Consider the following 144,179-nt stretch of genomic DNA (forward strand, 5'->3'; position numbering starts at 1 on the left):
AGATACACACTTCTACAGAGAGAGTGGCCTTTTAATACTGTAAAACATGTTTATAAAAAAAAACTCTTCCAAACATCATAGCTGGTGTTAGAGATTTTGTAGTTATACTTTAGGCCACTAGTTCATAATCAAAACGCTATACTTAAGGCCACTAATGCATAGGAAATCAGTTTTTTCAATCAACTAATTCATAGGAAATTCGTTTTTCAAATCACTATTATTTATACTTTTTTTAGCGCCGCATTTGCGCCGCTTTTTGACGCAAAACGGTGCAAACCTACAAAATACAATGGCATTTTGCAAGTTTGCGCCGTTTTTGCGTCAAAAAACGACGCAAATGCGGTGCATAAAAAGTATAAATACGGGCCTAAACTTCAAACACAACATTTATTCTCCTAAATTTGATTCTGGAAACTTTCATGTATGTTTGACAACGGAGTAATCGATAAATGGAGGGTCTCGTTAGATGCGTTTGCTGTTAACATGCGTGGAGGAGGGTTTAGCAGAACAATAACAAAAAAATCACTAGATAATTTAGGTTTATATTTAGCATTCGAATAGAGGTCTCTGTCCAAAATATGTTTTAGCGATTTGTTGTAAATACTTCCAGAGATGTTTTAAATAATAACATCAGAATGTTGTAACGTTACATTGACAGTTTCCTTTCTGAACTCAGTCACAGGTTGAAATTTGAGTGAATTTAAATCTTGTTGGTTGTGATATCTTTTCCAGTTATTCATTTCGATCTTTAGAAGACAGCACTCAAAGTTTATAAACCCCGAAGCAGAAAAATATGCATATATTTCTTACCTTTGAGTGATATCATATATTTTCCCACCGATATGGGTGGTGACATAGACACTCTGCCACAGAAGCAGCTATTGCAATACTGCCAGCTTGTGCCAACCACTCCTTTGTTCCACTTCTGCTTCTGATACCTAGATACACCATGCACTGCCCTCAGGAGTAATGTAGCACTGGAGTGGCCGTGGCAGATATACCCACAGCATTCTGATGTTGAACCTTGAGCCCAATCGTTGTAGAGAGGGAAAAGAGGCAGTGGTCTGCAGATTCCAAGGACACTGTAAACTGTGTACTTGTATAGCACACTACTCACCCGTTAGGGTCTCTAGGCGCTGTACACATACCGCTGTGGAACCCCTCCTGGCTTTTCCCTGTGAGGCACCCACTCCTGGACAGCCCCAAGGTAAAGCCAGGCATCTAAACGCTGTGAGGGCCGTTGTGGAGATTAAGCAAGCTATTGCCCAGAGTTACAGAATGGGACCAATTAATTAGATTAGGCACTGAGGCGAGAATGATCTGGTCCAAGAGAATTCAGCCCAAAAGCCGCCAAGGTGGGAATTGAACCCTGATCCCGGGACAGATTTCTGCATCAGGGTCTGCCGCTCTAACCATTGTGCCACACTTCTCCACACTGTGTCCTGTGGTAATGGAGGGTGTTGCCTAGTGAACTATAACTTTACAAAACTGAAGTTATACATCCAGAAATATGTGGCTAGTCGTTAGGAACAATTACATAACAATATTACACAAAAGGCTTAGGCATTCTTTCAACGAAAGTTTCAGTTGAAGTAACATGATGGTTAATACTAAAACAAAACCCACATACGTTTGCCAGATAACGTGAGTTACACAACCATAACCTCTTGCTGCAAGGCACATATTACAGGTGACATTGCATCTCAAAACACCATTGACATAATCTGTGACATCACTCAAAATTCAGATAATTGATATTTTTAATTTCTGTTTTCTGGCAGCGGAAGTACAAGCTTGTTTTCAACATTTATGAATCGCAAGGACATCTGCATGCTGAAAGTGTTACTTCAGTCATGTATCTTCAATAAATATGCATGAAGCTATGTGAGATCTGGCATTTCTTACCATGGTTTCACCCTAATTTTTGCTTCTTACTCTTTGTTTTTGGATCCTGTGCTGTAATTCGTTTTAGCTGATTTTGATACTCTGAGCCATTTACGACTGCAAGTGCTCTCTGTCTAAATTGTATTGGTGATTGGTTATACATGATTGGCATATTTAAGTTACTAGTAAGTCCTTAGTAAAGTGCACTAGAGATGCCCAGGTTCTGTAAATCAAATGCTACTTGTGGGCCTGCAGCACTGATTGTGCCACCCACGAGTAGCCCTGTAAACATGTCTCAGACCTGCCACATCAGTGTCTATGTGTGCAGCTTTAAACTGACAATTCGACCTGGCAGGTGCACCAATTTGCCAGGCCCAAACATTCTATTTTACTACATGTAAGTCACCCCTAAGGTAGCCCCCTGGGCAGGGTGTAGTGTATTTAAAAGGTAGGACATGTACTGATCTGTTCTACATGTCCTGATAGTGAAATATTGTCAAATTCGGTTTTCACTATTGCAAGGCCTATCTCTCTCATAGGTTAACATGGGGATTGCTTTTAAATATCTTTTAAGTCCAGTTTCCCTTTGGGAGCAGATAGAGATTTGGAGTTTTAGGTCTCTGATCTCACAATTTAAAAATACATCTTTTGGTAGAGTTGGCCTTTATAGTGCTTGTTTAAAAATTTCACTTTTAGAAAGTGGGCATTTTCTTGCTTAACCATGCTCAGCCGCTGCCTGTGGAATCCACGTCTGGGTCAGACTGACAGTTGGGCTGTTATATATGATTGGCATATTTGATTTCCTAGTAAGTCCCTAGTAGAGTGCACTAGAGGTACTGATGGCCTGTAAATCAAATGCTACTATTGGGCCTGCAGCACTGATTCTGTCACCCACAGGAGTTGCCTTGTAAACATGTCTATGACCTGCCATTGCAGTGTCTATGTGTGCAGTGTTAAACTGCCAATTCGACCTGGCAAGTGCACCCACTTGCCAGGCCCAGACCTTCCTTTTACTACAAGTAAATCACCCCTAAGGTAGGCCCTCGGTACCCCCATGGGCAGGGTGTATTGTATTTAAAAGGTTGGACATGTACTGATGTGTTCTTCATGTACTTAAAGTGAAATACTGCTAGATTAGGTTTTCACTATTGCAAGGCCTATCCCTCTCATAAGTTAACATGAGAACTGCCTTTAAACATCTTTTAAGTGCAGTTTCCCACTGGGAACAGAGAGTGATTGAAGTTTGGGGTCTCTGAACTCACAGTTAAAAAGTACATCTTTTGGTAGAGTTGGTTTTTAGATTGTTTGAAAATGTCACTTTTAGAAAGTGGACTTTTTTTGCTTAACCATTTTGTTCCTCTGCCTGTGCAATCCACATCTGGGTCAGACAGTTGGGCTGTTTGGGAATTACCACTAGACATTGACACAAAGGGAGTTGCAGAGTTTCCTGCATATCCTGATGAGTCTCCTGTGATAGAGTGGGGAGGGAGGAGCTGACATTTAACCCTGAAAGAACTGTGCCTGTCCTCACACAATGCACACTCCAACCACCTGGAGTGTGTCTGGCCCAGGGCTGGGCAAAACAGGATCTTGTGAATAACAGACTTTCCTTTGAAGTTTGCCTACTTCAGAGGCAGAAATGAGTATAAGTAGTGGACCCAAAACCTCAGATTTTCAGATCCCTTCTGGATCAAGCGGAGCCCCTGCCAAGGGGAAGAGCTTGATGCTTGAGGAGGACCTGCCACTCTGCCATTTGCTTTGCTATGCTGGCCTGCTGCTGCTGCTTCTGCTTCTGCCTGAAGAGGGGAGAACTGAACTTTGCTTTCTAAAATTCTGCATGTGAAGTTTCTCCAAGGGCTTGGACTGAGCTTGCGCCCGGTTCTCAGGGACATCAAAGACTTCATCTGCCAGTGCCTGGTGTCTTCTGCTGGGAGTCCTGACCTGCTAAGTGGTGCCAAATATGGTCCCTGGGCCCTTAGAAGTAGAAGCTGGTAATATGCTGGGGCGAATCCATGCACAGCTGTGTGCACATCAAAAAGATTTGGCACAGCAGCTGGAGAAACAATGCAGCACCTATACTCACTGCAGAGTCTTCGCACAGCCCATCAGACATTTCCATGCACTGATCTTGGGCGTCAAAGTCTTTAACTTACCTGCAGAGACCCTGAGCCTTGCACCCGGAATCAAGGCATGTCCTACTTTGCATGAAACGAATCGACGCACGACCTCTGGTGGGAGTAAAGAATCAGCGTACTGCCCCACTTGCAAGTAAGGAATCTACGCATTGCTTGCTTTTACGATGCACCATCGCCCCAGCGACTTTATTTTTGAAGCATACCAGGTACTTTGTGCTTAAACAACACATCGATTTCAATGGATTAAGATTCTTTATTTTATAAATGTATATCTTTGCTCGTGTACTTTGGATTTTTGATGTTTTGGTCTTGTTTAATTTAAATAAATACTGTCTATTTTTCTAAACTGCTGTGGAGTCCTTTTGTGATGTTTTTACTGTGTAATTGTGTGTGTTTTGTACAAACACTTTACACATTGCCTCTGAGATAAGCCTGACTGCTTGTGCCAAGCTCCAAGGGGGTGAGCGGGGTTATCTGAGCTGTGTATCTCCCTTTCCCTGCCTAGAGTGAGGGTCCCTGCTTGGACAGAGTGTGAACTGACTGCCAACCAGAGACCCCATTTCTCGTTCTGTAACTGCATCATCCTTTCTTTTTAATATATTATTACACGGACATCTAGTAGCTTACAGTGTTTCTTTGCACGTACAACCCTTGATATTATGTCATTGTTTACGTCATCTGTGGAGGAGGCATGTGGTTCTGCAGCTCGCCATTGCTGCTTAATTCAGAAGTTTTTATGCTTTAGAAATTTTGATCCAGCTCAAGATTTTAATGCTATATCAATATTTATATATTTACCAAGTAACCTATTATATGGATTTTTTCCTATACAAAATGAGTCTCAATTGACTTGATTTGATGTTATGCAAACGAGACCAGTTTTCTTTAACCAGAATGTGATTGGTGATAAATAAAATGAATTGGACAATCTGAGGCGGCTCCACCCAGGCAGATTCAGAATGTTCTTCTTTAGCAGGCTGCAGAGGATTTGCTGTGTTCGATAACTGCCTATCTGTTTGTTTGTTTTTTGGCATTGTTCAGTAATTTTGAGGTCGTTTGTACCTGCACCCTGCTTAATGAAAAAAGGGAAGGCGTGTAACATTCAAAACGTAAGGAATGAGCATTTTTAAAAATATGGAGCTTTTCTGGTTCCAAGCTGCTGGCTATTACTGAACTGTGGTCAGTGGCCGCTCTTTGAGTTAGAGGCCGACCTGCTTTGCTTCCCCTTCTAAGCACACCGAATTTCTCATCGTGATTGTGAGTAAATAGGCACTTGCTTTAATTTGACAGCACGTCTCTTCACGGCCTCCCCCGAGCCCTCTCTCGCCTGCCAGAGTCTCTGCTGCCTGGCATTCTCCCTGAAGAAGCCCCCACTGGCAATTTTTCATCTTGGCATAATGTTATTCCAAGTAAAAGACACAGCTTTGATTTTGGAAACAGGTAGACAGGTGAGCACAAAGGAACGGCATTTAAGAGGGAGGCTGGGGAAGGGGGTGGTGGAATCCAAGAGATTCATCATCCTACCTTGAGGTCGCTTTAAATATTTACAGTATAGCCGTAACATTGGACTCCTGCACTCGTTTTTTCAAGGTCGCCATTGATGTAAAAGGACAAGCTCAGGGACTTTCAAAGGAACTAAAGGACATCATGTATAAAAGTGGGGGGTGAGAGTGATGTCAGCCAGAGTACACACAAGATCCCCCTCCACATGACCTTCCAGCAGGAGCTGCTGGCCACATGCAATTAATGCATGTAGGGCTGGCTATGGTGGGATTCGTGAATGTCCACCCAAGGGTTTCTCTGTCATGTGGACAGGTCACCTTGGTGAGTAAATCATGCCTCTATGTCTTGCACTGCCTCTGACCTTTGCCACTCTTAGTATTCTAGTTGAGAAATGATTAATGCAAGCTAGTAACGTTTCACCGATTTCCCCATCACTCTTCCCTCAACTTTTAAAAATGGATAAATGATGCAATTTAAAGTTCTCAGCCATGTTTACAAGGACCGCTCTTCACATTTGTATTTAATCCGCTTGTTCATTGTTATCTTTTCATAAATAAAGAAATCCTCCTGCTTCCCACAAAAGTATGTTTTTTAATATGTGTGAGTGAATGAAAAGGAATTATTCAAAAGCTATGTTGATTTTTGAGCTAGGTTGGTTTAGCACACTCAGAGAAATATTTTGTACCAAATCATTTTTTTAACTGCTGTCGAGATCACGCAGAAGTGTTTTCTGCCTACATTGCCTCTTAGGGCAGGTTTGGTAGAACAAGATCACTTTCCTGTAGCAAAATGTGCTCACTTGTGGGGGTTCTTTTCCCAACCTTGTCATCAATGTCCTTAACTCCTAACCAAGTATCTCACTCTCACCCTAAAAGTTGGCAGAGGTTTTTATAGCAATGTAAACATACAATTTGTTATTGCTCTGGTAAACAAGGGTGTAAGCTAGGGCCCTGCAGTCCCTGCGGTGCAGAGGCAGTCCCAACCATTTAGGGCCCTCCAAATTTTTAGGAGATTTGGGAGACTCAGGTGCCCTCATCGCATTCTGCAAGGGGGGGGGGGGCAATCATTTTGCGTTACTCACTGTGGGTGAGCACTACAAAAACAGAATGCACAGTTATGGAATGCCAAGCTAGTGGCCTATAGGATCGAATTAAACCACAACATGTTTGCTAATCTTATCCAAATCGAGTTGTTCTTCAGGGCATATGGTAGTCCACTCAAGATGCCCACCCTGAGGTAACAGGCCTTTTGTGGCCCCCAGGTGCCATAATTTATGCATTAGTCACCACTGGCCCTGCATTCTGAAGCAGCTGCAGGGAGCCTAGTGTTACGGTGTATAGAATAAGCGTTGGCAAAGCAAATAGGTTTCACTTATGTGACTTCTATTGACTGTATCAATGTTTTTTTTAGACATATTGGTTTGCAACATGACTTAATGGAAAGGAAAAAGTAATGGAAAAGGTGCCATGATGCCGCAAGCATTAAATGCGTCATAGCACCAATATTTTCTTTACATTGAGCCATGCTGTGCAACATGTCAACGAAACATTATCAAAGCCAATAGATTTCACGTAGGTAAAACCTTTTGGCTTTGCCAATGCTTGTTATGTGTCAATAGGTGTGGGAAACCTGATTTTCCGACTTTCGAACTAGGAAACCTAGTTATAGTTTAGGCGTCTGTAAAGAAATGGCTCCCTGTTGCAGTTACCCCCCACTTTTTGCCTGATACTGATGCTGACTTGACTGAGAAGTGTGCTGGGACCCTGCTAACCAGGCCCCAGCACCAGTGTTCCTTCACCTAAAATGTACCATTGTATCCACAATTGGCACACCCTGGCATTCAGATAAGTCCCTTGTAACTGGTACTTCTAGTACCAAGGGCCCTGATGCCAAGGAAGGTCTCTAAGGGCTGCAGCATGTCTTATGCCACCCTGGAGACCTCTCACTCAGCACAGACACACTGCTTGCCAGCTTGTGTGTGCTAGTGAGGACAAAACGAGTAAGTCGACATGGCACTCCCCTCAGGGTGCCATGCCAGCCTCTCACTGCCTATGCAGTATAGGTAAGACACCCCTCTAGCAGGCCTTACAGCCCTAAGGCAGGGTGCACTATACCATAGGTGAGGGTACCAGTGCATGAGCATGGTACCCCTACAGTGTCTAAACAAAACCTTAGACATTGTAAGTGCAGGGTAGCCATAAGAGTATATGGTCTGGGAGTCTGTCAAACACGAACTCCACAGCACCATAATGGCTACACTGAAAACTGGGAAGTTTGGTATCAAACTTCTCAGCACAATAAATGCACACTGATGCCAGTGTACATTTTATTGTAAAATACACCACAGAGGGCACCTTAGAGGTGCCCCCTGAAACTTAACCGACTATCTGTGTAGGCTGACTAGTTTTAGCAGCCTGCCACAAACCGAGACATGTTGCTGGCCCCATGGGGAGAGTGCCTTTGTCACTCTGAGGCCAGTAACAAAGCCTGCACTGGGTGGAGATGCTAACACCTCTCCCAGGCAGGAATTGTCACACCTGGCGGTGAGCCTCAAAGGCTCACCTCCTTTGTGCCAACCCAGCAGGACACTCCAGCTAGTGGAGTTGCCCGCCCCCTCCGGCCAGGCCCCACTTTTGGCGGCAAGGCCGGAGAAAATAATGAGAAAAACAAGGAGGAGTCACTGGCCAGTCAGGACAGCCCCTAAGGTGTCCTGAGCTGAGGTGACTCTGACTTTTAGAAATCCTCCATCTTGCAGATGGAGGATTCCCCCAATAGGGTTAGGATTGTGGCCCCCTCCCCTTGGGAGGAGGCACAAAGAGGGTGTACCCACCCTCAGGGCTAGTAGCCATTGGCTACTAACCCCCCAGACCTAAACACGCCCTTAAATTTAGTATTTAAGGGCTACCCTGAACCCTAGAAAATTAGATTCCTGCAACTACAAGAAGAAGGACTGCCTAGCTGAAAAACCCCTGCAGAGGAAGACCAGAAGACGACAACTGCCTTGGCTCCAGAAACTCACCGGCCTGTCTCCTGCCTTCCAAAGATCCTGCTCCAGCGACGCCTTCCGAAGGGACCAGCGACCTCGACATCCTCTGAGGACTGCCCCTGCTTCGAAAAGACAAGAAACTCCCGAGGACAGCGGACCTGCTCCAAGAAAAGCTGCAACTTTGTTTCCAGCAGCTTTAAAGATCCCTGCAAGCTCCCCGCAAGAAGCGTGAGACTTGCAACACTGCACCCGGCGACCCCGACTCGGCTGGTGGCGATCCAACACCTCAGGAGGGACCCCAGGACTACTCTGATACTGTGAGTACCAAAACCTGTCCCCCCTGAGCCCCCACAGCGCCGCCTGCAGAGGGAATCCCGAGGTTTCCCCTGACCGCGACTCTTTGAATCCAAAGTCCCGACACCTGGGAGAGACCCTGCACCCGCAGCCCCCAGGACCTGAAGGACCGGACTTTCACTGGAGAAGTGACCCCCAGGAGTCCCTCTCCCTTGCCCAAGTGGAGGTTTCCCCGAGGAACCCCCCCCTTGCCTGCCTGCAGCGCTGAAGAGATCCCGAGATCTCTCATAGACTAACATTGCGAACCCGACGCTTGTTTCTACACTGCACCCGGCCGCCCCCGCGCCGCTGAGGGTGAAATTTCTGTGTGGACTTGTGTCCCCCCCGGTGCCCTACAAAACCCCCCTGGTCTGCCCTCCGAAGACGCGGGTACTTACCTGCAAGCAGACCGGAACCGGGGCACCCCCTTCTCTCCATTCTAGCCTATGTGTTTTGGGCACCACTTTGAACTCTGCACCTGACCGGCCCTGAGCTGCTGGTGTGGTGACTTTGGGGTTGCTCTGAACCCCCAACGGTGGGCTACCTTGGACCAAGAACTGAACCCTGTAAGTGTCGTACTTACCTGGTAAAACTAACAAAAACTTACCTCCCCCAGGAACTGTGAAAATTGCACTGTGTCCACTTTTAAAACAGCTATTTGTCAATAACTTGAAAAGTATACATGCAATTTTGATGATTTGAAGTTCCTAAAGAACTTACCTGCAATACCTTTCGAATGAGATATTACATGTAGAATTTGAACCTGTGGTTCTTAAAATAAACTAAGAAAAGATATTTTTCTATATAAAAACCTATTGGCTGGATTTGTCTCTGAGTGTGTGTACCTCATTTATTGTCTATGTGTATGTACAACAAATGCTTAACACTACTCCTTGGATAAGCCTACTGCTCGACCACACTACCACAAAATAGAGCATTAGTATTATCTATTTTTACCACTATTTTACCTCTAAGGGGAACCCTTGGACTCTGTGCATGCTATTCCTTACTTTGAAATAGCACATACAGAGCCAACTTCCTACAGCGTCCACTCAATATCCTGTGATTCTGGGCAAATCACTTAATCCCTCCCGTGCATGAACAAATAATGTGTAATGTAACCAGTGGTCATGAAAAGTGCTCCAATACCTTTGGGCCAAGTTCACACTACATAAAACAAACTGCACAAAAAAGTCAAGCTTTCAAAAGAAGACTATACGAATTATATATAATACGGGGCGGGCTCTCTGGTTGGGAGCGATCGTACCACACTGATCTCTTGGGATACCATGGGAAAAAGAAACATAACCAATTGAGCAGTCCCATAGAAGAGTTTCTATTTTTTTCACATTGCGACATGCACACTTGTTTAATGCAAACATTTACAACGTTTTACAAGCCTTTCCTTGTTCTAAGAATGAAACTGCTACACGTCTCTTTTTAGCACCCAGAATCACAACAGAGAGAACTTTGTCCCCAAAGTACGCAAAGAGGTGGGATTCAGGTATCTATCCATAAGTACACAATAACTGCAAATTAATACAACTTATCAGAAATATAAATGAAATATGTTTAAATGAGGTACAAAATCAAACATGAAAGCTGTGTGCCTACTTAGCAAACCAATGGAGTAAACATATCTTAAACACGTGGACGTCTCTCCCTTTGCTTAAGTAATTGCAAAACTGTACATGAAAACAAACATTCTCCTTTATTTACATGTTTCAGCTGTTAATGCACCTATGTGAATGTGAGGCTGTCCAGAAATGCCGAAGTGAAATGTTTTGTCTGTTTTGGTTAAGTGGCTCAAATTATCTGCTGCTGCAGATTGATGCAGACCCTGACACCAGCCGTGGGCTCTTAGAAGATTTGCACAAGGCTCTGCATCAATCATCAGTTTTGGGAAAAATATGCCATTTAAAGACAAAAATCGAGATGAGCCATGCAGTTGCAGTGGATGGGAGCTTTTATTCCTTGTCTTAATTCGTCCTGTGCTCAGTGTAATCCCATAACCTAGCATTGTTTGTCTACAGAAGCCATGGTAGCATGACAGGCCGCCTTAATGTATTATTATTATTATTATTATTATAATTATTTTATTTATGCATTTTTTATATAATGTGGACTCGACCTGAGTGTATTGGAGTGCTTTACATGAGCACCACTTACATTATATAAGACACAAGTTTACTTACTTTTTATGATGTATGGGGAGGTTAAGTGATTTTCCCAGAATCACAGGATATTGAGCAGACAATAGACTTGAACCAGGTTACCCAGTTTCAAAGTAGACAGCTCTGCCAGTAACGTCACATCCTCTACTCTTTATGTAAATGCCTTGGGTTATCGGATAGTCACCATGTATGTATGACGTCTCATGTTATGGTTTCTTTTCTCAAACTTATCAAAACAACTTCAGTGTTTGCAGGTTGGAACACAGGTCCTAAATTGCACTCGCAGTTTTAAGTTTGTCTTGAGTGGTACGGAGCATGCCTGAATTAAAATGCCAACACAGCCTGCGAGCAAGATGGTGCTACATATGGCAAGAGGTAGCGAGCACACCAAAAGTTGGAAAGCAGATTGGATGAGAGGGACCTATGTGTACTCGTTTCGGTACGAGCCTGGGCGCAGGGAGTTTCCTTGTTGTCATTCGAAGCTGTTATTTTGGGGTCTGTGGGGAAGTAGCAGTGATTTAGGGGTTTAGTGATATAAAAACAACAAGTACGAGGTGCATGTCAGGAAGTAAAACAAGGAGGCTTACAAACAGTGGACAGCACATGCGTGTTTACAAAGGTGGTGTTTGGCGAGTGTAAGATTGATTGTGCATCAACTGCGTGGGGATGGGGAAAACAACCAAAATGAGAGGAGGGTGTGAGGCTAGGAGACAACAAACAACATAGGGGTTGGGCACTCAGTCACACTGTGAATGCTGGGGGCTGCCAGTGAGGAGACTGGGGCTATGGGAGTGGGCCGAGCAAGGCTGGTGGTCAAGGGAAGTTATTGGGATTACAATGGGCTAATCATGTGGACCTTTTAGTTTGTTCACCTCAATATCCTCAGTGTGTCACCCGATATCATACCGCCCAGACTCATTGCAATGTGTAGAGCTTTAGGCAATGACAAGCGGCCTTGCAGAGTAGGAAAATAGCAGCGGGCTCTTCAAATAATAGGCAGGTGGGACGCCTTTCCGCTCGTTCTGAGGTCTTTAAATTACTTTTGACTCAGAGTAAATGAAGCACCACAGCAGGCCCGTGTTTGCACAGAGCCACTTGATAGCAGTAGGTCTCCAGTATTTGCAGCCGTATCTTGCAGTTTGTATTTTCTATTTTTAGATACGATCGACTCTGCAAAAAAGCGATCATTGTGGGTAACAAATTGAGTACCGGCATGAAATTAAAACAAGCACTCTTGAGATGCATGCGGCAAGTGCTGTGCAGGCAAAACATTTTAAAAAATTCCCCAAAAGAGGATGAAAATAGTACTTGGGCCTCATGACACTAATAAGATCAAACACATGAGCAGCAACACGAAATAGTATGCTACAGCCAATAGAAGCAGAAGAAAAATAAGTGGCAAGCACAGGAACCAATGAAAAGCAAGGGGGGAATGTAAGCCCTTTTAAGACATATATTAACAATAGATTTCACAAGCGCAGTGCAAGAGCTTTGCAGCCAAAATCCCAAAACAGACAAAACAAACATACATACCTGTCTTTTTATTTAACTCATTGTTACACTTCCACTGTTGTCATACGTGTACTGAGGCATGGGGAGATACATTGATTTGTCCTTAAACACACCTTGATTAAGCAAGGAAAATACAGATAGATATCAGATATGGTGGCTCCACAATCCTTGAACATAATAGCACAGCTCCCTTATAAACGGGTAAAAGGGCAGAGCATGAAAATTGATGTCACTGAACCCTGAGAGACAACTGAGTGCTATTGCACCCATGCCTTCTATCCTGCCCCATCACTCGTTTCTTAGAAGAACCCCTTTGTTCTTGTGCATTTTCATGTGTTTGCTGGGGTTTGCAAGAAATTCACCTGCCTCTTTGAGTCACCAACCCTTTTTATTAGGCTCTCCACTTTCTTAACTTCAGCCGGGGGGCTTAACTCAGAAACTCCTATTTTCAATGAAGTGTAAAAATCATTTGACTGTAATGTGCCGCAAATACTGGCAGCCTTTGCCTGTCCTAGACATTACACACTAAAAGAAGAATAGTCAATCTGGTATTTGTCTTTCAGTAATCAATTTTACACCAATATGTTTATGTTAGACCTAAACTTACACATGGAAGTTTGATCCATAATGTATGGTAAGATTATTTCTGGTATCACATCTCCCAAATATAGGGACATTTATGTAAGTGAGTTACTAGCAATTGTATATTGTTCTAAATATTTTTGGAAACATGGTTTTGCTACATTTTCTTAAAGTCAGTGAAATGTGCAGACGTCCATTGTGTTTCAGTTTAGGAAAAACACGGTTTATGTCAACTTCGGTGACCAACCACATACTTCTCAACAGATAATGCTTTGCTCTTTTTGATAATACACAGGGCCACTGCAATTCTGCAGCCACACAGTCATATGCATGGTTTTGGATTTGGGGTATTTGCCACTATTGGAAATGACTCTTTCTTTAGGGCCATCCCCAGGCTTTTTGCCTTCCTTCTCCCCTTTTTGATGAATTTGTTTGGTTGGGTTTAGGACTCTGGGCACTTTTCCACTGCTAAGCAGCACTAAAGTACACATGCTCTACTTAAGACATGGTTGCATTGCCTTATACCCAATTGCCATCTTTGATTTACTTACACGTTCCTAGTAAAGTGCACTACATGTGCTAAATTAAATGCTACTATTGAACCTGTAGCACTGATTCTGCACCCAATTATGTACACCTTAAACTTGTCTCAGGCCCACCACTTCAGAGCCTGTATTTGCAGTTTTAAACTGCCATGTCAACCTGGCAAGGTACATTTTTTGCCATGCCACAACCTTCCTTTTTACACGCGTCACCCCTAAGGTAGGTCCTAGGCAGCCCCAAAGGCAGGGTGCAGTGTATTTAAAAATCGGTACCTCTAACTTTTACATGTCCTGGTAGTGAGAAACTCTTAAATTTATTTTTCACTACTGAAGGGCCTATCTTTCTCATAGGTCAATATAAATATTGAGATTAACTCATTTCATCTAATAAGTGTAATTTACAGTCTGGAAGAAATAGACTTTTCAAGTTTGATGTATCTGGAATCACAATTTTAAATCCTAACTTACGGTTGTCGGATTTTAAATTGCATTTCTGAAAATGCTACTTTTAGAAAGTTGGGCTCATATTTATATTTTTTAGTGCTGCATTTGAGTCATTTTTTTACGCAAAAGCGGTGCTAACTTACAAAATACACTTATATTTTGCAAGTTTGCGATGATTTTCCGTAAAATAATTACGCAAATGCAGTGCTAAAAAAGTATAAATATGGGCCCTGGTGTTTTATTGCTTTAGCCATTTGGTGCCTGCTGCCTGTCTTTAATCACTTGTCTTGGATGGGAGACATCTGGGCTGGTTGTATTCCCCCTAGACAGCCACACACAATGGGAGCTTAGTTGTGGCCTTTTGGGCCTTGATGGGCCATTCTTGGCAGGTTAGGAGAGAGGAGCTGGGCGAAGCATCACTTACAACTGGATAGGCTGTGTCCTGTCCACATACAAAGGGCTGCACACCAACCTGTAGAGAGCCTGAAATGAGGGCAAGAAGGTTAGGAATTCTGCGCACTTCAAAAGCATCTCTTTGAAGTCTCCCCACTTCAAAGGCACCACTGGGTATAAGAATTGGACCTTCACACACTGACTTGCGTCGTTATTTTTCATGCGGGGAGATGAGCGTCGTTCTACGGGAGGAAAAATGGTGTGTGCGTCGGTTTTGCCCCTTCACACACGGACTTGCGTCGTTATTTTTCACTCGGGGACGACGTGCGTCGTTTTCCGGCACGCGGACCGTCTCCTTCTATGGATCGTGGGATTACCAGATGTCCCAGGGTCTGTGCGTGGATTCCTCAGCTTGTTATCCGGCTGCGCGTCGTTCCGGAAGGCTGTGCATGGAATTTTCTTTCTCACGGCAGGCGTTGCGTCAATTTCCCCCCTGGAAGTCGGGAGGCGTTGTCCATGCGAGGCCGTGCGTCGAAGTTCCGGTCGCACTGCAGGCGTCGCATCGAGCGGCGTCTTTCTGGATCGGCGTGCAGCGATTTTCGCACCGCGAACAAGCTGTGCGTCAAAATATTCGGCGCAGGAGGAGTCCAAATGAAAAAGAGAAGTCTTTTTGGGCCTGAGACTTCAGGGAACAGGAGGCAAGCTCTATCCAAGCCCTTGGAGAGCACTTCAGCAGCAAGGCAAGAGTTCAGCAAGGCAGCATGGCAACAGCAAGGCAGCAGTCCTTTGTAGAAAGCAGTCAGGTGAGTCCTTTAGGCAGCCAGGCAGTTCTTCTTGGCAGGATGCAGGTTCTGGTTCAGGTTTCTTCTCCAGCAAGTGTCTGATGAGGTAGAGCTGAGGTCCTGTTTTATACTAAATTGTGCCTTTGAAGTGGGGGTGACTTCAAAGAGTGGCTAAGAAATGCACCAGGTCCCCTTTCAGTTCAATCCTGTCTGCCAGGGTCCCAGTAGGGGGTGTGGCAGTCCTTTGTGTGAGGGCAGGCCCTGCACCCTCCCAGCCCAGGAAGACCCATTCAAAATGCAGATGTATGCAAGTGAGGCTGAGTACCCTGTGTTTGGGGTGTGTCTGAGTGAAGGCACAAGGAGCTGTCAACTAAAACTAGCCAGACGTAGATTGAAAGGCACAGAAAGATTTAAGTGCAGAGAAATGCTCACTTTCTAAAAGTGGCATTTCTAAAATAGTAATATTAAATCCAACTTCACCAGTCAGCAGGATTTTGTATTACCATTCTGACCATACTAAATATGACCTTCCTGCTCCTTTCAGATCAGCAGCTGCCACTTCAACAATGTAGGAGGACAGCCCCAATGTTAGCCTATGAAGGGAGCAGGCCTCACAGTAGTGTAAAAACGAATTTAGGAGTTTTACACTACCAGGACCTATAAACTACACAGGTACATGTCCTGCCTTTTACCCACACAGCACCCTGCTCTTGGGGTTACCTAGGGCACACATTAGGGGTGACTTACATGTGGAAAAAGGGGAGTTTTAGGCTTGGCAAGTACTTTTAAATGCCAAGTCGAAGTGGCAGTGAAACTGCACACACAGGCCTTGCAATGGCAGGCCTGAGACAAGGTTAAGGGGCTACTGAAGAGGGTGGCACAACCAGTGCTGCAGGCCCACTAGTAGCATTTAATCTACAGGCCCTAGGCAAATATAGTGCACTCTACTAGGGTCTTACAAGTAAATTAAATAGCCAATCATGCATAAACCAATCAACAGTACAATTTACACAGAGAGCATATGCACTTTAGCACTGGTTAGCAGTGGTAAAGTGCTCAGAGTTCAAAGGCCAACAAGAAAGGTCAGAAAAAATAGGAGGAAGGAGGCAAAAAGTTTGGGGATGAGCCTGTCAAAAAGCCAGGTCCAACACACCTCCTCTACTGCATGTTTTGGAACCAGCGTATCACTCCGTAACCCGGATTTAAGGTACTTAACAGGAACCCTGTAGCAGGCCCACTCTCCACTGTGGTCGGCCTGAACTTTTTACTTTTCCCGGCCCGGTGCAGCCAGATATCCCGGTTGGCGCTTTTGGCTTCTATGCACTATATTGCAGTTTATTGTTTAAAAATTCATAACACAAGTTCTGCCTATTAGATTTTTGTTGTTTTGGTCTTGTGTTATTTATTAAACTAAATTCTATTTTTCTAACCAGGTGCAGGATACTTTTTCTGTAATGTTTCACTGTTTTACTATTTGAAGTGATGCACAAATACTTTAAACATTGCCTTCAAGTTAAGCCTGACTGCTCAGTACCACGATACGAGATATCCCGGTTGACTCTTTTGACTTCTACACACTATGGGTGTCATTCTGACCCTGGCGGCCGGTGACCGCCAGGGTCACCGACCACGGGAGCACCGCCAACAGGCTGGCGGTGCTCCCAAGGGCATTCTGACCGCGGCGGTTCAGCCGCGGTCAGAAAGGGTAAACCGGCGGTCTCCCGCCGGTTTACCGCTGCCCGATTGAATCCTCCATGGCGGTGGAGCGCGCTCCGCCGCCATGGGGATTCAGACACCCCCTACCGCCATCCTGTTCATGGCGGGAAACCCGCCATGAACAGGATGGCGGTAGGGGGTGCCGCGGGGCCCCTGGGGGCCCCTGCAGTGCCCATGCCAATGGCATGGGCACTGCAGGGGCCCCCGTAAGAGGGCCCCACGAAGTATTTCAGTGTCTGCTTTGCAGACACTGAAATACGCGACGGGTGCAACTGCACCCGTCGCACCCCTGCAACTACGCCGGCTCAATTCTGAGTTGGCGTCCACGTTGCAGGGGCATTTCCGTTGGGCCGGCGGGCGCTCTTTTGGAGAGCGCCCGCCGGCCCAGCGGAAATGTTTGAATGGCCGCCGCGGTCTTTTGACCGCGGTGCGGTCATTTGTCGGCGGGACCTTGGCGGACGGCCTCCGCCGTCCGCCAAGGTCTGAATCAGGCCCTATATTAGTTTATTCTTGAAAAATTAATTACACAAGTTCTACTTATTAGATGTTTGTTGTTTTGGTCTTGTGTTATTTATTAAACTAAGTTATATTTTTCTAACCTGGTGCAGGATCCTTTTTGTGTAGTGTTTCAATGTTTTACTACTTGAAATGTTGCACAAATAATTTATACATTGCCTTCAAGTTAAGCCTGACTACTCTGTGCCAAACTACCAGAGGGTGAGCACAAGTTAATTTAGGGATTGTGTGTGCCTTACGCCAACAAACTTTGTGGTTGCTGCTAGACCAGTTCTCATACCCCAGTCAACCAACAACCCAATTTATCAGAGCCACATAGGCCATCATTTGCTGCATAGTTTGCAGATTTTAACAAATAAAAAATATTCTAGCTCAAAGGGATCAACGTTACCTACAATGCAATGTCACATGTTGCCATTCTGTAATGCAAATGTTCACTGGCCACCTTTTTGTTGCTTATTGCAGTATTTGGGTGTTAGACAGATGCTAATCATGTGAAACATTTGCCTCTAAAGTGTGAATGTTTGAAAATGACAAAATAATGAATTAATACTATCACGAAAATGTGCCACATTATGCATTATAAGTTACGTTTTCCTGCTACATAATTTAGTCCTTATCTGTCCCATAGTTTCGGTTGCTCTGCTAATAGGTTAATAGGTTACTTCCTTAATTATTTGGATAATGTTTTGCTCTCTTTATTAACAGATACTGCCTCAATTGGTGAAGGATAATTATATGACAAGAAATATAGAGAATGTCTTTTGAATTTTCCAACACAAGGTTCCTTAATATCTTTGAAGAAGCCACAACACAGAACGGAAAAGCACAACTCTTGTGGTCGAGTTTGTTGATCTCAATTAAAGGAATTCTAATTCCGTGGAATAGATGCTGCTAAGGAAAATACTATGCTGCATGTTTCGCTTCGACAGTAAGACACATGTGTGATTAAGTATGACATCAAACATCTCTCTCTCCTAATAACCAAACGTGTTGTGGGCGACAGCAGCAATGACTGTGGATTTTCTAAGGGAGCTGTTTTATCAAATGTGCTTCCTACGAGTTTGCGCTTCTTTGAGCTCCAAAGCTTATAGGGAAATTCAGAAGGATGCATTACCTCCCGTCCCTCCCTTGCCTTCCTTTTAGACCAATGAGGTCTCCCGCCTCCCCCCTAGACCCTCCCTTCCCCTTTTAAAAACCCCCCCACCCTCATCTCCTCATGTTTTTTTGTCTAGCCCATGCTAGACGTTTTTCTTTCTCCTTACCTGCACGGCGGGGCCTGGGGGTCATCGATGGAGGCACTCCTCGGGACGCGGAGCTCCGCGAGGAGTGCTACAGCCTGGACGTGACTTTGACGAGCAGCCGGGCTGCTCAGGAAACGCGTACTGAGGGCCGGCTGACGGGGTCAGCCGGCCCTCTGTGGCTGGGGCGTCGGCTTCCGGTTTTCCGCACCGCGGAGCCGCTGGGAAATGCGGGAGTGTGGCTTTTGGATTATCTGAAGGTAGGACGGGCGTTCTGCCCACAGTTTTAAGGTCGTTTCAGTTAGTTTTTGACCTTTTTAGGGATTGGTGGATTCCTGTTGGGGGCGGTCCAGGTCGCTATATATGGGGAGTGATTTTAAGTGAAGGGCAGTGTATTTTGGATTGTTAACATGCCTAAGGTTCCGGCTAAGAGACGTAGGATTGTCTCTTCTTCCTCCTCTGAGGAGGAGGGTGCTGCTGGCGGTTCCACTCCTGGGGGCTCCCAGTTACAGGAGGGTAGGGGTAGTCCCCTCATGTCCAGGGAGGAGGTGCAGGAGATGATTGAGGTGGCTGTTACCAGGGCTCTTCAAGCAGGGATGGCCAGGCCTGGTCAGTCTAAAATTGCCCATACATCGGCATCTGCAAGGAAGTCCTCCTCAGATAGTGAGGGTGATGAGGCCCCATCTACATCCTCTGGGGGTAAATAGGTATCCAGAGAAGAAATGTGGGAGGTGATGGCACATGTTCGGGACAATTTGGGTTTATCAGTGTTTCAACCTTCAAACTCGGATTCTCACTTGTTTCCACAATATCAGACGCCTTCTAAGTTTGCCATGCCTTTTCAGGGACCTGTGAAGGATATGGTGTTTCACGAATGGAAGGATGTGGATAAGGCTCAAGTTCCACGATTCCTGCAGAAACTGTATTTACTTGAGGGTGAGGAGGTATTGCCTCCTTCGGTCGGCTTGGATTCAATTTTGGCTACCCTGATTGGCAAAACGGCAGTCAATCCGGAGGATTGTGTGCCTACGGATGCCACGGACCGTAAAGTGGATTCAGGTCTTAAAAGAGCTTTTGCAACTGAGAATCTGGCGCTAAGGGCAGGTATATATTCTGCTTATGCGGCCCAGTCGTTGGTGCAGGACTTTGATAAGCTGGCGGTGGCTGTGCAGGAAGGGGCGGAATGTTCGGAGCTCCTGGCAGGTATGGAGTAGCAGGCCAGGTTGTTGGCTGATGTGTCTTCTGATGTGGTCCGTACTTCGGCTCTGGCCTCTGGTGCTTTGATTGGGGCTCGTAGGTCCCTCTGGTTACGTTCCTGGAAAGCTGACCCAGGGGAAAAGGCTGCCTTGCTGAGACTACCGTTTGAAGGGCGTAGCTTGTTTGGAGATCAATTGCCATCCATGCTTTCCAAAGCATTTAAGGAACGGAAACATGCCTTGCCTTATAAAGGGAGTTCTACTTCGGGTAAAGGGTGGAAGAAACATTCCCGATCTTCTCCTAAAATGGATGCCAAATCCTTTTCATTTAGGAAGCGGCTTTTTCAGCCGCGTGTTTCTCCTAAGAAGTCTGCTCCTGCGAACCGGGGTGGGTTCAAGAAGGGGTCCTGACAATCACTGTGGGCCTGGCATAGGGCCGGTTGGGGGAAGGCTGAGTCACTTTCTTTCAGCTTGGGAGGAGAGTGTCAACGATCGTTGGGTGCTAGACATTGTGGCCAATGGTTATGTCATCGATTTTGTGGTGGTACCTCCAGATTCAGGGGTGCGTCCCACCTCTCTGCCTTGAGGGGGGTCCCTGAGAAGAGCATTATTGGACGGAGTACGGGACTAGCTGGTCAAAGGGGCCATTTCCCCCGTGCCGCTGGACGAACGGGTCAGGGCACTTATTCGGTCTTGTTTCTTGTTCAGAAAGTTTCAGGGGGATTTCGACCGGTGCTCAATCTGAAGGAGGTGAATGCTTGGATCAGGACGGTGCATTTCCGCATGCTGTCTATTCAGACTATCTTTCCATTGGTCAGGCAAGGGGACTTTCTAGTGTCGCTGAATCTGCAGGATGCTTACCTGCACGTGCCTGTGGCAAGGTCTTCTCAGAGGTCCCTGAGGTTTGCTGTGGATCAGGAACACTATCAGTTTTGCGTTCTGCCTTTCGGTCTCAAATCTTCTCCTCGAATTTTTACGAAGGTGCTGGCCCCCCTGGTGGCTTTGCTACATTCATATCTGGACGACATCTTGATTCATGCTGAGTCACGGGTCCTGTTGCAGAGGCAGGTGGACCAAGTTCTGGTGGTCCTGCAAAACCACAGGTTTTTAATCAACTGGGAGAAATCAGATTTAGTTCCGTCCCAGGATCTGGTTTTTCTGGGGGCTCGGTTTCGGACTCTTCTAGGCTTAGTGACGGTGTCAGAAAAGAGGTTAGGTGTACTCCAGGCCTTGGTAAGGAAGGTAGTGTTACTGTCTGCACCCCGAGCTCTTCTATGGTTACGTCTACAGGGTCATTTGGCATCTGTAATATTTCTGGTTCCTTGGGCACGTTTCCATCTCCTGTGCTTGATGACATGGTTCTTGAGAAGGTGGGCACCAGGGTCCGGTTCTATGAGGGACAGGGTTCCGGGGTCCGGATTGATTCACAGGGAGTTGCAATGGTGGTTGGATGCAGATCATCTTCGGGTAGGGGTGTCTTTGTCACCTCTGAGACCCGTGGTAGTGACTACGGATGCCAGCCTCTCCGGTTGGGGTGCGTGGATGGGGTCGGCTCAGATTCAGGGGTTCTGGTCCCCTCTAGAGGCGAGTCGGTCGTCGAATTGGGGCGAATTGAGAACTGTCTTACTGGCTCTGGTCCATTTCCAGGTTTCCCTGAGGGGGGCGGCGGTTCTTGTTCGGACGGACAACTTAGTGGCCAAGGCTTATGTCAACCGGCAAGGGGGGACCAGGTCAAGGGCTCTGTTCAGTCTAGCCAGGAAGATTTTTGTGTGGGCTCAGGAGTGGGTTCCTTCTCTCAGGGCTACGTACATTCGGGGGGGTGGTCAATGTTCGGGTGGATCTGCTGAGCAGGGTGATTCCTTCCTCTCAACTTTTCTCCCTCCGGAAGTCTCTGTTTCTGCATCTGGTTCGGCTTTGGGGGCTTCCAGTGCTGGGTGTGTTTGCGTCCTCAGAAAATGCGAAGTTGGATCGCTTCTGCTCCCGGTTTCGGTGTCCCCAGGCCTGGGAGGTGGACGGGATGTCATGTCCTTGGCCGAGGGGCCTTTTGTATGCGTTCCCACCGTTTCAACTAATCAGGTCTTTTCTGTTGCGGGGGAGGGATCTGGGGGCCAGGGTTATCCTGATTGCGCCAATTTGGCCGCGGGCGAATTGGTTCCCGTTGTTGAGGCTGATGGCAGACGGGAGGACGTGGCCTCTGCCTCTTTGTCCGTCTCCCCTGGAGTTTCCCTGCCTCCCATTGGGGTCGTTGAGGAGGTTGCACTTGACGGCCTGGAAGTTGAACGACGGGGCTTGACGGGTCTGGGGGTACCTGTAGCTTTGAGTTCTACCTTACTGGCTTCCAGGCGGCGTTCCACTTTACTTTCCCATGGTAGACAGTGGAAGGTTTTTTCTTCTTGGTGCTTGAGTCATGAGTTGGATCCTACCTGCGCGTCTATCTTTGAGGTGATGCAGTTCCTGCAGGACGGTGCACAATTGGGGTTGTCGGTGGCATCTCTACGGATACAGTGGGCGGCTATTCAGGCATTTAGAGGTCCGTGGCGTAATCTTCAGGATGAAGGGCGCTTGATGCCTAGATTTTTTTCAAGGACTTATTAATTTGTTTCCTCGCCCTGTTCGTTCTTTTCCTTCATGGGATCTTTCTTTGGTTTTGGATGTTTTGACGGATGCCCCTTTTGAACCATTGGGGGACTGTGATTTGCGCCATCTGTCCTTGAAGACGTTCTTTTTGGTAGCCATTACTTCGGCTCGTCGTTTAGGGGAATTGGGGGCCTTGGCCTGTTCCTTTCCTTTTTGTAAGGTTTTTCAAGATCGGGTGGTTCTGATTCCGGTCCCTTCATTTATTCCGAAAGTCAATTCTTCGTTCCATGCTCGCCAAGAGGTCATCCTTCCTTCATTTTGTCCAAATCCATCCTCAGGGGAGGAGGTCCGTTTGCATTCGTTGGATGTACGCAGGGCTTTGTTGGAGTACCTGCGGGTGGTGGCTCCTTTTCGTAAGGGGGATTTGCTTTTTGTTAATTTCGGTCCGGCACGTAAAGGTGAGAAGCCTTCCACGGCTTCCTTGAGTCGGTGGGTGAGATCATTGATTCTGTTGGCCTATTCCTTAAAAGGGGTGGTTCCTCCTCAAGGGATTCAGGGTCGGTCTACCAGGGGTATGGCGGCTACGGTGGCGGAGCTTCAGGGGACTTCCGTGGTGGACATTTGAAGGGCCGCCAATTGGGCTTCTCCTTTGACGTTTGTGCGTCATTATAGGCTGTCGGACTTGGGTAGTTTGGAGTCGGTATTAGGTCACTGATTCTTATCCTCTATGAGGTAATCGGGGTTGTTTTTTTTTTTTGGTGGCCTTGGTGCAGGATATGAATAAAGTTCTTGCAACTCAGTGTCCGTCTCCTGTGTTTTTCTTGCTATGTCTCATTGGTCTAAAAGGAAGGCGAGGGAGGGACGGGAGGTAATGCTTCCATTTTCTTGCGATAATGGCATTACTCCTAGTCCTACTCCCTCGCCTTCCTTTCCGTTCCCTCCCGCCCTCTCAGTACGGACTGTCCGAGTTGCTGCTTGGGCTTGGTTTTTGTACAGGAGGAGATGAGGGTGGGGGGGGTTTAAAAGGAGAAGGGAGGGTCTAGGGGGGAGGCGGGAGACCTCATTGGTCTAAAAGGAAGGCGAGGGAGTAGGACTAGGAGTAATGCCATTATCGCAAGAAAATGGAAGCATGAGATCCCATGAGACTTCAACAGCCATCGTAAACGAATTTCAGAATATGAGATGACGAGAACCATTTTACTCTGTTGGGCAAAATCGTTGGTGAGTTCGGATACTGACTTAAACATACCTAAACTTGTATGAAACTACATTTTAGATAAACTCTCATATGTCAACCATTGCACACCCGGGCTTAGGTTTTCACCTAGGATTGAAATCAGAACTGTCATTTTTAGTTGAGTGCACAAGCGCTCTGATGTTTTGTAGTCTATCCATGGGCTTTTAACCACGCCCACTGCATGCCCATCACTATCACTCGTTCATGGGATTGCCTTTCAAAAATCCTTTGTTATCATTGGTAAGCGCTTTATGTTTTTCCCTCCTTGGAGCGGTTTCATTGCCGCCTTGGCCATCGACCCTGTTACACAGATAATTGCACGATTGAAGATATGTTTGACTTCAAGCGCACTTCTGTTTCCTTTTGTGTCTCTCCTTTACGCTCATACTCATGGCGGCCATGGCGCTTCAAATCGGCTCGCTTATGTCAACTGTTTTACTTTTCATTTTCAATTTATGTGGCAACAAAAGTCCAGTTATGAGTTTACAATGCTGATAGCTGTAACTTGAGCAAACGTGAGACCCACTGATTTGCAAATACTTGTTAAACTATAGGTAGCACTCAGAACTATCATCAACCTTGTGTAAAGTCTTGAAATGTGGCTTACGCATCTCGTTTTAAAGTGTAACCATGTATTATGGATCTCGTATGGAGAATTATACTGTGCCTCTTGATCTTTGTGTGAAACTCTGAACTGAGCACTTTTCATCTTGTGGATCCACATTCAACCATTTTACAACTGATAGGTAAGGAGCGATACAGAGCGGTAGCTATGTCTACGACGCTTAATAGAGTTTCTAGATTAAAGATGGTGTAGATTTTGCCTTCAGACCACTATGAAAATATCAAAACTTGCCACTGGGTCTTGGGGAACAAGATACCTGGAACTGAAGCTAACATCCGGTGGTTCTGGGCGTTGAGAATGTTTTGGGGGAAATGGAATTCCCTAATTCAGCACTGTAAATCAGTTGCCTCACCAAAAAACTTTAAAGGCTAATCACAACCCCACCCCTTTGCTCTCTACCCACAAAACAGTTTTTCCCAAGTATAACAAAAGCAATGTATGAAATTATTCAGTGAAATTTGGGAAACCTTTTTTGAAAATCAATAGCAGTGACTTTTTTACAGCACGCAAGTGCAAGCTTTATCTGGGGCAAACGTCTCCGATCCATATTTATTCAGTGCGTATTATGGTGCCTAGTATCAGACATCTTTCCTTCTCCACTACGAACCTTTCCAAACAATACATCAAGCCATCCACGGAATGATTTGGAGTGATTATTGGAGTGCTCATAGGCTGTTGTTTACTGCGCTCACCACACTGTCCTGTGCCACACAGTCATTTAGTACAGTACAATGCCCCCCCCCCATCTCCTTTCCTGTTACACCTTCTTTCATTGTAAAATGCACTTTTCTCAAAGTTCATTGTGTATAATGTGCGTTCACCTCATTTGTGCAATACATCTCATGATGCTCACAAAAGTAACACATCCTTGTAATAGGCTTTGACCTGGAACTGAAGTCATTCTGTTGATGACATCCTGCTGTGTGGTCCTCTCTGGGTCATGGGTACAGCACACATTCATTGGGCACCTACCCAAATGGACATTCCCTAGTCTATGTGAGACTTCATCATTGTAAAATCCCACATTGTTAGCATTGCTTGGCCTGGGGCTGCTGATCACCTTCCATTGACGCTGAAGACACAAACACTCCCAAAGTCTCTCACAAAGAAGAACTTAAGTGCCATTCCATTCTGTTGTAATCTCCTTAGCTGCAGATAACCAGCGCAATGACTGCATTTTTCATTAGTCACAGAACAACACTGTAATAAATAATAGGAAAAATGAGATAGGACATCCTCTATTCACATCCATTCCATGTGAGACAGTAGCCTCATTGTCTAAACCTGCCTTCATCTCATTAGCCATCATTTTCAGTCAGCCAATGATTTGTTTTGCATAGCAAGAAAATTACAACAGTGACTAACCAAAATATGGACCTTTTGAGGATACAGACTTATTAAGCCTGCTGCAGATGAGTAAATACTAAGGGGCATATTTACAAGTCTCTTGCACCACCTTGTGTAACCATACCGTCATTTTTTTTACGCTAAGGCAGCGTTTAGTTGGCCTTTTCACTAAACCCTTGCGCCACATTATGCCTGCGTCAGGCATAATGTATGCAAGGGAGGCATTCTGACGCAGGGAGGACTGGCAAAAAGGCACAGTGATATTTACAACATTTCACTGCACCATTTAATCCATCATTTTTAACACCTGCTCAAAGCAGGCATTAAAATGACACACGCATAGTAAACTAAGGGCCTCCCTGTGCTTTGCTGCACTATTGAGCTGACGACCGCAATGGTGAGCTGTATTATAAATGCCCCGCAAACATGGTGTTATTAGATGGACACAAGAAAAGTGGCGTATTCCCATCTACAGTGCACCACGGCGATCGTTAGCACAATAGCATCAAAATACTTTGCGCTGTTGTGCTGCTTTACACAAAAAAACATCTTGAAACTAGTGCAGCAGAGCACAGGGAGGCTGATTGATTATAATGTGATCGCTATTTTAATGCCTGCTCTGAGCAGGAGTTAAAAATGACGGAAAAAATGTGGCAGTGAAATGTTGTAAATGTCACTGTGCCATTATTCAGGCATTGCTGCACTGGAAAGCCCCCCTTGCATACATTATGCTTGACACAGACATAGGGGGTTATTCTAACTTTGGAGGAGGTGTTAATCCGTCCCAAAAGTGACGGAAACGTGACGGATTTACCACCAGCCGTATTACGAGTCCATTATATCCTATGGAACTCGTAATACGGCTGGTGGTATATCCGTCACTTTACCGTCACTTTTGGGACGGATTAACGCTCCTCCAAAGTTAGAATAACCCCCATAATGTGGTGCAAGAGGTTGCATGCTTGCATTGCGCCACTTTGTAAATATGCCGTGGCAGAAAAGCCACCCCAGTGTCCACAAAAAGGACGCTATGGTGGCCTAAGGGGGAGCAAGGGGCTCGTAAATATGCCTCTAAATTCTCTGCTCTAACGGTACAACAGTAAACAAGACACCACATACACGTCATTCTCATTCTTCCAAGAGAACCAATCTAAGAGCTTGAAAGGGTGGATACCAACCCACCATGATATCAGAGTCCTTGTTCTTTATGTTCCCAGGGCAAGATGAAGCACTCTCTAGCTAGCACTAAAATCACAGTAGTGCTTAGAACTCAGGCTTTCGCGGGCAAACGAAGTGGGAATGGATTATTAATTCATAAGGTCGATCTTTGCAGGAAGGGCTGGATAATCGAACTAAAGTTTGGTATTACAGAATGAGGGTGATGGCATGCTGAGAGTACTGCCCTCTGGATATTTTCAATTACATTTATTCTGCGCGGCCAGGACCTGCAGCGTGGGCAGGTTTTCCATTTCTCTCAGGGTTAAAAAACTGCCTTTAAAAAAAAAAAGTAAAATGAAAAGACTGGAACAGGGTCATGCAACTTTATGTCATTCAGGGAGAGTTTCTTGTTGTAAGCAGCACCCCTGGAGGGTACAAAAACATTAACGTGCATTAAAACATGCTTAAAAAAAACTCTTGATAAGACTTTATTGCAGCCCTGCATTCCCCTATAATCCCCACATATTCACATACAGAGCGTCATAACATTAGATTAATATATCAGGCCCAACTAGTGGTGGCTCCAATGCATTATGATTAGAGGCCTCCTGCTAGATAATGCTACAATTGATTGGGCAGTGTGCGTCGATCGAGGAGAGAGCGAGAAGTGACCTGCATTAAGCTTAGGGTTGTGTTTTTTACTTGCAAGTTGCTGTTCCAGCGCAGTCACTTCTAAATTGGGTCAGACTTCAGTCCTCGGAGTTTTTGGAGACGGTTTAACTGGGTTTGAAAAAACATCAGACGCCGCTTGCTCGGTCAGGAAAACTCGAGAGAGATAACAGCTCTTTTCGCACAAACGGGGTAAAACGAGAGAAGTGCAGGTAAATATAGCCTGCGTGTTTTTTTTGAGAGGGGTGACTTTTGAACCCATAGAACAAAATAGAAGAATTCTGTAGAATAGCCAGTCTGCATACTTCCAGTCTTCTACTCCGATGAGAACTATTTTTTTAAAAGTCTTAAAAGACTTGCATTTTACAGTAACTTTCAGAATGATAATGAGTTCAAAATGTGTTATTGTAATCTCACGTTATTGTAATCTCACGTGGCGGGAGTAAAAACAGCATGAAAGCACTGGTATTAACCAGAACGACCAGATTATAAAAACTAAAACAAGCATTTGAAATGCAATAGGCCTCGCATTTGCTTGAGTTAGAGCTATTGGCATTGCAAATTCATAACTGCACTTTTCTTGCCATACAAATTGGTCAACCCTACCTCATAATTTTGCATTTTCCTGCCATAGAATTCAGTGGCCCTGCCTATAACTAAAGCACTTCCATTTAACTTCTTCCTCTATCTGCAGCAAAAAATGAAAATGTTGCCATTTAGCATCCAAATGTAAATCTGCCATGCTAATTCCAATAGAATACCACTTTCCCCACCCCACCATCAGAGTTGCTGGCTGGCTAACACAATTCCCCCCAAAAAGACACAAGACAGACACCAACGAGAAATAAACTAGAAGGGTCACCTAAACATATCAGGAGTGTTCAAACATTCATAGTGTAGTAAGGATGTTAATTTTGACTGAATTATATTCATAATTGTAATAAGGAGAGATTATTAAAACATATACAATTATCATATGAACCAGTGGTTCCCTACATTTTGACTTTTGTGGACCACCACTTTTTCATTACTGGAACCCAGGGACCTTCACTGAATCATTATTGGAATCTGAGGACCCCCCACTGAGTCATTACTGAAAGCTGTGGACCTAATCTATTAATATTAGTTAACTTTCTAAGCAGTGGCAGACACCCTGAAGAGGCTTCATGGACCCCCAGGGGTCCCTGGACCACAGGTTGGGAGCCACTGAAACCTTTATCAGAAATAAACGTTTGGCATTAGACTGTAGTGCTCAAAACAGCCCCTAGAGGGCACCATAACAACAATATATTTTATATTGTTTTATATTTTTTATATATATATTTTGTTTCATGGTCATGTAACCATATGTTAGCCCCTAAAGGAGAATATCTCATGGAGAAAAAAACAGGAGAAAGTAGTGCAGTATAACCATATACTTAGCCCCTACAGGGCATTTTTAGAGCCTACTGCAATTATATTACAAACAAGGCCTTTAAAGCAAAACTTCTCCCTGCTGTAAAACAAAAGTTCTAGCCATGACAAAGCTTAAAAGACACTGAATGGTGGGAGGGGTTGTTATTTTGGAGTCCCCACTAACCTAGTGTGGGTCTTGAAAGTGATCCCATTGTCCTAGGACTACCATAGGCTGCGTTATGAGCAAAAATGATATGTAAAAGTAATGCCCTTCAAAGCATTATGGGGTGAGGTTTTGTGATGTGGATACTACAGCATGTTGACTGCAGTGCTCAGAACAGCCCTTTAGAAGGTGCTCAATAATTAAAAGAAGGACACGCTGAAGGAGAGAGAAATGTTGGCAGTTCTAAATTCATGCATAATACTTTGGAGGGTGAAAGCCACAAGCAATGGAACAAAACTCTATTAGCAGCCAGGAATGGAACAGCCTCCCACCAGAAAGGGTGGGGGAAAAGCTGCATCGGAAAGGCCTACAGATTGCAAAGATCAATACGTAAAGAATGGTGATGCTTGGAGATTACTGGCCTGATTCCAAACATGTTGTTGTAGGTGTGACCTAAGAATAGCTGCCTTATTCCTAGATTCCAGGGTTAAGCTGGTAATACTCCTAGCTTACTCCTAGAGTAGAGGGGTAAATCAGGAGTGCTACAGGAGTAAGTCAGAGGATTAGGTTTCCTGTGTATACTCTAGGAATAGGGGGTAGTCAGTGAATTGGTCACATTTCAAGAGCGTAGTGACATAACCCGAACTATCCGTCACAAAGCCTTTCATGTTGTGCCGTTTGGTGAGTTGCAGATGGGAAATAATAGAACTGCACCACCTGAGAACATAATATGAACTAAGAGGGCGATCATGCTCGGGCATGTCAGCAACCTCGTCGAAATGGCTCATGTATAGCTGCACAGAAAGCCTGGAGCAGAATTTTAGCAAGCACTCTATGGGACAAGTGCATCGAATGTGTATTGCTAACATTTAAAAGGACCTTTTTACAGCATATTACCATCCACGGAAATGTTTCTATGCCCATGTACAACCCAAACATTCTGAACAGAACAGCATAGTATAAAACTTGTTTTGAAAAACAAAGTCTACCATTTGCCTTTCAACATTATCAAGGCTCACATCAACATATCACACAGTTGTTTTGGATGTTCATTCTACAGTGGCGCATGAGAGACCACACTGCATGCGGACCTGTAAGCATTTAAGCTGCTTTGCATACACTTACCTCCTCCCCACCATACTGTCATCGCTTTTAAAAAGAACATGGGTTTATTAACATTTGCTCTGATTAGTGATAATACTTCATGAAGGAGCAAGGCAGGTGGGTGTAGGAAGACAAGGCAGATGCTTGGAAGATGTGCAGAAAGAGACTACGAGGTATACAAAAAGAAAACGTTCACATTCTGAGTCCTTAGAGCACCATGGCAGCTACAGAGACGGAACGCAGAAAAAAGAAAAAAACACACCACAGGGAAATGAAAAGAAATAAAAAAAGAGTTTGCGCTGTAAGCGCCATGGCAGCCATGTTGCGCAAACAAAAAAAACAAGTAGTTTGCCCATGCCGAAGTATATCAGCAATCATGCACTTATCACTGTAAAAGGGTCGGTGGCCAAGGCGGTAACCAAACCGCCCCAATGAGGGACAAACATAAAGCATTTACCAATGATATCGAGCGATTTTTGGAAGCCCGGCCCATGAAAGTGATATGTGTGAGGTGGGCGTGGTTAAAGCCCACAATATTTACAGCAGGTCAAAGCACTTGTAGGAAGTAGGACTATAGTTTTGAAGCAACTACAGACAGGCAGTCAGGGAATGAATTAACTGACAGCCTGCACCAGGAGGCCAGTACTGTTGCTACTGAACATTAGGCATTTTCCTTGTGGACTTGCAGAATGGGGGCCAGTTTCACTGCTGGTGGGGGTTGGTCTTGTTGTTGAGGACTGGCCAGCCATGTGTCCTGCCTGCTGTGCTTATTAAATAAACAATGCAAAACAAGTAATTTTAAAGCATGCTTCAAAATCATTTCTACAGAAGTGCTGACATTCAGGACTGTGTAGGGGTTGGGGGGAGGGGTGGAGCAGGGACTGCTGTTGCTTGGATTAAATAAATCAGTACATATATGATAAAGACTCTTCAAAATTCAAAACAGTTTATTGTTTTATAATGTGAACACATTTCAGTTTAGTATATTTATAGGAAAGTACCATCATTCTTGGCATGATACCCTCATTTCTACCTGTATGTCAGTTTGTTTTTGCCTGTCTCACTGGGATCCTGCTGGTCAGGACCCCAGTGCTCATAGTTTGTGGCCTAATATGTGTGTTGTGAATAGTGCTTAACTGTGTCACTGAGGCTCTGCTAATCAGAACCTCAGTGGTTATGCTCTCTCTGCTTTTAAATTTGTCACTATAGGCTAGTGACTTCATTTAACAATTTCAATTGGCACACTGAACCCCCCCCTTATAAGTCCCTCGTATATGGTACCTAGGTGCTGAGGGCATTGGGGTTCAAAGAGATTCTTATGGGCTGCAGCATTTCTTTTGCCACCCTTTAGGAGCTCGGGCAAACCCTTTCACAGGACTACCACTGCAACCTGTGTGAAATAGTGCACACATTATTTCACAACCATTTTCACTGCACTTAAGTAACTTATAAGCCACCTATATGTCTAACCTTCATTTAATGAAATCTAGGTGCAACGTTTCTAAGTGTGAGGGCACCCTTGCACTAGCAAAGGTGCCCCCACATAGTCCAGGACCAATTCCCGGGACTTTGTGAGTGCGGGGACGCCATTACACATGTGTACTATATATAGGTCCATACGTATATGTAGCTTCACAATGGTAACCCTGAATATGGCCATGTAAGGTGTCTAATCTCATGAATTGTCCCCCCCATTCCAAATCTGGTATTGCGGAGCCAATTCCATGCATCCTGTGAGCTCCATCATAGACCCCCAGTGCTGCCAAACCAGCTCTCTGAGGCTTGAACTGTAGCTTCAGCTGCTGCCACCTCACAGAGAGGGTTCTGTCCTCCCAGGAAGGCAGAACAAAGCATTTCTTTTGGGAGCAGTGTGTTACACCCTCTCCCTTTGGAAATAGATGTTACAAACTGGGGCAGGGTAGCCTCCCCCAGCCTCTGGAAATGCTTTGAAGGGCACAGATGGTGCCCTCCTTGCATAAGCCAGACTACACCGGTTCTGGGACCCCCAGTCCCTGCTCTGGTGAGAAACTGGTCAAAGGAAAGGGGAGTGACCACTCCCTTGTCCATCACCACCCCAGGGGTGGTGCCCAGAGCTCCTCCAGTGTGTCTCAAACTTCAGCCATCTTGTTTTCCAAGGTGTGGGGACACTTTGGAGGCCTCTGAGTGGCCAGTGCCTGAAGGTGACGTCAGAGACCCCTCCTTATAGGTCCATACCTGATAAGGTGGCCAATCCCCCTTTCAGGTCTATTTAGGGTCTCTCCTTTGGGTTTCTCTTCAGATTCTACTTCCAAGTTTCCAGCAGGAATCCTCTCCAACTGCTACTTTATCCTCTGACCTCGGATCGACCGCATACTACTCCAGGAACCGCAGGAACAGCAACAGAGTATCCAGAAGGGCTACTTTTCCTCTGCAACTTCATCTCCAGCCAGCAACTGCAACAGTTTCCATGGTGTGCACGCTCTTGGGACTCCCTTTCTTCACACTGCACGAGAAGGACTGAAGAAATCTCCCGTGGAGTGACTGAGTCACTTCCCTGCTCTTGCAGGCACCTCCTCAGTCTACGACCGGCTCTCTTGGACCCCTCTCCTGGTGATGAGCTTGCTCCTTGGAACACAGGTGGTGGTCCCCTTCGACACAGCCTGTCCTAAGGTCCTGCTGTGTCAATTTGGAGGAGGTAAGAGCTTGACTTCCACAAACACTGCAGTACCCCTATGCACTGTATCTTCTTCACCTCCTGATGCCTCTGTGCACTATTTGCAAAAATCCTTTGTGCACAGCCTGACCCAGCTCCCCAGCACTCTATCCTGTGACGCTCAGCTTGCTGAGTTGACCTCCGGCGGCGTGCGACCTTCCTTTATAGTGCTGCATGAACCGCATTTTTCACCTCCTTTGTCCCCATGTCCTGGGACTCCCGTGGGTGCTGTCTTGTCGACTAAGGGCTCTCTGAAATGCTAAGAGCCCCCTCTTCCTCCTCACACAGAGTTGAGCCCCCCAGGTCCCTCCTGGGTCCTGACAGCACCACTTTGACGCAAAACACAACTTTGCCGGAACCAAGGCTTGTTGGACGAATCCAGTGCCAAAACTCACCTGCATCCAACATCTCTTTGTGCGTCATCCATTGCATTATGCAGGAACCCACTGACATCTTCCTTGGGTGCATTTCTGCAGTCTTCGTCCAGCTGGGGACTCTTGTTTTGCACCCTCTTCTGGGTTGGCAGGGCCTCCTGTCCTTCCTGGAACTTCTTCCGACTTCTGGACTTGGTATACTTCCTTTGTAGGTCTTCAGGTGAAGGAATCCACCATTTGTTGTTTGCAGTCTTGCTTGGTTCTTGCAATAACTCTACTCACAACTTGTAGCTTGTCCTAAGGAAACTTGCAGTACTTTACTCCTACTTTCCTGGGCTCTGGGGTGGGGTATTTTACTTACCTTTGCTGTATTCTTACTCTCCCGGCGATTCTCTACACACAACACTTGTCTGGGGAGGAATTTGTGATTTGCATTGCACTTTCTTAGTATATGGTTTGTGTTGCCCCTAGACCTATTTTCTCCCCTTGCAATCTATAGCATTTCCTATTTTTTGCACTATCCTATGTCTAATTACTTACCTTATTTTGGTGTCTAGTGTATATATTGTGTATAATACTTACCTCCAGAAGGAGTATTGTCTCTAAGATATTTTTGGCCTTGTGTCATCCGAATAAACTACCTTTATTTTTGGTAACACTGAGTATTGTCTTAACTTGTGTATAAGTACTGTGTAACTATAAGTGGTATTGCAGGAGCTTTGCATGTCTCCTAGTTCAGCCTAAGCAGCTCTGCTATAGCTACCTCTATCAGCCTAAGCTGCTAGAACACTACTATATTTAACTAATAAGGGATAACTGGACCTGGTGTAAGGTGAAAGTACCCAAGGTACCCAGTACAAACCAGGCCAGGTTCCTACAATAGTAAACTATACTATTGCATTGAGTTGTGCTTGTTCTAAGTGACAGATTCAAATTAGGGGTGGGTGAAAAATCCCTCTCTGTCGGCAGAGTCTGCAGAGTTTTGGCCAAATTCCCCTCTCTGCCACGTGGTGGAGTTTTTTCTCAAATGCTACTCACCAACAGTAAGTTGGTGAGCACAAGCAAGAATTGGGATCCCCTTGCATGATCTTTGGGAGCTAGGAGGGCGCCTGGCAAGTTTCCCCTATGCGGCGGCGGTTGCATCAGTCACTACCATTTGCCCTGGAAAAGCTGCTGCTCAGTAAAAAATCTACTTAAGCGGCAGCAAAATCAACTCGAGCAGCAGCACCTTCAGGCACTCTGTATGGTGCTGTTCATGCTGATTTCTCAGCATGGAACAAGCTCCCAGCCCTATAAATCAGCACAGGCACCACAATGTTTTGTTTTCTACCCTCTCACTGAACATCATGGACTCTCACTGACTTTTTATGTAACTTCTGTGGAGTGAATCTCCACTAGTTCAGCCCATCTGTAATTCAAATATTTAGTTTAGAAACATTCATTGCCCCATCACCACTCTGACAACAATACTATTAGTGAACCAAGAGGAAAGCTGTCTTTTGTCCCCTATATGTGGCCTAAGTTGTTACTATAGATGGAGTACCATTATAGTAGTTTGCTCTTGTGTAGCACACACCCCAAAATGATAGGTCCTACAATGTGATGATAAGGAAATTCCTGTGGCACAGTGGACCCCAACCGTTAAAGGACCCCCTATAAGCCCAAAGCCAATAAATATCTGTGATATGTGGGAGACTTGGGGACCCCTCATCACTTTCTGCAAGGAAGGCCTTCCATTTCGCTTTACACTACTGCTTTCTTAAACTCTGCATCCATCCATTTAATAATTGGACAAGATTCAATAATGAAAAATTTGTTGTAGAACACAACATATCTGCAATTTTTCTAAAAAATGTTTTGGAGAGAGAATATCCTATCCCTTCCTTCTAACACCCCTCACCTACACCCTTCAAGTGGGCAGGTTCACTGGCTATGCTCACTACGTGCGGTATGGGGGCTGGTTTGACAAAATTTGCCAAGATTGCTTTTGGTTCACACTCCAGCCCTGCGCAGACAATACATGCACTAAGGCACATAGATTGGTATTTTTGTGGTAATACCTTAGGGGAAATGAATGCACTGATCACCAGTTCCCATCTCTAAAGTTAAGGTGCTTGAATTCAGCCCAGCTGGTGAAGGCGAGACTTGCAGATGGGGAGCATGAGCTTTGAGATCTCCTGCGTCCTGCTGTGATCCTGTGATCCCTTTGTGGGGCCTGCCAGAGTGGTCCATTCCAGCATTGGCAGCACACAGAACACTGGGATGGCAGCTTGACCCTTGTGGAGGGAGGCTGGTGAGGTGTGCTTATAATTACTGGGGACTCTGCAATGGCTGTGTGGCGGAGCCATGGAGTAATGAGACTCCACATCTGAGGTACTCCCTCCCCCAGCACAAACTGTGATAATTGCGGAGCCCCTGATGAAGGTTGTGTCAACCGCACTGCTGCAGCTTTCAGTGTTTGGCGCTGCTGGAGGTGAGGTGGGAGTGCCCCATTTTCCTAATTACTGCCCCACGGCCTACCTCTGGAGGTGGAGACCCTGGTTACCCTGAGTTCAGTGTGTGGAACTTGCCAGATGCCTCTGACACCCTAGGGAGCACCACGTACTCATGCCCTGGACCTCTCCTGTTCCTGGCAGTGTTAAAGCAGTGATTTAGCAATAGCCCTGGTAGCAGCTGCCCAGCCGCATATAGGCTGAGGGGAGGCCTCCAGATGCGGGGACAAATTGAATGTCCTGCCAATCCCAAGTGGGCCCCGGCGACACAGACCTCTTCATACACATCGTACCCTGGCACTGAAGATATAAATGGGGAGTGTGCATTGCTTGGGTGGATAGGGGATCATCCTGTGCAGCTCCAGAGCAACTTGTGCATGGGCCCCAATCCCTATGGGCTTCTGGGGGCCAGTGATCTTCTGAGTCCCACAGCCTTTGCACTCACCTAAGGGGTGCAAGATACTTTACATAGCGATTTTCACTTCCATGTGGTGGCTCTAACAACTGTTGCACCTTACGGGAGGCTTGTAGTCATCGTTCACCTGAGCCTTAGCCCCTGACACTTGGTTTACTGCTTGCCTTCTGGAGCGTGTGACCTTGTGGTGCTGTGGTGGGTGCCTTCCCCCTCCATATCCACTACCCCTGTGTGAGTGTCTTGGCCACCCCCTTGTGCTGCTGCATCCAGCCCTGTGGTCAGTCTGACAGTCACCCTCCCCATCACCATCAAGTGGGACAACATGGGCTCCTCCCTGGCCCTTTAAGTTCCACATACCTTATGCCGGACTACTGAGCACTCTAACTGAACCTAGTGCTGGTCCCTCTGCCCTGCTTGAATCCCCATCAGTGTCTGAGGTACGGAAGGAGGGATGAGTTGTGCTACGCAATTGGGTACTCATTCATCATAGGGGTGAGTGAACAGGGTTGTGTCCTGGCCCAGATCGTATTCCTCTTTTTTACATTAATGGTTTGCATTGTATTTAGTTTCACAGGGTTTTGATCTCCCAGTAGTGAGTAGTAAACATGTTTTTTACATGAGGAACTTGGCCTAGATTTCATAGCGGACCTTATTAAGCTTTCACCATTGCTACTGTGGCTCTCGGTCGGGGGCAATATGCACACCAAATGTAACAGAAAGGTGATCACTGAATGTCTCTCATGTGATTTGGGTCACACAATTCCCTGGTTGAACTACATCAAGGATTCTGTCAACAGGTTGGGAAGATAGGAGTTATTTTTATCTCCGCATCTGTTGAATAACGGTGGAGGCTGGTTGGGTCATAAAGAATTTTTGAAACTAGCATCTGCTGCAAGAGAGGCAAGGGAACTTGAAAACCCCTTCCTAAGAACTTATACATTGTTCAAGACATGCCATGGTATTGAACCTTATATCGATCAAGTAGTTAATGTCTGGGAGAGGACACTTTTGACTTGGTTACCTATTGGGCTCCATCAGGTGTAATATCTGCTTTCCCCTATCCCGGTTTGGCACTAAAGCCCTCATTATGACTGCGCCGGTCTTTTCCCAAGATAGCCACAGCCACAGCCGCCGGTAGACCGCCAGTGCTGGAGGTCTTCCAACCGCCATATTATGACTGCCACTGGATATTCGCACCTCTGGCGGTCGGATTTCCGGTGGCATTCACTACAGCGGTCTTTGGCGCTTAGGTGGTTCCACTGCCAACACTGACACGCCAGAAAAAGACTGCCCACAGAATTACGACCAGTAATTCAGTGTGGCTGCCTTTTTCTGGCATGGCGGTGCCAGCAGGGGCAGTTGGGTCTTGTCCCCTCACAGAGGACCACCTCTTTGGACAAGGTAAGTTTCGTCCACAAGGGGGAGGATGGGGTAAATGGATTTATGTGAGTGTGTCCATGCGTGTCATGAATGTGGGGGGGGAGGAAGAGGAAGTGATTGTGAGTGCGTGCGTGTCTGTATGTAAATGTGGTGATGCTTGTGTGTATCCGTGTGGACGGAGTGAGGGTGTGTGCATGGGTGAATGTGTAAGCGGGTCTGAGTGAGTGCGTGCAGGCGAGTGTATATTTGTATGTTTGTATGTGTTTATGGTGTGTGTGTGTATGTGTGTGTGTCTGTGTGTGTGTGCGGTGAGGTACAATTGGGGTATGGGTGTGGTTGTGTGAAGATGAGTGAGGGGTGGGGGTTGTGATTGTATGTATGTAGTTGAAGGGAAGTGGTGGGGGGATGGAGAGTGTATGCATGCTTGTGTGATGTGTATGGGTACCTATGAGTGTCTATGGGGTGAATGTTGTGAGTGCGTCTGTGATTGGGGTTGTATCTGTGTGTGATTGTGTGTGTGTGGGTGCATGTGTGTGCAGGGGTATCCAGGCAACAGGAACGCAAGTTCCTGTCATCAGGATACCTTTCCTCCAGCATTTTCCTGGCTTGGAGACCACCAGGAAAATGATGGCAGTGTCCCTAGTCAGAATAACCTCGGCTGTTATCTGACTCCTGCCGGGCTGCAGGTGGAAACCTCTAGTCCAAGGGGCCACAGTAAATTGGTGGGATGGGCGGGGGCAGACGGTTTGGCAGGGGTCAAACTGCCGCAATCGTAATATGGCAGTCTTCACCGGTAGTCCCTCGGCAGTGAGACCGCCCCAGAGGCCCTGGCGGTCATAATGAGGACCTAAATGTATTCTGGTATGCCCCTGCAGGCCCTGGAAAAATCTACTTGCCCAATCACTTTGGTGAATCATATTTTATTAGGACATACCAGTCCTTTCTGGTGAGTTGACAAAGAACAGTCAGAAAGTAAAAAAGCAATAAAGACACCTTTAAATCTTGTTCTTATCTTGTCACATTTGCTCTGTGTTCAGAGACAGCTGTCAAAAGTGAGTTTGTCTTCTTACAATTACTTTTCCATCTGACTGCAGAGTTCCATTATTTTGTAAGTGGATGGTCTGAACTTCTGTCAAACAGTGTGAGATGAAAAGCTGTAGAGTGTCAGGTTTTTCGTAACACACACCATTTAAATAACTACGTCAACTGTACAAACATTTCAAAAGATATTTAAGTAGTTGTGAAAGCCCCTTTTTTCACTGTGTGATGAAAAAACATTTTAATAGGGGTGATGTTTTGAGTTTTTGAAACTCAATGTTCACAGATTAATGTTAATACACTAGATAGTTTTATCAGTAAAGCTGCAAGTTAGTGGGAAGTTTTTTTGGACACTTCTTGGAAACTTGCTATCTGTAAATCATGCTTTAGTAATATATTTATTAAAAGTGAGTTTTTAAGCATAAACTGAGAAACCCTCCTGCCCTGATGGCAATGCTATAAGTAAACTAAGAGGCTATTCATGAATCATGTGTACCTTATACGTGGGATGGATTCTTAATATACATGGAGCAAATGTTTAGTCTATTTAATCAGACAAAATAGTTTTTCTGTACAGTAGACATGCTGAGCTCACATATTTCAAGGTGCACTCATATGTGAGAATGAAAAAAAGGTGACTCTGTAAAATAAAAGATTTGGCTAGGATTACACAATTTCAGAAATGTTGACTGGTCATGTACATTACAGTTAGGTTGAGTAGATTATTCAAGTTACTCGACCTGTAGATCCAATAACATTTTTATTATTTTTTTTAAGCCTGCCCTGTGATAAGTCTTCCCTACAAACTCTAATGCATATTACCCACTTTTGTAAATATTATGAACCTTTTAGACGTAGATATTTATTACCTCTTTTTTAAGTTTTGGGGTTCCGGCAATGTAGGCCTGTTTTTTATTATCTCTGTATGGTTGCCGACTCTGCTGTGGTGTCTGCTGTTGAGGCTTTCTTAAATGCATTACGCTGACGTAACTTTGTAAATTGTTAATCCATTTTGAAGAGTTTTTATTATTTTAAGCAAATGTACGTTGTTAATTAACGCTTTGCTCTTTTATGAATATTTTAAATAATTGAATAAAGATAATAATGCTGATGATGTTGATACTGGCATAATTTGAATGCTAGGCTAGTATTAAAGTGTGACTGTGTCACCTTGAAAAGTTGCTGCTGGTTCAGAAGCAGGCAAAGGGACAAATTCTGTTTGTTCTATACACCACACATGGCTGAAAAAGGAGACTTTGTAGTCTTCCCTTTTGGTATATACTGGCCTGCTCCAAGATCAAAGCAGGTAGGAGACTAAAAAACTTGGGTATTTCAAAACCCATGTGTCTTAGATGAGCCAATAGGAAAAGCACTACAAAGACACTGGTCTTTGAAGTAACTTGTTGTAAATAAGGAAATTCCTACAGGAATACTAATTGGCAGAAGAGACATATTGATCTGACACATTGTTCCTATATACAATGTATTTGGATTGACTTTGGGAGAACCGTTACCTTAATTTGACGACTGAAGGTGTACTCTTGAATGTTACCTTGACTGCAACACCATATGAATAATAATGCTCTATGATGCTAACTATGTCTGAAAAAAACATTTTCATCCCATAATTCACATTCCAATATCATGTAAAAGTCACGGTCACAAATTGAATCATACACTAACATAGAAGGGTCATGTTGGACCTGGCTTTTTGACAGGGACATCCCCAAACTTTTTGCCTCCTTCCTCCTATTTTTTCTGACCTGTTGTTGTTGGCTTTTGACCTCTGAGCACTTTACCACTGCTAACCAGTGCTAAAGTGCATATGCTCTCTGTGTAAATTGTACTATTGATTGGTTTATCCATGATTGACTATTTAATTTACCTGTAAGTCCCTAGTAGAGTGCACTACATGTGCCTAGGGCATGTAGATTAAATGCTACTAGTGGGCCTGCAGCACTGGTTGTGCCACCCACCTCCGTAGCCCCTTAACCTTGTCTCAGGCCTGCCATTGCAAGGCCTGTGTGTGCAGTTTCACTGCCACTTCGACTTGGCATTTAAAAGTACTTGCCAAGCCTAGAACTCCCCTTTTTCTACATATAAGTCATCCCTAATGTGTGCCCTAGGTAACCCCTAGAGCAGGGTGCTGTGTAGGTAAAAGGCAGGACATGTACCTGTGTAGTTATATGTCCTGGTAGTGTAAAACTCCTAAATTTGTTTTTACACTACTGTGAGGCCTGCTCCCTTCATAGGCTAACATTGGGGCTGCCCTCATACACTGTTGAAGTGGCAGCTGCTGATCTGAAAGGAGCAGGAAGGTCATATTTAGTATGGCCAGAATGGTAATACAAAATCCTGCTGACTGGTGAAGTCGGATTTAATATTACTATTCTAGAAATGCCACTTTTAGAAAGTGAGCATTTCTTTGCACTAAAATCTTGTTGTGCCCTTCAATCCACGTCTGGCTAGGTTTAGTTGACAGCTCCTTGTGCATTCACTCAGACACACCCCAAACACAGGGTACTCAGCCTCACTTGCATACATCTGCATTTTGAATGGGTCTTCCTGGGCTGGGAGGGTGGAGGGCCTGCCCTCACACAAAGGACTGCCACACCCCCTACTGGGACTCTGGCAGACAGGATTGAGCTGAAAGGGAACTGGGTGCATTTCTTAGAGACTCTTTGAAGTCACCCCCACTTCAAAGGCACAACTTAGTATAAAACAGGGCCTCTGCCCTACCTCATCAGACACTTGCTGGAGAAGAAACCTGAACCAGAAACTACATCCTGCCAAGAAGAACTGCCTGGTTGCTCAAAGGACTCACCTGTCTGCTTTCTCCAAAGGACTGCTGTCTTGCTGTTGCCCTGCTGCCTTGCTGAACTCTTGTCTGGCTGTGAAAGTGCTCTCCAAGGGCTTGGATAGAGCTTGCCTCCTGTTCCTTGAAGTCTCAGGACCAAAAAGACTTCTTCCTTTCACGTGGACACTCCGTGCGCCGAAAATTTCGACGCACAGCTTGTTTCGCGGCGAGAAAAACGCCGCACACCGACGCTGATCAACGCGACGCCCTCGGGACGATCGAGACTTCGACGCACAACCTCGCAAGGACAAAGCCGCCCGACTTCCAAGGAGAAATCGACGCGACGCCTACCGTGAGTGCGAAACTTTGACGCACGGCCTCGCAAGGACAACGCCGCCCGACTTCCAAGGAGAAATCGACGCGACGCCTGCCGTGAGACCAAAATTTCGACGCACGGCCTCGCAAGGACAACGCCGCCCGACTTCCAAGGAGAAATCGACGCGACGCCTACCGTGAGATCGAAACTTCGACGCGCAGCCCCGCAGAACGACGCGCAGCCGGAAAATAAGCAGGAGAATCCACGCACAGACCCGGGACATCTGGTAATCCTCGCGATCCACAAAAAGAGACTGTCTGCGCGCCGGAAAACGACGCCCGACTTCCCCGCGTGGAAAAGAACGACGCAAGTCTGTGTGTGCTGAGCGGAAAACGACGCACACACCCCTTTTTCCACGCATCTCTTCTCCTGTGGCCCTCTGAGGAGATTTCCCACCAGAAACCAGGTACTCTGTGCTTGAAAGACACTGTATTGTTTTTTTTTTTAAAGACTTAAAGACTCTTAATATCACTTTTCAGTGATATCTTTACAAATTCGTATTGCAACTTTGATCGTTTTGACCTACAATTATCCAGATAAATATTCTATATTTTTCTAAACACTGTGTGGTGTATTTTTGTGGTGTTATACTATGGTGTTGTATGATTTATTGCACAAATGCTTTACACATTGCCTTCTAAGTTAAGCCTGACTGCTCGTGCCAAGCTACCGGAGGGTGAGCACAGGCTGATTTTGGATTGTGTGTGACTTACCCTGACTAGAGTGAGGGTTCTTGCTTGGACAGAGGGCAACCTATCTGCCAACCAAAAACCCCATTTCTAACATTGGTGATCAGCGGTGAGGATAGGACTTGTGTTTGTGCAGTGACATACAGTAGCTAAGTATTTCACTACCTACCCACAGTTGAAGGTCAACTTGATTTTTTATCTCTTTTTTGACTTTTGGTCTCTGATGTCCTCCTGGATATACTATTGATATTTTGGACTTTGGATTTTGGTTTTTGCTGGTAAGATCCTATCAGAATGGGATCGCTTACCTACTTATTCTTTTTGCCTACTGACCACCTCACTAAGGCTGACCTAAGGAAGCTTTGCAGAGAATGTGGCCTTCCTGTAGCAAAGAGATCTACTAAAGCAGAGATGCTACATGCCTACATAGTCTGGGAGGAAGACAGATGGGCAGAGAGAGAGGCAGCAAGAAACCAAATGACTAAGTACCCCTCAGAGGAGGAGGAGGACGACTCAGATGAGGAAAGAGACCCAGTGAAAAAAGAATGGCTCATGGCTCAAGCACGGTGGATGGAAGAGCTAGATGAGTTTATTGAAAGGGCTGAGGCAGCAAGTCTCTTAGCCCTGGAAGAAGAAAAGATTGCAGCTCAAGAGCTGAGCTGTAAAGAGCTGAAACTGGAGGCCGGAAGGGCTGAGTCCAGTTCAGATGGTGGCAGCAAAAATCTTGCATCTAGTACTGCTGAAGAAGGGCACAAGCCCAGAGATGTGGTACCCAACTTGAAGAAGAGAGTTGACACACCCCAGGCGGTTCAAGGGTATGAGGTAGTTCCCGTTATGCACAGGGTCCCTGAGAAGGATTGGGGAACTGGCACAGGGAGTCATATTCCTACTGGGGGGAGGGACACTTTACTGACTCTAGCAGAGAGTGACAGAGAAAAGGGTTCCCCCCTGGTGGACGTCCTGGATATAGAGTGTAGAGACATCCCAGAAGAGTTTGGGTTGAGTGTCAGGGACAGACAGATACTGTCTCACCAGTCTCAGGAGGGTGAAGTAGAGTGCTTTTCCAAGGTTGAGTTACTGGGTGGTTGGGTGAAGGGTACTGTGGTTAATACATGTGAAGGGCAGAGTGATGTAATTGCTGGAGAGCATATGTCTGGTCCTTATTTTCCAGAGCTACGCCAACACCAGGTGGAGTGTGAGTTCTCTGACCCCAGGGAACTTACAGTGGAGGCAGACTTTTGGGTGAGTACCAGAGAGTCTGAAGAGGCATTTGGGGGTGCTCCTGAAGGGAGTGGTCTAGGTGGTTCCCGACCAAGTGAGGTGGGAGAGGATTGTAGTGTCCCAGGTAGGTCTCAGAGCCTAACCTGTACCGTAGGGCTACCTTTTGAGGGAAGCCCCGCAGTGTCAGAAGAACTTGGGGGGATGACTGTAGACAGCATCCCAACAGTTCTGGTGTCTGGCAGTACCACTCCTAGTGAGGGGGTGCAGAAGTCCAGACATAGGGTTGAGAGGGGGTGGCCGACCCCAGTGGAGGATCTTGAAAGTCAGGGGTCAGCTCTGAGAGCAGAGCCCCCCAGGAATGACCCAGGTGAAACCGTTTCTGGTTTGGGGGAAACCCAGACTCTGCCGGATGGGCAGAGGTCGGGAGACCTGCGCCAACCAGACTCTTGTGTGGGCCTTGGGGACGGCGTGTCCCTTGTGGGGGGTGAGAGTGCCCCCCAGGAAGTCCTGGCATGCCAGGCAAAGATTCAACCTCAGGGTGGTGACTCTGGGTTGGATAACCGGGTTCAGAGGTTAAACTTTGACCTGGTGGGGGGTAGATGTGCCCCCCAGAAAGTCCTGGAATGCCAGGCAATGGTTCAACCTCAGGGTGGTGACTCTGGGTTGGCTTACCAGGTGAAGAGGTCAAACTCTGACCGGGTGGGAGGTAGGTGTGCCTCCCAAGAAGTCCTGCTGTGCCAGGCAATTGTCCAACCTCAGGGTGTTGACTCTGGGTTGGATGGTCAGGTTCAGAGGTTAAACTCTGACCTGGTGGGGGGTAGGTGTGCCCCCCAGAAAGTCCTGGCGTGCCAGGCAGTTGTCCAACCTCAGGGTGTCGACTCCGGGTTGGATGGCCAGGTTCAGAGGTTAAACTCTGACCTGGTGGGAGGTAGGTGTGCCTCCCAGAAAGTCCTGGGGTGCCAGGCAATTGCCCAACCTCAGGGTGGTGACTCTGGGTTGGCTAACCAGGTTCAGAGGTCAAACTCTGACCTGGTGGGGGGTAGGTGTGCCCCCCAGAAAGTCCTGGTATACCAGGCAATGGTTCAACCTCAGGGTGGTGACCCTGGGTTGGAGAACCAGGCTCAGAGGTTAAACTCTGACCTGGTGGGAGGTAGGTGTGCCTCCCTGAAAGTCCTGGCCTGCCAGGCAATGGTTCAACCTCAGGGTGGTGACTCTGGGTTGGATATCCCGGTTCAGAGGTTAACCTCTGACCTGGTGGGGGGTAGGTGTGCCCCCCAGAAAGCCCTGGTGTACCAGGCAGTTGTCCAACCTCAGGATGGTGACCCTAGGTTGGAGAACCAGGTTCAGAGGTTAAACTCTGACCTGGTGGAGGGTCAGTGTGCCCTCCAGGAAGTCCTGGCATGCCAGGCGATTGTTCAACTTCAGGGTGGTGACTCTGAGTTGAATGGCCCAGTTCAGAGGTTAAACTCTGACCTGGTGGAGGGTCAGGGTGCCCTCCAGAAAGTCCTGGCGTGCCAGGCAATTGTTCAACCTCAGAGTGCTGACTCTGGGTTGGATAACCGGGTTCAGAGGTTAAACTCTGACCTGGTGGGGGGTAGGTGTGCCCCCCAGAAAGTCCTGGCGTGCCAGGCAATTGTTCAACCTCAGGGCGGTGACTCTGGGTTGGATACCCAGGTTCAGAGGTTAAACTCTGACCTGGTGGGAGGTAGGTGTGCCTCCCAAGAAGCCCTGCTGTGCCAGGCAATTGTCCAACCTCAGGGTGTTGATTCTGGGTTGGATGACCAGGTTCAGAGGTTAAACTCTGACCTGGTGGGGGGTAGGTGTGCCCCCCAGAAAGTCCTGGCGTGCCAGGCAATTGCCCAACCTCAGGGTGGTGACCCTGGGTTGGGGAACCAGGCTCAGAGGTTAAACTCTGACCTGGTGGGAGGTAGGTGTGCCTCCCAGAAAGTCCTGGTGCGCCAGGCAATTGTTCAACTTCAGGGTGGTGACTCTGAGTTGAATGGTCAGGTGCAGAGGTTAAACTCTGACCTGGTGGAGGGTCAGTGTGCCCTCCAGGAAGTCCTGGTGTGCCAGGCAATTGTTCAACTTCAGGGTGGTGACTCTGAGTTGAATAGTCAGGTGCAGAGGTTAAACTCTGACCTGGTGGAGGGTCAGGGTGCCCTCCAGGAAGTCCTGGCGTGCCAGGCAATTGTTCAACTTCAGGGTGGTGACTCTGAGTTGAATGGGCAGGTGCAGAGGTTAAACTCTGACCTGGTGGGGGGTAGGTGTGCCTCCCAGGAAGTCCTGGTTTGCCAGGCAGTGATCCAGTCTGAGGGTACAGACCCTGGGCTGGAAGACCAGGTTCAGGGTGTCCCCCCGGACCTGGAGGGAGGGGCTACTGATAACAGTGCCCCTACCATGTTGTCTTCTGAGGAGGCCACTCCTAGTTGGAGGGTGCTGGACCCCAGAAGGGAGGGCAGGGGGAGGGAAGCCTCACCCCGGGCCCTAGTCCAACCTGAAGGTACGGGCCCCAGGTTGGAGGGCCAGTGGCAGGTTAACAGCCCTGCACTGGTGGAGGAATGGTACAGGGTGACTTCTGTAAGCACCCTGACCATGTTGGACCCTGGGGGTACCGCTCCAGGAGGGAGGGTACAAAGCCCCAGAGGGGAGGACCAGGTTCAGGCTGTCATCCCTGACCTGGTGGAAGGGAGAGTGGTTAAAGGGTGCCCAGCACCTGGGGCTACCGCCCCCCACTCTCCACAGCCACAGTGGTTGGAGAGCTTTGAGAGGCCTGGGGCCTGGCTCTCATCCCTGGCAGCTGTCAGTAATCACTGTGGCTTGCTGTCCGGGTGGACAGAGTTATCCCTGGGGAGGGGACAAGTGTCACACCCCAGGGGTAGAGTGGGCAACACCACTATGTTGGTCATGGGGGTACTATCCTGCCCCTGGGATACATCTGTGAGCAAAGTAAGGTTAGGTGCTGCACAGATGGGATCCGCAGGAAAGGAGAAAGGTTCCCCATGGATGGGCTTAGTGGGCCCTGAGAGTATGGACAGAGGGATCCAATGGGAGTCAGGAAGGCGAAGAACTGGAGCATGCCCCTGCTGTTGTGGGCCTGGGTCCTTGTTCTGTCGCCTCAAACAGGGAAGTACATCAGGATAGTGATTGTTCTCCCCTGGCTTTAGGCTGGTGGGGGGTCATGTTGGACCTGGCTTTTTGACAGGGACATCCCCAAACTTTTTGCCTCCTTCCTCCTATTTTTTCTGACCTGTTGTTGTTGGCTTTTGACCTCTGAGCACTTTACCACTGCTAACCAGTGCTAAAGTGCATATGCTCTCTGTGTAAATTGTACTATTGATTGGTTTATCCATGATTGACTATTTAATTTACCTGTAAGTCCCTAGTAGAGTGCACTACATGTGCCTAGGGCATGTAGATTAAATGCTACTAGTGGGCCTGCAGCACTGGTTGTGCCACCCACCTCCGTAGCCCCTTAACCTTGTCTCAGGCCTGCCATTGCAAGGCCTGTGTGTGCAGTTTCACTGCCACTTCGACTTGGCATTTAAAAGTACTTGCCAAGCCTAGAACTCCCCTTTTTCTACATATAAGTCATCCCTAATGTGTGCCCTAGGTAACCCCTAGAGCAGGGTGCTGTGTAGGTAAAAGGCAGGACATGTACCTGTGTAGTTATATGTCCTGGTAGTGTAAAACTCCTAAATTCGTTTTTACACTACTGTGAGGCCTGCTCCCTTCATAGGCTAACATTGGGGCTGCCCTCATACACTGTTGAAGTGGCAGCTGCTGATCTGAAAGGAGCAGGAAGGTCATATTTAGTATGGCCAGAATGGTAATACAAAATCCTGCTGACTGGTGAAGTCGGATTTAATATTACTATTCTAGAAATGCCACTTTTAGAAAGTGAGCATTTCTTTGCACTAAAATCTTGTTGTGCCCTTCAATCCACGTCTGGCTAGGTTTAGTTGACAGCTCCTTGTGCATTCACTCAGACACACCCCAAACACAGGGTACTCAGCCTCACTTGCATACATCTGCATTTTGAATGGGTCTTCCTGGGCTGGGAGGGTGGAGGGCCTGCCCTCACACAAAGGACTGCCACACCCCCTACTGGGACTCTGGCAGACAGGATTGAGCTGAAAGGGAACTGGGTGCATTTCTTAGAGACTCTTTGAAGTCACCCCCACTTCAAAGGCACAACTTAGTATAAAACAGGGCCTCTGCCCTACCTCATCAGACACTTGCTGGAGAAGAAACCTGAACCAGAAACTACATCCTGCCAAGAAGAACTGCCTGGTTGCTCAAAGGACTCACCTGTCTGCTTTCTCCAAAGGACTGCTGTCTTGCTGTTGCCCTGCTGCCTTGCTGAACTCTTGTCTGGCTGTGAAAGTGCTCTCCAAGGGCTTGGATAGAGCTTGCCTCCTGTTCCTTGAAGTCTCAGGACCAAAAAGACTTCTTCCTTTCACGTGGACACTCCGTGCGCCGAAAATTTCGACGCACAGCTTGTTTCGCGGCGAGAAAAACGCCGCACACCGACGCTGATCAACGCGACGCCCTCGGGACGATCGAGACTTCGACGCACAACCTCGCAAGGACAAAGCCGCCCGACTTCCAAGGAGAAATCGACGCGACGCCTACCGTGAGTGCGAAACTTTGACGCACGGCCTCGCAAGGACAACGCCGCCCGACTTCCAAGGAGAAATCGACGCGACGCCTGCCGTGAGACCAAAATTTCGACGCACGGCCTCGCAAGGACAACGCCGCCCGACTTCCAAGGAGAAATCGACGCGACGCCTACCGTGAGATCGAAACTTCGACGCGCAGCCCCGCAGAACGACGCGCAGCCGGAAAATAAGCAGGAGAATCCACGCACAGACCCGGGACATCTGGTAATCCTCGCGATCCACAAAAAGAGACTGTCTGCGCGCCGGAAAACGACGCCCGACTTCCCCGCGTGGAAAAGAACGACGCAAGTCTGTGTGTGCTGAGCGGAAAACGACGCACACACCCCTTTTTCCACGCATCTCTTCTCCTGTGGCCCTCTGAGGAGATTTCCCACCAGAAACCAGGTACTCTGTGCTTGAAAGACACTGTATTGTTTTTTTTTTTAAAGACTTAAAGACTCTTAATATCACTTTTCAGTGATATCTTTACAAATTCGTATTGCAACTTTGATCGTTTTGACCTACAATTATCCAGATAAATATTCTATATTTTTCTAAACACTGTGTGGTGTATTTTTGTGGTGTTATACTATGGTGTTGTATGATTTATTGCACAAATGCTTTACACATTGCCTTCTAAGTTAAGCCTGACTGCTCGTGCCAAGCTACCGGAGGGTGAGCACAGGCTGATTTTGGATTGTGTGTGACTTACCCTGACTAGAGTGAGGGTTCTTGCTTGGACAGAGGGCAACCTATCTGCCAACCAAAAACCCCATTTCTAACAGGTCATCAATGCAAGTGGATTAAAAGCCATTGTGTTAACATGCATTTTTTCTCAAAAGATGATCTCTAAAGCTATAGTTCTTTCTTTCAGACTGCAAACCACTGTTATGATTTGGCAATATGTGTTTGCCTGCAGGCATACTTTTTTGGATCTTAGGGCCTGGTTTCTACTTTTTTAGCGCCGCATTTGCACCATTTTCTGATGCAAAAGCGGTGCAAACTTACAAAATATAATTGAATTTTGTAAGTTTGTGCTGTTTTTGCATAAAAAAATGATGCAAATGCGGTGCCAAAAATATAAATCAGGCCCTTAGTATGCAAAACATGTCCTCAGGAATTTTTTGGAGAGCTTTTCATGCTCTATCAAGACAAAGACTGGGAAACAGCCATTACAGCATGGTCATTACCACGCATGATCGTTACCACAACACCAATACGATGCAAACACATACAAACAGGACAGCAGAAAAACAATTTACATAGATAAATGAGTAAATACATAGAATTAGGATATTATCAGAAGTGATCCCGTTATTGGTTCTACGAGTTTACGAGACATCTTGAGATTAAATGATATCACTTCTGTAGATTTAGATGCCAGGTCCCTGTGGCAGAAAACTGCGCACACAGGCCCTGCACTAGCAGCCTGAGATAGGTTTTACCGCTACTTCAGTGGGTAGCGCAAGCAGCGCTGCAGGCCCACTAGTAGCATTTAATTTACTGGCCCTGGGTATAGGGATACCACTTTGCAAGGGACTTACAGATAAATTAAATATGCCAATTAGGTATAAGCCATTCATACCAATTTTATAAGGGAGAGCACATTCACAGAGTCATAACGTCAGCCAACAAAGGTCAGAAAAATAAGGCGGTAAAAGGCAAAAAGTCTGGGGAATGACCCTGTAAAGGGCCAGGTCCAACAGGCCTAATTTAGATGTGTTTGGACCAGACGTTTAATCATGGCTACTCCATCTCCACTGTGATTGATCCCCTCCAACCACTTTATGGAGTAAGGGCAATCAGAAGGAGCCCTGTAATTTCACTCTACTATTCTCGATGGGTGGAATTAGAGGTCAGTTTTCACTGCCAATTGCTGCCAGGAAAACACTGGCAGTGAGGGCAGAGAAAGCTGCTGAATGCTATTCTCGCCAGGAAGATTGATATCAGTGATAATTGAACCTGTTTTAGATATTTGTAAGAAATATATATAAGTAAAATCTTTCGGCATGTGTGCTTTTATGTATCTGAGTGACAGAACGTTTTGTAACAGATATTGGTAGGTTGGGCGATTAAGTATTAGACTTTCAAATGTAGCTTTCAAGTAAATCTCCATTTTTATCCTTCAAATGTTTGAGCATCGAACATGAGAAGTCCGTCATTTAGGGGCATATTTATACTCCGTTTGCGCCGAATGTGCGCCAAAAATTTTGCCGCACTTTCAGCGCAAACGTTGCCCCATATTTAAACCGTGACGCCCGAGCCGGCGCACAAGGAAAATGGCGCTATGTGCGCCAGTTTTTGGAAGCGGCACCCCGCCCTGCGTTAATGACATGCAGGGTAGGCGTTCCCGTCCAAAAACCGACGCACACAGCGTTGCGTCGTATTTATGCTTCAGGGCAAAAATCACTCCCGCGCGGCAGGCGGCGCAAAAAAATGGCGCAAAGCACGAATATCGTGAAATTTTAACGCCTGGGTCAGGGCAGGCATTAAAATGGGGCAAACACACCTGTACTTAATCAGAACACACAGAACAAACAACAGAGCAGCAGAGCAGCAGAGCAGCAACAGGGAGACATGGAGGTGCTTTTTCTTCAGCGTGCACGTAGACGCAGAGCCCTGCAGCAACAACAGCAGCTACAACAACAACAGCAGGGACCCCAAAGACAGCGCAGAAGGCAGGAGAGGATATTCCGCCCAAGAACCACCCTGCATGGCCTCAGGGAACGGGACATCATCCAGAGGTACCGGTTGAACTGGCAGGCCATTCAGCAGCTGCTGACAAATATTGAACAGCAATTGGCCCCCACTTTAGTGACTCCACGCACTATCCCAACAGAAACAAAGCTGCTTGCCGTACTGAGGAAATTCGATTTTTAATACGATCGTATCGACCCGCCATTTTGTGGCCCGCCGCCATTTTATGTTGCCTTCACTCAGGCAGCACAGCGAACGAAGTCCATTCTGCCTTTTCTGCTTATTCTGCAACATGGTGTTCAAAACAGCCTTCTGCCTCTATCTTTACAAGGCTGGTATTAAGGTCTGACCGAGTACACTAATCCCTGTCTGGTTTTCTAATCCTTGTTTCAACTATCTGTAGGCTCACACTATTCTCCGCCGATCTTATCTTATCGTCTGGCCTTCGCTGTCCTTTGCTAGTAATCTCTCATTTCACAACTGTCCTCCAAACGCACACAAACTTATCACACCACATGCAACTTCGTTGTGGATCGGTTAATGAATTAGTTCAAGGGAGGGGTGACAAACACAGCTGGAGGGGAGGCAACCTTAAGTCACTTGATACTTTGTTTTCCAATTCCTTCTATTGGTGCTGTCTTGTTTTCCGACATTTCTATTGGCTCTGTTCTATCTTTACGTTATTCTTACTGGCTCCTTTCTATGTGTTCTGGGAGTGTATGTAGTTAATAAATGGTTTTTATACGGTATATAAGATTGTGCGCCACAAAGTAAAGTGGCAGTCTCCTGAGAACATACCTTGTGTACTTCTTGGACAACTGTACTAGCTGCAGCTAATAAAATCTGATCTTTTACGCCTGACAGAGTGTCCCGTGTCTCTGTTAGTTGAGGCAGGTGAATCGAAGGAGATTTCAGGCGTACCCTGCGCCGCCAGGCCCATAAGGTTCTGGTTCTTCAACTGGCGCCCAACGTGGGGCGGCTTCAGCGGTACCGGTTCTGCCTGAAGGTCATGAGGAACCCCGCAAGAAAATTCTGGAGGAATCGCGAGCCACGTCAAGCGACCCCTGTATGTCGAAGTGGTCCGAAGGTCTTTTTCAGCGCGGTTACTCCTTCCTGACGGCTACTGACGACTGCTGCCCTGACTGCCGCCCTGCCTTGGCCCTTTCTTTGATGATGTATGGTAAAGCGAGACGATAGACGGGCCTCTGTTGGTGTAAGAAGACATCCTTAGTTAAGTATTTGGTGGGTCGCGCCCACAAATTTTGGTCTTTGTTTTGTCCTTAGGTCCTTAGATTTGGCCATTGCAGTGGCCAAAGCCGAGGGGTAAGTGCATTTGTGCTGTGTAAACTGAAAGTTTTACCCCCTTGATGTTTGTGAACAGCCAGTAAAAATCGTGAGATGTCTGGTCTGACTAAGTTTGGAAAACTTTGTTGCTTTGGTTGTAATAGGGACTCCCAGCTTGAGGACTCCTGTCCGATTCCTTCGGTTGGAACTCCCACATATGAGCTCTATTCTAAACATGGTGTTGGTCCTATTGCCTTTAATAAGACATGGACCCGATATACAAAGAAAGATGGTGTTTTAAAATGGCCAGAAAATGGTAGTTTCGAAACTGATGTGCTAGATAATTTAGAAGCAACGTTATTTAAAAGAAAAGCCCGGCCGGCAATGTTTGACTCTTTTCGCCTTTGGCGTAAGGAAGCCAAACAGAGAGAAATTAAACAAGCGAAACGAGATAGGAAAACACAGGGAATGACGATTATACAGGCTGCTCAGCAATTCAAAGATGATGAAATAGATAATGCAAAGGAAATTTCTGACAGACAGCATCGAATGGCAATAGATAAATGCTATCCGACGTTGCCTATCTCTTCCCTTGATAAGAGAAAAGATTTTGAGGAAGATTCCTTAATGTCCCACTTATTGAAATTGCCTCCGCCCTATGTACAAGGTGCTAATGCACCCCCGATGTTACAGCCTGTTCAGCCGCCAGTTGTGCTTCCGCCTGCTCCAGCTTTTCCACATTTGCCTCCTCAAGTATTGCCTATGCCAGCTTTGCCTTTAACTCCTTTGCCTTCTGCTCCTTTGGCAATTCCTAATGCTCCTTTAGTTAATTCACCTAATACCTTGTCCCCTATCCTTATGTCAAATTCTCCATCTATGCGTAAGCGATTTGCAGATACTGTCTCTGGTCTCTTATCACCTTTCTTTGAAGCTTTAAACGTGTCTCCAGCTTTTTCTCGAAGACAGTCTCGTAGTCAATTCCCAGACTCCGAAGAGCGAGAAAAATTGGACTCACTTGCTTGTAGATGGATCAAGAAGGGTCCCCAATATAGTACGTCTGATATTATGTCCACCTTTCTGCAATGGAATGCACCTACGCAGAGATATGTTTTTAAAGTTATGTGCGATACTCTCGCTAAAGAATGGGAGGATATGAATTTGGGTTCGGTCCCACAGGATCTGTTAGATGTTCAGGCTGACTTTGACAAAGGACTTATTGTGGGTCCTAAGGTTGAAAACGCTGTCAGAACACTTATTTCTTTCAGATCCCTATTGTTCTCACAGACTTTTCCTGATTCTGATCCTTCAGTTAGGACAGCACTGAAAAACTATCCCATGAGAGAGGTTTCTCCAATATGGAAGGAAGAAGTTGCAGCAGCAGGTGCTAATCCAGCTATTCCTGCGCATTTTCAGCGCATATGGATACATGTCCCCTGGAAAAGGTCTGAAGTTTTAGCACTTAAACAGTCACTACCAGATTCACGCAAAAATCCTGCTGGTTACTATAAAGAGTTGTCGCAAACAGTTGATGCATGTACTATGAATCTAGCAGATATTGACATGTTGATGGGAAATGTAGTTCCACAGACAATATGGGCTAAAATTCGTAGAGAGGATCACGCTCAAGAATTAGGCGGCGATTGGAACGCTATTATTGCCGCAGATAGAGGTCAAGTAGGTGGTGCAAAGCCCGACGCTTTGATCTCAGAACTCCCTGGTAGGATTATTACATTAATGAAAACAATGATGCCTGCTTTGAGAGTTAATTGGGATAAGCTAGCAGCATGTAAACAAAAGAAAGATGAAAGTGTTTCCGATTTCTTTACCCGATTCGAGGAGACATTCATTGATCACAGTGGTCAAGATATGGCTACAGAAGGGGGACAGCGATTATTTGTGGATAAGTTCGTATATAACTTGCTTCCTGAACTATCACACAAGCTAAAAGACTCCGAGAGTTCATGGGCAGTTTCTTCTTCCGCCCAGATATTGGCTACTGCACAATATTATGAAAATAGAGACAAAGAAGAAAGGGAAAAACAAGAGAAAAAGACGAAAGAATTAAAAACTAAAGTTCTCTTGCAACAGGCTTATCCTCCTCGTTATGTTCAGCCTCAGTTTCAACAGCCTCCGCAGTTTCAGAGGTTGTATCAAAAGCCTGAACCATTCATTCCAAGACCTTTGCTAGGTCCCAATCAATGTGCTTATTGTAGGGAGGAAGGTCATTTTAAGAACAGTTGTCCGGCATTGTTGCAGCGTAATGGAGCAACATCTGCTTCACGAGGTCGTGGTGGTCCTCAGTCAGCAAATAGAGGTAGAGGTCGAGGTGTGTTAACCCAAGAGCAGCGTTCTTTTGTTCCTCCAAATTCCGGAAATTACTTTGACCAGCAAAATGTTAGGTCTACACAGTATTACAGTGAGGATCAGTATATTGAAGGAGGGAATGAAAGTCTTCATTTTGAATAGGACAGCCATGGACAAAGTAAGGGGGTTACATCAATTCCAGTGGATCAGAATGGACCTTATGTTAATGTCACTACAATGGGTGTTTCAGAGCCATTTCTTTTAGATACTGGTGCCATGAGAAGCTCTATCATTCATTCTAAACTCCCTGGCGCACCTTTGTCTGGCTTAACGAATGTATCTGTAGGATTTTCTGGCGCCCCTGTTCGCAATCCAGTTTCTTGCCCTTTGCCTGTTTCAATAGGCCCTTATGATTTAGAAGCTCCGCTTCTTCTGACGAATGGTTGTGGTGAAAATCTGTTGGGTTTAGATCTATTAAAAAGAATGCATGCTACGATATATTGTTCACCTTCTGGTGTATACCTCACTCTAGGACAGAAAATGACTAGTCCAATGTACTTATCAAAAGATCAATTCCCACCTGAATTGCTTTCTCTTCCCGAAACGCTTTGGGCTACGGGTCCGAATGACGTTGGTTGTCTTGAGATCCCACCTTATGTTGTTACTCTTAAGCCCAATGCTGAAATGCCACGTATTCCGCAATACAGAATCTCTACTGAAGGTGAGAAAGCACTTCTGGAAATTGTCCATGATTTGATTCAGAAGGGTGTGGTTGAGGAAACGAGAGGAAATACATGTAACAGTCCTGTTCTTCCGGTTCTTAAACGCACTGATCCTTCTCAGCCTCCTGTTTATCGTTTTGTAATTGATCTTCGGGAGGTAAACAAGATTGTCGTACCGCAGTTTCCTGTAGTCCCAGATATCACTGCTCTGTTGACGATGATACCTTCTACAGCGACTTGGTTTTCAGTTATTGATCTAAAGAATGCTTTCTTTAGTATTCCCATCGCCGAAGAGAGTAGAGATATTTTTGGTTTTTCCCTCGGAGGCCGAAGCTTCCGGTTTAAACGCGCACCTCAAGGTTATTGTGAAAGTCCCTCTGTTTACAGTCAAGCTCTAAAATGTCATCTTGATGCCTTTTCCTTACCGTCCGGTGCCGCTCTCATTCAGTACATGGATGACTTATTAGTTGCCGCTGATTCAGAGGAGATTTGCAAAAACGTGACCGTTGCACTGTTGCGTCATTTGTTTGATCTGAATCACAAGGTTTCTCCTTCTAAATTACAATATGTCTGTCGCGAGGTGACTTATTTGGGTCATCTCTTGTCAAAGGAGGGACGACGATTGACCCCCGAACGAATTCAGGCAATTGCACAAATGTCAGTGCCATCCACACAAAGAGAGGTACGTGCCTTTTTGGGCATTACTTCTTATTGTAGACAGTGGATTCCGAGTTTCTCTTTATTGGCTAAACCGCTGTTGGCGCTAACTTTAAAAGATACGCCTCAGCCTCTTCCGTGGACTGACGAGTGTCAGAAGAGTTTTACTGATTTGCGTATTGCTTTGTGTTCTGCTCCTGTATTGGGTACTCCTGATTACAGTAAGCCCTTTACGCTCTATGTCCACGAAAGAGAGGGTTGTGCATTGTCAGTCTTAACGCAGCGTTTTGGAGATCAACAGCGACCATGCGCATATTTCTCAGCTACGTTAGATCCAGTAGCTAAAGCATTGCCTAGTTGTCTTAAGGCGACAGCGGCAGCAGCAATTTCTATTCGACAGTCTGCTGGAGTAGTGCTAGATAATACTCTCATTGTTATGGTGCCACATGCAGTGGATACTTTACTAAATAGGACAAAAACGCAGCATCTTACGAGTGCTCGGTTGTCCGGATATGAGCTGACGCTTTTGGCTAGTCACATACACATCAAACGATGTAATACCCTGAATCCAGCTACTTTGTTGCCTCTTCCAGAAGAGAGAGATGTCTCTGAACAGCATGATTGTTTTCTCCGTACTGAAGAAGAGACTAAGGGTAGAATTGACCTAAAAGACACGCCATTAGTGAATCCAGATGGAACACTATGGGTAGATGGTTCTTGTTTCAAGCTCCCGAATGGAGATACAGTTTCAGCCTACGCTATTACTACTTTGCATACGATTGTGGAGACAGCACGCATTAGACATAATTCAGCTCAGGCAGCTGAATTGATAGCCTTAACTAGAGCGTGTGTGTTATCCAAAGGAAAAAGAGTAAACGTGTACACTGATAGCCAATACGCTTTTGGTGTAGCGTTTAACTTTGGGCGCTTATGGAAGGAAAGAGGATTCTTTACTTCCCATGGTACTAAGATACAACATGGTCAATTAGTGACTGAACTTCTTGAGTCACTTACAATGCCTACTCAGATAGCGATCGTGAAGTGTAGTGCACACAAAAAGATTGTGGACGATGTTGGTCGAGGAAATGCATTTGCAGATGAGGTAGCGAAAAAGACAGCCAGAGACAACACAAGTCGAATGTATGTTGCAGGTCCCGCAAACTGCGTAAGAGAAAAGGGAATGTGTGAAGATACAGTAGAGAGTGTGAAATCAATTCAAGGAGAGGCTACGGAGAATGAGTTGAGAAAGTGGAAGGAAAGTACAGGAATGTTAGATGAGATGGGATGTTGGGTTGAATTATCAGAACATCAACGTTGGCTGTTACCAGATGCTTATGTACTACCTGTAGTTACTATGGCACATGGTCCAGCTCACCTAAGTGCAAAAGGAATATGTAAACTTCTGGCTCCAGTGTGGCAAAATGAGGGGATCCCAAAGTGTGCAAATAATGTAGTAAAACATTGTATTGTTTGCTTGATGTACAATCCGGGAAAGGGAACCCCAACTCCAGCAGGTCATTTTGCTCCTCCAACATATCCATTTGAGGTGTTGCAGATCGATTATATTCACATGGAACGATGCAACAACCTCAAATATGTTCTGGTGGTAGTATGTGCTTTTTCTAGATGGGTAGAAGCCTACCCTCTGAAGGACAATACTGCTTTATCAACTGCCAAAATACTTTTGAAAGAATTCTTCCCCAGGTTTGGTTTGCCGCGCATTGTCTGGAGTGACAATGGGAGCGAATTTGTGGGTCAAGTCATGCAAAAAGTTTGTGCAGGTCTTGGCATAAAACAGAAGTTCCACGCGGCGAATCACCCACAGTCGGCTGGTTTAGTAGAATGCTACAATGGAACCTTGAAGCTTAAAATTGCTAAGGTGCAAGCTAGCACAGGACTTAATTGGCCTGATGCTTTACCATTGGCTCTTCTGTCCACCAGAACAGCAGTACACTCTCGTTTGGGGCTTAGCCCTTACGAAGTGATATTTGGTCGCCCAGCTAATGTATGGGGAGTTCCTCGCCCTAAGAAATACTCAGACTTGCCATACCCGATGTTGATTGACTACTTGCATGACCTTACAACTAAATTGCGTGTTCTTCATCAACAGGTTCAGAGTGCTCTACCAGAGGCTTCCACAGACCCAGGTCATTCCATCCGACCAGGTGACTGGGTCTGCACGAAAAATTTCCAACGACAGAGAAATTTGGAACCCAGATGGAGAGAGCCACGCCTGGTTCTTTTGACCACAAGAACAGCAGTTAAAGTCGAAGGAAAGAAAAACTGGGTGCATGCCGTGCACTGCAAGAAAGTGCCTTTGCCCTTGCCTTTCGACCAGTGGGTCCGTAAAGGCATCAGTGACTCTGAAAGTGAGAAAGTTCCGCAATTTGTACCATTCAGTGATGCGCATCTAATTGGAACACTTTCTGAGAAAGAGGACGACGACATCCTTCAAGAAGCAATACCATCGCATCGTCGCTTGAACACGACAAATCCAGGAACATTGTTTCAAAACCAGACTGCCTCTGGACAGGAACGCTATAATTTGAGACCAAGACCAAAGAACTTGTAAATTTCTCTCCTATGTAGTACTCTATCCCGGTTGCAGGGTCACGGTAGGAGTCTTAGTTACGACCTGAGTAAGTGGCAATAGGCCTGCAGGACCTCACAGTGTCATAGGACGGTAGATAATCGTGACTACAGTGATTGAGGAAGATTGCCGTGAGCATCCACTTAGAAAGATGGAGGCTACATTAGATAAAAGAGAAAGTAAAAATGTAAAGAATAATTGTAAAGAAATATGTAGTCGTTGTAGTATTGCTCTATGCGTCATTATATTGTCGTGTATTCTTTTGGCATCTGTAAACTGGATCATTATTACTCTGCAGCAAAAAGTTGTCTCTTCTCCTACCTCTACATCTTCTTCTACTATCTCTCCGCACCTATTTCACACTCTTCCCCAGCATGAACTCATCAGAAGAACTGAATACTTTAACAATTCCTTCGTCCAGTTGTTACATCAACATCAGTTAGTGATCAATACAACTGACTGTTGGGTGTGTGGACTCATACCACATACGGTAGAAAAAGGAATGCCATATTTAGTTCTTCCATTCTCCTATGAAGGTTCCGCTTGGGCTTATTTTGTCATTTTCAATAATGCATATCAAAGTAAAATTAAACAACCTGTCAGTTCACATAGTGTTGGTTCAAATTTCAGTCATAGTTTATTGATAAAGGGAATGGTAGCTATGGCTAAAATCATGGAAAAAAGTGAAGCTTCCATAGATGAAAGAAAAGCATATACCAATTGGAACATAACTAATTACATTTCCAGCCTCAATGATAAGGTTAAGCAAGGAAAATCTCCTCCGATACGGGTCATACCCCAACAAGGAAATTTCTGTCTACAAATAAATGGTAGAACTCCAAACACCGGACAAAGAGAAAGTTTATGTTCCCATACATATGTTTATTCAGCCCTGAATTCACTGCCGTTAGTACCATCTCAAGGTACATACTTCGTTTGCCACGATAGGGCTTATACATGGTTGCCAGCTGATTTCTCTGGTACTTGTTATATAGCCTTTCTTCTTCCCCCTACATACACCGCTCCTGCGAACCATCATAAAAATAGATATGGCAGAGGGATTGTGGATTCGAAAGACACAGCAGGACAAGAGGGAGGAGATTTCCTCAAAGGATTTCTTCCCTTCTGGGGTCCAATGGCCAACAGCAGAAATATAAGGCAATTGGTTTGTGTCGTAGAAACCACCATAGACATCACTGTAGGAGCTTTAAGTAACATTACAGCTGAACTACAGGCTGATCGTCTTATGACCTTGCAGAACCGTGTTGCCTTAGACTTTGTTCTTGCGGACCGTGGTGGAGTATGCAAATTGATCGGATCAAGTTGCTGTATTTTCATACCTAATGACGCTCCGACAGTATACCAAGCTATCTCTAAGTTACACATAATCTCCGAGTCGATTCATCAGGACGAAGGAGATTGGTCCTTTTCGGAGTGGTTTTGGGGAATACTGTCCAAATGGGGTTGGAAGGTATTGACATTCTTTGGAGTAATTTTAGCTTTTATATTCTCTTGTTGTCTTTGTATGCACTGCGGTCCTGCCATCTGTAACCTATGTGCTACTGCATGTATTCCCAAACCCAAGTCACAAAGAGCAGAGAATATCAAAATGATGGTACAGCAACAGCTTGATGACCTCATGGCCATAGACATCGACTCAGATTAACATGAGTTTGTGTATCTTGCCTGAGTTCTGGCAAAAGGAGGGTCTGAGGAAATTCGATTTTTAATACGATCGTATCGACCCGCCATTTTGTGGCCCGCCGCCATTTTATGTTGCCTTCACTCAGGCAGCACAGCGAACGAAGTCCATTCTGCCTTTTCTGCTTATTCTGCAACATGGTGTTCAAAACAGCCTTCTGCCTCTATCTTTACAAGGCTGGTATTAAGGTCTGACCGAGTACACTAATCCCTGTCTGGTTTTCTAATCCTTGTTTCAACTATCTGTAGGCTCACACTATTCTCCGCCGATCTTATCTTATCGTCTGGCCTTCGCTGTCCTTTGCTAGTAATCTCTCATTTCACAACTGTCCTCCAAACGCACACAAACTTATCACACCACATGCAACTTCGTTGTGGATCGGTTAATGAATTAGTTCAAGGGAGGGGTGACAAACACAGCTGGAGGGGAGGCAACCTTAAGTCACTTGATACTTTGTTTTCCAATTCCTTCTATTGGTGCTGTCTTGTTTTCCGACATTTCTATTGGCTCTGTTCTATCTTTACGTTATTCTTACTGGCTCCTTTCTATGTGTTCTGGGAGTGTATGTAGTTAATAAATGGTTTTTATACGGTATATAAGATTGTGCGCCACAAAGTAAAGTGGCAGTCTCCTGAGAACATACCTTGTGTACTTCTTGGACAACTGTACTAGCTGCAGCTAATAAAATCTGATCTTTTACGCCTGACAGAGTGTCCCATGTCTCTGTTAGTTGAGGCAGGTGAATCCAAGGAGATTTCAGGCGTACCCTGCGCCGCCAGGCCCATAAGGTTCTGGTTCTTCAGTACTTCACCTGCTGGCAAGTGGCTCCTTTCAGACAACTGGTGCCCTGGTTGGTGGAATATCACAACCCTCATTCTCCCCCTTTTTACCCAAAGTACTGGATGCCATCATTCGCCTGACACCCCACCACATCTGCTTCCCTAACACAGTGCAGAAGCAGCAGGAAACTAAACAGGGGTTCTACGCCATCAGTGGCTTTCCGCACGTCCTTGGTGCAATCGACTGCACACACGTACGCCTTGTGCCACCTGCTGCGAGTGAACACCTCTACCGCAACAGGAAGCACACACATTCAATCAACGTGCAGGCCATAGTCGATCACCAAGGACTGATCAGCAACATTGTGGCTAAATATCCTGAGAGTGTACATGACGTATTCATCTTCCGTCACTCCACCATCAACCAACACTTCCAGGATGGACGGTATGGCAATGGACTACTTGTTGGTAAGGACAAAAAACAAACTCATATACACACTGCCCAGAAACCCTCTAGGATAAACAACACATACACCACAATAGCAACACCTAGACAGGAAAACACTGAGGTACTCACATCACTAGCCATGTTTCACAAGTCACCATTGAACCTCTCACACATTGGAATTTACTCTACAGCTTAGTGTGAAGACATTAATGACTGTGGTTGCCTAAATGTCACCTTGCAAATTTGAAGGCTCACAATAACCTGTACACTAATACAATGCATAAGTTTAAAGGGATGGGATGGCCTGAGTATGTTCATATGAACGTTTCTAATACACTTTCATGTTTCAACTCTGCATGGAACTATCATCACACCCCCAGTGAGGACACATGGACACCTGTATCACAAGTCACAATGCAAGGGAGGGCACACTGTACTGGAGAAACCAATACATCCTGCTGACAAACAGTTAGCCAACAAACACTTGCTCAGCCAAGGAAAAAAAACAATGCCAAAGTTTTCACCAACAACCATAGGTTGTCACATTAGTACACAAAATAGTCACAGACAACACAACACAACTACTGCCATCAAAGATACGTACAACAGTGCCTCCTACATCTAATTGATACCATTCTGTGTTTCTCTTTCAGCTGATCAGGGGTATGGCATCCAGCCTTGGATAATGACACCATATGGGAACCCAAATACTGCTGCTGAGCGGGCATACAATGACGCCCACAAGAGGACACGCAGCATTGTGGAGCGGACCTTTGGGATCCTAAAGTCAAGGTTCCGCTGCCTTGACATCACTGGCGGTAGCCTACTCTATTCCCCAGAGATGGTCTGTAAGATCATACTCACTTGTGCCATATTACACAATATTTGTGTAAGAAGGAACATTCCCCTCCTTGAACCGGACCCAGACATGCCTGAGGATGACGAAGAGGAGGATGCTGGCCTGCAACAGGAGGGGGAACAACCTAACACGGCAGCAGGAGTGCGTAGGCGCCAACAGCTTGTCAATAATTTTTTGTTCATAATTTATTATAATCACTTGTATTCCACACTTGTAAATAAACACAGATAAGAGACACCACATCATGCTTTAGCCTATTCATTTCTGACCACCTTTATTTTGAAATTGCTGAAGATGAATGTCGTCTCATTGAGCAAGAATGCTATAACATTCATCACACCAAAAAAAAACATCACAAATGTATGCACAGAGGGTAGGATGTGACATGATACATTACCATACACAGAGCACAACAGGAGTACAAATGTGGCAATTACACATGCCGGATCCAAACAACTGAAACAGTCTCTCATCCAGCCCAAAATTGGAGATCATTTGAAAGTCACATCACACGTGTTCAGAGACAGGGTGGGACCATCCATGTGTACGTGACCATGTCATCAATGGCTTCTCTCAAGTGTGTGATATGAGCAATACCCAATTGGTACAACATCGGCTGCCACTAACTCAGGAGGAGACCTTGAAGTCACAGTGACAACATACACCCAGACAGGTGATAGTGGATCCACATTCCCACACACATGTACACATATGTCATACAATCAACCTAATATTTGAAAGTAGACCATCACAGTTGTGTCCCAGTTTGAACCTAGCAGGAAGATTGTAACATGCCACTAAACCAGTTTATGCAGAAAGGGACACAGACAACAACAAAATTATTCTCATTATCACATCGGGAACGCTGAGAGTCTTGCAAACATAGTCATTTGTAAATGGTATGCAAGTTTGCTCCAATTCATCATTACTGCAAACGTCAAATGGGCTAATGAGATGAATGAATGGTCAACAGTCATTCATACCATATGGCCTTACATTAGCCTGCTGCTGCAGGTTTGCCATGATATAATAAATATACTCCATGGATACAGTAGCTATTCTGGATGGTCAAATCCTAGGGTGCTGGGGGCCTAAGTCCACCTCTACCGCCCCCAAAACATACAAGAATCATGTACTTGTGAACTAAACACATGCATAAGGCACATGTGTGGCCTACATGTCATAAGTCCAACACAAATCTGAAACACAAAATCATAATGGGACATGGTTAGCCCCATAAAAACTGTAAGTGACTCTTCCACTCCCTGTTAGGACTACAGATAAAAGCATGACCATCCTAATTGTGGACACATTTTGGAGAAGGAATACATCATGGTATCCCATCCATCATTTCAAAATAGCCATCAGCAATTAACCCAAATATGTTGACAAATATGGTCAATACATTAGTTAACGTATCCAAAACATTACAGTGTGAATGCCTTCTATACATAAAACAACGGACATGTGTCATATCCAAACACAAATGTGTATCACATCGCACCGTTTGACCATGACAAATCACCTTTCCAAAGGTAAAAACATGAAGACATAAGGAAACATTTGCTCCATATTCTACGCATACAGCATGGGCGTCATAATTTGTTCACGTACATGAGTGCACACAATGCAGAGTCAAATACGAATGTATCCAAAAGTGTCTTAATATTTCGCCTTCAAAGTATAATTTACATCATCAATTTTTTGGACTCTGCATCATGTGCACTACTGTACGTGGAAAAAAAATTATGGCCATGATGTATGCGTGGTAAAATTGACGCGACATGGACAATATGTTGGTCATCTCATGTACATTTAAAAATATTAATATTCATATCATATTTTTTGGCTCCGCATCATGTGCACTACTGTACGTGGAAAAAAAATGACGGCCATGATGTATGCGTGGTAAAATTGACGCTACATGGACAATATGTTGGTCATCTCATGTACATTAAAAAATATTAATATTCATATCATATTTTTTGACTCGGCATCATGTGCACTACTGTACGTGGAAAAAAAATGACGCCCATGATGTATGCGTGGTAAAATTGACGCTACATGGACAATATGTTGGTCATCTCATGTACATTAAAAAATATTAATATTCATATCATATTTTTTGACTCCGCATCATGTGCACTACTGTACGTGGAAAAAAAATGACGCCCATGATGTATGCGTGGTAAAATTGACTCTACATGGACAATATGTTGGTCATCTCATGTACAATAAAAAATATTAATATTCATATCATATTTTTTGACTCGGGATCATGTGCAATGTAATGCGTCAAAAAAAATGACGCACAATTGTGTATGCGTGAAAATATGACGCATAACGGGAAAATAAAAACGGCGGCCATTTTATGCAGGAAGTGATGTAATAGGATATCCTGTTTACCAAATCTGTACTGGGAGTTAACTTTCACTTTCACTTTGCAGTCTCAGATTTATCTAGACTGTGTGGTTGTGTGAAAGGTGTTGTCCTGTGTTTTACTGCTTTTGTGTCCTGTGTCCCTTGTATTTTGTCTTTTTGCCAATCTATTCTTGTTGTATAACATTGTCTCTGTCTGTTTAGTCTTGTTTTGTCTATTCCTGTGATAGTTTGTATTGTCTGTGGGAGTCTGTTGTGGGTAGCATAGTTTGGGGGGTTAGTTGGGCTATTTTTCTACTTTTTCTTTTTCTTTCACACCTCTACCTTTCCCCATTTCCCACTTTTACTTTCATATTTCATTTGTCCATTTTTAGAGCTCTAAATATGTCAGGTAGGCCTCGCCTGTCCAGGATGGGTGAAGATGAATTGGGGGGATTCATATGGCTAGTTAGCCATTTCCTCCCACTGATGCTGGAGGCTGGGGGCCGTGTGATACAAGGGTATCACATGGAGGCTAGGAAAATCCGGTGGGAGAAGGTGCGCCATCACCTGGTCCGGGTCTACGGGAGCATGCGAAATGTCCATCAACTCAAGCACCGCTGGGCAGATCTGATCACCAGGGAACAGGACCTGCTGGACCACCTGGGACTCCGGATTGGTGGCCATGTTGGTGAGTACAAATCAATTACATAGGAAAATTAGAAATCTGTGTGGGAACATGTGATGATTGTTACCCAATCTGCTAAATAAGTAGCAGACTGTGTGTAATGCTAGGTAAACCTAGGCCCATGGTTATACACATATATCCCCATTTTTGCAAAACATTTTCACGCAAGAACAGCAGAAAATTGCAACTTCTAACTGTATTTTGCTAAGTAGCCCCCTCTCTGCATAACAAAATGATGCAAATGATGCGCTACAAAGGTATACATATGTGCCCTAATGTGTATTTGTTGCAGAATGTGTATGAAGACCAATGCTACCAGTCCGATGGCTCATTTTTGCAACACATACCAGATGCCTGTAGCTGTATGTAATGTAGTGTTGCATTTGTGTCAGAAAAGCAACACGTGAACGGCTCTATTTGTACTCTACTGGTCATAATGGCCAGTGAGTAAGTCATGTTGAAACAACATACCTACATATGTAGACGCCATACCTAGACAGAAAATTAGATACCCATGATGATGCTATACATGTGTGTTGGCTTCACGTCACATGAAGTTAGTTATGTTGTCCACACATGTCACATGTGTGTGTGGATGCTGTGTGTTGAACATGTCCACCTAGCCTGTTTGATTGTGAGGGGTCATGCAGTCCTCATGGAACCAGTTTTGGAATGTCTCTCTGGGATGCACATGCTGAGATGTATGGATAACATTATTGGTGGGGCATACTAATGGAGGATTAACTTGGCCAACACATGACTGTCCTGGCCACTGCATGTGTGTAGTAGGGTGTGTCACTGTAGCAGGAGACTCATCCAATGATAATGTTGAATACAAAGTCATCCATGCAGTATGAGCATGTCTGAAAGTCTATCATTACCATGTCATATTCACACAGTGTCATTGTAACTTAAAATATTTGTCAGTTCACCCAGTCTGAGTATATTCTTCCTTTCATGCTTTACAGGTGGACCAGCCCCGTACATGGTGGGAGAGGTGGCACATTTTGACGAACCCGATACCTACAGTGAGTGTCGCCTGAGTGCCATTTTCATTGTTTGGTAAAGAAGCATGATGGATTACTGTGTGTTCAAGAGAATTCATGATTTGATGCGCTCGCCGTTCATTGGCATTGTTGTTTTAGTGTGATATCAAATAGGACTTCTGTTTCTGTAAAGCAATACCTAGCCATCTCTCAGTTTGAGGGGCTGTAGGTCATTCCAGTTGTGCGGCAATGGGGAATGGTATGACTCATTTGGAATACACTGGTCAATGTTAGACTTGGTCAGGGACTTGCCATGAACTGAGTCTGCATATGAGACTGACAGTCTCCCAGATAGCTTAGGCACATGGCTTTGATGACAAGTGCTTCTTCCTAGTTGAGGATGGACTGTGTACACTGTAGGTCGGATCTTCCGGGGGCATGTACTTCCACAAGGTGAACTAGAAGTGTGTGTGACTTGAGTGCAATGGCCTAGGTGTTCTGTGGAATCATCAGAATGGGTGTTCTACCTCCTCTGTGTGTGTTGTAAAACATGCCTCACTGACAGTATGTCATGTTGGCCTAAGTCATATCATTTTGACATGTGTGGACCTGGGATGTGACAATGTTTGGCTGACTACAACGTGTTGTTAGCCCTTCATAGGTGTTGTGTGTGAAGGCACATACTTGTGGAACTTTCTAAACACTCCTGGGTGTGCATTGAACATGGGATTGTTGGTTGTTCTTCCCACACCACCCACAAAGACTGGGATGTTACTGTGAAACAGGGTACCTAGGACTGTAGCAACCAGTATGTTACACGTACTTGACACCTTTTGTGACTTGAGTGAGTACCTAGGGCCAGATGTAGCAAAATGTCTACACGTTGCAAATGGCATAAATTTCTGTTTGTGAGTTGCAAACGTCTGTTTCCGATTCCAAATTGTTATTGGTGGTCATGAACATATTAGCAAAATGCTTTTCAAATTGCAAAATATTAAGGGGTTTACCAGACCTACTTGCAACTCACAGTGGTAGGCAATCCCATTTGCAACCGAGTACGTGGTTGCAAAGTGAGTCGCTGTTATCATCCACTTGAAGTGGATGGTAACCCACTTGCTATCTGGAAGGGGTCCCCATTGTAACCCTTCACCTTTGTGAGTGGACCAAAATAATCCTGCACAAAACAGCCAGTGGTCTAAGGGACCACTAATTACCGTGAAATGATCCAAGATTTAATTTGTTGTGATTTTTAACTAATTGCAGCTCATTTTCCTTTCAGGTAAACGGCCTACACTTGGGGAAAAATAACCTGCTTTATTTAAAAGCAGTCACGTCCATGGAGGTCTGCTGTTCCCAGCAGGCCTCTATTCCCGTGAGTGCCCATAGTCGCTAAGGTGGCGCAACTTGGAACGCATATCATTGATGTTCATGAGGTGGGTCTTAGGGACCCCATAGCGACTCGCAGACGGTGTCAGAGACACCGTTCTGCATTGCAAATTGCTAGTTGCATTTTCCAAATTCCTACATCTGGCCCCTAGTGTGGACATATGATTCTGGGCCAGGGGTTCAATCTTAGCACACAACTAATTCCAAATGCCATTGAGTGAGGAGTGTGATTGTTATCACATAGAATGACATATGTAGTGAAGTCAGTATGCGGAAGAGGTGGTGCCATAATGTCAAATGCCTTAGGTATGATTTGGATGTGTAGTTTAGGGTGATGTCATACATCATGTAGAGACATGGATATGCTAGGTGTGATATGCCCTTATGTATGCATGCTTCACATGTACTTTCTCTGAGCCTTTCCGTGAACTATGTTGTAACAATTGCTGCAACCAATACATTTCTAGTAATGGACAAATGACCCATTGTGGTATTCCACCCACTGGAAATCCAAAGCTAAATATTTGACTTTTCTCTTCACAGCTGCAAACCTGAGTGCCGCTGATCGCAACCATTTTGAGCGCCGTGCGATGAGATACAGGCACATCCTGCAGGTGCAGTGTGGGTATCGGAGGATGGCCCGCAAGTACCATTCAGATCGGGCCTCCGGGGCGTGGTGGACCACACCACAGGCTCCCCCAACGGTGCCACCAACAACCACCGACACTACATCCACCAGGTCTGCCCAAGTGGACCCAGCAACGGACCAAGCATCTTCCTCCAGACCTGGACCCAGCCGTGTGGTGGGAGCAGGACTGTCCCGTGGCCACACAACTCCTGCCACAACATCCACCTCCACCGGCACGCAAACCAGCACTGACCCTCCTATCGACCCAGCGGCCTTCCAGGCATTGTCCCGAAAATTGGACAAGTTGATTAGAAAGGTGGACAACCTGACGGAGGACATGAATGAGGTCAAAAAGAAGGTGCGCTCCATCAGGCGCACACTACGGAGGGCAAATCTGTAGTACGTTTGCCCTCCTGAACTTTTACCCCTCCCCTCTCACCTCTTTCCTATTTTATACTGTTAGTTGGGTTTGGGGGGTTAGTTATAGGATAAGTGTAGGTAATTAGCTTAGTTAGTGTTAGGTAAGAGGGTGGGGGGTCCTTATTCTTTCTATCTTCTATTTTTGTGTGGGTGGGTGGGTGGGGGGCAATGTTGGGATTCCTGTTTAAATTTAAAAAAAAAAAAAAAAAAAAAAAAAAAAATACCCAACAAAATATATGTTTGTATAGGATAGTATAGTATGTGTGTAGGTTAGTAAGTGTTGTCCTGCATATGTCTTGTCTCATAATGGTGGGTGGGGGGTTGATGTTTAGATCGTTTCGTTACATGTGTAGAGTAAGTTTAGCTTAGGTTAGTTAGGGACAGTTGTGGGTTAGTAGTAGTCAGGTTAGATTAGTGTAGGTTTACCTTTCCCTTAGTTGCCTCTTTTATTACTTCTTTGAAATAAAAATTTTGTTAACCCTTTACATGATGCGTTAGGTGCTACATTATCATGGCCTTGACATCAGTGTAGCAGAATGTTTTAGTATGACATTTGTGTCCTATGCTCGCTATCCCCAGGCTATTGAGGTTTAACATGCCAGCTACCCGTGTGCTAACTTGGTAAGTATCCACCATGTGGGAGACCCACCATTGGTAGTGTGCATTGATCATCAAGGTTTTGGGTTGGCATGTATCCTACTTCACAAAGAGTGCTTCCAGACTTGTTATTGTAGGTAAATAGATAGGTCGGACAGCAGTGTGAAGTTCAGGGAGATCTTTGTAGATGAGGATTTGTTCACACTCTTGTCTTGTTGCTGTCATTGCTGACCTACATCATGTGTGTACTGATTCAGCATGAATTTCCTTCATGGAAGTATACGCCGTAAGGGTGATTGATGCAGTGTAATTTGTTTATGATTCCTTACATTTTACAGCATTAATTCTAATTTTAGTATTGCATGGTGCCTACATTTCTCAGCCACCATTAGTTGTCTAGAATAGCTATAGATGGTGCATCATTCTGTCCAACACAGCATGATTGTGTGTGCTTAGTCCCTTCATCAGTTATTTTCCTCAGTATAGTAAGGCTATGATGCAATCCTGGCCGATGCACAGATGTTTCAGTATACATGAAATCAGGACAGTAGTATAGAGAATCTACATGGTTGCCACACAGCCACTTTGGAGTTATGTACTGCACATTTGAAGTGTGAAATAACACAGAGACACAATAGGTGTGCAAGTGATATTTATTTATAGGTGGTGTAGTGCAAAATGTCCATTCACAATGTTAGCTGAGTCCATTCTGGTGCATTCTTACATGGTGATCCTACAGACGGGGTGTGGATGATGCTCCTGACATGCTGGGGTGATGTCACAGACAGTGCAGAGGAACAGGAATTGCCAAATAGTAGGAGAGAGACATTCACTGGTAATAGGGACAAGTCATACAGTGGATTGCCGAACAGTCATTGAGTGTAGTTGTAGTGAGACTGGCATGTGTCAAAACGTAGGACCTTGGTCAGAGTAGGCCATGGTGCAGGGACTAGGGCTTCCGGGTACTCTTGCGTGTGAATGTAATCTGTTCCATGTCTTCTTCTTCTGATGTGTGTGTTGCCTGGTGTGTCCTTGTGGTTGTTGGTTGTGAAGGGGCAACACACACCTCAGTGTTAGAAGACTTGGAGGCAGACATCCCGGGGGCTGCTCCCTGTCGAGTAATGAAGGGCAGTACTGCAGCAAGGAGGGCCTGCTGGTTTTTCAGAATGGCAGCCACATCACGATGGTAGGCAGCCAGGTCAGCCCTGAGGGGTTCTAAGTTGCATTCGTACACACGTTGACTGGCTTGCAGTTGGAGTTGTTGTGTCAACTGGATGACAGCTGTGCAGATTTCCTTCTGTGTTTTTAAAAGTTCCTCCAAGAGCGATGTTCGTGCTTGCATTGCAGCTGCCTGATCTGCAGTTGACAACATGCACGAACGCACCCCCTCAAGGCTGGCTGCCATAGTTTGCATCCCCACCCGCACCTCCTTGGCCAGCTCCCGCTGGACCCCAACGACTGTTCTTTCAAAGCTGGTGCCAGTGTCGTCAGAGTCCTCAGCTGTGTTGGAGCTGGCAGGTCTTACAATTGGGGTGGCGGGTGGTTCTCCTGTGGTGGCTGCTTCTTCTGTGCTCCTCCTTTTGACTGAAGGTGGGGTTTGGAGGCTTTCAAGGACCATTTGAATGGTCTCTGGTGGGAGGTTGATGGTCTCGTCATCCATGTCATCAGGGAACTCATGGACAGGCAGATCGGCAGGAGATCCGTATTCCTCTGCAATGAAACAGGGTACAATTATTGTGTCTGTGTTGTGACAATTTTGCACTAACATACAAGCCTTTGGATGCCTTAACTTTGTACTCTGTGTTTGTCTTGGTATCTGCTGTCCGTCATAGGGCATTGTTGTAGGCCTATGGCCCACCTGTGTGTCACATGTATGATATGGAGCTATCAGACATGTCTGCCAGGTCGCCTCTAGGTGTTGCTTTGTAATAATTTAGGAATAGGCTTTTTTTTGTCCTACTCCTCCCTCTGTGTTTAACTATTGTTATGGAGGGACATTTTGTTGGGTGTGCTCTCATTATCCTACATGTGATTCTTGGCTTTCTAAGCAGCAGGATAGCTAATGGTGTGGGGGACTAAGTCTGACCCACTTGTAAATAACTCTGTCACCCAGATATTTCATTTTGCTCAGACTAACTAGCAGTGCCTCTGGTCTCCCTCATCAAAGGAATGTTTAGACATCCGAGCGCATGACATCTTTGGAACTTCTCAGGGAAGTCGTGGTCACTCAGATCCTACACAATTATGTATTTTCCGGTATGTTCCCATACACAAAGGACAAAGACAGTATTTGTTTAATATGAAGTTTCATTGTACAACTGACTTGTAGAAATTTAGGTGTGAGCCCCAATAACCCAAACAATACACACTGTTAGAATTGAAATAGTCCGCAGGAGAGTAATACATTAGTACACAGCTATCATGGTGCCTAACAGTTTCTACTCTCCCTCTGCTTGTTCTATGTATAGCACAGCATGTTAAGTTTAGAGCTTGCCTGTCTGAATCACAGGGGAGACATCATCCCTCATATCAGAGGAATGGGATGTGATCTGGTTGTGCATCAGCAGCAAGGCAGGCAGCATCTAGTTGTGATTTTCTGTTTGGAAACTCCCTCTTGCGTGTCTTGGGACAAGGAAGTGATTTTAAAAGTCATATGTCATGGTGATGACAAAGTTTCCCTACGCAGGAATGCCAAACCTTAACCCCTACCACATCTATCAGCAACATACCAGACTGTATCCTTGACTGGGGCACAGAGTAAATATGTTCTGGCAAACTCCAGTGCAGAAGTAGGCAAAACAGTGTGATTTGACTAATTGACCACACCTTAAGACTGGCTATTTGCTACATTAACTGATAGGAAGGGCAATGAGAATCATTTAGTGCAAAGTGCTCTGAGGCTCTTAGATGTGAGCAAATGAGTATAAGTACATTCAGGGTAAGATGCACAAAGGCCTAAAGCCTGAAGCTAATGCGCAATGTATACGTTTCACTTGCCACAATGCACTTTGACTGACTGTGGGTGTTGTGACTGCCCTGCCAGCACACTTGCCTCTCAGGCCCTGCCTCATACACTTTTTATTCACATTGCATGAACTGTACATGTTACGTGGCATTACCTATGCATGTCAATGTTAGGATGTGGTATGGATGTAAACATTGCTGATGTTTGAAGATGATGTTGGGTCATGTGTGTCTTACTGGATTGGCCTGTTTATCGTATGAATGTCCTATTTGTTTGTCAGACTGTGCAGGTGTGTTTCAGTGACCAGTTGCCTGTGTCCCCTCCTCAATGTTGTTGTCTGAGCAGTATGACATTAGTGATGTAGCCTTGTTAGCCAGGCACGTGAGGGACCCTGACGTATGCAGCATGTGTGTGTCGTTACTGCTGTGTGGCTCCTATTGCTGGTTACTTAGGCTTATGTATGTGTCAGGTATGGATATTCGGCATTTGAGTGTACTGGTACCTTTGTCTTATTTCTAGGAGTAGTTGCGGATGTCATCCTCACCCCCTAATTTAGGTATGTATGTTCCAGGGGGGGGATCCTGCCATTTGGTACTATAGCTGCACAGAGATGAGAGGTGTTATTGTCAACTGTTGTGGCAGTTACATTGCAGTTGTTGTTTTTGCTACTGCATTACAGATAGGGACCTAGTTGATGTAGATTAGATTTTGCACTACAAGTGCCTGGATGTGGATTTGAGGTAGTGGCCTTCCCACCTGTCACTGCTTTCCCTTGGCTCTCTTGTTGTAATTACAGGATGTCCCCATGGGACTGTTGTTGTTGCTGTATTTTGTCGTGCCCCAGCTTCGGTCAGTACTGGGCATGCCCCCCTGCCGTGCCCCTTTACCCATTCCACTTCGTATATGTGCTAACTTACATGCATTGTGTAGTAGGTATCCCCCCCCTGCTTACAGTCCCCATTATTGCATTTGAATTCCCCATGCGACTTACCCTGCATGTGCGTTGTGTCGTGGTAGTCTGCGCTGTCCAGTCCTTGAATCCCTGTGACGATCTCCTCCGGGATGACGGCTGCGACCATCTCCTCCATGTGGTCCAGGGCCTCCTGTTGTGCTGGACTCCCCCCTCCAGTCTGCATTGCTGCCTTCCTGTTCCTGGCCATTTTCTCTTTTGTCCTACGTTTGCAGTCATGCCAGCGTTTCTTACACTCAGTGACTGTGCGGCGTTCTTCAGCCACACTGTTGATCTTGTCCACTATTTGTTTCCAGATGGCCTCTCTCCTACTGAGTGGCAATTTTGAGGAGATGAAAAGTTGGTGCTGGTGTTCCGTCACCTCTTTCACTAGGATTTCCTGCTCCTCTACACTGAAGCGACACTTTCTTTTTTTTTTTTTAAATTCCTGGTTCCTGTATGGCTCCTCCTGGCTGGTTCCTGGTCTGCTCTCATTCTCCTGGGGTCTGTTGGGGCATCTGGGATCCATTTTGGCTCTCCTCTGCTGAAAGGGCAGTTTTCGCGCAAAAATGTAAAGCAATAGCGTGAAAAAAACCAGCGTTTTCACAATTGCGCTGTCGTAAATCGACCCACAGTGATGTGCGTCGCATTTACGTTGGTTTCCTTTACGACAGACCGACGCTGTGTGCGTCACGAAATAATGACTCCCACCTGTTGGTTGCGCCGCCGTACGTCAAAGTATAAATTTGACGCCCGCATGGCGCTTCAAAATGGCGTTAGACGGCGCAAATTTTTTTGACGCAAAACTGCGTTATCGCAGTTTTGCGTCAAAAAGTATAAATATAGGCCTAAGTATGTAGATCACTGCCTTTAATGATTTGATCCATGCTGCCTCCTGATTTTATACCGTGGCTCTTTGTGATGGTGCCTTTTGTTACCGGAATAAAGGTATCTGTTGTATGCATTTCACTTCACATAGACAGAAAATGATAACATAAAAAACTAACTACATCTTGTAGTGTGCCCGCTGCAATGCAATAGGGCTCGCATTTACATTTGCTATTGGCATTGTAAATGCATAACTGGACATTTTAGCCACGTTAACTGGTCAACCCTACCGTATATTTTGGTACATCATACCATAAAACTAAGAAATAAAGTTCATTTAAAAAAACAGCTCTGTGATGCAAGTTGAACCCACTGGAATTTCCTCGCCTCTTCAGCATCCACAAATAGAGTGCAAAAGAGTTGCCCTGGTAGTGAAATGGTGGCGAGGGACAGCACGGCTGGTAGACTTTGCAGCACAATCTTTATGAAGCTTCCAGAAGGGGTTTAGAAATGTTTTGTTAGGACTAATCGGGAAGCAGCAATAGCATGCTTTACAGATCTGTTTCGTCAACACTAGGGAATGTTGTGCCATAAGGTCTTTGTCAGCCTTTGCACAAGAGAGTAAGCAGACAAACCATTATGAAAAAAAATCTGGTGGGACAAAAAAGAGAAATTTAAAGAAAATATTTGCTTTCAGCACAACTAAACCTCATCCAGTGTGCAGTCCAACCCAGAGAGAACACTGCTGTCAGGAGGGAAATACAAGCGTACGCACTACCGAAAGGCACCCAAGCAAACATAGCCTCCAAGTCCACAGAGAACGTTCACTAAAAAGGTGCTGAAGGTTGATGATATACTAGTGCTCGAGCCACTCGGTCCAGCCATCAAGTCAAAAAGTGAAAATGCAATCCAACTGATCAAGTCAAAAAGTAAAAATGTAATCCAACGGATCAGTAAACAAACAGGGAATATGCATGAAAACTCAAACGTTTTTCTCAATAAACATATAAAAATAAAAAAAATAAAACTCAAACGTTTGTGAAGTTCACTACTATGACTTGAACTGAAATGCTGGGTAACCACACACCAAATTACCTAGATGGAAAGCCACAAATGCGTCCTCACGCATCAACATGTCTTTGTGAAATGTGAAAATGTTGTGATGGCATACTGGTGATTTATTACATGTGATGCATGTCATAACGATCTCAAGAATGAAAACAGGAATAAGATGGAAGGAGGGAGGGAGCAGTGGCCGTCACATGCTGTAACAGGAGGAAACGTAACGTAGCGTGAAGACCAACAAAAATTTTCTTCTAGTGAAATCCTATGGACAGGAACTTAGCATGCAAAAGGAGGGACCTTTAGCAAAATGCACCAATGAAAATAAAGCCTTTAAGACAAGTACAACAAAGAATGAACGGCAAGAGTGGGTGTCATTAAAAGTCCCTATTCAATACAACATGTCTTGCAGACAGCGCGGCCAAGCTCAACCTAAAAAGTACAAATGTGTTGAAAATGAATTCAGTGTACTTACAGTGGGATTGATCATGGGAGGAGCTTTCAGGCATTGAGACTTCAGGACTTGAATGGAACTTGCAGAACTAGAGAATGTGGAACTCTTGCATGTAGGACTAAATAAACCATTGGCTAGAAAGAAAAACCTGAAAGACTTGCTATACATTGACTTGCTGTTCTAGGACTGTTTTTTAAATAGAAGACAGGAAACAGAAAAAGCAAGCTTCAGCCACAATGGGTTCATCAAAATCCATAGGGAGAATTAGGGGCTTAGGGCCCTAATATATCCTGGCTGTACGCATACTTTGTTGCAACGGAGTGTGCTTACTGCCAACTTAATAGTCCTTTTAACCAATTTAGATGTGGCTGGACCAGACGTTTAATCACAGCTACACCATCTCCACTGTGATTGAATCCATCCAACCACTTTATGGAATAAGGGCCATCAGAAGGAGCCCTGTAGTTTCACCCTACTATTCTTGATGGGTGGAATTAGAGGTCAGTTTTCACTGCCAATTGCTGTCAGGAAAACACTGGCAGTGAGGAGCAGTGAAAACTGCTGAATGCTATTCTCGCCATGGGAGATGTGCCCCTTGGTGAGGGGAGCATTTTATTTTTTTGTTTCCAAAGAGAAAATCTCTCTTTGAGATTTTCTTTTTGAAAATTTAAGAACGAAAGTGTTTGGTGCAGGGCTTTGTCAAGTTGATGGAGCCCTGCATCTAAATATGAAATGCATTGACATGAACCGCTGCAAAGACCATTTAGAGCAGTGGTACTCAAAGTACGGCCCGCGGGCCACTGGCTCACAAGGCAGACCTTTTCTTGTGGCCCGCAGTGCTCCCTCTTGGACCCCTGTTTGCCACAGATAAAGTTGCCAGAGGTCCTTTTTTTTTATTCATTCTGCTAGCCAAGCAGCATCACTGTGGGATTCTGTTTTTTTTTCTCAAGTTAGTTCAGCTTGTTTTGCGAGCAAATCTGTCCTGCTCATAGAACAAGCTGAAGTGACAATAGAAACAAAGCCCATAATCAGAAAAGCTATAAAAACGATGTTACAAAGGCATGCTGTTCATGCTTTTCTGGTTTTGGGCTTTGTTTCAACAGCAAGTTCAGCTCGTACCTTCAGCAAGGCATCCCTGCTCATAGGCATCCCTAGCTTAGCTGACAGGGCAGAGGAGGTGCATAAAAAAAGGTAAGGAAACTGTGGTCATGAGTACAGTGGGGCAGGGTCCGTGAGCGTGAGTAGCAGGGCAGGCAGTTAAAATGAACAAAATAGTCTGTATCTATTTTTGGTCTTAAAACCTACAGGAAACAGAATGTAAAATGTACAAAAACGATTTGAAAGAAATCAATTTCTAGAACTCTTTGGAAAAGGTGTGTTATTGTTCCCATCCTCATAATCCCTCCCCCTACTCTATCTCCTTGGGAATGCCACAGCTTCGATGCGGCCCTCAGGCACATACCAGACCGTACATTTTGGCCCCTAAGTAAATGTTTGTGAGTACCCAGGATTTAGAGCAATGCTTTATAAATGAGAGGCAACTTGATTGTCATTTATAAATCTGGCGTAAGGTCCCTTCAACAGGTGACAGAGTAATTTACTCCGTCACCCTTCGACGCCCGTCCAAAAGGAATTAAAAGAGGCCCTTAGTCTGAGTCTCAAACAATTTCTGGTGGTACCAGCAGAGAGCAGAAGCAACCTTTCAGCTAAGATTTTCCTCCAATTTCAGAGAGATGATGGTTTAAATGGTGCCCAAGCCACAAAAAAAGCAGTACCAGGGCAGTGTAACCCTTTGTGCCAGCGCAATTAATGCTTGTACTTTGCTGATGGGATTGGCAGGCAGTTTTTTCTGTCAGGTGATGTTATATTATGTTCCTGACACAGTAAAGCTCTCTCTAGCAAGTGGCTAAAACAAGATGGAAAACATCCGGATCCATCCTCTCATCCCCAAGCCCAGAGGTAAGTAGCGGCAAGACAATTGGAATGTTTCTTCTCTTCACGTTACCCATTGCCATGTTTTTCATTGCCTTTGTAATTTCATCCAATGTTATGTGAGCATCGAGTTTGTCTCAAAGATGCTGAGGCAGACGAGGAAATTGAAGGTCATACATGAAGATGCCTTCTTGTGAGGTCGAAGATGGGGAGGTGGCGATGTATAGAGCAGTGTAGAAGGTAGCAAACTCTTAAAAGATGGGGGTGGGATGTGAAACAGGAATGCCAGAAACATTGCGTATGGCAGAGATGGGCAAATGGGCTTCTCTCTGCCATAACTGCCATGCTAGAAGGTGTCCCGCTTCCTTCCCATTTTCATATGTGTTCCTCCTAATATGGGTGCAGTCTTTTCAGCTGCCTGTGTCAGGATAGGGTTAATTTCAAACGTTTTCCCTGTTAGTGAGTGCAGTAGAGCGGGTGTTCACTAACTATTATAATAAGCTGCATTGAGTGCTTGTATGTCTGCATCCAGACTGTTGTTTATACCTCGCTGCTTCACATGCAATATTCGAGTCTCTCGAGAGCATTCCTCTTCGTGTCAGCCTGATAAACTCCTCGGAATCGATGCGATGCTCAGATAGTCCACCGCTCGATATACCCAGTTGCTCAAAGCAACTACAGCACAGACAATTGAAGAGATCAAATGAGGGAAGGAGAGAACATGAAGGGAACAGGAAGAAGGGAGACCTATAAGAACAAAAGAAAATGATAACTCTTCGTAACTACCCTCACCCTCCGCCTGCATTAAACTACTCTGCTACACCTGAAAAGGACATCAGCATGACTCTCCAAGCCTTTGAGTTTCAATTGTTACACTATGCTAGGTTAATGTCTACAAGGGGGCACACATAATATGATAATGGTTATATTCTAACTGGTGTTTGTACTCATGAATGTACTTCATAAGCCCTCTCCTTTCACCTACCAAGTTTGGGATTTGTTTATACTTCACGGTGGTATTCTTTACAAGAGAGAACAGATGTAGTACCCTTGTTACGCGGTATAAAACAGAATGATCATACACTGATTTGCTTCTGATTTATCTGCATTTAAAAACTCAGACGAACAACATTTTTCTCATGATGGTCGTAATGCTGAAGTGACCAAAACACATTTCCTTTGGAGGCTCTACACACTGTCTTTCACTCCGAGTCAGTTTTTGTATGTAATCAATCACTTATTATCACCAATTAAGTTGACCTACGAGAATCGGCTTCAGGAATAATGTCTGATGAAATGAAGGAAAAGTATTGAACTCTTAGTAAATGTCACCAGCAGAGCCCACCTGCTGTGCCCGGATTAACAAACAATGTCAATTGAATGAAATAGCAGGCTTTCAAATGTAAAGTATCTAGCCACCAGCAGAGAGCCCCCGCTATGACCACATTCTGTGCAGAACGCTCAGCGTTTCCAAACAAATGAGCAGACGGTAAACAACTACAATGCTGTGCTCATGGACTGCACAATAACAATGCCGTGAGTCCCCACATGATTTCAACCATAGAGCGGGCTATGCAAATTGGTTTCCCCAGTTGCTGTTTAAGTTCCCCCTTACAACACTGCGGACGTGCTCCTTTCAACGAGTACTTGCTTCACGCAGCTGTCTCTCCGCTGGCGAGCAATACCAAGTGGAGAGCAGCAGGGCGGGCCGGTTTTATACCACTGTCCCTATCAACATGGCCGCTGGCTTGCACATTGTTTATGTCGATGTATATTTATATGTATTTTCATTTACGGTATTTTCACTTACCTGCTTTTACCGTCTACATGGTAGAGATTATTTATTGTTCTGTAAATTAAGATATTTATCGTACTGTATTGTTCTGTTGTGCATCCATGAAGGTTGAAGGGGTTCTGGAATCCTGCAGGTTGAGAGTTGCCATGGATTGCAGAGCCCACCAGATGCCTTTAAGGTTGTGGGTCTGCTGTAATAATAAACATCAAACTTAAGTCTACTATTTGACTCACATCAAATTAGGTTTCATCCATTTTTGGTTCATCCTGCTCAGACCCACCAACCGCTACTGAGGATTTTTCCAGGCAGTCTTTATTACTTTACTACTGAGGTCAGAGAGTCGATTTTCTGAAACCGCGGTAACCTTTTGGAAATGTTGTTTTCCTTGCTGGCATTTTCCAACTTAATTTCATCCGACCATCTTGAGGAGTGCGTGAGCGAGTCCTCCGGTCACGCAAACTATTTTTATAAACAGATTTGTCCGGTTGGGGTCGCGCGTGAGCTTTTAGCTGGGTTGATGGCACTGGGTCCTTATCACATTTCCCCAACGTTTGCTGGATGTATGTGACATAAAATAAACTACAGTGTAAATTAGAGAAGTGCTCATGTCGCTTTTTCAATAACTCCACCACAATATTTGAGGAGTTCTCAGGACTCTACATGTGTATGATGAGCTCCGGACATTTAGGGGGTCATTACAACATTGGCGGTAAAAGCCGCTTACCGCCATGCAGAAGACCGCCAATACACCGCCGCGGCCGCGGAAATCCGCCATAGCTATTATGACCCACATATCGGAATCCGCCGAAATTCAGACACCCACACAAGTCCGCCACACCAAAAGTCAGTGATAAACTGGCAAAAACAAAACCTCCACCGTCACGCCAACATAAACACGCCCATGCTATCACGACCCACGAATCCACGCAGCGGTCTTTCAACTGCGGTATTCCATTGGCGATACACACCGCCGTGCTCAAAATACACACACATCTCCAAAACACCGCCACATTGGACAATTCGAATTACACACACCTGATACACATACAAACACCACTCCCACACACCCAACACAATATAAAACACACACCCACATCACCCACAAACCCCTACGACCCAAAATTATTGACGAAGGCCAGAGAGAGAGCACAGAATAGATCACCCCACCACACAGAGGCACACAACACCATCACCCACACAACATCCACGCACAAAACACCACACACCACTACACATCACCACACTCATCACCACATACACCACCTCACACATCACCTACACCACCCCATGGCACGGCAAAGACACCCCAGGTTCTCCGAGGAGGAGCTCAGGGTCATGGTGGAGGAAATCGTACAGGTAGAGCCACAGCTATTTGGAGCACAGGTGCAGCACACCTCCATAGCTAGGAAGATGGAGCTATGGCGAAGAATAGTCGACAGGGTCAACGCAGTGGGACAGCACCCAAGAAATCGGGACGACGTCAGGAAGAGATGGAACGACCTACGGGGGAAGGTGCGTTCCGTGGTCTCTCAGGCACAACATCGCGGTACAGCGGACTGGCGGCGGACCCCCACCTCCTCCCCCACAACTAACAACATGGGAGGAGCAGGTCTTGACCATTATGCATCCTGAGGGCCTCGGAGGAGTCGGTGGAGGAATGGACACTGGTAAGTCAAATCTTAACTACCATACCCCCCACCCTACCTGCATGCTATCACACACCCCCACCCTCATCCCCTCCCCTATCACTCCAACTCCTCACTAATGTACTAATAACACAAACCACCCATCCAAACACCAAGCCCTGCATGACACAACAAAGCATGGACACCCATCACTAAAGCATGCCCACGGCACATACCCATAACACCCCCCCCAACCATCATCACACAAGCCCCCACACAGGAATGCTAGCACTGGGGTACACGCTCACCCACCCATTGCACACCATGACACACACACATGCAATAATCATACTTTTACACCCATGTAGGACCACTACCTAACGTCACCAGACAGGAGGGTCCAGACATCTCTACCCCACCCACAGAAGAGGCCCACAGTGATGACAGCAGCTCTGGCCAGCTGGATCCATATGACCAGCCCGGACCATCGTGGGCCTCGGGACAGTCGGTTCCCCTCACACAGGCACAGCCCAACACAGACATTCCACCCTCTGGAAACACCAGCACAGCACCCACCCAGCGGGCCCATACCTCCGTACCCAGGACACGTCAATCAGCTGTTTGTCCACCACTACAGGGAACCCAGGATAACCCACCACCCCAACAACAACAGGGACCTGGGGACAGTAGTAGTGGGCACACGGTCCAGGGTACGGAGGCCCAGGAACACAGGGGAACTGGGAGGGCTGCCGTGCGACAGGGGGCGGACAGGCCAAGGGAACCCACTCTCCACGAGGCCCTCTTCTCCATCATGGGAGCATACAACCACTCCCAGGAGACGATGGCTACAGTCCTGGCCAAGTTTCAGGAGACACAGCGTCTGCAGGAGGAACAGCATTTGGGCTTCAGTGAGGAACTCAGAACCATCAGCTCCGCCCTGGGCACCATCGTAGGGGTGCTGAATGACATACAGAACACCATGAGGGACACCGTGGCACTCCAAGAGGCCCCTGACACTAGCATGGATGATGAACTGCCCACCACCTCCGCCGGCGCTAGTGGACAGGACGCCCCACCACAGGACCACCACACAAGCACCCCACCCCCTGCAGACAGAGAACCACCCCGCAAGCGGTCCCTGAGATCCAGGAACAGGACAAAGCACGATGGCAAGACCCCCGCCAAGAAATTAGACCACCCTGATTGTCATCCCACTGTCCCACTTTGTAACCCTGTCCATAATGGAACTGCCCTAGCTCCACTTCCTATGCCCATATGGGCTGTGCACCTATGAGAGTAATAGACTGGACTCTGCCATGGACATTCCTCCACCATCACCCCTCACCATTTTAGCACCCCCTCCAATATTTAGCACTTCAATAAACACCCTTGAACCACAAAACAATCTGGCAGTCTGTGATTTAGAAAATGTGTATTAGCTATGACAGTGACAAAATCCGTTCTCAATAGTAATGTCAACATACCTATGTCACACATCACAAGTCCATGAAGGATGCAATCAGATAACACACGTTGGTAACCACACCTGTGAAACCGTAATGGAAATGTACAACTCAGTTACCAAATACTGGTTGAAATTGACAGACAGGATAGAGGTAGAAGTGTGAAAGTACTTGTAGTAGTCAAGAAAGTGTTCTCACCTGTGTGTCACTGGAAATATTGCTGTATGACTGAGTCCCTGTTGTCAATGTCTTCTTCCTCTGCTTCCTCCTCATCACTGTCCACAGGCTCCACAGCTGCCACAACACCGTCATCTGGACCATCCTCATGCAGAAAAGGCACCTGGCGTCGCAAAGCAAGATTGTGAAGCATACAGCAGGCGATGATGATCTGGCACACCTTCCTTGGTGAGTAGAATAGGGAACCACCTGCCATATGGAGGCACCTGAACCTGGCCTTCAGGAGGCCGAAGGTGCATTCGATCACCCTCCTAGTCCTCCCATGGGCCTCATTGTAGCGTTCGTCTGCCCTTGTCCTGGGATTCCTCACTGGGGTCAATAGCCATGACAGGTTGGGGTAACCAGAGTCCCCTAATAGCCACGCCCGGTGCCTCTGGAGTTGACCCATCACATAAGGGATGTAGGTATTCCTCAGGATGTAGGCTTCATGCACAGAGCCAGGGAACATAGTATTTACCTGGGAGATGTACTGGTCTGCCAAACATACCATCTGTACATTCATCGAATGATAGCTCTTCCGGTTCCTGTACACCTGTTTACTCCTGTGGGGTGGGACCAGAGCAACATGGGTCCCATCAATGGCACCTATGATGTTAGGGATATGTCCAAGGGCATAGAAGTCACCTTTAACAGTAGCAAAATCCTCCACCTGAGGGAAAACAATGTAGCTCCTCGTGTGTTTCAGCAGGGCAGACAACACTCTGGACAACACGTCGGAAAACATAGGCTGGGACATCCCTGATGCCATGGCCACTGTTGGTTGAAATGACCCACTTGCAAGGAAATGGAGCACTGATAGCACTTGCACTTGAGGGGGGATTCCTGTGGGATGGCGGATTGCTGACATCAGGTCTGGCTCCAACTGGGTGCACAGTTCCTGGATTGTGGCTCGGTCAAACTTGTAGGTGATGAATAAATGTCGCTCCTCCATTGTCAACAGGTCCACCAGCGGTCGGTACACCGGAGGATTCCGCCATCTCCTCACATGTCCCAGCTGACGGTGCCTAGGAAGGACAAAAGCGACCACAGAGTCAAGCAACTCAGAGGTATGTACCCACAGCTACACAGAGCACGAAACATAATCCAAAAAGTTGTCTGTAAGAGTGTTGAGTCCAGGCCTAGGTATGTGTGACACAGTTGAAAATGAAGCCATGTGGGCCCCTGAAATGGCGGCTGCCTGACCTCTAAACTGGGACAATGGGATATGAGGTAACTGCGCTGGCGTTGTACACCACCGCAGTAGGCGGTCAGAGACCGCGGCGCAATGCTGCATTGGTTAACATTGGAGCCTATGGGTCCCAGGAGCCAATGACGAAGTGTGCCGGCCGGTGATGATACGCACCGCCGCGGACGTCACTGCCGCGGACGTGACCGCCATTTTCTATCTGTTGAATCACTCGATACCTGATCTTCAACAGGAGAGGACCTATACTGCAAGTGCTGCTGTGACCTCGGTCTGGAAGAGACAATGGCACGTGCGTCTGGGGAAAGGGCCCCTGCCGTCACTGCACAGGAGTTGGAGAAGCTCGTGGACAGGGCCCTCCCCCAGTACACGCTACTCTACGGTCCTCAAGACCAACAGGTGAGTACATAGGGTGCAAGTTGTATGGGCTATGCCTGGGTGGAGAGGGCTGGTCGTAAGAAGGAAGGGGGCAGAGTTCTGTGGGCATGAAGGCCTGTGAATGCATGTGCCACATGGCAAGGGCAGGGATGTGGGCCACTCATTTCGACGGTGCAGTTGGTAATGACTTCTCTTCTTCCACTGTCCATGTCATGTAGGTCAGCGCCCACAAGAAGAAAGATATTTGGCGTACCATCGCCAAGGACGTCCGGACCCTGGGGGTCCACCAGAGACGGAGCACCCACTGCCGTAAAAGATGGGAGGACATTCGCCGCTGGAGCAAGAAGACAGCCGAGGCTCAGCTGGGGATGGCCTCCCAACGTGGGAGGGGTGCCCGTCGCACCATGACCCCCCTGATGTTCCGGATCCTGGCGGTGGCCTACCCTGAGTTGGATGGGCGCTTGAGGGCATCACAGCAGACACAAGGGGCTGAGTACACTCTCATTCAGCTGACTTTGCACGCAGTGTAGGGGTCTGGGTGGGGGAGGAGGGCCGTGGGTTTCCCTAGGCCAGGGCGAGTTCCGTAGGCTAGGCCCCTTCGTAATGCAGGCCATGTGCCACTCCACCCCACCTCTGTAGAATGCCAAGTAAAGGTATACATGCCCCTGTGTCATCTATGTGTGCAGATGTCCACCATAGCCATGTAGGCCATATCCCAGGAACTGCATCTGTAGAGCCCAACAGCGCGGCGTAGTGCAGGGGGCTGCTGTGTCTGTATTGTCCGCCAACGGTAGTGGTAAGCCATGCACTCAACCTGTCTTTCTTCTGTCGTCCCCCCCCCTTTTTGTGCTCTCCCTGTTCTTTCGTGCATCAGCAGCATCAGGCGGAGGTACAGTGGCACCGGAGCACGAGGGGCCTGCATCCCACATGGCCATGGAGGGCCACACCACAGACTCCGAATAGACCAGTGGGACGGAGGGCGAGGGGAGCTTCACGGCGGACACCGGATCAGCAACCAGCGACACGGACTCGTCCTCCGATGGGAGCTCCCTTGTGGTGGCGGCAACATCTGTGCCCCCCACTTCTACAGGTACAGCCGCCACCCCCCCTACCAGCACCGCCCTCCTAGCAGCCCCTCAGCCTTCGCCCCGTGCCCGCTCACCCAGGAGGGTGGGCATCACCTTCCTCCCAGGCACCTCAGCCCCTGCCCCTGTCACCTCTGCTGCCCTCAGTGAGGAGGCCATTGACCTCCTCAGGTCACTCACTGTTGGGCAGTCTACCATTGTGAATGCCATCCAGCGTGTAGAAAGGGAGTTGCAACATACTAATGCATTCCTGGAGGACATTCATTCTGGTCAGGCTGCCCATCATCGAACCCTGCAATCTCTGGCCTCAGCACTGATGGCAGCCATTGTCCCTGTGTCTAGCCTCCCCCCTCCAACTTCCTCCACCCAGACCCAATCCCCTGTACCTCTGCCTATCCCAAGCACACCATCAGACCAGCCTGCACACACGTCAACACACAAGGGAAGCTCAGGCAAACATAGGCACCACACATCCCACAGGCACTCACACAAGCATCACCCACATACAGACACAGCAACATCCACTGCCTCCACTGTGTCCCCCTCCTCGTCATCTACCTCCTCCCTCCCAGTGTCGTCTACACTCTCAACTGCATGCACTACCACTACAGCCACTAGGACTCGCACCAGCGCACCCACCACCACACCCCGCTCACCTGCACTCACCACCCCCACTACCATTTACACGTCCCCTGTGTCCTCTCCCAGTGTGTCTGTGACGCCCCCTCCCAGAGTACACAAACGCAGGCTCACACACACCCAACATCCATCCACCTCACGACAGCCTCCAGAACATGCACCTGCACCCAAATCATCCAAAGTTACACCTCCTACAACCACCTCCTTTTCCTCCACTCCCAGACCCCCTCCAGCTACCCGTCCCAGTGTTCGTCAGAAACTTTTCCTGAGCAACGTTGACCTCTTTCCCACCACCCCCCCTCCAATTCATAGGTCCCGTACTAACACCTCAGCCAAAAAATCTCTGGTACCAGTGGTGCCTGTTAGAGGTATGTGGAGTGTACCGGGCACCAGGGCAGCCACTGTGACACAGAGCAAAAGCACAGCCAGTCCCCCCCGTGAAGCACCAGAAGTTGGACAGTGCCCGACGGGATAGGGGGAAGACTCCAGCTGCCAAAGCCGCTCACAAGGGTCCCGGGGGGAGTGTCGACTCAGCTGTGACTCCTCCCAAGGTGGGGAAGGGGCAGAAGAAAGCGCCAAAGTCTGGGAAGAGCAGCACGGCGGAGAAGGCCACCATCATCCCCGCTGCCCAGGAGGCCTCCGCCAGCCCGATCGTCACTGGCCAGGACGCCACCGCCAGAGTCAGTGCCCAGGAGGGCAGTCCCATCATCAGTGGTCAGGAGACCACCACCAGAGTCAGTGCCCAGGAGGGCAGTCCCATCGTCACTGGTCAGGAGACCACCACCAGAGTCAGTGCCCAGGAGGGCAGTCCCATCGTCACTGGTCAGGAGTCCCATCGTCACTGGTCTGGAGACCACCGCCAGAGTCAGTGCCCAGGAGGGCAGTCCCATTGTCACTGGTCTGGAGACCACCGCCAGAGTCAGTGCCCAGGAGGGCCCCGGCAGCCACAGCCCCGCTGGGCAATGAGGGACCGCCATGGCAAACACCACTGCACAGGTCAGAGACAGCAAAGTCAAGCACTGCTGAACAGGGCAAGCACCGCTGAACAGGACAAAGACCGCCATGGCAAGCACCGCTGAACAGGGGAAGCACTGCTGAACAGGGCATAGACCGCCATGGCAAGCACGGCTGAACAGGGCAAGCACCGCTGAACAGGGCAAAGACCGCCATGGCAAGCACCGCTGAACAGGGCATAGACCACCATGGCAAAAACCGCTGAACAGGGCAAGCACCGATGAACAGGGCATAGACCACCATGGCAAGCACCGCTGAACAGGTCAGAAACTGCAAAGTCAAGCACCGCTGAACAGGGCAAGCACCGCTAACAGGGCAAAGACCGCCATGGCAAGCACCGCTGAACAGGTCAGAGACAGCAAAGTCAAGCACCGCTGAACAGGGCAAGCACTGCTGAACAGGGCAAAGACCGCCATGGCAAGCACCGCTGAGCAGGGCAAGCACCGCTGAACAGGGCAAAGACCGCCATGGCAAGCACCGCTGAACAGGGCAAGCACCGCCAACTCAAGCACCGCTAGCCCATGTGCGGCAGGGGAAGTGACGGAACTGGGACCGTCATGGGGACAGTGATGCACTCTAGGCACCAGTCCCCCTCCAGAGCCAGTGGAGAACAGCAACCACTCCGTCTGTCCTTAACAGGATGAAGCACTCTGGGCACCAGTCCCCCTCCAGAACCAGTGGAGACATGCATCCACTCCGTCTGTCCTTAACAGGATGAAGCACTCTGGGCACCAGTCCCCCTCCAGAACCAGTGGAGCCTGTTATCGACTTGAGAGACTGTGGCTTTGCACTCCCCAGGATAAAGTAGTGGGCAAACCTCCCACTGAAAAGACTTGTGAGACTATGGCTTTGCACTCCCCAGGATGGTGCAATGGGCAAACCACCCACTGAAAAGACTTGTGAGACTGTGGCTTTGCACTCCCCAGGATGGTACAGTGGGCAAACCACCCACTGAAAAGACTTGTGAGACTGTGGCTTTGCACTCACCAGAATAACGCAGTGGGCAAACCACCCACTATAGAGACTTGTGAGACTGTGGCTTTGCACTCCCCAGGATAGATCAATGGGCATGGAGCCCCCTCATGGATCTGGCGTGGTGCTGTCTTCCGGCTGAGGTGCCCCCCCTATCCTTCCGCCTGAGGTGCCTGTTGTATTTTGATCTGATGCCCCAGCAGTGTTCTCTCCGTTTTGCTCAGGTATCTAGTGTGGCCTTCGCCCATGCATTTTGGGGCCAGTGGTCCACGGACATTGAATGGTGCATACCTGCACTACTAATCGTGATGTATATTTTGTTGAATGTGTATATATATCTGTATATATTAGCTTACTGTATTTTTATACATTACAATGGTTGCACTCATTTCCTTTTGTCTTTGCATTATTCGGGGGGGTTTGGGGGTTGTTACTGTAATGTTTGGAAATGCATTGGTGTGTGTGTTGTAGTGGGTGAGGGTCGGGGTGGGGGTGTTGCGTGTGTGTGTCCCTGACTTTTGCCTCCCCTATGTCGTAGGTGCAGTACTCACCGTTGTCTTCGGCGCTGGCATTGATGGTCATCGTACAGGAGCAGGAAGACTATCGCAGGGAGTATTTGGAGTTCCAGCTCCATGGTGCCCTCCTTCCTCGTGGAGTGTTTGAGGTGAGCGTTTTCCCTTTGAAATGGCTGTTTCCGCCGTGTTTTTATCCACGGTGAATCCGCCCCGGAAAAGGTGGCGGATTGGTAGGTTGTGATACTGTGGGCAGTACCTTGTCTCCCGCCTGTCTGTTGGCGGTGACCGCCGCGCTGCTTGTCTGTACCGCCGTGGCGGTCGGAGTGTTAAAGTGGCTGTCTTTGTTGGCGGTTTCCGCCACGGTCATAATTCCCTTTTTTTTCCGCCGGACTGTTTGCAGTCTTACCGCCACTTTAACACCGTCCGCCAGGGTTGTAATGACCCCCTTAACATTTAAAAACAGTTGATAAATATTTGGAGATGAATCACAATTGATACCTGCTACGTGGTGTTTGAAACTCCCTGATTCTTTGAATTCCACCGGCAGCGCTATACAGAGGAGTGCTATAAATTATGAGAATCAGAGGAAATACGGATTCAACTGCATATGAACTCCTACACCGCTTTCTATGGTTCCTGTTAGCACTCCATAATTCCTTGCTACATGGTCTTTGCTGTTTCCTGCTTTTCGATAAATAAACTAGAACATCAACCATAAATATTCTTCACTTCATACTGAGATCATACTAGATCAAACTAAGATTCTTATTATGTACTAGAGTATTTACTTCGGGATTCTTTTGTTTCTTTCTATCTTTTGTTGGCTCATTTTCCTCAACTAACAGTTTCAAACCATTTTTTGTAACTTGTTTTGGCATTTCTATCCATCTTGTGAATACTGTTATATATTTCAGATCAGCGCTTTGTTTTAATCTTTATGGCAACAGTATAAGGAACAATATAACCACCTCCTTTTCTTCTGAGAGCGGGCAAGCCTGACATTAAATGGAAATAATGGATGCACATTTTTGAAAATTATCTTGCAGCCATTGATGCCGTTGGATATAATCTACCTAGGAAACTAGCCTTAGTGTTTAACCATTTGGGTACAGCTGGCCAAAGAGTTTTTGATACATTGCCAGTTATTCCAGCACCTGTTCAGGAGGAAACAGTATGGAATGTGTATTTAGAGGCTTAAGCAAAGCTTGTGAAGTAGTTTGAGGAACAGTCTAGCATTCTTCTGGAGAAACATAGTTTCTTCAAGTATAAACAGTCAAGTGAAGAATTAGTGGAAGAATAAAGGGCCTCATTATGACATTGGTGGTAAATCCCACTTACCGTCATGCCGACTGCCGCCAACATAACGCCACTGCGGCGGATAACCGCCAACCATATTATGACACACACATACCAATCCGTCACTATACAGCCACACACACATCTGCCAGCCCAAAGGTCAGTGAAAAACTGGCGGTAGCAAAACCCACGCCGTTAGCCAACAGAACAACGGCCACAACATTATGAACCACGAATTATCATGGTGGACATTCAATGGCGGTAAACGTTGGCGGTACATATAACCACAGTCAAAATACACACAATCAAACAAAACAACACGACATTGGACAATTCAAACTACACACACCTGACACCTATTCACACACCACACCCACACACTCACCCCACTATAGGACACTCACCCACAATACCCACAACCCTTTACGAATACAAACCATTGCCAACAGAGAGAGAGGCAGCAAGAACACCCACATAACCAGAGCCACATACCACCATCACCTATGCACCTCACAACATACACCCCAACACATCACCCCACACACCCTCACCCATACCACCGACACCACACTCATGGCACCACAACGACACCCCAGGTTCTCTGAGGAGGAGCTAAGGGTCATGGTGGAGTAAATCATCAGGGAAGAGCCACAGCTATTTGGATCACAGGTGCAGCAGATATCCATTGCTAGGAAGATCAAGCTATGGTGGAGGATCGTGTTAGGGTCAACGCTGTGGGACAGCACCTAAGAACAAGGGATGACATCAGGAATAGGTGGAACGACCTACGGGGCAAGGTATGTTCCATTGCAGCAAGACTCCAGCTCGCAGTACAGAGGATTGGCGGTGGACCCCCACCTCCTCCCTACAACAAACAACATGGGAGGAGCAAGTCTTGGCAATCATACATCCGGAGGGCCTGGCAAGAGTAGGAGGAGGACTGGACTTTTGTAAGTCAAATCTCTATTACTATCACCTCCGACCTGCATGCCATCACATACCCCCACCCATACCCTCACTCTCATCACTCCACACCTCCCACATACCCCACAATCACAACGCACTCATCCTAATACCACGCCATGCATGCAACACAAATGCATGGACACCTCTCACAGACCTCCATGGACACCTATCACCACAGCATGCACACTATAGAGAATCACCTAGCCCACCAAATAACAACTCACACAAGGCAAAGCTGCCAGGGCTATAACAACCACAGAGGGTAACACACTCATGCACAATATGTCACACGCAGAAACAATAGCACAGCATTTACATCCCCACAGGTAACCCATCCAATATCACCGGCGAAGAGGTGCCAGCAACATCAAGTCCCCCCACAGAAGAGGCCCACACTGACGACAGCAGCTATGCTCGCCTGGATCTGGATGACCAACCTGGCCCATCAGGGATCTCCGGACAGTCGGTTACCCAGGCACAGTCGCACACCACTACAGAGCCTCCCCCCTCAGGAAACATCACTACAGCACCGACCCAGCGGGCTCATACCTCTGTCCCCAGGCCACGTCAATCAGCAGTGTGTCCACCACTACAGGGACCCCAGGCCACCCCACAAACCCAAGACAATTAGGGACCTGGGGTCAGTGGCAGTGGACACTCGGTTCTGGGGACAGAGGCACAGGAAAACAGGGAAGCTGGGAGGACTGCTGTGCGACGGTGGAGGACAGACCCAGGGTACCGACTCTCCAGGAGGCACTAACCGTGATCCTGGGAGCATACCAACATTCCCAGGACACGCTGGGCCAGATACTGGACAAATTGCAGGAGAACATGCGGCAGCAAGAGGGACAGTACCTGGGGATCAGGGAGGACTTGAAAGACATCAGCACCACCCTGATCTTCATTCCAGGGGTGCTGGCAGACATGGCCAACAGTATGAGGGAGGTAGTGGCACACCACCGGGCCCTGGACACTAGCCAAACCACCAAACAGCCCTTCACCTCCGCTGCCACTAGTGGACAGGAGGCCCTGCCACAGGAATAACAGGCCACCAGCACCCCACCCCTGCAGAAGGAGAATCACCTCGCAAACGTTCCCTGTGATCCAGGCAGAAGCCAGGGACTATTGCCAAGACCCCCGCCAGGAAATAAGACTCTTCTGATTGTCACACTTGTATCCCACCCTGTCACCCTGTCCACCTTGAACTACCATTGCGCCACTTCCTGTGTCCCCTTGGACAATGCACCTGTGATACAAATAGACTGGACTCTGCCCTGGACTTCCCTTCGTCATCATCCCAGCCCATTGCACTACCCCCTCTGCTTCAGAGCACTGCAATAAACACACTTTGATAAAATACAAGTATGGCATATGTCAGATGTTTTCAAAAGGTATTCATTTAACAAAGGTTCAAACATTGCAGTTCAACTGTACAGTAATGTTTACATTGGAAAGACCTGTATTTGGCTGCACTGAACACACCAGAAGCAATAGTGGGGCACCAACACCTGCAAAAAGAGATGCCAAAGGGTACAGTGAGTGGGCATAGAAGTAGGAACACACAGCCTGCCAGTGACGATGTCACACATCAAACTGTCAATTATATGTGTAGCAACACTGTCTTACCTGTGTCTCATTGGAAGTATTGACAAATAATTGCACTTCTGTTGTCATCATCCTCATCATCTGCCTCCTCATCTTCACTGTCCACAGGGTCCACTGCTGCCACACGGCCATCTCCAGCCTCCTCCTCCTGCAGAAAAGGAACATGGCGATGCAAGGCAAGGTTGTGCAAAATACAGCATGCCACGATGATCTGGCAGACCTTCTTGGGTGAGTAGCACCTGTTAGACGGAGGCAATGAAACCTGGTCTTCAGGAGGCCAAAGGTCCTCTCTATAATCCGTCTTGTTCACCCATGTGCCTCATTGTAACGTTCCTCTGCCCTTGTCCTGGCATTCTTCACTGGGGTCAGTAGCCATGAAAGGTTAGGATAACCAGAGACACCAGCAAATATCAAGGGGCAACTGTTAGCCATACACTAACCCTTATGGCCCACACCATACTCATACACCAACATATACTGGGTGGGAACCAGGGCTCACCTATAAGCCACACCTTGTGCCTCTGTAGTTGGGCCATCACATTTGGGATGCTGCTATTCCTCAGAGGCATCATGCACAGTCCCAGGATACTTAGCATTGACGTGAGTGATGTACTGATCCACCAGGCACACCATCTGCACATCCATGGAGTGAAAACTCTTTCGATTTCTGAACACCTGTTCATTTTCCCGGGGGGGAACAAATGCAATATGTGTTCCATCAATAGCCCCAATAATGTTGGGGATATGTCTCATTGCATAGAAGTCAGCTTTCACTGTGGCCAAATCTTCCACCTGGGGGAAAACGATATAGCTGCACATGTGTTTAATCAGGGCAGACAACACTCTGGTCAGCACTATTGAGAACATTGGCTGTGACATTCCTGCTGCCAAGCCCGCTGTCACTTGGAAAGAGCCAGTTGCCAGGAAATGGAGCACTGATAGCACTTGCACAAGAAGGGGGATCCTGGTGGGGTGATGGAGAGCAGAGATTCGGTCAGGCTCCAATTGGGCACACAGCTCAGTGATTGTGGCCCTGTTAAGTCTATAGGTGAGGATAATGTGCCTCTCCTCCATTGATGCCAAGTCTACCAGGGGTCTGTACATAGGGGGATGTCTCCATCTCTTATTCATCTTCAGCAGTTGCAATCTATGGGCCAAAAGAGTAAGCAGCTGGTCATTATCTTTTCATTCCAACCACTACAGTTCAATGCATGTTTTGATTGTAACAGTATTTTGGTGGAGATGTTCATTTGTGTACTGTGACACAGTTAGGAGCCAGGGCCTGCACCCCCCCCTGAAATGGCATCTTCATTTCCTGTATGGAGGGACAAGTGGAAATGAGATAATTCCACTGACGTTGTGTGCCGTTGCGGGAGGCCGTCGAGAACCACAGTGAAACTCCTCATTGGTTAACATTGGGCCCTATGGGGTACAGTGGCCAATGATGATGTACACCAGTGGTGACGGTACACACCGCCTCAGACGTGACAGCCATTTTCTATCTGATTCCTCACTTGCTACCTGACCTTCAACAGGAGAGGACCTACACTGCATGTGCTGCTGTGACCTGTGTTTGGAACCGACCATGGCTCATGTTACTGGGGAAAGGGTCCCTGCCTTCTCCTTGGCGGAGTTGGAACAACTGATGGATGGGGTCCTACCCCCCTACCGACTGCTGTATGGGCCTCCAGACCAACAGGTGAATACACCGTGAGTACGATGCATGGGGTGTGAATGCATGGTGTGCTGTGTGTGAAGGCCTCATGTAGGGGGGGTTGGTGGATAGGCCCTGGGCAGCGTACAGCATGTATGGTGGGCCATGTGTGTGCTAATGGAGATTGGAAGGGGCATGATGGGCCTTGAGTGTAACAGGCAGGACAGTCAAACTTATACCTTTCCATGTGTCCATTTCCTTGCAGGTCAGCGCCCATCAAAAGAAGGGTATATGGCGTGCCATCGCCAAGGACATGTGGACCCTGGGGGTCTACGGCAGGTGGAGCACCCACTGTTGCAAATGGTGGGAGGACCTGAGATGCTGGGCACAGAAGACGTCAGAGGCCTAGCTGGGGATGGCCTCCCAATGAGGAAGGTGTGCCCGTTGAGCCCTGACCCCCCCCTGATGGCCTGTATGCTGGCGGTGGCCTACCCAGGGCTAAATGGGTGCTTGGGGGCATCACAGCAGTCACAAGGGGGTGAGTACAGTGCTCTAATATACAACTTACCCTTGGTGGGGTGGTATCTGAGGGGTGGGTCCCTGAGGGTGCCCCTAGCTCAGGCCTGGCATTGCAGAGTAGGTCCCATGTTAGGCAGGGTTCTGATGTGAAAGTACTCCAACCAAGCTAGTAGGCATTCACTACTGGGCAGGGCTCTGTGGGTCTCAGGTAAGCTGCAATTGGCGTTAGGTGTCCTTATCCATGGCCTGGTGACTAGCGATGTGACTGGTAGTGCATTGCCTAGTGCATAGGGCTGTTCCCTGTGTGTGAGTGTGTTGTGTATGCCAACGGTGGTGGTGTTGCCGCCACTGACCAAGTGTATCCATAGTCTCTTCCCCCCTTTTTGTTTTGTCACCCTGCCCTTATGTGCATTAGCATCATCTGGCGGAGGAGCGGAGGCACCGTCGACGGAGGGTGCTGCATCCCACAGGACCCAGGAGGCCGAATCCACCGATGGTGAGGGCACCAGTGGGACGGAGGGTGAAGGGAGCACCACGGCAGAGACAGGAGGGGACAGTTCGGACACGGATTCCTCCTCTGATGAAAGCTCCCTGGTGGTGGTGGGCACCTCTGTGCCCACCCGAGCTACAGCCGCCACCCCTGTACCAGCACTGCCCTCCCAGCAGCCCCTCAGCGAGTTTCCCGTGCCCGCTCACCCAGGAGGGTGGGCATCTCCTTCGCCTCAGGCACCTCAGGCCCTGCCCCAGTTAGCCCTGCTGCCCTGAGTGAGGAGGCTATTGACCTCCTGCGGTCCATCTCTGTTGGGCAGTCAACCATTGTGAATGCCATCCAGGGGCTGGCAGCACAAGTGCAACAGACAAATGCATTCCCGGAGGGCATTCACACTGGCTTGGCGGTCCAACAGAGATCAATCCAGGCTCTGTCCTCCTCTCTGATGGCAGCCATTGTCCCTGTTTCCACCCTCCCACTTCCAACTTCCAATTCCCAATCCCATTCCTCTCAATCCCAACCTATCCCAAGCACACAGTCAGACGACCAGGCACCCAGGACAGCACACAAAAGTGGACAAGGCAAAAACAAGCACCACACTTCATCCCCAGGCACTCACACAAACACAATACAGAATCAGACATACCAACATCCACTGCCTCCACTGTGGCCCCCTCCTTCTCGTCATCCACCTCCCTCCCAATTGCGTCTACACTCACACCTGCATGCACTACATCCTCATCCATTACCACCATCACCAGCACACCTATCAGTACACACCCCTCACTTGCAGTCACTACTCCCACATCCATGCACACGTCCTCGGTGTCCTCTGCCACTGTGACTGGGCCCCTTCCACCCAAAGTACACAAACGCAAGCACTCAGATACCCAACAGCCACCCACCTCACAACAGCATCCAGCACATGCACCTGCAACCAGACACAGCAGACTGACACCTCTTACCATCACTTCCTCTTCCTTCACTCCCAAAGCATCTCTCCTTCCCCACCCAATGTCCCTAACAAGATTTTCCTCGCCAACATTGACCTCTTCGGTAGCCCCCGTCCCTCACATCAGGCCACGGTGGACAAAACCCAGCCAAGCACCTCAGCCACCCAGTCCACGGGCACAGTAGTGTGGGAAAGGATTCCGGCCACCAGCCAGCCACATGGACAGGGTGCCAACCCCAAGTGCGACAAGGAAGGGCAAGGAGGCAGCCCCAGCTGCAGGTAGGACGGGCAAGAAGGCAGCCCAAGCTGCAGGTAGGAAGGGCAAGAAGGCAGCCCAAGCTGCAGGTAGGAAGGGCAAGGAGGCAGCCCCAGCTGCAGGAAGGAGGGCAAGGAGGCAGCCCCAGCTGCAGGAAAGAAGGGTAAGGAGGCAGCCCCAGCTGCAGGAAGGAAGGGCAAGGAGGCAGCCCCAGCTGCAGGAAGGAGGGGCAAGAGGCTTGCTACAGCAGGCAGTAGAGACAAGGGGCCTGGTGTAGGGACGCCATCAGAGCCCCCACCACCAACCATGGTGTTGCAGCTGTCCGAGGCTGCAGGGGATGGGCTGGAGCCTCCCCCACCAGTGCCATCACCACCACCAGCACTGCCACCAGCAGCAGCAGACCCAGTGGACAGCCGCCCAAGGCTGCAGGGGATGTTGTGGAGCATCCCCCCCCCACTACCAGCACCGCCACCAGCAGCAGCAGCCCCAGTGGGCAGCGGTCCAAGGCTGCAGGGGATGGGCTGGAGCCTCCCCCCACACTGCCAGCACTGCCACCAGCAGTAGCAGCCCCGTTGGGCAGCCGTCCAAGGCTGCAGAGGATGGGCTGGAGCCTCCCCAACCACTGCCAGCACCGTCACAGGTACCGCCACCAGCAGCAGCAGCCACAGTGGGCAGCCATCTGAGGATGCAGGGGATTGGCTAGAGCCTCCCCTACCAATGCCAGCACCATCACTAGCAGCAGCAGCCCCAGTGGGCAGCCATCTGAGGCTGCAGGGGATGGGCTGGAGCCCCCCCCCACCACTGTCAGCTCCACCATTAGCAGCACAACTGCCACCACTGAGCATCCGTCACTGCCAGCGGACAGGGTGTAGTCCTACGTCCATTGGCTGTTGTGCAGCCTGGCCCCTGCAAATCCTGTGGGTCTGACACCCAGGCAAGAGACTGTGACCTTGCACTCCCCAAGATCTGCATCTCTGGTCACAATGCCCCCTCCAGAACCAGTGGAGAAGCCATCCACTTGAGAGACTGTGGCCTTGCACTCCTCAGGACAGAGTACAGGGCATGTTGCCCCCTCCAGGACCAGTGGCTTTGTACCATCTTCCGGCTGAGGTGCCCCCCCATTCCCCGTCCCCCTGAGGTGCCTGGCTGTTTTTGACATGATGCCCCTGCAGTGTTCTCTCCATGCTGTTGAGGAGTGAGGTGGACTTTGTGATGTGACCCTGTGGCCCACGGACATTGAGGACTGGGCAGTGTCCCTACATTTGTAAATATGTGTATACTTGTTGATTTGGATGCATGTATTTATACTATTTTATCTTATTACACTCACTTTAATCAATTCATTTTGTCCTTGAATTATTCCTAGGGGGAACGGGGTGAATATGTAATGTTACTTTATCTGCTTGGGTGTATGGTGTTGGGGTGGGGGTGTTGTGTCTTGCGTGTTGCGTGTGTGTGTCACTCTCTTTTTCCTCCCCCCTCCCCTGTGTGCTAGGTAGCAGTACTCAACATGGTCGTCTTCGCCGGTGTTGGTGTTCCTAGTGGAGCAGAACGTAGAAGAGCCTGGGGAACACATGCAACTCGGGCTCCATGGCAGCGTGGTTCTTCCTTGAGTCTCCAGAGGTGAGTCGTTTCCCTTCTGTGCAGTGTTTCCTCCAGGCTTTTGATGTCATTGGTACCGCCCCGGAAAAGGTGACAGATTGGACTATCATAATACAGTGGGTGGAACATTGTCTTCCGCCTGGCTGTAGGCGGTTACCACTGTGGTGTCTATTGATTTTGCTCTGGCAGTCGGTGTGTTAAAGTGGCTGTCTGGCTGAACGGTTTCCGCAATGATCATAATTTTATATTTATTACCACCGGCCTGTTGGCGGTATTACTGCCACTATATCACCGACCGCCAGGGTTGTAATGAGGCCCATAGTGTGACACAGAGAATTAGCTGCCACTTGTGATTTTGAAACAATGTAGAAATTTACAGTAGAGACCAATTTGTCTTTAATTGTGATTTTAAAAACATTCAAGAACACCTGATAACATTGACAGGAACTATAGGCATTGGTAAAAATGTAGAAAGGTCTATTGTAACACCTCACGTTTTAGTACAACACAATAAAAGTTAATCTGGTTTGTATCCTGTTAATATCATTTTGCAAGAATCATCTATTTATGGTGTTAACTATAAGGATGCCATACCAAGAAAAAATCAATATATATGTTTTAGATGTGTATCAAAGATGCATTTAGGAAATAGTGCTCATAGTCTAGCACTAGGTAACAAATGTATCCAGTTTTGGAAGACAGGTCATTTCCAAGCAGTTTGTAAAACAATTGGGAGTGGTGATAAACCTAAAATTTCTGATGTGATTGTTCATGAAGATGAGAATGTACACTAATGTGTTGAAGAATTTAACAATGTATGTTTTACTATAGATACGCATAATTCTGCAGGGAAAAAGGAAAATAAATTAAAGGACCATTGTGTCAAGCTACCATTAATTGGCAAGCTGTAATGGTGATGGCTGACTCTGGTGCACCTGTCACCTTTTCAGCAGACAATACTTTCTATGAAAATGGGCAAGTCAACTGAATTGACTACTTCTGACCTTAGCGCTAAAGCTTTTGGGGATCAGGTCATAGGCTTGGGCTACTTTTACACTAATTTAGAATGTCTAGGTAGGCAAATTTGGACTAAAGTAAATGTGGCTGTAAATGGACGCAACATTGTAGGTCGGTTGGACCTAGCCAAGTTAGGAATATATCTCAAACCAGGCTGTGATCCACCTGTTGTGCTATGAGATGTGCCCATTATGGTTATTTCTTATGACTCTAATGAAGAAATTTTTAAAGTGCTAATATTCTAATTTCTGGATATTTTCAAGGATGTTATAGAAACTGTAAAAGGTTTTGAACACTAAATTAAGTAAAAAAGAAGTGCTTTTCCTGTTGTGCACAAAGTACGTCCCATACCACTGAGAGAGCGTAGTATAAATATCATATATTATAGACGTGAAACACTTACATTTGGCAAAGCAATATTAATAAATAATAATTAAAATGCATTAATAAACGTGAAGATTTACTCATCTATGAACACTAATGTTGAATAATAATAATAATAATAATAATAATAAGATATATGCATTATTACAATCAAAACTGTATTCATTAAAACGTGTATGTCTAAAGTTAGCATGAGTTGCGAACTAGCCGTGTAACTCTCATTTAAAGCTTATTTTTCCTGCTTTTTCTGTGTGCGGACTCGCAAATGACTATGACCCAGCTATTGTTCTTTCTGTATTAATTTGAAACATGAAGAAATCTTCCCATCCGCATGCTAGCAGTTTTTAGTATAAAAGATATGTGCTTCGAAACAGTAATGGACACTCTCAAGGACGATGAGACGAGGGGAAAAGAACTCCTGACCCGAGACGTGTGCCAAGGTGGTGAAGTAACCCCCGACGTACCACCTACGAAAAATGCTGATTATGAAGACCAATTGAAAGACAATTCAATATCAAGAAATAACAAATGCATTACTTAATGAATAATTTGATTGGTTACCAATGATGGGGTGTAGTTAATAACCAATAGAATTTTAGGGGAATGTATTATGGAAAAAGGGATAAAAACTCATGACACAAGAGATGAAGTTCAGTTAGGAAGGGATGACATCAATTGCATCCAGAAACTCTGTCACTCTATTTGGTGATTTGAGACTTAGACAAAATTATCATAGCCCATAACCCACCCTATTATACTTTCCTCCATATGAGGAGAGTGTCCCTTGATTCCATTTATATAGATTGTCGGTGAACCATCTGATGTCCTGAAGACGAAGACTGATCTTGTATGCTGACTTAACTCGAGGAGGGTAATTATTAATGCTAACAGAATCTATATGCCTTTCTTTCTAGGTACCAACTGCTGTATGTTTAATTAGGTATCTTAGTTAGATGTTTTCCAAATTGATGTTCTAAATTGTTTTGCATGAAGCCCAACATGCTAATGCTAATCTGAGGTTAGATGAGGTATTCATTTGACGGACGGAACTGACGTGACTGACATGTAGCTATGCTGAACTGATATTCTGTTGTTTATCATGCACTATGGTCTATTCTCTTCTAACATATCTATTCTATGATTCTGATCATCGCATTGTTGAAAGTTCATCATGATTGCCACTTTGTGATTATGCTTTTATGCTTCTTGGTTTTAAGAATAATACGTTTATTATTAGATTGTAATCAATAGGGAATAAAATTCACGAATTCTTCTTTCGAGGTGTGGTTATTTGAGTCAGAAAACAAATGAATGCGTCGAAGATTCTTTAATGGTTTTTGTGAAATATATGTTGATGGTTGGTAATTTCGTCTTACGGAGACTCACCACTGGGTCAAAAGGTTCATCGACCTAAAACGAGTCCTGATGTGTATAATTTAACAAAGACGGACGCGTTAGCAGTTCTGGTAGCAGAGCGACGGTTTGGCCCTTGGGGGCCCTAGGACGGAGTTTTCATTGTTAATTTTGTTTTCTGTGATAATGAAATTTGGCAAAACGATGAGTGGCTAGGTTCACCATGGGCTTTCCTGGGATCTCGGAGCCTGCCTAAGATGAGTTGGGAATGTTCTCGGCGCCATAGTATGTGTGGTTAGGGTCTTTGCGCTTGCTCAAAGCTTATGCCTCTTGCAGGAGATTGTGAAGAGTGTGTGTATTTAGGCCAAAATAAGTGTCGTTTAGCAGGAGTGGGCGTACTCCACAGTATGAGAGTAGGGAAGTCGGCGTACTTCATGTGAATACAGCGCTTATTGTTCAAAATTATCCACGTGGTTGATAAAGGTACAGGCCTGTTGAGGTCTAAGACTCCGGAGTAGGATGAAAAATATGGTTTATGTTGTAATCTGTGCGATTTAATAGGTCAATCGGGTGTGGTTGACAAGTCAAGTTTGAGTCACAACGTATGTGTGAAACCTTCGATGGAGATTTGACAAGTTCTAAAGTGCAGTAGAAGGAGTCATTGACAAGTCGAGAGTAGGATTTGCGGGTCGAATTCTGCTTGCGTATGAGGGAACTGAGAAGGAGAGAGTAGCGGCCGAGGCTTCAAGTGAAATCTCTGTAAAGTTCTGAAGCGAATGTGTTACCCTTCCTGTAGTAAATTGGCAGATTTGTATTGTCATTTAAGGTGTCTGCAATAAATCGCATTAGTTTGTATGAGTTATAAGAAATTAGTGAGGTGTGGACAACCCGCAAGACTTTGTCAGCTGCAGTGTGTATGAGTGTGACGTCAGTGGTGCCGCGCTGGGATAGGTCAGATGTTGAGAGGGGTCGCGCACGGATTGGCTGCCGTTCGTGAGAGGCAATAGGGTGAGCAAAGGGCAGGTGAAGAGTGTCCTGGGAACTAAGCCGTTTCCTGATTAAATCTAAAATAAAATGAATTTTGTTAAGGCATTCAAAAGCGCTTTGAGGGGAGATGTGTACATCGTTGCAACAGATGGGGAATCTACACCGCCCGAGGGTACTCCAGCTTATACAGTTATGGAGGAAAAAGGTGTTGCACCTTGTTTGTGGTTAAAACAATGGCGCAAGTTGACAGAAAAAGAAGGGTGTCTAGCGTTTCCGGAACATGGGACGTTCAATCAAAAGCTATTAGAAAACTTGAGGTGGATGTTAAGTACACAGAAACCACCTCCGAGACCGGCACAATACGAGGCTCTAGCGATCTGGGATCTGATGGCTCTTAAACATAGGCAGGAAAGGTTTCACAGGAGATTGACAAGAGCAGAGAAATCGTATGCAGAAGCAAGATGGGATAACGAGAATAAGATGTGGAGACAGGGAATCGTAGATGGGTTAAAGCTGTTTCCAGCAATAACACAGGGAGAAGAGACACAGGGAAAGAAAGCTTCTTGCAAAACTAACAAAGACTCAGACAAAGTTAAAGAACAAAAAAGGACCTGGGAAGAAGAGGATGATTCAGAGGATGATGAGTTTATGGATAGGTTACTGCATGACCGACCACCACCTTATGCGGTGAGTGACAATGTTCCGAGCACTAGCTTGGATCCTGGGAACCAGACACAGGAGAAGGGAGTTACTGATACGGTACAGACTAGCGATACAGCTTTGATACAGAATGGTGACAGTGTACCTACTGCACCAGACGTACTGATACAGTTACAACCTCCACCACAGATAAAAAGAATTTATCCCGATGTTCCAGTACTCGAGACTACTACGAACTTGGTGGTGCCGCCAGACCCGATATATACAAAACCAAGATTGGTTCAGATCGAGTCAACCCCACAGTTAGTGTCACAACCACCACAACTGATACCGGGGTATAACCCAGTAGCGGGTCCTTTGAAAGAACCTGCACCGGGATTATTAGAGCAGACCTATAGTGTGGAAGCTCCTAGAAGCCTGGGATCAGGTCAGACACCTGCCGCAATATCACTACCTATCACTGTTGGTCCCCCAGTACCGTTATATGCCCAAGAGAGAACAAGGACATGTGAACAGGGAGTCATGACCCATGAAGCCATAAGAGGAGGGTCTATTAGAACTCCACAAATAATGGCCCAGGGAGGTCAGGTTTCTGAGCGATCAAGACCCTTAATGGACCTCAGTCCAATAGGGGCACCTCTTGAGGCAATGCGGCAAGCAGGTTTGGGAGTCTTGACTCCTCAAACCATGAGTACAAATACCTCATATACTCCAATGATACATACAGGGAACATTTCACTGCAGGGTTTTACAGTACAACAGTTAAATGAGTGGTTAGAGAAAACTTGTACATCACAAAAGGCTACAGCAACTACAGTAACCGAAGTCAATCCTGAAAAAGAAAAACAAGATGAATACCTGAATCTGGTACGGCTAGGTGCAGAAGCTGCTGAGTTGGTGGAAGGAACAATGGGGGTGAACAGGTTAGAATCTTACACTGAGGCAGAACTGAGATACTTATGCCCTAAGATTACCAAAGAAGTGGGAAAAATACACCAGAGATTAACGAATCTGGCAGACAAATACAACATTGATATTGGGAACACGAAACATTTGAAACAAAGCTACAGATTAGACTTCGACACAAAAGATTTTGAACACATGAGATCCGCAGGCATGAAGACACACCTGAAAGAATTGCTGCAGAGTGCGCAAATCTGGGGAGCATTAGAGAAATGGGAAAACCGATGGGCAAAGAAAAAAGACAAAGGGAAGAGGGATAGCCCAGGGTCTATTGAAACAGCGACCACACCCAATCTGGATTCAGTAAAAATCCTGCCCATGAGAGAAACAGCTGGTGGTGTTTTAGTCCATGTGCCATGGTCCAGGGGAGATATTTTGTCCTTTACAAACGATTACCCGAGGTTGAGAGAAAAACCGATCGAGTGGTATCAGCAGACAGATAGATTTATGAAGCTCGCAAAATGTCTTTGGGAGGACTTGAATACTTTATTTGAGATTATTGTTCCACCAGATTTTTGGCTTGAGTGCAAAAGAGGGATGGATTGGCCCACAAAGGAACCGGCAAGGGATAAGGCGACAGGAGCACCTTCTGAAGAGGTGATGAAATATTATCATAAAGTGATTGAGTTTTTGAAACAAAAGGTGTCACCGAAGGTGACCGATTGGCAGAAAATCGACCGGACTTCGCAAGAGGTTAAGGAGTCAATACATGCCTATTATGAGAGATTGTTAAAAGCATTTAAACATTACAGTGGTACTGAAACGATCGAGCCGAAGGACATGAATCATCTTGTGTTCAGATTTGTTGAAGGGCTGAGACCAGAGGTTGGTCAGATGATTAAGAACCATTTGATTTGTTGGCAAGCTAAACCGATTGACGAGGTGTTGCAGTATGCGAAATACTGTAGTGATGAAATTGAGTTAAAACAGAAAAAGCTGAAAGAAAAGGTGATGGTGATGCAGATAAGAGCTGCACAGGCTGGAATTCAGAGAAATGGTGTTCAGCAAATGATGCATCAGCAACCGCAAATGAACGGTGGGTTTCAGGTACAGCCGAGAGGTAGAGGTCGAGGCTTTGTGAATCGTAATTTAGACATGAATAATGTTGCCATTCAAAATGATGGGCAAGTAGTGAAGAGGATGTCACCATGTCACGCGTGCGGGAGCATGGGACATTGGAAGCGGGATTGTCCAAATATGGTGCATGATGGTACAGTTCAGCAGAGCATGAATGTTGGGGCACAACAGAATCCACGAGGTCCAAGAATGAGACAACAAAATCAGAATTATCAAAATAATTTGACGCAGATGTCAGGGGTACAACCCATGCAGCAAATGCAGACGCCACGGTTTCAAACTGTGTCAGTACAACCAATGCAACAGCAGATTCCTATGGTGCCTAGACAGCAAATGCAGCTACCTCTAGCCCCGATGGGTCAGCAACAGGTGATGCTTCCTCAGCAGGTCACAGGTCAGGTGTCGAGTCAAAACAACACTGTACAGCAATTCCCATTGCGAGGTGAAAATGAGACGAATGACGAATGGTCAGATGACAGTTCAGACAGTGAAGAGTGTAGGCTCGCAGCCTCATTAGAAGTAGATCAGAGAGGCCCATATGTAGAAGGAAAAGTAATGGGCTATAAGGTTTCATTTTTGGTTGACACTGGAGCTACACGCTCTACAGTCCGCAGTGTGGAAGTACCAAGGTTACCTTTATAATGACGCACAATACGAGTGGTTGGTGTGGCTAATCAGTATTTGACAAATCCAATTACCGATCCAGTACAGGTTGAAATTGGAAATTTCCAAGGCCTGCATAGGTTTGTCGTATGCGACTCAAGTCCAGTATCCCTGCTGGGAAGGGACTTACTATGTAAAACTAAATGTTCAATTACCTGTTCCAACGATGGAATAGAAGTTCAGACAAAAGTGATGATGAAGGTGATGAGGACCAGCTCATAGGAGGAGGGGAGACGAGCGAAGATTACCCTCTAATTACCTTATTCCCAGTGTTCACACTAATCGACTTACCTGCTGACCTACAAGGGTCCGTAACAGAGAGAGTGTGGGATTTGACAGGAAAGGAGGTTGGATTAATTAAAGGAGTTAAACCAGTCAAGGTGCAGATAAAACCAAATGCAGTATTCCCACAAGTACCACAATATCACATGACTCAAGACGTACTCATCGAAGTGACACAGATTATTGCAGATTTTCTCAGGCAAGGAGTTTTGAAAGAAGTTTTGAGCAGTCCATGTAACTCACCTGTTATGGGTTTGAAAAAGCCCTGTGGGAAGATTCGGATTGTGCAGGATTTGAGAAAAATAAATGAAATTGTGATAAAATGCTGCCCTGTGGTTCCTAACCCAGCGGTAATAATGTTCCAAGTTCCTTGCGATGCTGAATGGTTTACCGTAGTAGACCTATCACAAGCATTTTTCACAATACCACTGCATGAGGAAAGCCAATTTTTGTTCAGTTTCAAATTCCTAGATAAGGTGAACAGTTGGTGCAGAATCCCTCAAGGGTTTTCTGAATCGCCATCTATCTTTAATCAGATCTTAAAGAAGGATTTGGAACCTCTTGTACTACCTTTTAATTCAACTCTTGTGCAGTACATTGATGACTTGTTGATTGCATCCAAAACCAGAGACAGTTGCAAATATGATACCATTGCATTATTGAACCATTTGGGAAGAAACGGGCATAAGGTGTCACCTAAGAAGCTGCAGTACTGTCAGAAAGAAGTAAAATATTTGGGGCATCTAATTGAGAAAGGATCCCAAAGAATATCAAAGGAGAGAATAACAGCTGTCATACAAATGAATCCCCCAACAACAAAAAGAGATGTCAGGATGTTTTTGGGAATGGTGGGTTATTGCCGCCAATGGATACCCAATTTCTCAATCATTGCAAAACCCTTAATAAAACTGACAGGAAAAGATGTCAAAGATGAGCCATATACAATCACTTTGACAAAAGAAGAACTTGAGTCATTCTTTGAGCTGAAAGAATGCATGTGCAGGGCCCCAGTATTAGGGATGCCTGATTATGAAAAACCTTTTCTGTTGTTTTGTCATGAACGTGATGCTTGTTCTTTGTCTGTTTTAACACAGGTCCACGGAGATGCAAACCGCCCTGTAGCATATTTTTCAGCCACTTTGGACCCTGTCGCAGCAGACCTACCGTGTTGTTTGCGAGCAGTTGCAGCAGTTGGTCAAAGCCTTTCCCAATGTGAGGGCATAGTCATGGGATACCCTTTGACAGTTTTGGTTCCACATTCTGTTGAAATCTTGTTGACAAGAACGAAAACACAGCACATGACAAATGCACGACTTACCAAATATGAGACGATTATTTTGGGATCACCAAATGTTACACTGAAAAGATGCACAGTACTGAACCCGGCAACTCTGCTTCCCAATGAAAATACAGAAATCAAAGAGGAGGAAGAATTTGAACATGATTGTCTCGAGGTGACTGACCTCTGTACCAAACCTCGCCCAGACATACAGGACACCAAATTAAAAGAAAATGATTGCATTATGATCGTGGATGGGTCCTGTTTAAGAGATTCAACTGGAACATTAAGAGCTGGCTATGCAGTGTGTAAAATGTCTGGCATAGTCGAAGCCTCCTGGCTTGAAAAGGTATTTTCAGCACAAGTGGCAGAATTAATAGCTCTTACAAAGGCCTGCCATGCTGCTGTAAATTTGAAAGTTACAATTTATGCTGACAGTAGGTATGGATTTGGAATTGTACATGATTTTGGTCAGATCTGGTCACAAAGGGGTTTCATGACCTCGTCCGGATCACCTGTGAAAAATGGAGAAGAGATAAGAGATTTGTTACATGCAATTCAGTTACCTCTTGAAGTTGCCGTGGTAAAGTGCAGTGCTCACACCAGATCACAAGACTTTGTGTTAATGGGGAATGATTATGCAGATCAGGTAGCAAGATTTTGTGCATTAAATTGTATATCATTCAAAGAACAGTGGGAATTGCTACCTCAGCCTGAAAATGACACAACTTTGAATCTAGCATTACAAGTGGTTGATACTTTAGATGAGTTAAAGACACTACAAAACCGTGCTAACAAAGAAGAAAAACGCTCCTGGCAGAAAATGCAATGTACACAAAGAGCAGATGATATATGGGTCTCAGATGATGGAAAATTGGTCTTACCTAATAGTCTACTGTCATAATTTGCCCGAATATATCATGGGCAAGCACATTTAGGAAGAGACGCCATGATCAGATCTTTTAAAGTTGATTGGTTTAATCCAAAATTCAGACATGCCACAGAAATTACTTGTCACAGGTGCATTATCTGTCAACAGATGAATGCTGGAAAAGGAACAGTGGTAAATTTGAGCCACATTGGAAGAGCTGGAGGTCCATTTAATAGAATACAAATGGATTTCATTGAAATGCCTGTTTGTGGAGGATTGAAGTACGTGTTGGTGATTGTGTGTGTTTTCAGTCATTGGATTGAGGCATACCCTACACGTAGAAATGACAGTCTCACAGTTGCAAAACTATTACTGAGGGAATTAATACCACGATTCGGGTTCCCGGTTTCTATAGAATCAGATAGGGGAAGACACTTCGACAATGAGGTGATCAAGCTTCTGTGTGCAGCACTCAACATCGAGCAGAAGTTACACTGTAGCTATCGCCCTGAAGCATCAGGACTAGTTGAACAGATGAATGGTACCTTAAAATCAAGAATAGCGAAAATGTGTGCAGCAACAAACATGAAGTGGCCAGATGCATTACCGCTAGTACTGATGTCCATGAGAAACACACCAGATAAGAAAATAGGATTGTCCCCCCATGAAATCCTCATGGGTAGAGCAATGAGGCTACCAGTGGTACCTGCAAATGCACTAGTGAATATTACAGATGATATGGTGTTGGATTACTGCAAAAATTTAGCTGACGTGATACGCTCTTTCTCTCACCAGGTAGAAGCTAACACGTTACCACCAATCGGCGAACCAGGACACTCTCTGCAAGCTGGAGATTGGGTGGTTGTCAAGAAACACGTAAGAAAATCGTGTCTTGAGCCGCGTTGGAAAGGGCCATATCAAGTGATATTGACAACCACTACTGCTGTGAAGTGTGCTGGGGTTCCCAACTGGATACATGCCAGCCACACAAAGAAGGTAACGTGTCCTGTTGAAGAGGAACTTGAAAATTCCGGTACAGCAACTTCGAGAGAAGAAGTCTCAGAATCAGAGATCAGTCAAGAAAGATCTGAGACTACAGGAGAGCCCGCTGAGAACAGCTGCGTCCCTCACACTATCAGAGAGTTCGAGAGAGGTGACGGAGTGCCAATCTCAGTGGAGGCAGCAGGAGAACAAAGACAAGGAGAGGTTCTCCCAGAAGCAGACAAATACAATTCAGAACCAGAATACAGTATTGAACAAGAAGGAGAGAGAGACGGAATAGTGACAAATCCAAATCAAAACGAATCAGACTCTTCTGATCGAATTCCAAGCCTATCGAGAGAAAACACCATATCACAAGAGGAGGGTGCTGTCCAACATCCTGAAGGAAATCACCGAAACAAGACACATAGAGGTGATACATGGCCAGAAAAGTCGCCTTTTAGAATAAGAAAATTAACGAACAAGACAATAATAGAAGAAAGCGATCCCTCACAGGTGGATGATCTGAGTGAAGGGGAACAGCAAGGTGAACGAAGATTAAAAAGAAAGAGAATAGCAAACCGAAGGTACACAGGTCCTGAATGGGCATATGCTACAACCTCTGAATGGCAACAAGAATTCTTGGCATTCTGTTTTGATCGAGAAGTACCTGGCCAATACTTCGGTACATGAAGGAAAACAACAGGAAAACTCTGCAGAAAATATATCAAAAGAAAAGAGACTTTATAAACCTACCGGAAAGAGACAATTAAACCTGGATTTGACTTATAAGAAACCTGATTACGACAAGCTGCTAACCTGAATTGACAAAAAGGGTCCTGGAGTGAGAGAAGACGCTGTAAATACGCAGAAAGAGTTTGCCATCTTAAGTTGATTGTTGATCTGCTATTCTGATTCTATACAAACATGGCTTATAGCAACAAAGGAAGTAAAGTGTGTGGTTGGTTAGGACTTATGATAGGTGTTGTATGCGCAATAATGATTGTGGGAGTGATTGTGGGAATGCCGTGCAGAGAGAGTGAAACTATTAATGCAACTTCAAAACCTGAGACTACCACTACAACTAATAAATTATCACCGTGGGAGAAATTCGAACAAGATACTAAACATCTTCATGAGGGAACTAATACCAAGAGGGAACTTTCTACTAATGTCTTCTATCGGTTATTAAATGAGGATGTGGAAACTATGGATACGAGAGATTGTTATGTGTGTACTAAAATTCCTTCATCTGTGCAGGAGGGGGTTACTTATCATAGTCTCCCTCTTACTTATGGAATTAGCTGCAGCCTGTTACTAACGAGATTCTATAATCAAGAGCATGTACAATACTTCTATTCGAATCTGGATGTTGTGTTTTCTTTTGTGCCTGTAATTGAATTCCTAAATAAGCTATCTAAAGAGCATGATATAAAATTAGTCAGAGGATTCTTTGAGCCAACACTAACATTTGGAACTGCTTATGCACACCGCAACAATTTAACATGCTTACTGTCTTCTGTAGAGAAAAGCTTTTTAGATCACACAGATTATAGACGCAAAGCACTAAAAGAGAAATTAGAAAAAGGTTTAGAAAAACGTACTTATGCAAATGATTATGCTTTCACTGCCATTAAAACACAAGGCAAGTTAGCTATAGATGCATTACACGTAGGTAGGCTATGTATATACAGACCAAAATCTGATCAAGACAATTTGTTTGTGGGTACGAGTGAATGTAGTCATGTGTTTTTGTTTCAGAGTAAATGGACCTTCATGTTAAATGGACAAGACCAAGCGATTCCTGGAATCTATTACATCTGTGGGTTAAATGCATATTATCGTCTCCCAAAGAGATGGTATGGGACATGTTATTTGGGAATAGTTTTCCCAAAGATATACCAGATTGATGACTTAAAACAGATACCTAAATCTTCTGAAATACAACATTCTAGACAAAAACGAGAATCAGTGGCTGCTGTCATTGGTGACATATTTGGAGCAATAATCCCATCAGTTGGGGTTATCTTAAATTCTATGAAAATTCAAAAGTTGTCTACTATTGTGGATAACATGCTGACAAACTTTACAGGAGCAATATTATTAATGGATACTGAACTCGCTGCAGAAAGAGCTATGACTCTTCAAAATCGGCTTGCTTTAGACATTCTTTTAGCAAAGAATGGAGGTGTGTGCAAAATGCTTAATGAGCGTCACTGCTGTTCCTATATACCCGATAATAGTAAGGAAATTAGAAACATGCTTACTAACCTGACTAGAGATAGTACAGATTTGAAGGAACTGAAAGAACCTGGAGTTTGGGAAAAGTTTGGAAAAGGAATTGCCCGGGTAGGAAACTGGTTTACCAATATTTGGAATGGTGTTCTTGCAAAAATTATGTTGGGCCTACTAATTGTTTTAATTTGTCTATTAGGATTATGGGGAGCATGCAAAATTAACGACAAAATTAGAAGAAACTTGTCAAAAAGAGTCAAACAGACTTTCAAAAGTGAAAGAGAGAAAATGTTCAATGAAATATGGGAAAGTTCACATAAAGGGCAAGATGTTGAAATGCGCATTATGCGCAAGGTGAAAAACTGAAAATCAAGAATTGTGTGATGACGTGCGTCATCAGAGGAGGGACTGAGAGAGCGTAGTATAAATATCATATATTATAGACGTGAAACACTTACATTTGGCAAAGCAATATTAATAAATAATAATTAAAATGCATTAATAAACGTGAAGATTTACTCATTTATGAACACTAATGTTGAATAATAATAATAATAATAAGATATATGCATTATTACAATCAAAACTGTATTCATTAAAACGTGTATGTCTTAAGTTAGCATGAGTTGCGAACTAGCCGTGTAACTCTCATTTAAAGCTTATTTTTCATGCTTTTTCTGTGTGCGGACTCGCAAATGACTATGACCCAGCTATTGTTCTTTCTGTATTAATTTGAAACATGAAGAAATCTTCCCATCCGCATGCTAGCAGTTTTTAGTATAAAAGATATGTGCTTCGAAACAGTAATGGACCCTCTCAAGGACGATGAGACGAGGGGAAAAGAACTCCTGACCCGAGACGTGTGCCAAGATGGTGAAGTAACCCCCGACGTACCACCTACGAAAAATGCTGATTATGAAGACCAATTGAAAGACAATTCAATATCAAGAAATAACAAATGCATTACTTAATGAATAATTTGATTGGTTACCAATGACGGGGTGTAGTTAATAACCAATAGAATTTTAGGGGAATGTATTATGGAAAAAGGGATAAAAACTCATGACACAAGAGACGAAGTTCAGTTAGGAAGGGATGACATCAATTGCATCCAGAAACTCTGTCACTCTATTTGGTGATTTGAGACTTAGACAAAATTATCATAGCCCATAACCCGCCCTATTATACTTTCCTCCATATGAGGAGAGTGTCCCTTGATTCCATTTAGATAGATTGACGGTGAACCATCTGATGTCCTGAAGACGAAGACTGATCTTGTATGCTGACTTAACTCGAGGAGGGTAATTATTAATGCTAACAGAATCTATATGCCTTTCTTTCTAGGTACCAACTGCTGTATGTTTAATTAGGTATCTTAGTTAGATGTTTTCCAAATTGATGTTCTAAATTGTTTTGCATGAAGCCCAACATGCTAATGCTAATCTGAGGTTAGATGAGGTATTCATTTGACGGACGGAACTGACGTGACTGACATGTAGCTATGCTGAACTGATATTCTGTTGTTTATCATGCACTATGGTCTATTCTCTTCTAACATATCTATTCTATGATTCTGATCATCGCATTGTTGAAAGTTCATCATGATTGCCACTTTGTGATTATGCTTTTATGCTTCTTGGTTTTAAGAATAATACGTTTATTATTAGATTGTAATCAATAGGAAATAAAATTCACAAATTCTTCTTTCGAGGTGTGGTTATTTGAGTCAGAAAACAAATGAATGCGTCGAAGATTCTTTAATGGTTTTTGTGAAATATATGTTGATGGTTGGTAATTTCGTCTTATGGAGACTCACCACTGGGTCAAAAGGTTCATCGACCTAAAATGAGTCCTGATGTGTATAATTTAACATAGACGGACGCGTTAGCACCATTGAGTGTCCAGAATGAATTAAGAACACTTTTGGATTCTTTATGTGCAGATGGAGTAATTCAACCTACTGATTCATCAGCTTGGGTTCGCCGGTCATTTTGACTAAAAAACTTTCTGGGGAACACAGACTTTGTGTAGACTTTCAATCACTCAACCAGAGCATATTAGTTGAGTGCCATCCTTTGCCACACATTTAAGAATGTTTGGCAAATGTTGGCAAACTACGATACTTTTTAACCATCGGTTTGTTCTCTGTGTACCACCAGATTGCTCTAAGTCATGACTCTCAGACACTTACCACTTTTGCAACACCCTTTAGAGCATTTAAGTACCTACGAATACCCTTTGGTTTCACCTCAGCGGCCAGTGTTTTTCAGAAAATGATGGATGCAATGTTTGGAACAATTCCCAATGAGCAGGCTTTCCACGATGACATCCTCATTTTCAAGGAAGCTAGAGAAAAATATTTAGAAGTTTTATATAAGGTGCTGAGTGTTTTTGAACGAAATGGGTATGAGAATAAAACCTGAAAAATATTGGGTGATTGCACAAGAAGTTGAATATTTGGGTCATACCCTATCTAAGGAAGGTATAAAACCAAAATGTAGTAATGTGGATGCTATTGTTAAATCACTTCATCCACCTGACAAGGATTCCTTGCACTCCTTTTTAGGTTTGTGTGAACACTCTGCTAGGTTTGTTCCAGGATATGCATTATTTGTACAGCTAAGGAGAAATTTGCTTAAAAAAGGAGTCAAATTTGAGTGGTATTTTACATATCAGTGAAGCATTTGAAAAGGTCAAAAGTTTGGTGATAGGCACACCTGTGTTAAATGCTTATGCACCTAATGACAAATCATTCATCACAGTCAATGCTAGTTTAAGAGGAATTGGTGGTGTATTTGGACAATGGGTGTCCGGAAAGGAGAATACTGAGGCATTTGCATCATGTACGCTTAAGAAAGCAGAAGTACAATATAATAATATTGAACATGAAGCTCTTGCATTTGTATGGGCGGTGCAGAAATTTAAAACTTTTATTTGGGTACTGCATTTGATATGTTTTCAGATCACAAACGTTTAGTTCATTTATTGGGGGACAATGGCTTAGGTAAAGCATCTGCAAGATTAGTGTGACGTCTGCCTAAATTGCAAGAATAGGATGTGACCATAAAATACATTCAGAGAGAAAAGAATTTCCATGTTGATTGTTTCTCAGGTCTTCCCCTGCCTGATCAAGAATGCATGGGAGATGATTTGGAGAATGAATGTGTTACTGTCGTTGTTGATGCTGTTCAATATTGTGGTGGCTCCATCTCACACAATGAATGTTCGGAGGCCATAGATAAAGATCTTATTTTAGGTAAAGTTACTGAATTTATTGAGGAAGGTTTTCTGTAGAACTGAGAGTTTACCAATAGCTATCATCTGAGCTGTCTACAGAAAATAAACTGTGCATGAGAAGCGGCTTATTTATTCCACCTGAAAGTGTACATGATCATATTGTGAGAGTTGGACAGGAAGGACACTTGGGCATTTCTGCTACTTGTAAAAATAAATACATCACAATTATTGGTGGTCAGGTTTAGACAGAAAATGCTCAAATTAATGGGTGTCTGTGAGAAAGTAGTCTCTTTCTAGCCTTGTTACCCCCCACTTTTGGCCTGTTTGTGAGTATATGTCAGGGTGTTTTCACTGCCTCACTGGGATCCTGCTAGCCAGGGCCCAGTGCTCATAGTGAAAACCCTATGTTGTCAGTATGTTTGTTATGTGTCACTGGGACCCTGTTAGCCAGGACCCCAGTGCTCATAAGTTTATGGCCTATATGTGTTCCCTGTGTGATGCCTAACTGTCTCACTGAGGCTCTGCTTTCCAAATTTGTCACTAACAGGCTAGTGACAAAATTTACCAATTCACATTGGCATACTGGTACACCCATATAATTCCCTAGTATATGGTACTAAGGTACCCAGGGTATTGGGGTTCCAGGAGATCCCTATGGGCTGCAGCATTTCTTTTGCCACCCATAGGGAGCTCTGACAATTCATACACAGGCCTGCCAGTGCAGCGTGAGTGAAATAACGTCCACGTTATTTCACAGCCATTTACCACTGCACTTAAGTAACTTATAAGTCACCTATAGGTCTAACCTTCACCTGGTGAAGGTTGGGTGCAAAGTTACTTAGTGTGTGGGCACCCTGACACTAGCCAAGGTGCCCCACATTGTTCAGGGCAAATTCCCCGGACTTTGTGAGTGCGGGGACACCATTACACGCGTGCACTGTACATAGGTCACTACCTAGGTACAGCGTCACAATGGTAACTCCGAACATGGCCATGTAACATGTCTAAGATCATGGAATTGGGGGGACAATTCCATGATCCCCCGGGTCTCTAGCACAGAACCCGGGTACTGACAAACTGCCTTTCCGGGGTCTCCACTGCAGCTGCTGCTGCTGCCAACCCCTCAGACAGGTTTCTGCCCTCCTGGAGTCCAGGCAACCCTGGCCCAGGAAGGCAGAACAAAGGACTTCCTCTGAGAGAGGGTGTAACACCCTCTCCCTTTGGAAATAGGTGTGAAGGCTGGGGAGGAGTAGCCTCCCCCAGCCTCTGGAAATGCTTTGTTGGGCACAGATGGTGCCCATCTCTGCATAAGCCAGTCTACACTGGTTCAGGGATCCCCCAGCCCTGCTCTGGTACGAAACTGGACAAAGGAAAGGGGAGTGACCACTCCCCTGACCTGCACCTCCCAGGGGAGGTGCCCAGAGCTCCTCCAGTGTGTCCCAGACCTCTGTCATCTTGGAAACAGAAGTGTTTGTGGTACACTGGACTGCTCTGAGTGGCCTCTGCCAGCAGGTGACTTCAGAGGCTCCTTCTAATAGGCTCTTACCTCTCTTTGTAGCCAATCCTCCTTCCTTGGTAGCCAAACCTCCTTTTCTGGCTATTTAGGGTCTCTGCTTTGGGAATTCTTCAGATAACGAATGCAAGAGCTCATCAGAGTTCCTCTGCATCTCCCTCTTCACCTTCTGCCAAAGGATCGACCGCTGACTGCTCAGGACGCCTGCAAAACCGCAACAAAGTAGCAAGATGACTACTAGCAACCTTGTATCGCTTCATCGTGCCGGCTTTCTCAACTGTTTCCAGGTGGTGCATGCTCTGGGGGTAGCCTGCCTCCTCCCTGCACCAGGAGCTCTGAAGAAATCTCCTGTGGGTCGACGGAATCTTCCCCTTGCAACCGCAGGCACCAAAAGACTGCATCACTGGTCCTCTGGGTCCCCTCTCAGCACTATGAGCGTGGTCTCTGGAACTCAGCAACTCTGTCCAAGTGACTCCCACAGTCCAGTGACTCTTCAGTCCAAGTTTGGTGGAGGTAAGTCCTTGCCTCCCCACGCTAGACTGCAATGCTGGGTACTGTGTGATTTGCAGCTGCTCCGGCTCCTGGGCACTCTTCCAGGATTTCCTTTGTGCACAGCCAAGCCTGGGTCCCGACACTCCTTCCTGCAGTGCACAACCTTCTGAGTTGTCCTCCGGCGTCGTGGGACTCCCTTTTGTGACTTTGTGTGGACTCCGGTTCACTTTTCTTCTAAGTGCCTGTTCAGGTACTTCTGCGGGTGCTGCCTGCTTCTGTGAGGGCTCCCTACGTTGCTGGGCGGCCCTCTGTCTCCTCTTCCAAGTGGCGATATCCTGGTCCCTCCTGGGCCACAGCAGCACCCAAAAACCTCTACCTCTGCAGCTAGCAAGGCTTGTTTGCAGTCTTTCTGCGTGGGAACACCTCTGCAAGCTTCATCGCGACGTTGGACATCCATCCTCCAAAGGGGAAGTTCCTAGTCCTCTTCTTTCTTGCAGAACTCCAAGCTTCTTCCAACAGGTGGCAGCTTCCTTCTACCCTCAGCTGGCATTTCCTGGGCTCCTGCCCACTCTCGACACTGTCACGACTATTGGACTTGGTCCCCTTGTCTTACAGGTACTCAGGTCCGGAAATCCACTGTTGTTGCATTGCTGGTGTTTGTTCTTCCTGCAGAATCCCCCTATCACGACTTCTGTGCTCTCTGGGGGTTGTAGGTGCACTTTACACCTACCTTTCAGGGTCTTGGGGTAGGCTATTTTTCTAACCCTCACTGTTTTCTTACAGTCCCAGCGACCCTCTACAAGCTCACATAGGTTTGGGGTCCATTTGTGGTTCGCATTCCACTTTTGGAGTATGTGGTTTTTGTTGCCCCTATACCTATGTGCTCCTATTGCAATCTACTGTAATTCTACACTGCTTGCATTACTTTTCTTGCTATTACCTGCATAATTTTGGTTTGTGTACATATATCTTGTGTATATAACGTATCCTCATACTGAGGGTACTCACTGAGATACTTTTGGCATATTGTCATAAAAATAAAGTACCTTTATTTTTAGTACTTCTGTGTATTGTGTTTTCTTATGATATTGTGCATATGACACCAGTGGTACAGTAGGAGCTTTACATGTCTCCTAGTTCAGCCTAAGCTGATTTGCCATAGCTACCTTCTATCAGCCTAAGCTGCTAGAAACACCTCTTCTACACTAATAAAGGATAACTGGACCTGGCACAAGGTGTAAGTACCTCTGGTACCCACTACAAGCCAGGCCAGCCTCCTACAGTGTCCTCAAGCTATAGTTTCACATAAACATTGGAGAACAGTTGTTAAACTGTTACCCCCAGTTACAATGCCTACCAGTGCTTGAGATAAAATAACCATGGCCCTTGCTGGCACATTTACATTGTTACAATGTGAAATGATATACTTTATTGTGCTAATTGATTATTTCTCTAAATGGATTTACTTTTCTTTTTTTGATGCACTCAGTGATAAAAATGGCATTCACTTTTTGAAAAATGTTTTTAAAGTGGAGGGGTTCCTAGATGCATTGTATGTGGTAATGGTTTGTGCTTTGTTTCTAATGAGATTAAGGTGGTTATTCCAACTTTGGAGGAGGTGGTAATCCGTCCCAAATGTGACGGATTTACCACCAGCCGTATTACGAGTTCCATAGGATATAATGGACTCGTAATACGGCTGGTGGTATATCCGTCACTTTACCGCCACTTTTGGGACGGATTACCACTTCCTCCAAAGTTGGAATAACCCCCTAAGTCTTTCTTTAAAGATTATGATATTTGTCATTTACAGGTTGCAATATACAGTCCTTCTTCCAATGGTTTGGTTGAAAGAGCTGACCGGATGTTAAAGAACGGTATACAAACTGCTATTTCTTCCAACTAAGATGTGCGTGATTTTCTGGAAAAGAAAATCTGGGCATACTTAACTACACCGCATTCGACTACCATCATCTCTCCTTTTGTTTTGTTGAGAGGAAGAGAAGCTAAGCCTAACTTGGTTCCCAGTGGGATAAAAATGCTGTTTCTAACAAAGACAAAATTAAAAATCAGAATCAAGAATTGTTGAGTGATTTGATAAATAGAGTGACAGAAAAACAAATGGGTCAAAAGAAATACTATGATGAGGAAAATAATATCAAAGAGAGAAAGCTGAAGGAAGGAGAAAAAACCATTCAACATTGTGAAAGGGCAGTCAAAGTTTTGCGAACCTGTCAAGATCATTAAAGTAAAAAAAAGGATCTGTTCTACTCTCTGATAATGGGTGGTGGAACAAGAACAGTCTTATACCTATTAGTGATGCACAGGTAATAATATAGTTCCATACTTGTTCTAATTCTGGTGAGCATGATTCATTACTATCAAATTATGTTGGGAACATTCAGGATATTGTTCCACAAAACTAAGTTGATCAAACCAATGTGGCTTGTTCTGATTCTGATGTCTCAAATAATGACTGAGAACACTATGGCACAAACAATGAAAAACTTGATTTTGAATGACTCGACTCATTCAAAAGTAAGAAGTTCTCGAATGATTAATTTCCAAATAGATTTCAGGATTTTGTTATTTCTTAATTTTATTTGTTGAGAAGGAACATGTTGTAGTATGCAACATTATTTATGTCGATGTACATGTATATGTAGTTTCATGTAAGGTATTTTTGCTTACCTGCCTTTACCGTCTCCCTGGTAGAGATTATTTATTGTTATGTATATTATGGGATTTACAGAACTAAATTGTTCTTGTTGGTCATCTTTGAAGGGTGAAGGGGTTCTGGAATCCTGTTGGTTGAGAGTTTCCAGGGCTTGCAGAGCTCACCAGATGCCTTTAATGTTGTGGGTCTGCTATAATAATAAACATCAAACGTAATCCTATTGTTTGACTCTCTCAAATTGAATTTCTTCTGTCAATGACCTTCACTACATGCGGCTTCCTGAAACAGTGCAAAACTTTCTGTAAATTGAAGTCGAAAACACAGGCATCACAGTTCAAATTAGCACTTGCATCACAATGCTCCTTCAAGCATATTCACTGCTGGGCATTAGCATTTCTCCCAGACCACCAGGAATATGCCCAAGAGAACAAAGACTGTAGTTTGACCCACATGCTATCTCAGGGGTGTATTCTCCCGACTGATAGTGCTGGCAGCGTTCCTAAGTGATGAGAGCTTGACACTGAGGTAGGTTTTACCTACAACCCAGAGCATTTCTAGAGAGTTAACTGACAATTCATCGAGGTCTAAGTAAGTGCAGAGTAGATCATTAAATTTTCTTTTCTCTTCTGGAAATTTCCATTTTAAGACATTTAGAATGTATATTCAGGTAGTGGGACAGATTCATCGGAGATCTAGTGTGAGGCAAAGGGGGCATGATCCCAAATGCTGCTTACATCTATCACACAGTAGCTGGCTTTAGGAAGAGTGATAGAGCTGAACAGGAAGAAGTCGATTCTGGATTCAATTCTATGCTCAATACTTAGATAAGTGTATTCCTTCACTGTTGAATGTATCAGACGCCAATTTATGAATGATCTGACATGAAGTCTATGAGGATATTCCAGTCACTAGTATTTCGGGTACAGCGGTTGAAGATGTGGATCTAGAACCATGTTCCAGTCACCTCCCACTATGATTTTACTCTGGCCGAATACTGCAAGAAGTCCATTCAATGAGGAGAACTAGGTGCAGCTGGAGGTAGTTAGTGCAAATAATGATCTGAGGATGAGTACTTTGTCCAGTATTTTAAATTTCACCAAAAACATACAGCCCCACATCATCAGTCCAAGTCTTCAGCACTTGTGTGGCAAGCCATTTACGAAGGAGTATGGCTGCTCTATTTTTCCTAGTAGTAGGTATTGCATATTGAGCTTGATAGGGCATGTATGATGAGACAGAGGAAGAAAAACACTACCCACCTAATTTATCTTTAGCTTAGCAGATTCAGGGCCTAGGAGATGGGTCGCCTGTGTGTGGCTAATATTGAGACATGTAGACTTCAGATAGGTCAAAACATTCTTTCCTCTTGGCCAAATAGCTAGGCCTCTGTCTCTCTAAGGAGGCATTGTGTTAAACTGTTCCATGAAACACTGGTCTCAGTTAACAGCTTTGGGGTGGAATGTTGACGTCCTTCAGTCGAGTTTGCCCTGATGTATGTAGTCCTGGAAAAGCCCAAGTCATGCCCAAGTGGTACCAGGAGGTTGGATCTTAGGGTTTATGAGAAGATAGCAAATCACAGGTATATATCTGTGATTTGAAAATGACGCACAGCCTGATTTGCGTCAAAAATTAACACCTGGGTCAGGGCGGGCGTTTAAATGGGGCAAACACACCTGTATTTAATCAGAACACACAGAACAAACAGCAGAGCAGCAGAGCAGCAACAGGGAGCCATGGAGGTGATACTAATCCAGCATGCATGCAGACACAGAGCCCAGCAGCAACAACAGCAGCTACCACAACACCAGCAGGGACCCCAAAGGCAGCGCAGAAGGCAGGAGAGGATATTCCGCCCAAGAACCACCCTTCAGGGCCTCAGGGAACACAACATCATCCAGAGGTACCGGTTGAACTGGCAGGCCACTCAGCAGCTACTGCGCAACATTGAACAGCAGTTGGTCCCCACTTTGGTGACACCCCGCACCATCCCAACAGAAACAAAGCTGCTTGCCGTACTTCATATGCTGGCAAGTGGCTCTTTCCAAACAACTGGTGCCCTGGTTGGCGGAATATCACAACCATCATTCTCCGCCTTTTTGCTTAAAGTACTGGATGCCATCATTCGACTGACACCCGCCACATCAGCTTCCCTAAAACACTGCAGAAGCAGCAGGAAACAAAACAGGAGTTCTACCTCATCAGTGGCTTCCCACACGTCCTTGGTGCAATCGACTGCACACATGTACACCTTGTGCCACCTGCTGCAACTGAACACCTCTACCGCAACAGGAATCACACACATTCCATCAACGTGCAGGCCATAGTCGATCACCAGGGATTGATCACCAACATTGTGACTAAATATCCTGGTAGTGTACATGACTCATACATCTTCCGTCACTGCACCATCAATGAACACTTTCAGGATGGACGGTATTGCAATGGACCACTTGTTGGTAAGCACAAAAACCTACTTATATACACACTGCACAGCAACCCTCTAGGACACACAACACATACACCACAACAGCAACATGTCAACAGGAACACACTGAGGTCGTGACATCGCTAGCCATGTTTCTTAGGTCACCATTGAACCTGTCACACATCGGAAATTACTGTACAACCTAATGTTAAGACGTAAATGAGTGTGGTTGCCTAAATGTCACCTTGCAAATTGTAAGTGTCCCAATGACCTTTACATTAATCCATTGCATAAGTCTAAAGGTATGGGATGTCCAGGGTACATTGATATGAACGTGTTAACAACACTGTCAATTTTAACTGTGCATGGAACTATCATCTCACCCCCAGTGAAGACACACGGACACCTGTATCACAAGTAACAATGCTAGGGAGGGCACACTGTACTGCAAATCCCAAAACATACTGCTGACAAACGGTTAGAAGACAAACACTTGTTCAGCCAAGGAAACAACACAATGCAGATGGTACATCCCACAAGCATAGGATGCCACATTATTACACAAAAGAGTCACAGACAACACAAGACAACTACTGCCATTAAAGGTCATTTCAATAGTGCCAGCTACATCAACATGATCCCAATCATTTTCTCTTGCAGCTGATCAGGGGTATGGCATCCAGCCATGGATCATGACACCATTTGGAAACCCAAGTACTGCTGCAGAGCGTGCCTACAACAACGCCCATAGGAGGACACGCAGCATTGTCGAGCGGACCTTCAGCATCCTCAAGTCAAGGTTCCGCTGCATCGACATCACTGGTGGTAGCCTTCTATATTCCCGATGGTCTGTAGGATCATCCTCACATGTGCAATATTGCACAACATTTGTATCAAAAGAAACATTCCCCTCCTGGAACCAGAGCCACACATGCCTGAAGAGGAGGAAGAGGAGGGTGCTGGCCTGCAACAGGAGGGGGAACTCTAGAACACGGCCACTGGTATACGTAGGCGGCAACAGATCGTAAATAATTTCTTTTGAATATGATCACCTTCACCACTTTAGTTAACTAATTTAAATAAACACCTATTTAATCACCATATCATGGTCTGGCTATTCCTTTTTGCACACCTTCATCTCTACTTATCAGAATAAGAATGTTGCCTCATGGAGCATTGCTGAGATACTGAGTAGGACACGGAACATACCAGAGCTAATGTGATGCCTAACATATAATGGTCACATACACACACACTCTTAATGGCATATATCATGTACATATCTCCTTTGAAGGCCAATAGCAGAGGACCACAACTATTTCACACATACATGTTGAAATCAAGGTCCAACGCAGCATATGGCACACAATTAAGACACCATCATTCAATAAGGGGAAGACAAGCCTCATACATGAGGCAGTCAATGTGCTTTGGCATCAGTAACAGGAATGCCTGACCAGACCCTTGACAGCAGTAAGTTCAACTGCATCCAATCTTTGCAAAGACTATCTGTGACTAGAGTTCCCTAGAAGCAGAACATAGACAGCACAAGTGACACACATATGACAAGCATTGCGCACATGACATTCCATGTACATTCCATGTACATGTCAGCCCATTTACTAACTCCTGACACACCCATGCACCTGGTCACAACCCACCTGTCCGAAGAGGTCCCTGGAATACTAAGATGTGTACCCTGATATTACCTCCTCTACACACACAGACCAACATTAGCAAACCAGTGTGCTACACCCTTTCCTATGGTATGCCATTGTCATAGAACATCTGACTGCAAGGACGTCAGGTCAATTTATACACTGTCTTCTAGTTTCAAAGCCCTGTAAGCACATGTAGATTGCTTCCCCTGTGGAAATGTCTGTTGGCCCTTAAAATGCAAGTCTCACCTACAGGACTGGTGAGAAACAAATGCAGCCCACACCTGTGATCACCTCCATGCACACCACCCATTTCAAAAAGCACTGCCCCTGATGATGCCTGGAACAGCATAGGAGTTGCCATTTAGTCAATTACACCATCAAGCATTGATACTAATTAAGCCGTGTGACACAGCCCTTGGGTTCATTTGTCACCTTCAAAAACACAGGACATACACAGTTTGACATGTCAACTGTCTAGTTTGTCCTCCAAACAGTCTCAGTCAGACCACTGATTACGTAACTTGTCAAGTAACTGGAACCTTGCATTCTGTCAGCCTGACTGGCAACTGTCTGTGCGTCACACTAAAGTATCCCTGTGTCTACATATGTACCACACTTGCGTTAGCAAACCTCTCATTCATCAGGTGGCATTGGGCATGGGCTTCTTACATGCATACTCAAATACATTGTATAGCATCATCTGCCTTTTAACTGTACCATTTGAGTTACATCCTTTAAAAAAAGCAAAATTCATGGCCCATCCCTTGTCTGGGTTGCATATATGCATGAATGACAAAGTGTGACAGTGTCCCAGGGCCGTAGGCAGGGATTGGGTATGGGGCTTTCAGCACAACCAGCAACCTCTGATAATGTCCATGAATAATACACAAATATCAGGACCATGACAGTTCACACACAGAATCTCAGTGCTCACAACATAGTGATGGGCCGTGTGTGGTGAATAGCTGCGAGAATAATCAGCACAGAGGCTATGATGTTCCCAGATGCAGTGGGAAGTGCAGAGGCAAACCTGTGTACAAATGTTGTAATGACACCTGAGACATTATCTCACTCAGCACACAAAAGTTGCCCTGTTGACTGTCTCATTACACGTCCTTAGTGATAGGGTGGGACCATCCACATGTTGGTTCACATGTCCACATCCACTTTACTCACATTGATCAACCAAGGATACTCAGTAGATACAGGAAGAGCTGCCACTGAATCATGATGAGTCCTGGACTGAACTGTGACAAATTACACCCCCAAAAATATACAGGATCATCATTGGACCACACACATGAACAAGACACCTATGTGCAATTGATCACTGGAAATAAGTGGACACGTGCTGTCTTGTATGCTGGTCCACCACAGCCACTTGCTAGTTGGGGCTCACTTCTATGGCCTCAACTGTGGTGTCATCATACATTTGAGATTCACCCTTGTCTGTCTGTGCAAACAACATGGTACCCACTTCCTCAATGCATGTGTATGACTCACTGTGGGATTCTCCAAGTAGTGCCTAGGAAGCTCTTACCAATACTCTAGGACATAGGTTGTAGAAAATGTGGACCATTGACATGAACAAGCGTCTGCCATCCATCTGGTGCATGCTATGTCACATGTGGTGTCTACGTGACCCTAAAACTTGGAAGTACACTTTAGGGTGTTGTTACATGTATGACTAACACATGCCCTTGCTCATTTCCAATATGACTTGCATCTAAGGATTGGACACATGGACGTCACATTCATACAACCATATGTACAATTATGCTTCATGTGATACACACACACTTGGTCAACCAACACATTAGTTGCCAAAGCACACAATTTGAGCCAAAGGCATTTAGGTATTGTACATATGTGTGTCACATTGCTATCCTCCCCTTATGCCAAACATGCCCAATTTGTGAACACATAGATGTAGGCCACACTTTTGACCATCTATTGCGTCAGCCAACTGTAAAAATACTGTGAAGGGAGTAGTGGATCATGTTCCGCTGCAGTATGATGTCACACATGTGAACATACACCATCAACACCAAACTGTCTTCAATTAGCCAATCTCTGATGTGTCCCAAATGTAACATAACCAAAAAACAAGTAAAAATGCCCCAAACCAGTTAATGCACTGTAATTTTGACGTCCCTAGCGTTGTGCGTCATTTTTTGACAACCAAAACTGTATTTGCGTCATTTTTTTTTTTTACGCACAGGAGTAAAATTTAGCCAGCATCCAGATATTTGTACAGTCCATGTATCATTATGTGGATGCGGGTTAATATTCACTTCTCTGCGTCAAAAAAAAATGACGCAAATACAGTTTTGGGAAACAAAAAATGATGCATATCGTGAAAAAGGCGGGACTTTTCATACAGGAATTGATGTAATAGGATATCCTGTTTACAGATCATGTACAGTGGCTGTACTTTCACTTTCACTTTGCAGTCTATGATCCTTCTAGACTATGTGGCTGTGTAGAGAGTGTTGTCCTGAGATTTTGTGCTGTTTATGTCCTGTGTGCTATCTATATTGTCAATTTGTGAAATAAATATTGTTGGTGTATACTGTACTACTGTGTTTTGTCTACATTTCTCAGTTTATCTTGTGTTTTTCTTGTTTGTGGGAGTCTGTTGTGGGTAGTGTTAGTTTGGGGATAGTTTTAGTGTTTAGGTTTACTTTTTTTTCTGTCGTTGTACCCCTACTTTCCCCCTTTTCCCCTTTCTATTTCTTTTACCCCTATTCCATTTCACTTCTAAGTATGTCTGGTAGGCCACGTATTGGCAGTATGGGGGAAGAGGAGTTTGGGGGCTTCATCTGGCTTGTGTGCCATTTCTTGCCGCTCATGATCCAGGCAGGGGGCAGGGTGATACAGGGGTAACCGACAGAGGCGCGCAGAATCCGGTGGGGAAAGGTGCTGCATCACCTGAAGCGTGTGTATGCCAGCCAGAGGAGTGACCACCAGCTGAAGCACCGGTGGGCTGACCTCATCACCAGGGAGCAGGATCTCTTGGATCACCTGGGAATCATGATTGGTGGTACTGTTGGTGAGTACGAATTATGTTAATGTGCATGATTAAATGCTCTGTAGTGACATCAGGGGATTAGTACAATGTCTGCCAGCTAACTTGCTGACTGTGTGTAATGCTGGGGAAATATAAGGGGATCATTGATGCACTATGGCAAGGATCACAATTGCTAGCTGTCAGGTAGCACGTGCTCAGCAAACTTACAGTTTACTTTTCCATGAAGGAAATTGGTGCGGCCTTTTTGTCAGAACAGCTAACAAAATATGAGCCAATCATGTCTATATAGGGTACTATTGACCGAGAAGTACGGATGTACCAACATTTAGGCCAACTATGTTGACGCAATAGCTAGACTGACTATAGAATCACTACATGATGCTGAAAATGAGTGCTGCCTTCACGTCAATTGATAATAGCAAAGTGGCTCAGACATATGTCTCATGTGAGTCTGGTGATTGTGGAAGGAAAGCGTTCACAGAGGTACTTTGAATGTGTGGGATTATTGTGTTCCTTTGGATACATGTCAGTTCTTGATTTGAAAACATCGTGAAAAGGTGTAAGGTGCCCTCAGGTAACATCTTAAGATGTTTGTTGGAATTAGTTGAGCCACAATCAAAATATGGATGGCAGTCCAAGTGTATGCACATGGCCTCACATCTCCATGGTTGGTGCAAATCACCATAGCTGGGCCACATCAATTGACTATACTTTAACAACAGGATGGCTTACAAAAGTCCCTGCCCCTCCCTCTGTACATTGGGCCTATGTGCAATAAATGTGTCATGGCCACAAGGCATGTTTGACTGGTAATGCAGTCCTCAAGTAACCAGGCTTTGGATGTCTCTCTTGGATGCACATGATGAGACGATTACACTCCATATTTTTTAGTGCTCACCAATTACGGGGCATGTTTGCAACCACATGATAGTTAGGGCCAATGTATGTGTGCAGATATGTGGGTAACTGTCACAGGAGACCCATGCTATGTACAAGTTGGCCGTGATATATCAGATGCAGTACCATCATGTCTGAATGGATGCCATTTCCTTATTCAGCCTACACATTGTAAATGTTTATGAAATTGTTGCACTGTGCACAGATTTTGAGCACATTTCTTCCTTCCATACCTTACAGGTGGACTGGCACCCTACACTGTGGGAGAGGTGGCGACATTTGAGGACCCCAACCACTCCAGTAAGTATTGATATGTCTGTTATGTGTTGTGTTTGCTGGTTATGGACTCGTGTGAGTTGGACGCATAGCAAGGTGTGATGCGTTGGGCAAGCTTTTCTCTTGTTCCATGAGTGGGAATGCAGTTCTCACATGTTTTGAGTTTGCCAATGCGTATCCAATGGTATCATGTAGGGATTGTAGGACATCCCTGTAGCCCCCACTGTGAGTAAAGGGGTTAGTCATGTGTATGACACTTGTATCACCAAGAGTCGCAATGGAAGTCAGCCCCAATTTAGTCAGCCTGTCAGACCCACATTCTCAAAGATTGGTACAGCAAATAGCTTTCCAATAGACATCTGCTTCCCTATTTACCTACGTTATTTTGAAACAGTAGGTAGAACCTCCTAGCAGCATGTACTTCCACATGTAGTGCAACAAGTCTGTGGAACCTGAGTGCAATGGCCTAGGTGTGCATGCAATTCATGATCATGGGTGCTCTAGCAACTCTGTGTCTGATGTAAGTCAGGCCTCACTGGAAGTATATGTTGTGTACCAAGTTCTGCATTTCCTGACATGTCTGACCCTATGAGTGCTCTAGGGTTTGCTGACTCCTAATTGTAGATAGACCTTACCTGTGGTATGTCTGTAGAGACAAACATGTGTGGAGTTTCCTATACACTCCTCGGTGTACATGTTGTTGGCAAATTATAGTTGTGTATTCACCGCCCACTACAAACACGGCCATGGGTTTGTGAATGGGGTACCTAGTACTGATGCTACCAGTATGTTACACATACATGTGAATAAGTGACGGTTTGGTTAAATACTAGTATACACACTCAGGTTTGGCACTTGGTACTATACTGGCAAGTCCAGTTACAACTTGCAGACCATGTGGCTTTAGTTTTGCTTTCCGTACACTGACATTTGTAGCCCAGGTCTTGGTGGAGGATATGCAGCATGATTCTTAGATGATAACTGGCAGAACTCAGATTGCAAGTCAAAGCCAGTTATTACCCATCTTGTAGGTTATGGATGTGCTTTGTGTGATGTGACCTTTGTAGTCTGGCCTGCCATATACTTCCTCAGGGACATTCAATGCCCTGTATTGTGATATGAGCTGTTACAAGTACAGTAGATGTAATGTCTGATAAACTTGCTGTGCCATTTCACACAATGCAGTTACTAATGTAGAATATCTGCATTTGTCTTCACAGCTGCTAACATGACTCCAGACCAGGTCCGTGAATTTCACCGCCGGGGCATGCGATATCAGCACATCCTGCTGGTGGAGTCGGGGTTCCGGAGGATGGCCCGGAGATATTGCCATGAACGGGCCTCCGGGGCATGGAGAGCCTTCCCACAGGGTGGGCCTACTTTGCCCACCACAGCCACCACCAGCACAACCACCAATATGAGCCAGGTGGCCACACCCACAGCTGCCACTGTTGGTCCAACATCTGCTGGACTTCCAGGCCCCAGCATTGCCACCGGTGCAGGACAGCCCACTAGGCCTGGCACCATACCCACACAGACCTCCTCCACCGGTAGCCAGACTGCCACTGCTCCATCTGTTGACCCTGCAGCTTTCAACTGAATGGAACATAAATGGACAAAGTGCTGCGCAAGTTGAGCCACCTGAGCCGGGGCATGCGGCACATTAATCGGCGGGTTAAGTCCATTAAGAGGACCCTCCGGAGGGCCAACCTCTAGACACTTTTTTGATGGACATGATTCCCTCCCCTCCCTCCTCTTTCCTTGTTCTTATAGTTAGTGTTAGGTTAGTATAGTCTGTTTGTTTAGTTAGTGTTAGTGGGTGTGGGGTGGGGGGGCCTGCTTGTTTCTATTTTTACTTATTACATGTGTGGGTGGGTGGGTGATGATCAATGTTGGGGTTCTTGTGTGTTAAAAAAAAAAAAAAAAAAAATATACAAAAAAATATATATTTGTATAGGATAGTATAGTATGTGTTTAGGTTAGTATGTGTTGTCCTCCATGTGTCCCGTCTCATAAGGGGGGTGGGGGGTAGATGTTTAGAACGTTGTTTGCGCTGCCGTGCGTCAAAGTATAAATATGACGCCCGCACGGCGCACCAAAATGGCGTTAGCCGGCGGTAATACTTTTGACGCAAAACTGCGCTGGTGCAGTTTTGCGTCAAAAAGTATAAATATGGGCCTAAAGATGTAGCTATAGCTTTTGCACCTCCTGTCCTCAAGACCCGTTTTTCTGGGTGTCCTAGAATTCTGCTTGCCAATCTGTGCTCTCTGTGGTATTGTTTTCTAGTGCATTTAAGCGTCTATACATGGTGACCAAGCATGTTTTGATAATGGTCATATCACTTGTCAGCGCCTTATTCACCTTTTGTTATTTGCTGTGTAAAGTTCCACTGTAGCGACTATGATGACTTGAATGATTTTTTAGTTCCCCATAATGGCATCCAGTGTGACCCCAGATGCAGACAAGGAGGCTGAGTTAGGCAGTGGCTTCTTCAGGGAGGCTGCTTCTGAGACAAGTAGTTGTTGAGATGCTTTGGCTCTGGACATTTTTGGGCGGCGCTCGGGTCCGAGGTGGGGTGGTATGGGGGAGAGAGTGGATAGTATTAGTAAGAGCTCTTATGGAGTGTAGGTGGTCCCAGTATTAAGGATATCCACTACTGAGGCAGGAATGAAGATATGGAGTGTAGTGTTTGGCAGGAATAGATTCATCCATTCTACTACTTTCATCTCCTAAATAACTCTGCCTAAGCTCTTCCCTCCGCATCCACATCTTAATCACCAAACCTCACTTTACTACCATGACCTCCCAAACAACCCTACTAAATTCGCCCTCATTTATCTCACACTGCTACTATGAACCCCCTAACCCCTTCCACAGACTCTTCCCTCCTCCATCCTCCTTAATTCATCCCAAGCCTAAATCCTATTACCATATACTCCCAATTAAAACTTCTGGATTCTTTCCTCCTCCACCCCTCCATTACTCCAGTCAATCTAACTAACAAACTCTCATTTCCGCTGCTCAAAATTAACTCATAATAATACTAAAACTGTACTCATATTTCCCGATACTAATCCATCACTAATTCTTGTTGGGTTCCGGAGTAGCGTGCTACTCGCCGAAAAGCGATTCAACACCTCGTCAGGGGTAGTAAGCACTATATAAATACTATTACAATACAATACAATAAAAGTAGTATGTCGTTTAGGCAGGATATCTTGCAATTGTTTTTGACAGTGGCAAGGAGGAGACATGTGAGATGGATGGTAGGTCAGCAGGTTGAGCAGTCTCCTGCGGTAGTGGGTAAGAGAACAAGGAAGCTGTCACAGGCCCCTGTCAAGGGGATGCAGACTCTTCCACTCTGCTCTGTTCATGAGTATTGGAAATTGGCCAGAGTGGCAGCTTACTGTGCAGAGGAGGCAGGACAGCAGCAGCAACTCCCGGCCAGGCAGTGGTAATGGACCGGCATTGCCAGTTCAATGGGGTAGGTGAACGCCTCTCTCACAGCATAGAGTGGAGTGAAATTAAGACGGGTATGGCCAGTGACTGGTTCTACAGGCAGTGTCGTGTAGGCTACCACTGTCCCTCAACAGAGCAGGAAGTGAAAAATTCCACGGTCCCTCACAGAGCGGGAAGTGAAGTAATCCACGCAAGGCACTGGGGTCATTGGAGAGTGGGTCAGTGCAAATTAGAACATGGAACTGGAGGAACACTTAGAATGCCGTGCTGTGGCAGGCAGGGTACATGGAGCCAGACTAGAGAGCAGCCATTTCTATCATGGTGTAGCTCCAGCCTCCCGTAATGTTCCTCTTGAGTGTGGCAATTAGACCCATCCAAGATACAAAGAGAGTGCCTTTAGTTCCCTAATCAGGAGTGGATAATTTGATTAGTAAAGTCAAGCTTACTCCATAGTGGGAGTGAGCTTGACTCCTAGATATTGAATAGATTTTATGGCCCATTTAAAGGGAGAGAGTTCCATTATTTCAGCCTGAGAGGCACGGTTCACGTTGACTCTAAGAATTTGTGCTTTGGAGAGGTAAATTTTGAAACTGGAGCCTCATTTATAGGATTGTGGTAAGGCAATATCTCCTGGATAGAGGTGACTGGATCAGTTAGAGTGAATAAAACCTCATCCGCAACAGAGTGGATTTTTTGTTGGATTCCGCTGAAGGGCATGCCCTGTACTAGGAATAATTGTCTAATCAACTGGGCCAATGGTTCTACAGAAAGGTCAAATAGGAGTGGCAACAAAGGGCCTCCCTGTTGCTTTTCACTAGCAAGCATGAAGCCAACTGCTCTTTCTCTGTTAATTCGGATCTTTGCAACAGGAGATTTGTAACTTGCTGAGATAACTTTCTGCATACAGATGCTCACAAACATAACACCGAGCTAAAAACAGCAATTTCCTTGTGAATTATTACTTCCAGAGTGTTGGACAACCACACCCATGGCAGGTGGGCCTGTGGTAAGATTGATTACTAAGTCATCCATTTTACATCTTTCTATGGTGGATTAGGTGGGCACAGTGAAGTCCAGTGTTGTTTTTCCAATAAGCAGTTACTCACTCAATTCACCAGTAGTTTCTCTCTTTCGCTTTTGGAAGATCACCCTGTTCTACTCTTCTATCTTTTATTCGGTGATCGTTGGGCCTGAGGTGAGGTAGATCACTCTAGATCTTTAGAAGTCCCTGACAGATCCAGAAATTCCCTAATCAAAGATATAATAATTGTAATCTTTCCTCCTACCTCAAATACCAGTGCAAATGGATAGGATGGTCTGACTTTAATTTGGCAACCCTGAAGATCTTGTGTGATTTAGTTCAGAGTTCTCCTTCTCTGCAGTGTGGCCTGGGAGACATCCTAAAACAACTGTACAATCCATTCTTTGAATTCTATCGTCACATGACACATGGTTAAATTAAATGTTCCAATAAAGCACGTCAGTCAGCTTGGCTGTCACCTCTGTAGCTCACAGTGGGGCCTTCACTTCGTCAATTGAAGTTGGGGACTCAGAACCTAGATAATTGGGGAAAACTCACAAAATCCATCCTTGTGTTCTCTGTGTTACGGATTTTAACATTGTTCCTTCGCGATCTGTCCTCTAATCATCACTTTTCCTCATGATGTCTTCCGCTTCTTCCACCATTTTAGTCAGCATTACTTGCCATTCATTAGAGATGACCTGTATGTGCAAAATTGAATCCCTTTTGATTTACATTCCTGCACCAATAGCTTTGATATATTTTGTCAGATCAAGTTTCATTGAGTTCCAATTTAACTGTGTGGAGCTGTTTTCACACGGTCTTAGCCAATTACTGCCCTAGGTCTGCCAGCAGCGATGTTAAGTCCTGTTTGATGAGGGCTTGCTGGTCTATGCTTTTTATGGAAGATGCCATCTCAAAACTCTCCAAATTCATAGGAGGCTGGGTTGGCAAGCATGGTTGTTTAGGGTGATCGCTTGCATAGCACGATTTTAGGTCTCTTTGCTTGTTAGTTCCTGTGGATTTCTTCAGAGGATAAAGAGGTGAGGGTGGGGCTATGTTTGGCAGAAGCTGAGGGAGGAGGCAGTCTTTGTTGGGGCTAGGACCCTTGGACCCCACCCGGTCACCCTTGGACTCATGTGCTGTTGTGCATCACTTATGGTAATTCTAGCATGGGATTCCCCCACTTGAGAAACTGTTTCCCCAATTAAATTAATTCTCAGTGACTTTATGTTGTAGCCTCACTCTAGTATTGTCCCTCAGTGCTCGAGTGTTTTTGGGAGAGACCTTAAATTATGGGGCTGGCCTTCCCTTAATGCCATGGGAGTGTGCATCAGTGGTTGTATTCTATTCTCACGCACTTTTAGTTTGGGAGTCCTCCACCAGCATCTTGTCACTCAATGCCCTAAAGCTATTCTAACCACAGTCAGTACTCAACTCCCTAACTCTCCCCCAGTCATTCTCGAGAGAGTCAACCTCTTTTCGTCTGCGTTGTGACACTCACTGTGTCTCTCATGAAGGTCTTTTATGTTGCCAGGCTCATTGCCTATTCTCATGCCTCTGTAACTCTCCTTCCTTATAGTGTCTTCCCTGAGACCCCAATACAGTCCATAGAACTTTTATGGGTCTCCTTCTCCCCTTGCATGGCAGCTGCTTGTTGCATACAGCGTGAGCAGTAGGTCCAGGTATGAATTAATGACAAAAGATGGAGGGCCTCTAAGCGCCGCAAGGTGCCTCCACTGTTCAGATGTTTACAAAGCCCTGATCCTTGTAATGCCTTGACAATTCACCCTTTCCAATATGCTTTTTCAGGCCACACACATCAATGTCATTTCATTGCTGTGGGCCATGGCTTAATAGGCTGCGCCCATCCTCTCATGGGTCAACATGGCTGCTGATGATCAGAGTCCGGTTTCCCAGCCATATCCAAGGACCCGACTCAACCACTGTGGTGCCACTACTGTCTCAAGCCCTCCACTGGTCAGGGATGCGAGCGGGATGGCATTTAAGTCTTAAGCTCTAGTTTTACCTGAGTGCCTTTAGCAATTTTAACATTTTCAGGAGTCTCCAACTCTGAGCCCTCTCAAGAAACATAGAAGTATTTTACTGCATGCAGCAAAGTATTGAACCATTATACGCAATGGAAAAAATCTTGTTAATCTTCAGAAAGCGGGAGGATCCACCCAGGATCTAAGGTAGGCAATGAGTTATGATGCTCTTTGTACAGCCCCTCAATCAGAAACGATAATCTATACAGGTAGAAGAGGGGGGGCTTAAGCAACTCTAAATTACCTGTTATTTCTTTCATCAGCAGTGATTAGGGAATCTTGATGTACGAACTTCCGATTACTTTGCTTCCAGCTAGATAGACACCTTGTCACTAGATGCTGTCTGAATTATTATTGTAATTGTAATTGTAATAGTATTTATATAGCGCTTACTACCCCTGACGAGGCGTTGAAATGCTTTTCGGCGAGTAGCATGCTACTCCGGAACCCAACAAGAATATGAGTACAGTTTTAGTATTATTATGAGTTCATTTGAGCCACGGATATGAGAGTTTGTTAGTTAGATTGACTGGAGTAACGGAGGAGTGGAGGAGGAAAGAATCCAGAAGTGTTAATTGGGAGTATATGATAATAGGATTTGAGCTTGGGATGAGTAAAGGAGGATGGAGGAGGGATGAGTCTGTGGAAGGGGTTAGGGAGATCATAGTAGCAGGGTGAGATAAATGAGGGTGAATTTAGTAGGGTTGTTTGGGAGGTCATGGTAGTAAAGTAAGGTTTGGTGAGTTAGATGTGGAAGCGGAGGGAAGAGATTAGGCAGAGTTATATAGGAGATTAAAGTAGTAGAATGGATTTGGGATGAATCAGAGTGGGAATGGAGGATAGATTGATAGAGACATGACATATGGTGATGGGTAAATAAGTGATATATAATATGAGAGCAGGGATTCATAGATATCTAGTATAACAAACCACCCAGGAGCCATGCAATGACCCACGAACATGCCAAGCACAGAACAACATACACACCTACATATATATATATATATATATATATATATATATATATATGTATAAATATATACAGTATATATATATACACACACACACCCATACATACACACATGAATACACACAGATATGCACACATATATGTACATACATATACATATTTAAAACTATGAGTAAATATACTTAGTTCAACAGGTGTTAACGCGTCCCTTTATGATAGTTTATTACACACCAGGGCTCGTTTTAGGCCAATGAATCTTTTGACCCAGTTTAGAGACACCTTGGGACGAGATAGCTAATCAATATATCAATCAATACATCAATAATGTCATCAATATTTATCACGACAATGCATTTCACTTTAGTCAAAGTCATTAATCAATTCAAAGACGCTACCATGACCTTTCAGTCATAAATAACCACACCTTGTTTAGTAGAATTTATGAGTTTTATTCCCTATTAATTACAGTCTAATAGCAAATACGTTAATCTCAACACCAAAAAACATAATAGCATAGTCACAATATGGCAACTTTGATAAGCTTTCATGAAGGCGAGAATCACAAACATCAGAACATAACACAGCGTGAACATAGATCAATTTTAGCAGAGTGTCAATAACAAGTCAGTTCAACAAAGCATAGTTTTCGTCATTTGTCTATTTGCGTCAGTTTGATGAACACCTGTCCTAACCTCTGATTAGCATTTGCATGTTGGGCTTCATGCAAAACAATTTAGAACACCAATTTGGAAAACATCTAGCTAAGGTCTCTGTCAAAAGCAAGTAGTTGGTACCTAGAAAGGAAAAGCAAACAGACAAATTACAATTGCATTGTCATAATTACCCTCCAAGGATTAGGTCAGCGCACAGGTTCAGCCTTCGTCTTCAGGACATCAGTCAAATCGCCATCTGTCAGAATTCGGCTCTGGGGCAAAAAGGCACTCTCCTCATAAGGAGGCAAAGTGTAGAATGAGCAATCTAAGGGAGAGGATGGTTTTAAGTAACCCACCAAGTCACCAAACAGAGTGACAGAGTTTCAGGATAAAATCAATAGCATTCCCTACCTAATTCTAAATGACTCCCCGTGACATGGGTTTTTATCCCTTTTTCGTTGTACATTCCCCCAAAATTCTATTGGACATTTGCTATACCCCACTATTTTGAACCTATCAGAAAGTACATTAGGTAATCTAACTCTTCACCCCATATTATTTTAAAAGTCTTTGATTGGTCTTCGTAATTGACGTCTTCAGAGGTGGCACGTCCGGTGTGATTTCATCCTTCTGTAATTATTTGCACATCTTTTGGTCAGCAGTTCCATTGTCTTCACTGGTTTGAATGACCTTGTACATTACATTAATCTACATTGTTTCAATTCACTTTTAACATTTAGGGGGTCATTCTAACCCTGGCGGTCGACGACCGCCAGGGCTAAAATGACGGGAGCACCGCAAACAGGCTTGCGGTGCTCCAATAGGCATTCTGACTGCGGCGGTACAGCTGCGGTCAGAAACGGGAAACCGGCGGTGTCCCGCCGGTTTCCCGCTGCCCTGGGGAATCCTCCATGGTGGCGCTGCAGGCAGCGCCGCCATGGGGATTCCGACCCCCTTACCGCCAGCCTGGTTCTGGCAGTTTTGACAGCCAGAACCTGGCTGGCGGTAACGGGTGTCGTGGGGCCCCTGGGGGCCCCTGCAGTGCCCATGCCAATGGCATGGGCACTGCAGGGGCTCCCTAACAGGGCCCCACTAAGATTTTCAGTGTCTGCATAGCAGACACTGAAAATCGCGACGGGTGCAACTGCACCCGTCGCACCATTCCCACTCCGCCGGCTCCATTCGGAGCCGGCATCCTCGTGGGAAGGGGTTTCCCGCTGGGCGGGCGGGCGGCCTTCTGGCGGTAGCCCGCCCGCCCAGTGGGAAACTCAGAATAACCGCGGCGGTCTTATGACCGCGCAGCGGTATTCTGGCGGTTCCCGTTTGGCTGGCGGCGCCCGCCGCCAGCCAAACTTGGAATCACCCCCTTAGTCTGTGGATGAGGGGAGATGGTGAGAACGGATCTAACATGGTTACATTCATCTTCCAAGTCGAAGAAAAAGAATAAACAGGGTCATGGCCCCTTGTGAGTCAGCACACTGAAAAATAGAAAAATGCATTTAATATAAGAGCCAGGCAGCTAAGCTTCGGCTCATGCTAACTTAAGGCCTATGAGGTTTTTAGTACAGATTTAATAACGCAAATGTTAGTATAAACTTATTTAAACATAATCTAAACATTTTGATTATCATTATTAGTTCGCATATACATTGATGGCCACTCATCGTGGTCACAATTCAAGCGCACGTCTAAGCAAAATTACTATTATTATAGTTTCTATGTGGCAGCATCACACACTAATTCATAAACACTTCATGTTAATATAGATTATATAAGCTACGCTCTCTCACAGGTTTAAAGAGTGTGTGTGTAGTTTATTGTTATGACATAGTAGCAATACATATTTTCTAAAGAACTATACATAACTACAATATACACATAGTCAGAAAAAAATATTTATCAATATAGGCATATGCAGTCCCTAGTTGTTTGAATATGGTGGTTATGAAGGAAAGAGCCAACCCTTGAGTAGTTTTCTGAAGACAAGAAAGTTATCTGTGGCTCTTATGTAATGCATTTGGTAACTACCAGGCAGGTGCCACCAGCCCATCAGAAGTGCCTGCTATACATTCTGTGTCTGTAGAGGTTCCTGGATCTCCAGCCCAGGGTGACCTCATTAGGAATCCTTCTGAGGCAATTGTTTGTATGCCTAGACTGCATCTCCCATCCTCTCCCTCCAGAAGCTAGTGACTTACCACCATGTCTACTAACTGGCAATAGTTATTTCAGGATCCACAGCAGTTGGGGGAGGTGGTGAGGAAAAGGCTTCCTGATCACATACTACACCAGTGGGGATACTTTTTGTGAGTATTTCTTACATGGTATGGACTTCAGAACCTCCTCCAGAAACATGCTGTGTGAGGAGGGTGCAAGTTCAGAAAGCCTATGGTAACGCTGCTGAGACAAATGTTAGCAGAATGTACAATTAAATAAGAGTTCGGTAGCTACAGTGGATTGACTGTGTGGGATGGTGTCTGAAACTCACTTCACGTATAAGCCATGCGTTGAGTAAAAAATGATTCCAATGCCAGTCACACCATGATCCGTTCTGCATTACCCTACACCAACAATATCACTTTCCAATGGAAATGCTCCCCTAAAAAGCTCTGTAGAATGAGTATTCTTGGCCTGAGTTCCCCCACAACATGAATGGTTGGAATTTGATTTTTCACCTCAGCATACACAAACATCATGCGTGTGTGCTGAGGGTCTCTGTAAAATGGCATGAAACTCAGATCAGGGCTCTGCAATGTGAAGTAACAGAATACAACATGCATAACCCTGTTTTGTGAGAAGGACTGCTGACGTCTCAAAGGCCTGGAGAGAACTTGCAGTGATGGCAGCAAGTGATTGTAGTAACTGGAAAAGGCCTTTTTCCTTGTTGCCTTCAGTGGCAGAGTAGCCTACTGGCCTTCTCCGTTTTAAATGTTGGGCAAGATGTAGGTGCCACATGTACATTTGTTCTGTGTGGTACAGGCAGAGTGGGTATGAAGTATGTATGTTGTGCTTATTGTGTGCTAGCAGGAATCTATTTTGGGAATCCAGTATTTGTACTGCTAAAAAAAGGTGGATGACGAAGATGTACCAGGCAGACAGGAATAAGAATAAACAGGGAGCATTCCTGGTCTTTTTTGAATTGTGCCACTTAAATCGATGTCATTGGAAGATGTATGGAAGATGGGTGACTGAGTGTCCTGCTCTTTTCCTCATTGGTTCTTCCTCAGAGGTATGCTGCGGACAGTTTTGCGCTGTTGCCAGGCACTGAAGATTTCCTTTCAAGCTACTATTTACAGCCAGTACACAGAATATGAAGCGCCAACCCCAGGCCAGCTTAATTGGCAGATCAAAGCAATGGGGCTGAGTAGCTTTTGGGAAAGAGGCACACTCTGTGGAACTTAGATCCAACACGAAACAGAACCAGAATCTGAGACCCACTTCTGTGACTGGGAAACGATGGTAAACACTTCGGAGCAATCACAGTGTGTGCGCCAGGATTTCTCATTGACCAGTACAGCGATCCCATATCAATGGAGAAGAAGAAGAAGTTCTGAGCTCCAGGTTTGGGATCTTTCACTGCCGGGGTTTGTAGCTAAAACCTGGGCGTTTTTCATGAAGAAACTGCATTGAACCTGCTTGAAAGAAGAAGTCCACTGACTGCTGAAGAGAAGTGCGGGAGGAATCCTTGCACAAAGCATAGGCTGAGTAGAAAAGAAGGGCAGGGAGGGGATGTCTAGGTAGTAGGGAGGATCTGCATAGCCAGGCCATAAGGTAAAACTTTGACAGTGACTCTTGTCCCTCTGCAGTGCGACCTAGAGCTAGGCAATGTGCTACCTGCATTTCTTCATGTCTATGGTGAATTTATCTCTCCCTAAACAATCAACGGAAAGCTGCGGAAGGTGGCCAGTGAAGTAGAAAGTGGCTATAAAGGCTAGATCCGAAGAAGCAACCATGATGACTTTACTCTGAGGAAAATCGCAACAACGTTCAGCCAGTTCATCTCAAACCCGCAACAAAATTCGATATTCATTTGCATGGGTGGTGGACTTGAGCTTTTGGCCCACAAAAGAACCATACTAGATTTCCCTCCACCCAGTAGACAAGAGTGAGTAGGGTCTCTACATCCTTATGCTTGCAGTCCCTTCTGAAGACACCTACGTGCACATAGCAGTTGGAGGGTGGATTGGGCAACAATGACAATCCTTGATACCCATGTACTATCATGCATATAGGGTGGAGCAATGTCCAGCTGCAGCATGCAGCAGGAGAAACGCATGCTCAATGAATTAAAAGTACAGTGCACAGCTGACAATGTGTTGAACACAATAATAGTAACCTACACAGGTTGCTTAGAGAAACGCGTACATCTATGGAAAAGTGAAAGGAGACTGAACTGCACAAGCCTGCTGGAAAAGCTGAATATACTTTCCACTGATCTGGCAAATCTACTGGTAGGAAGCTGGGAGCAGCCTGAAGTTTGGACTTGCTGACCCCATAAGTCCCCTGTGATAATTGGGCGGGTGTACGATGCCCTTTTCATTTCATGTGCATTATTTACCTGTGTATTAAGAAGTACGTTATTTTTCAAGTAAAGGCACTGACTAGATAACTACTTGTTAATTGTTGTTTAATGCTTGATTGAGGTGTGAGTATCCACTGTACACCGTCTCTCTCAGTAATTCCTGGACTAGTCTGCACCATAAGATGCATAAGATGCATAAGCTGATTGCTAAGAGCTAAAGGAGTGTACTTGGTGCTGGGTTTTGGGTCCAACGGTAGGGTAAATTCTCAGGGCCCCAGGGGAAAACGGCTTTAACTGTTACAAGTGGCTCTCAATAGCCCCTTATTGCCCTTGGGACTCCTGAAAATGTTCCCTGTCAGGACATTCCTATCAGGGCAAACAACATGATCATTAAGGTACCTGTCAATAAAAAGCTTTTTATGCATATATACCTAACGGTAAGTGCAGAAGTGCTATCACCACCTGGGTGATATATATGACATGTAACATATATAATATAATATAATGTATATTATGCAGGCAACAATAGCACTAATGTTGTAACAATTAGGTCACATTTCCATTGAAATTGCATTTTTTGTTTTGCTAATAATGTTGGTACTGTTTGTCAAATCTGCACAAAAACTGTAAAAAAAAGTACAGTGTGGTTCATGGATCCTGGCATTGGAACTGCGTCCATCAGCATGGCCCTGGAGAGCTGTACATCCTGGCTGGAAACCCTAACTCCAGTGCTAGTTTCAGAGCATGGGACCAAGAACCCAAGGCGGGCTTCAAGGACCTGTGTTGGCCCATTGGCTGGGTCCCCAAATCCAAAACCATGTTTTCAGACCAATCAGAAGGTCCAATATAAAATCAAGTACCTACAAGTCCTGTGACAGTATTTGTGATGGGGTCATGCTCTGCAGGCCAAACCCATGCCCAGTGAAATTTGGCCACCTGTGAAGGGTTGGGCACTAGGCCTGGTAAGAAGGAAATGGTTACAGAGCCTTACCAGAGAGCTGGTTTTGCAAACAGAAGCTCCGTGGAGGATAGCTGGACGGCTGTATGTAGTGGGGGTTAGCAACCCAAAAAGTGTTGAGAATAAGACCTGGATGAATGCCAACCCCTTTAGCCAATCCCCACTGTACAAGGCCAAACGCTGTGCTCAACAGAGATTAACCACTTTAGGAACATTGGGCACAGAACCTCGCCAGAGGCTTAGCCTTGCAGGGAACAATCCCCTGTGTATGACCGCAGCCAATGTGCAACAAAGGTTGGCTACTTACAATGGGTTGGGCACAGGGCCTAGCCAGAAGCAGTCCCTTCAGCTGACCTCTGCTGCACACAGTCCAACTTTCATACTCCTCTACTTGCTCCATGTCAGTTACTCCCTCTTTTTTACTCACTCAACCTTTCATTGACTTCCTCACTTTCATTCTCTCTCTCTCTCAATCTTTACTCACCACTTATAATTCAGTCTTTCACTCACATTCTCGGTCATGCTCTCTTTCAAGCACTTACTTTCCGTTGTACCCTCTTTCACTTTCACTCACTCTATTTTATTCACTGTCTTTACGTACTTTGACATGCTCTCTCACTCACGCTCCTCTTCTGCACTTTTACTTTGATTCACTTACACACAAAACAAACAGCATATATTTGTATCCCTTGTCCTTTAAGGTTGGTTCAGAATTAAACCATTCTTTGTCTTAGAATTGTTTTTGTGGTTTTCATTTTTTGGGATAAACTAAAACAATCCCATTTTTGCTTCAGAAATATTTCTGAAAAAGGTGCAAAAAGTGAATGAAAAACGTTGTTAATTGAATATATCTTCTGGGCTTCTTTACTTTGGTTCAGCTGAGCAACTCATTTTGCTTAGGACTGCAGATGACTGTTCCACACACTAAACAATGCAATACTACAGTATGCTAACAAGCTTCAATGGCGTCCTGCTCCTCCGGTAGAATCTCTTCAAGCAGTCAATCTCCAGAGTGAGTGGCATAGAGTGTGCGTACTGAAGATGTATTCAACGGTTCGGTGTCCTTCTTACGATTCATTATTTCTTCGGTGAACTGCTGCTTAAGCCATGCATTAAAATGCTTGCACATCGATGTGGTTCCAGTTTTATTTCTCTGAATTCAAGCTGTCATCTAGAACCCTCTGTCCTATCAACTTCCAGTTATTTTTTTCATTCTTTTGCTGTTAACTTCTTCTGACATGATCTTCTAGTCCAGAACCCCTGTTTGAAACACATAAAGTATTATTTCCCCTAAAAATAAACCATACAAAAAATGCACAGTATCAATTTCTGCAGGACTGTGTAATAGCAAGGAGTTGCCCATCAAAAAACTCCTAATGGGGCAGGCAGCATGCCGCCAGCACTGGCGGTATGCTGGCTGCAGCGGTTCGGCGGTCTTTTAAAAAGATCGGTGAGGTTGTAATGAGGGCCTAAATGTTTCCTAGTGCTTAGTAATCAAAAGCGCCAATCTGGACATCTGGTCACATTCGACTGGGGCAAAGTAAAAAGTTGAGGCTGACCAAGGTGGAGCCCTGCTCGGCTACGCTGAAACGGAGGCTTTGGTCAAAATTTTACCTTCATACTTAGACAATTTTTTAAAGCTTTGCTTCCCCGAAATCGGATGACCCTCCTCAGCAAGCTGATTTTGATGCAACATCGTCGGATTGTCTTTCCACAAGCCCTCAGTGAAATCCTGGGAGTCTGGGTCTCCAGAGCTTTTCAGCAGGATGAACCTGCAAGTTAGACCTGGTTGCAGTCAGCGTTGGCCGGCTGGACTCACAATGTCGGGTTGGTCCACTTATGGAGCTTATTTTCAAAGTTGCTCCAAGCTTCTCCAATCTTCTGGATGGATTTCCTTTCAGAAGTACATTTAAGGTCCTTTAGGTGTCCACAATTCACCCAAAGGCTCCAGAAGCTCTGAGTTGCTCCTTGGGGGTTAGGTCTCCAACTCCCAGAATGCACCTGGTTCAAATCCAAAAATAACCACTGGTCACTGGTCAGGTGGTCAATTTCTGCAGGGCTTTTTGCAGGGGACTATGGTCAGCTTTTTTCTACCTGTAGCCTACAGGGAGTCCCTTCTTGGAGTAGTAGAAGCCAGGCAAAGTCCTTTTCTTGGTGAAGCTCAAGTGTGCAGCTGGTGCAGTCCTTCTGAGTGCAGTGTCATGTTGCAGGCCAGGGGTCCAGCATGGCAGTCCTTCAACTTCTTGTATTGTTCCAGTAGGGACCTGAAGTGGGGTGCAGCTCTTCCATATTTATCCTTGCTCTTAAAGTGGAAAGTAAGGGAGTGCTCCTGTCCAATCACATGCAAGCCACTATCCTCTTGAGTGACCACTTCCTGGGAAGTGTGGCAAAAATCAATCCCAGGGAGTCACATTCACCCAAAATCAGGATGGATAAAATTCAGTGTTAGAGATTAGATCTGGCCGAGTCCACCCACTGGTGTGGCTAAATTTCCCTTAGCACACCCCTTTCCAGCCCTCTCCTAATCTTATCAGGGGGCACCTGGCTGTTTGGGGGAGGTCCTGTGGCTGTCCCAAATGTCCTTCCCTCCTTTGAAGTCCAGTTTGGCTGTTCTCAATTCCATCCTGTTCTAACATCTGTTGAGGCAGATCTCCTCCCACTGTAGTGTGGTTGGTTTTACGTATCATTTGCGCATTAGCTTCAGGCTTTAGGCCTTTGTGCACTTTGCCCTGGATGTATTTTATTCATTTGCTGGCAGCTTAGAGCCTCTGTGCACTTTGCTCTAAATGCTTTTTATTAGGCTTCGTACTGTTATTTTTCAAATAGCCAGTTCTACGGTTTTGTTTTTTATTCATATCACACTGTTTTGCCTACTTCAGCACTGGAGTTCTCCATAACACATTCACTCTGTGCTTCAGTCAAGGATACAGTCAGGTACATTGCCGATAGACGTGGTAGGAGTTTAGACTTGGCATTCCTGCGTAGGGACATTTTGTGATCACGCTGACATGTTAGTTATAAAATCACTTCCTTGTCCCAATACACGCGAGAGGGAGATTCCGACCAGGGAACCACAACTAGACGCTGACTGCCTCGTTGCAGATGCTGAACCAAGATCACAGGCCTTTGCTCAGGTATGAGGGCTGATGTCTCCCCAGTGATACAGACAGGCAAGCTAGAAGCTTAACATGCTGTGCTCGAAATAGAACGAGCAGAGGGAGAGTAGAAACTATTATACACGATGATCGCTTTGTTCTTATGTTTTACTCGCCTGGTAACTATTTCAATCCTACTGTGTTGTATGGTTCTGGTTATTGCGGCTCATGCCTTATTATCTAAAATACAGTCGTTTTATTAAATCATTATATAAAACTTATACTGTCTTTGTCATTTGTATATGAGATCATATTGTAAATGAGAGAGTTGGTTTGGATCTGAGTGACCATGACTTCCCTGAGAAGTTCCAAAGATGTCATGCGCTCGGCTGCCCAATCATCTCTTCCCCGTGGGAGAAATGAGGCACTGCTAGTTAGCCGGAGCAAAAACCGGATTTAGGGTGACAGCGTTCCTTACACGTGGGTCAGACTCAGTCCCCCACACCGTTATCGATCCTGCTGCCTAGAAATCCAGTAGTCTCATTTAGGATAGTGAGAGCCCACGCGACACCACCAGATGCTTCCTTTGTTTCAGCCCAGGCCACTTC

This window comes from Pleurodeles waltl, chromosome 6, assembly GCF_031143425.1.
Source record: "Pleurodeles waltl isolate 20211129_DDA chromosome 6, aPleWal1.hap1.20221129, whole genome shotgun sequence".
NCBI classification, from domain to species: Eukaryota; Metazoa; Chordata; class Amphibia; order Caudata; family Salamandridae; genus Pleurodeles; species Pleurodeles waltl.